The sequence below is a fragment of the Lissotriton helveticus genome, chromosome 8 (assembly GCF_964261635.1).
Source record: "Lissotriton helveticus chromosome 8, aLisHel1.1, whole genome shotgun sequence".
In the NCBI taxonomy this organism is placed as follows: domain Eukaryota; kingdom Metazoa; phylum Chordata; class Amphibia; order Caudata; family Salamandridae; genus Lissotriton; species Lissotriton helveticus.
Genome location: NC_136069.1, coordinates 832,279,722 through 832,423,900, shown reverse-complemented (window position 1 = coordinate 832,423,900; position 144,179 = coordinate 832,279,722).

The following is a 144,179-nucleotide window of genomic DNA, read 5'->3' as shown; positions in this document are numbered from 1 at the left end:
ATCCCCCAGAAACAATAACATCTGAGCACTTCTGAAGCGTGAATTTTATAACAGCACCAAAAGCCATCTAAAAACTAAAAAATGAGTCTTCGGACGCTTCATATTTCTGTATTAAAACCGGGACTTACTGTGCTAAATTAGAAGGAACATAGATGCTAATACTCTCCATTAGAAACTTCGCATACCATAATTCATTGGACGGAAGCGTAAAATCAATATGAATCCTAAAAGAAGAGGACCTTTTGAAAGAAAACGTCAAATCACGATATTTCTATTTGATTTTATGGCGAATAAGCTAAATATGAGGGACAACTGAGATACATCCACAAAAGAACGAGGTTATTTCAACATCGTCTCGTTAAGCGGAATTGTAAATATATAGTTTGAGTAGTTTGAAGGAATAACCAACCGCCGAATCATTCCATTTTCAGACTCCCAGGCGGTAGGCGCTGAACCCACGTTCGAAGAAGCCTAAAACCCTCAATTGAGGTAAGCGCTTTTCCGAAACTAACCAATGCTCTAAACCTTTTCCTTTAAACAAACCTATCCCATACAGGGCATGGAATAATTCCCTCCCCTTTCTTCTGCAGAAATCAATAAATTGGCTCGCTACACAAACACATTGGGAAACACTTTTTCAGCTAAAAAGTAAGTGAACTAAATAGAGATAGGCAACGATTTAGATGGTCTGAGTGTCAAACACGAAGTGGTTGTTGACCCATTGTGTTGTATGTTTTTAAATTAGATGTTTTCTGTCGACGGGGATAACTCTAGTTCGTCTGGTTTCTGATTGAGAGGTAAGATAAAGGAGCTTGAGTAGGGACAGGGGCAGCACTGTGTTGAGAAAGGAAGCCAAAAAATACCATGAAATCTTTTTTTCTTCTCTTCCACAGACTATTGTCCTGATGAGAACTCAACACTGCTATGAGTTCGAAACGCGTAGACTAAAAAAGCCTGAAATAAGTAAAAGTTAGATAAAACAGAGATAGACTTCTGTCAAACATAAAAAATGTGCATGGCTTTGTTGTGATTTTCTGTATTGCAACTGGAAAATAATTCATAGATTTTTCTTGTCTATATATATTGTTGTGTGGTATGCAAGTAGTATGATTGATGTTTTGAAAGGGATATTTTTGAAATGTCTTTAGTATGTTAGTTGTAAATAGGAATTTGAGTAAATGTTATCTCTTCTTTGTTGTACAAAAGGTCTTAAAATTTGAACTTGCAAAAAAATTAATTTCTCAAAGAAAAGGTCAAAAGTGAATAATTCACTCAAGTTTAAAATAAAAAATGATAAATGTTGATCACAAAACATCTGTTTGATTTTATATGTTTTGTTAAAACTAGGTTAGGTAAGTAGGTAGCAGCATGTGCACTCTCTTTTGTTTATTACTAGCTTGTGGCAAGCTGTGCTGTTGGGAGCACAGACCCAGTGGTGATGCTAAAAAAGTCCTTAAAAACACAACAATGAACCAAAAATGGCAGTGCACAAAGCAATCTTCACAAAAAAATAATATAAGAAAGCGTTCAGTCTCTGAGAAATACACACACAAGGCACTGTGATCCACTTTTCCTTGTGTCCCAGAAGAAAGAAATGTTTTTATCATCATGAGATATACTGCAAATAAATGCCTATGAAAAAGTTAGGATTTTGAGTTTATTGTTTACTTTTACACCTGTTCAAGATAGATGGGTAGGCTGCTTTATTTGTGAATACCATAGGATTCATTTTGTAGGTTACTCTATAACACAGGGTGGCTGGTGATGAATTGTTCTACTGCCTTGTTTGGGTGAGCCTGGTTGAAACTTCCTTTACACCAGCCATGATCTTGCATATTTTCGAGCATTTTGCACTACAGTTGTTACGTGTAATTCCTGAGTTTATGGCCTAATGCCTTGTTGTGTAAACAAGATTTTCATTGAACAAAAATCTTATCGCCAGGGCATGGGAATAAAAATGAAGTGTGCATAAGCAGCCACTGTTCAAGTCACTGTGATTTCACTTTATTTTTTAGAGCCAAACAATTTGCTGGACCAGCAAGTTGCACAATAATGCATCATTTCTCTTAAAGGTTTGGGGGTGTATTCACAAGAACGTGTGCTAAACAAAATATCACCAAAAAATGCTAACGCACCTTTACACATCACAGCCTATCACGGGAAAATAACCCTGTGTCAACGTGGAATTCACAACACGCCAGTATCATTTGATAGTCCGCCGAAAACACGGCCAATGACTGCGATACAACCGCCGAGACGGAGATAAAAACACAAACCCCAGCACGTAAAAAGACACGATGTGCCCAAACACGATAAGAAAACAGTGACAACCAGCGAGAGGCCAGGAATCACCTCGCGTAATGTGGGAAAAAGCACAAGCACAGCATACGGAAAATGTCACCAAAAAAAGACATCAACTGGGAAGTACCACGGATGCACCCTGACCGACTGCAGAAGACAACATGAACCCCACAATCCCCATGGAGGACCACCCAGGAATACAGGGCTCGTGGAAGGCCAATGAGAAGAGGAAGAGGAAGACGGGGTACAGTCGCCAGGAAAACCCGATCATCGCCACGCATGAGCCAAAACACCACCACCAACTGTACGTCACCTTCAACGTGTCATTGGCAACAAAGAGGCAAAGATGGCACACCACCTCGGACCATGTGAATGCCCTCGCATGTCAGAGGAGGACAATGGAAGAGCTCAAGAGGCCCTGAATTGATGTGAATGTCAAAACCAATCAGAAACTTGCTGCCAACACGAAAGCAGCAACGCACCCCGGAGGAAGGAGGCCTGCAGAACACCAGGAGCTGAATGTCATGGAGAAGATGGTGGCCACTGTCACCAGTTGGGAGACGGTGACAGTAGTCGGGGATCCGGACACTGTCCAACATGACCCAACACCACATCAACAGGGTGCGCACCGACCAGTGAGTGGATGGACGGGGGGAGATGGGCACAATTGCACACATGCACAATTAAGCAGAGCACACTGCACACCCACAAGGACTCGGGATCATGTCCCTGATCCCACGGGAACACTTCAGCACACACCCAAACACCAAGTGGTCCCACATACACCATGGGCCCGATTCACAGAACGAACTTAAGACTAAATCCTAAACTTACTACCATTTTGGTATTCACAGAATGCACTTACTACTTTCAGCATTCACAGAATGAATTTACTACTTTTGGGATTCACAGAATGAACTTACTACTTTCGGTATTCACAGAATAGACTTAGGACTACTAACTTTACGTCCGCTGCCGGGCCGTATCTTCCGCCACCGGGCCGGAATTTACGGCTCTCTGGCGGAATTTACGATTCCGGCCCGCAATTTCCGGCATAATGCCGTAATTTCCGATTCCGGGCCGTAAAATCCGATTACGGGCCATAAAATCCGATTACGGGCCGGAAAACCCGATTTTTGGCAGTTGGCCATGTTAGCCAAGGGTAAACACCTGTCCAAGTGCGTACCATCCCCCACCATTGATCAGCTGACACACTGCAGCCAATCCCAGCCCACAAACATGGATAAATGCAGTGCAGACACAAACAAACCCGTTCAGGATGTCTCTGAATGTGTTCATAGAACTGCCCCTTGCAATGCGGCAAACCTACTTGAGGAGGAGGAGGAGAGCAGAGAGGATTTTCAGGCAGAGGATCAACCTATTTGGAATGACCAGCCAAGATGTAAGTGCCAGGTACCGTTTCCCACCCGAAGTCATCTTGGATATGGTCTGTGAGTGGGAGCAGGAACTTGATTCTGTGACCTGCTGCTCACAAGCAATACCAGTATATCTCAAGATCCTTTCTGCTCTCCACTTCTTTGCCACTGGGTCTTTCCAAAGGGTAACCAGTGACCTTGTGGGCATTTCCCAGGCGAGCCAGTCGCGGTGCCTGCATCAGGTCCTGAGATGCATCACTGCTAGAGCCCCCAACTACATACAAATACCACATACACTGGCCATGAGACAAACGGCAGCAAGAGATTTTTATCCCCTTGCACAATTTCCACGTGTGCTGGGTGCAATTGACTGTACCCATGTGGCCCTTCAGCCACCCGCCACATTGCACACATCTTCTGCAACAGACACAGATGGTATTCCATCAATGTGCAAGCTGTCTGTGATGCCAGTGGGAGGTTCATCGATGTGCAAGCAGTGTTCCCAGGCAGTACGCATGACAGATTCATATTCCGCATGTCACCTCTTGCCCGGCGGATGGCTGCCGGAGAATTTGGCAACATGTGGCTACTGGGTAAGTACCAAGCACTAAAAATGAGTGATATGTGCCATTGAAATGTTTGAATGCCCCCCAATATTAACCATTGTACAATGAGAATCATGGCCCAACAGACACTGCATGTATGAACGTTTAGATCATGTTCTGTGCAAGTCAGAAAGGGAAATGTTAACAACTGCCCTTTCTTCCCTCCTCAGGCGACGCTGACTATGCACTCTCCCCACATCTACTCACCCCTTACAGGCGTGCAAACACTGTACCTCAGCGTAGGTACAATAGGGCACACATACGGACTAGAGCCATCATAGAGCGCAGTTTTGGTCTGTTGAAGTCGCGATTCAGATGTCTCCACCGTACAGGGGGTGTGCTGCAGTACTCCCCAGAAGTCGTGTGCAAGATTATCTTAGCCTGTTGTGTCTTGCACAACATTGCTTTAACGCATGGCTTACACATGCCTCTGGAACCTCGGCTAGCTCTGAAACTGGGAAACCGGGCCATTGCACATGACCGACGGCAGGGCGGGCAAGTCCGTGATCAGCTCGTTGCCACGTTTTTCACTTGAGCAACCTGTAGTGTCATGGACAAAATGTGGTTTGTTGTCTCTTGTCAATGATGAAACTTGGATAGACACGACAGTGTCAATAAATCCCACCCTGAGACGACTTTGCAAGCCACACTAACTGCATGCAAATCACAGCCGCTGAGAGTAGTCATAAGGTGGAGTGTGCCTCAGGTAATGTGCCCATGTCAGCGATCAGTGTAGTGGAAATCCCTAAAACCTACCATTCACACTGATGACAGACAATACATGTCCTGAGAGACATACCTGGACCTCATAAGGATGGGTCACCAATTCACAAAAGGCCATAACCCTTGCATACTCAGGCCTGTGACCTCAACAGATTTGACTCCACCACAAATGTTGGGCCCTGAATGTGAGTGATGATGTAATGGGAGAATCAGGCATCATGGGTCGGATTTACAATAACTGGTGCATCCCTGCATATCAGCAGGGATGCCCCAGTTATTGTGCGTCATGGCAGACACGAATGTGCCATCATGGATGCACCGCATTTACAATACGGCGTGCCATGGGGCAAGTATAGACAGAAGCGTGATGCATATGCTGCCATAAAGGTGAAGCACTGCTGGAGTTGTGTTGCAAGCGCAATGCAGCTCCAGCAAGGCAAGCGCTGACCCTATGCCTAACATGCTGCGTCAATCCTTACGCCTTCAACAAGCAGGTGCAGGGTTCTGACGCAGCATGGCCATTAAAGTGACTGAGTGACATTTTTCAGATTACACCCTGTCACTTCCTGTGCTGGAACCCCACACCCTGCGCAGGAACGCTCAACTGTGGCGCAGGGCCTTACAACATGACACATATCCCAGATGCGTCACGTTAAAAATAACCCACAGCATGGCGTTGGCTACGCACTGGCGCTGCATCAGTAAAGTGACGCGACTGTAGCGCAAATGTGCCATACAGGGCTCTTAAATCTGCCCCCATGTGTCTGTGACATATCCACACTGCTCCACACCAATGTTACGTAACACATCACACAACTCTGATACTGAGCACTCAATATGAACTACATGTCCCATGATGCAAAGTATGAGAAAATGAAACTGGGGTCTGATGTTGTCTGGCCCCCCTGCCTGTGCAGAAATGTCATTAAATGATCTTTTCCCCCTTTAGATACATATTCATGATTCATACCTGCACCGTCATTTCACTTTTTACTACAACAGAAGAACAGGATGGCAGTGGATTAGATTACTGATTGTGGATGGACCTGGATGAATTCAAAATGGCTGCCAACTACTTCCTGGGATGTATTTCCTGTTTCACACTTCCTGTATAACATCTCCTGTATGATATATTGTGTTCCGGGTCATTTTCGGAAGTTACGGCGCAAAATCGTAAGTTCCGGCGCCGCGGCGTAATGCGCATGCGGGTAAACTATGACCCGGAACCGGAAACTACGTTTTCGGGCCGCAAATTCTGAAAATAGACTAGAACACATCATTTCATACAGGTAATGTTATACAGGGAGTAGGAGACAGGAAATACATCACAGGAAGTAGTTGGCAGTCATTTTGTGTTCATTCTGAGTCATCTTCTTTCACTGAGCAGATCCTCAGGCATCCTGCTGCTCTCTTCCAACTTATTTCCCCATAATGGCTGAGGATTATGAGGAGAGAGCACCCCCTTTCTCAGAAAGGGAATTGGACATCTTGGTGGAGGGGGAGCTGGCGAAATTTCCTCAGCTCTATGGGGACCCTGAGCAGCAGCTGAGCACTGCAGCCCGGGGCAGGCTATGGGCCAACATCGCCGAGTGCTGCAGTACAGTGGGAGTATCCACCAGGAGTGCTAGGGCATGCTGCAAGCGCTGGGAGGACCTAAAGCGCTGGGCCCGTCACAAGGCCACGGAGCTGGCTGGCTTGTCTTCCCAGCACCATGTGCATCGTCCTCGCCTCTCCCCACTGTACAGGAGGGTCCTGCAAGCAGCTTGGCCGAGCCTCCATGCTCAGCTGGAGGAGCATGAGCAGCAGGGACATAGTAAGTGAATCATATGCAATATGTGTCTGGGAGTATGATGTGAGTGAAACAGTGCTGTACCATTGTGTGTCCCATTCCTCCATTCACCAATCCCATGTCCATGCAGCAGTCACCAAGATTAAAAAGGCACACTGTGGCATATGGACTGTACAGGGCAGAGTGCATTTTGGGAGTTGTAGTCTCTTCATGACAACTGGGTAAATGAGCCACACTCATGCATTCTTATTGAATTGTGCTCTGCCAGCACCACTACCATTGAACCAAGTAAATCATAACTGATGTGTGCATTGGATGAGCTATGGTACAGAGACTGTCCAGTGTGTGCTTGGAAGGCCATAGGGTATTGGATGTTGTGATTCGCATTGCACCTGTAGAGTTGGGTTCCAATTGAGACAGATCATCATGTGCCATGGAGTCAAGACAGACTTTGAGATCCTTGCATCACTCTTAGGTGTTTCTAAATTTGCAAGGTGTGCCCACTGACAGACGTCTCACCCTCAGTGGCCTGTATGACATTTTACATGTACAGGTAGCTGTCACAACCACCCACCACTGTTCACTGGTGTACTGCACTACCTTTTAAGTCAACAAAGCCAATATGTGGCACTGGATTGTCCGATGATATGTGGGGACGGCAAAAGGTTAGACTCACAATGTAGCCAGAGTAGTAGTCCAGACCCTATGTGATTGTGTGACCCACATGCGGCTTGTTCCATACAATGCTCCAAAGCAGATTACACTTGTCCAGATGTTAAATAGCTGCAAATCCATATCAATGGCAAGAATCAATTTAATCTGGACTCTTCATGTTCTCTTTTGGTGGACTGGTTTTTGAACTGGCACATGTAGCAATGACAGAACACACAGATCACAAGAATGCCAAGGTTAAGGTTTGGCCAATACAGTTGCGTAAGCCACAACAATACACATCAGATGCCCATGTCGAACTCAATTCAGTATATGACAGTGAACATACATGTAATGTAAGTTCATAAACAAATGGGGTTTGGGAGCACACTGCCTCACAGTCCCAGCACAGTCTGTCCCTTTGCATCCTGGTAAATGCAGTACACAGTTCAAACTCACTTCTAAGTAATCTGGAGTCATTCATCAAAGTTGGTGCAGACATTGCCGTATATCTCTAGACACGTGTTACTGGATTGACCGTTTCATAGAGTGCAGCAGTTTTAGAGAGCAAAGAAAAATCATTTTGGGTTGCTGTGTGCCTGTGAGTGGTACTGTGACCTGAGAGGAGCTTGGCAGCATTTCCAGCAACCACAGATGAATTTGAAGTAAGTTTGAACTGTGTACTGCATTTACCAGGATGCAAAGGGGCGAACAGTGCTGGGACTGTGAGGCAGTGTGCTCCCAACCCCCATAAAGTCCATAAAGACTGAGGGGCAGATTTATAAGGCACTTGCGCCTCTTTTACGCCGCCATTGGGTCACTTTTGTTACGCTACGGCGGAGCAAACAAAGCGCCATGCTGCTGGGTAATTACAATGTGACGCATCTGGTGCAGGTACGCCTCCTAAAAGTGGCAGAGTGAAATCTACAAGATTTCACTCAGTCACTTTTAGGGCCATGCTGCGTCAAAACTCTGGGCATGATTGAAGCAGGTGTAAGGATTGACGCTGCATGTTAGCAATCGTGCAACCCCCCAGCCTTGCTGGAGTGGGCCCGCACTTGCCACACCACTCCAGCAAAGCACCGCTATTCCACCAGGGATGCATCACCCATCTGCCCACCCAAGCGCCACGTGTGCCGCATTGCAAATGCGGTGCATCAGGGGTGGCACACGGGTGGGCAGATGCGTCGCAACTCTTCTGGTACACCTCTGCTGATTAGCAGAGATGCGCCAGAAGTTGTAAATTGGCCGCTGACAACTGTAGAGTGTGATCAGAGGAGAAATAAATCTGACCTTGGCTCAGCTATGTATGTGTATCGTCCTGCATTAAACAACCACCACATCAGGATTTTACTTACATCTCTACAGGCACGGTTGGTGAGACATCAGATGTGCAGGAACAAGTCCGGAGCGGGAGGCCATCAGTTCGGCGGCGGCTACACCCTCTTTCCAACAGCGAGGAAGAAGAGGAGGAGGAGGAGACATCTACATCTGCAGGCCAGGGCGTTGCGCCCACCCGGGATGAGGAAGAACACGACTCTGGTACTACGTCCTGGGTGGAGGCTGTGGACATTGTAGGGGGCGAGGAAGGACCGGACACATCGGACCATGATGTGGTGGAGAGCCACTCACCCACACATTCATCACCAGTGGCTCACTAAGAGGTGTCCCCGGGGCAGGCCAACTTTCTACCTGAGCCTGCCACCTGCCCCTCCCTATCTCTAGAGTCCCCCATGCCATCGGGGGCTCCAGCTCGATCTCCTGAAACTTGGTCCCCTCCACGTAGCCGCCAAGCTGGACAAATTACCTCCGGACCAGAGGCACCACATCCCTTCTGTCCGCCCCCAACCCCTCCCGGTGTTGTACCTCCTGTGGTTGTGCCAGAGGACTTGATGTTGATGGTCGAGGGTGAACCTGACAGGTCTGCTCGCATGTTGATACAAGTGTGTCTGGAGATACGCTCCATGCGAGCGGACCTTGTCCGATCAATGGACAACCTTGGCACCCACATCCAGGCCATGAACACAGCCATGACATCTTTTTTCTCACAAACCCCTTCCCATACCACCGTCAATGTGTCCCCCTGTCCATTGCCCCACACTGTTTCCCCCCATACTCCTCGTGTGTCATGTCCCCATGTGGTGCCAGTTCCTGCACTAGCCAGCCGTGTGGATGTGTCCGACCCTGAGGATCTTGACATTGTAGTCCTGGAGGATGACCAGAAATACACTTGACTTTTGGACTAAGTCCAAATCTGGACGAGGATTTCTTTTTCCCCTTGTGAATAGACTGGTTTCCCTGACGCTCCATGACGTATTATATTTGTTTTGCCCCACCCCAATCCAAGTTCCCTTCTCCTTCAGCATTAAGATCATCATTTTTTTTCCTTTCTCCTTTCCAATTGGATGGTTAGTTTTAGTTCTAAGATAAATATCTTTGCGGAAATTTACTTTGTTTAACTTGTATGACTTCATTATGAATGTCTGTTTCCAAAGATGGACACACGTTTGGTGATTCATGTGCTAGGCACATAATAACGTGTTGCTATGTTTTGTCATCCTTGTGACTGTCTCACACACACACACACACACATGCCTACATCGTTAGACAGGACATGATACACAACAGGATATTACTTTTGTAGATCTTTATTTACACTATACACCTAAGGACCCAAAGACAAATTGGCCGCGTGATTTTCAATGGCGATTGTGTTTGCGTTTCCGCAATAGTGGGGGTGATGACCGCGGGGAGGGGTGAGGTTGTGCTTGTCACCTCCGTGTATGTGGGTGTTGTACAGGGTGATCAAGAGGTGCAGGTGCAGATGGTGTCTGCACATTTGGAGTCTGTTCCTGGACAAGGGCTGGTTGTGCAGGTGGTGGAAGTGACTGTCCAGAGGTTGGTGGTGTTTTTGCAGGTGGTGGGGGTGGTTGGAGTGACGGTCCAGAGGTTGGTGGTGTTTTTGCAGGTGATGGGAGTGGTTGGAGTGACGGTCCAGAGGTTGGTGGTGTTTTTGCAGGTGGAGGGGGTGGTTGGAGTGACTGTCCAGAGGTTGGTGGTGTTTTTGCAGGTGGAGGGGGTGGTTGGAGTGACTGTCCCGAGGTTGGTGGTGTTTTAGCAGGTGGTGGGAGTGACTGTCCAGAGGCTGGTGGTGTTTGTGCAGGGGGTGGGGGTGGTGGGGGTGCCTGATCAGGGTGCAGGTATGTTTGTGTACCTTGGCTGTGGTGCTGTTCAGTTGGTGCTACAGGTGTGGGGATGTGCTGTCCTGCAGGCTGATATGATTGTTCCCCTCCCTGCGTTGGCCGTGAAGAGTGACTTTGGAACACTCTCACCATTCCCTCCATTATCTTCATGGCCGAAGCATGGCGTCTTGCACTCTCTTCCCTTTGGATGGATATCAGGTCAGTCATATTTCTAGACATTTCCTGCCAAGTGCTATCCATCCTATCCAAAGCTTGGCACATCCTGTCCACCCCCTGAGGGAATTGGAACATGTCCTGCAGGGACCCTGAAATGACTGCCAGGGTCGCCCCTATAGCAGGAATGCCCTGCCTCATATCTGTCTGCTATTGGTAGAAGTCCTGCTCCCACTGGCCACCATCGCCACGTGCAAGCCCCCTCCGCAGGTGTCTGCTAGGGATGAGATGAGCAGGTCCAACAACAGGGGGGTTGGCAGGTGGAAAACTGTGGGTAGGAGAAGGGTGCCCAGGGGATACCTGCACCGCAACAGGGCTGGTACTTCCCACAGATGGTGGAGAGGGTGTCCGGGATACACTGCGTAGGGAAGAGTGGGTAGGGGAACTATCATGTCGGTCCCGGATGTGAGGGCTGTGAGGGAGTGATGTCTGTGATTGGATGTGTGTGAGCCGTGGCTGGTGTGATCTGTGCTGAGGACATGGTATTGTTTGTGTGAGAGGAGACAGACGAGCGTTGCTTGGCAGTGGATGTGATGCCGTGATGTCAGTATCTACATCCCCCGAGTCAATTAATATGTGGTCTTCCTCCTCCTCCTCCAAGTCAACGTCCTCATGATCTTGACTTGCTGCCGACATTACTGCCTGGAGGATCAAGGGATTCTCCGCTCTGATTCCCCGTCGGCCAGCACTGGTTGTCGGTCTGTCATCCTCTCCCCTGGCACGATCTGAAACACAGAGGTTTCAACCGTATTATTGATTGACCAGGTATTACATGTGCTGCAACACCAGGGTTGTATTAACTGTACTTCGCATAAGCAGATGAGGATCATGTGATCTGCTTAGGGTACCACCACAAATGACCGCTCACACCATGGCACTGAGGTGTTACACGGAGATGTACATAATACTAGCAGACTCACCAGCTCTAGCCACAACTCGCTGTCCCTTTGCGTTCCCCCTGGTGTATCCTGCTGCACCTGTCTCCTCATAGTTGTTGTAGACATAGCTGTAGAGGGTAGAAACTACATTCTCTATGATCTGCATCAGCAATTGTCAGACAGGCATATGTGATACTCCTGGTTTGTATTTCACTTTGTAAACAACAACTGTTGATTCCATGCAGAATGGGATCTCGATCTCTGTCATGGTTTAGTAATCTAAGCTGGTGACACACCTCATGCCCGATTTACCTGAAGGACAGGTGCACGATGCTTTCACAGCTGCAGCCAGGATGTCATGCCTTCCCCGGGATGTTGTCCGCTGCAGTGGTCTCGTCCTGTCAGCACTTGTGATGTGAATTACATGTCCATATTTCAGTACAATAGATTGTAGCTATGAGCCAACATTTCATTCTCATTAACCATTTGCGGATAATCAAGGACGATGTGCAGCATGTTTGCCTCATTGACTTTACATGTGGGCACCTGCTCACAAGCAGTATTTGACAGCTGTTATATCCATGCAGCACTGACATCAATTAGATGACACATCAACTGACAAACTTGTATGAGACGGTTACTGATAGTTCAAGGAAGGGGATGAATGAGCCTGACTCATCTGCATCACACTGATTTCACCTTCACCATTGAGACTAACTTTTATCATGGGTGAAATGTTGTCTGTTAACAAGTCAGAAAGGAGTTCATGTGTGAGATGTGCAGTTGTCAGGGACATGATGTTGCCCATTTTTGCTTCCCTAACCATGAGGTCACAGAGCTCATTTCTGAATGAGAGAACACAGATTGCTAATGTCCATTCTTTGAGTGTTCTCTGTTCCCATACTCCATTTCCAACATCATGTTACTACTTACATGACAACGGATGGTGTCTTGTGCAGCATGCATCCAAACCTCATTTGTCAAACACTCACCTATATATGTGAATACGATAGGAGGGAGGCAAGCAGAAAACAACATTTGGTTATGATCACACATTGCATATGAGGTGAGAAGCTTTGAGGCTTACCGCCTGCACTGGATTATCGTGTTGCTCTTCAGCCAATTCATTCTGCAGGTGTAACTGCATGAAGAGTCACCTTAGCAGCCCCTACAACCAAATGAAATGTACACAACTGGGTACCAGTGTGTGCCTCAGCCATACCTATTTCATTTTGATTTAACCATGTACAATTTGCTAGGGATTCATCCTATTATTGAAGTGCAAGCCTGTTGTGTTTTGGTCAGTTCATATGACACATTGTTGTAATGTATGTCCATTCTGCACACACTTGGCATACATTTTGTGTCAGCCTCTCATTTGCCACCAGGGTCTGATCGTCAATGTGTTCAAATGCCCTATGTGAGCCTATTGTGATGCAGGACACCAGTGTTGTACAACACATATGTGTGAGGTGAAAGGCGCAATTAATGAGCATTCAGCCAGGTTGACTAACCTTGGCCCAGCACCGGAGCAATGTGTGGTCCCAGGACAGATGTCAAGTCCAACACAGTAGCAGAAGTCTGTGCTTGTCTTTGATTTTGGGATGACCGCATTGTACCTAAAATGATAATTATGTTTAGCAACGTTACATTCCTGCTGCCACATGTGATGCATTCTATTTCTGGCACAGTGGACGAGCACAAGCAGTTCTGTGCACCACCGTTGCAGAAGTGTGTCATACATAATGTAATGAGTGATCCCGCATGGGCCCACTACCTTGATGCTACCTATATCACAATGACATGCCTACGAATCCCGAGGTAAGGTCCACTATCGTGTTTAGTGGATGCCCAGAAAATTATCCATCCAATGTACGCAGTACATGACCAACTGTGTGGACTGTGCAATTTAATGTATGTAGGAAAGATTTGGAGTTGGACAGTGTATGCATTGTCAATACTACAGAGACTGGTATCTCATTGTTTGTTTTTAATTTCCATATCTGTGCAAATAGATTTTCTTGATTAGGTCTACAGACACTATTGCAATATAGTGGGTACACCCTTTTGACTAGTTGTGGCCCTTGGATTACTGGATTGGTTTCCCCGGTCTGTTTGTGAAATACATGTTGAGTACCACAATTACAAAGGTATGATGAGGCAATACATTTCATATTTTGTCTTTCGCTGTTCACAAATGTCATATGGTAAAGGTGAATGTCCATTGACAACTCCAAATGTAATGAAGCAAATTTTGCATCTCTGGTTGACTTACATAGGTGGGCACTATTTGTCTATCTGTCGTCTCCTGACAATGTATGTATTTTGACCATCTCCTGGCCAATTTAACTTACCAGTTAGTGTGGTTGTCATGCCTTCCTCTGTACGTTGTTGATTCCTCTCATTAGATGCGGTGACCTCTACTACTGCAGTTGTCTGTGCTCTGGCTAGATGTGTCAATGGGTGAGAAGACCGAAAAGTAAAGAAATGGGAAATGTGCTTGTGGAACTTTGTGGGGATTTGCCCATATCTTGTGCGTGCTAACAGTGTTGTGAAGTACTGGCTCAGATGGGGCATGTAGGAGCAGTGGTGTGTTGGTGATGTTATGGCGTGGCAGAGTGGAAAATGGACAACAGAATATGTGTATGACATATTTACATCTGATGATACTCTCACCTTCTGCTTTGTGATTTAGGCTGGCACAGGGTGATGTACTTCTTTGTGAATTTGTGGCAGGTTTACATGCCCCTTGAATAAGATTTACACTGCTGTTGCATTACTTCTGTGACACAACGGTGGGGTACAACAGACGACACATTTAGCATTATTTGCAATGTGACGCTTCTATGGTGAAGCGTCACATTGTGAGGCCCTGCGCAACATTGAACCTGCGTCAGCTTTGCTGTAGCCAGGGTGGGAATTCCTTTGGGATATGCCGTGTACAAGTGATTCAGTGAAATCTACAAGTTTTCACCGAGTCACTTTTCAGAGGCCGCTGCGATGCAACCTTACGCCTGCTTGAAGCAGACGTAAGTAGTGGCGCAGCACGTTAGGTATGGGCAGTGCATGGACATTATTGGAGTTGCATAGCTCTTGCGACACAACTCCAGCAAAGCCCCCCTTACACACCATCAGGTTCAACACACAGCTGTCAATACCTGCGTCACAGTGCACCACCATCTGAACACATCGCATCCGTGTTGGCGCAAGGGTTGAATTGGATGTCACATTGGTACTGGCGCTTCCCTGCTAATATTTGTCAATTGCTACTTTATATTTTTAACTTAATTTAGCATTTCCATATGGCATTGCACATTTCCTGTCAATATGAACAGTTATTAAATTTGCAGGGTTGTGCATGTACGGCTGCAGTACTGTGCCCATGTTTTAAGAAGGGTGGGAGGGATTTGCCATTTCTAATACAAAGGATTCTGGGACTTGTGGTGCTACATACAGAGAGTGACACATGAGTCTCTGACTGACTATATTTTTATATACACTTTGGACCAGTTCCTTAATCCCAATGTCAGTGTAACAGACAATATTTTCATGCACTTTTTCTTTTCATTCCACTTACCTGGTACCACGTAGCGGACGTCACTGACAGGCAGCCCATGGATCAAGTGGGGGTGTATTGTTGTGAGGATATCCTCCTCCAGTGGGGTGAGCCGGATATGGGGTCCAGGGCATGTAGCAGGGAGGATCCGGCTTAACTCAATCCTAGAGTATTTCTCCTCGACCCTCTGCCTTTCGTCCTGCCACTTTTTTTATTGTACTGTACAGTTCGCCTCTCCTCCCCCAAGGCTGAGACAGCAGTGGCTATCTGCTGCCATAGCTCTGCCTTCTGTGCCCCACTGGTGCAGTAGGGTGGTAAGCCATAGAGGCGCTTGTGGTGCCTTACTATGAACTCCACAAGTATGGTGATCTCTTCTGCTGTGAAGTTCCTTTTCCTCCTCATGTCCATTTTCAGGGTCACTGTGAGCATTGTAGATACAAACTCTCTGTGGACAAACCTGTTCCTTCAATGTGTGCTGCTTTTATGTGTTTTTAGTGCTGGTCAATTATTGTTAATTGGCTTCAGCTGGAGCGTGGTGGGGGATGGTAGGCACTGGCAACATTCTCCATGCCAAAATGGAGCTGTTGGCTGGGATTGGCTGCAGTGTGTCAGCTGATCAATGGTGGGGGATGGTACGTACTTGGACAGGTGTTTACCCTTGGCTAACATGGCCAACTGCCAAAAATCGGGTTTTCCGGCCAGTAATCGGATTTTCCGGCCCGTTATCGGATTTTCCGGCCCGGAATCGGAAATTACGGCATTATGCTGAAAATTGCGGGCCGGAATCATAAATTCCGCCGGAGAGCCGTAAATTCCGGCCCGGTGGCAGAAAATACGGCCCGGTGGCGGACGTAAAGTTAGTAGTCCTAAGTCTATTCTGTGAATACCGAAAGTAGTAAGTTCATTCTGTGAATCCCAAAAGTAGTAAGTTCATTCTGTGAATGCCGAAAGTAGTAAGTGCATTCTGTGAATACCAAAATGGAAGTAAGTTTAGGTTTTAGTCTTAAGTTTGTTCTGTGAATCGGGCCCCATGTGCCTAAAGGGGCACCCACACAACACATCAACAAGCACACAACCAACACATGTACACGTGCGAAACACAGCAAACATGCATATACGTCAGCCACACTGACAATGCAAGAGACACCACATGACGAGTAGCATGGCTGCAGTCCAATCACCATGACAATGTACACGGCACGACACTGAGGTGGCTGAGTGTGGACCACAACTGGAAAGGAGCAGGTCACATACGAACACAACCACCTGCACAAACACCCCCTGATGTCAAAGACACATCTGTGGAAAAACATGCCCAAGAGTCACAACTCCACAAAGAGCACAAGCTATCCAAGTCTACAACATCTAGCACCGTGGAAGCCCCGAACTCACAGGCACACCACATGAAAGGAACCAGTGGCAGACAAATTAGAGCCGCAGGAGTGAATCACCCACTGTGCAGAATACGCACATAAGTATAAGTGCACCTCCTTATTGACAATATCCTGGTACAAACAGCAACACCTCCACAACAGAACACAGGACACAACTGGTGCCGCAAATGTGCACAACATGGCAAATCACATCTGGCACGGCAGGAAACTTCGACATGACAATGTACAAGTACAACCCGTAACCTGCAAATATGTTTTATTCACACATGCTGGGTTTTTGGACATTTTGTACTGTCCTATGATTGCCAGGGACGGCAACAATGTCACTTGCTCATGAGAAGTAATTGTCAATGATGGCGTTCCTACGGGCCATTCCTGCCACAGCTGCAGAGGGATGTGGGCCACCTGCCCCATCATCATCGTCCGGTACTTCTGAAACTGGGATCGATGAGGCATTGTTGCATACACAGATGTTGTGCAACACACAACATGCAATGATCATCTTTCACACGATGTCCGCACTGTACAGGAGCTTTCCACCTGTGCCGTCCAGGCACCTGAAACTTGACTTCAACAAGCCAAATGTGCATTCAATGATGCCCCTGATGGGTATGTGGGCCTCACTGTACTGCCTCTGAGCGGGTGTGTTCGGGTCTCGGAGGGATGTCATCATCCAAGGGCAGAGTGCATATCCTTGATCACCTGTGACAGTGCAGGGAGAAAAGAGTCAATACTTGGTTCAGCAGGATGTAATGGCAGGCCCACTAATCCAGTGATGCCTGTGCTGGCTGTGTGTGGGGTGAATCTAAGCCCGCCCTCAGGGAGTAGCTGGTGCTGGCAACAACTCCAACAGTCATCAGGCACTCAGAAATGCAATCTCAGAACAACAAGGGGTGATGACTAGAGTCGCACAAGGTTAGTGGCCCCTGATACACAGCGGCCAACAGGGGCCCACTGCCATGGGACGCTGACCTGCGGGAGACTGGTATAGGGTCATGAGGGCAGAGCAGGGTCTTGTATGTGTCATAGGTGCCTTCCATGGAGTGTCTCTGGGGAGAATGGGAGGTCTGCCACCAGGGCATGATGCAGAGGGCACATGTCAGCTGTATCCGGCAACATGGCTGATATGCATGCCACAGACTCATGCCAGACACCAAGTCCATACCTGCACGTTGCTGATGACAACCCCCAGGCCACAGGCTCAGACACCAACGATGTTCCGTCGGAGACTGACGGTCACTCACGGTGCACAGGGTTAGTGGCACCAGGTGTCACCGGCTTGCGTTGAACAGGGTTAGTGGCACCACGTGTCGCCAGCCTGCGATATGGAATTATGCCTCACTGATCGAAGGGAGTCTGGTGCTGTGGCCTCTGCCACAGACTTGGGGTCAAGGCCATTCAGGACTCAGGACACAGTTCAACATGTGGGACCTACTGGGACGAAGAGGACGCCGGTGGAGTATGTCAATGAGAAAGGAGTAATGTGGGCATCGTGGAGGCCAGGGATGGTCTGCGGAGGCTGCAGACGTCGCGGGCCTGGGGCTGGGGTGGGCAGGCCTGGTCTGGGTATCAGCGTCCTGGGGTGCAGCAGACGGACAGAGTCGCAGGCCCCGCTGCTCACAGCATTGGCCTTGTGGCGGACTGCGAGACGCTGCCCTGTCAGTGACGTTGGCCTTTCCGGGAGAGAACCATGCTCTGTGCCACTATGCTCCCGCACACAGGGAGGAACGTAGCGAGCAACATTTCCACTATCTGGGCCACGGCGTGGGGTGACATGGTTGAGGCCACTGTTCACTACTTTCCAGTCACCAGCAGTTGTGGACTGCATGGATATATCTGTGGTTTGCATATCCATGTCTGTCCTGCACATCCACGCATCACTTGTCATTGTGTACATTCCCATTCATGGGTCACTTGCATCCTTCGCACATGGGCTGCATTTCACATCTACAAACGTTCAGCTGTTGTGTGACTGTGGTGCCATGATATAGCTGTATTATGTGCAGGGGTAGCCCAGGATCCCCATGGAGTAGTATTGTCGTGTCTGGTAGGTGGGCCTGTTAACTTGACATGTTGTATGTGATTTGGTCACGTCTGCATTCCCACAGTTGTGTGTTGTGTGATGGTGGCTTAGAGGTGTGTGGTGTGTTGATCTTCCACTTACCAATGAGCAGTGCAGTTCCATCTGTGCCATCCTGTAAGCGCTGGTAGATTATGGACTGTCGGAAGATTTAGGAATTGTGCACACTGCTTGGAGGGTAGTGTTTTAGGGTTTAGGGTAGTGTTGTAGTGTATATTTAGTGAACCCTAAACCCTAAAACACTACCCTACACTACACATACACTACAACACTACCCTAAACCCTAAAATACTACCCCCACACTACACATACACTACAACACTACCCTAAACCCTAAAACACTACCCCCTACACTACAAATACACTACAATACTACACTAAACCCTAAAACACTACCCTACACTACACATACACTACAACACTACCCTAAATCCTAATACACTACCCCCTACACTACACATACACTACAACACTACCCTAAGCCCTGAAACACTACCCCTACACTACACGTACACTACAACACTACCCTAAACCCTAAAACACTACCCCCTACACTACACATACACTACAACACTACCCCCTACACTACACATACACTACAACACTACCCTAAACCCTAAAACACTACCCCCTACACTACACATACACTACAACACTACCCTAAACCCTAAAACACCACCCTACACTACACATACACTACAACACTACCCTAAACCCTAAAACACTTCCCCCTACACTACACATATACTACAACACTACCCTAAAACACTACCCCCTACACTTCACATACACTTCAACACTACTCTAAACCCTAAAACACTACACCCTACACTACGCATACACTACAACACTACCCTAACTACACTGCCCCACTTACCTCTCTCTGCCCTTGGTCCCTCTCTTCAGCTTCAACCATGGATCCACTCTTCTCCTGCGAAGTAACCTCATATGCGAAGTAACGGCATATGCGAAGTAAAGGCATGCTAATTAAAAGCATGTGTAGTAATGGACTATGTGAAGTAAAAGATGCTAAGTAAAGGAATAGCGAAGTAAAAGATGCTAAGTAATGGTTGTTTCCCCTTATTAAAGATTGCCTCAAATGTAAGTGAGTTTGTTTTGGGGAAGGGAGAGTGATGTTGTAATGGACTTCCTCAGAAGTGTACTCTGTTAGTACCCATTGGTGCGCTGAAAAGATATTTGAATACAATCCCAACTCTGCATGGCATCTATTGTGCAGGTAGTTGATTGAGGATATGGTAAAATCCCAGTTCCCAATCATGTGGCGGGTCTTTTAACCACTGATGAACATCTCTGATGGTAGATTTAAAAAATATGCATAGACTGCATTTAATTTTTTCATGAGATAAATTATTGTATTTTTTATAGCGTCCCCTTTTTATCATGACTCATCCCCCTTTACCCCATCCATTTTTTTTTATATTCCTCTCCAACAAACTACCCACTGCAGTTCTAGAGCATGCACTTTCTCTAGAATGATCCTCTTTTTTCCATATCTATTGCATTTCTGCATCTATCCTCTGATCCCTTATTCATGCCTACTTCACACACCAACCTCTATTAATTCCCTCACCAGAATTGCCAGCATTGCTTGTGCACGGCTGTAACCCAATTCTGTCAACCAACCACAGGAAGGAATTTTTATCAACAGAATAGCAATTTGGAATTTCTTTAGCCATAACATAGCTATATTATCTCCAAAGAAACACCAACAACAAAGAAAGTGTTATTTATTGCATTCCTTGATAGAGTTTGTTCTTTAAATTTATTTGGGAATTTCTGGACATAAAAGTTTTTTTTTAGTTTACACACCTTGGGTTGGATGGGGTTGAATGGAAATTCCGAGGCTTTGCTTTATAATAACATGTATTATGGAGTCAAAGTAAGAGACAAACATAGAAGGATTAGTAAAGGGTCTACTTGTTGTCCATCTTTGATAATAATTATTTTCTCACGTCCAGGATGTCAATTGTTTTGATGCAAACATGTACAGATATCGAAGAATCACAACATATTGTAAATATTTCCTGGCTGCAACCTGCTACTGACCCTTATTCAGCAAAATGATTTTGAGGTGACACTAAAGTTGTCTGCCATGTTTTCTCTGATTTAATTATCAGAAATGCAAAAGCCTGAAGAACATATGCTCTTTAACTATGATCAATATTTCCAGCATATGCAAGCACCAGAGAATACACCCAAACAACATATGCCTGTTAGAAAAAAGACCATGTTTGCTGTAATTACAGCATCTCGTTTCAACTCTTTAGGGACTTGCGGTAATTGTTCGTATATAACTGTATTTATTAAGCGCGTAGTGCAATTTCCATTCCAGAGTTTAGGAAACCGAACAGTCACAGATGGCTTGGTCTCAGATTGGAACTTGACATGTTATGTATTAGTTGAGGCAATGTGCTTTAAAGCATTTTGGCACTAATGTTTAATTAACAGAGGCATGCGTCCGTGTTTTTCTTCCTCATTTTAAAAGGGTCTCCGCGTTGCGTTAGGATTTAGGGGTTATTCATTATTAACAAGCCCCTTGCGTCGCCCTTTTAAAATGGGGAAAAGTGACTTCCCGGAGGCGCAAGAGGCATGTAAATAAGCCCCTTCCTTCGACTGTAATTAAAGTATTTCGTCTTGTTAATATTGTGCCAAATAATGGTCATTCAAATACAATTCTGGGCACCTCTGCAAACAAGCCAGCATTTTAATAAAGCAAGTTTAGTCAAGAACCCAGAGATTTGCACATTTATTTATTTAGATATGTAATTGTTTTTGCTAGAACCTGGTGTCTATCAGAGCACATCAAATAAAGGTTATTTTAATTTATTGTAAGACTGTTTAAATATTAGAAAAATCTGAAAGGAGGTACAGGCATAACATAAAATCATCAGTTGTAAGGCAAGTAATGAATATAAATGTGTAGTCGGCGTCCAAGTAAAGTAGATAAGATATGTAAAGGCTTATGACTTTTTGTAGTTGGAATGTGAGTAATTGGGCTAGGCCCAACACGGAAACACTTGAGGAAATAGTATGAACAGTCGAAAAGGCTCACCAAAATAAGTTGGTGTCAGCCTGAACCTTCTAGAGGTGGTAACAAATATATTATTGTGGGTAATTAATGCAGATTAAATAGACACATGCAGATGGCCCGATTCACAAAGATTGGTGTATGGGTCTGATAGCACTACTAGATTACTCATGAATTCCAGGAGTATTTGAGGTCTATTCCTGGATTATTCCTGTCTTACTCCTGCAATTCAGGAGTACTGCAAGAGTAAGGGCCTGATTTAGGTCTTTGCGGAGGGGAATACTACTCCATCATAAACTTGACGGATATCTCGTCCACAGTGCTTAATTTGAGCATGTGGGTTCCGGTGCTTAGCACCGGCACTTAATTGTCAGCACTGGCACTTACAACAGTCTGACACATGGTGGCGCTGTTTGTGCAATTAGAAGATGAGCAGAACAACAGTTGTTTATTAATTCAATATGCATTATAAACAACTAATACCAGCTGCCAAGCCCTTCGTTTAGGTTTGGGGGCCACGAACTATCTGAAATGTCACAATTGTAGCAGTGTGATGGTTAGTAGTTGAGTTGGTACTGTCATTGGCAGCGCTAGCAGTGGCAATGGGTGGTGCAGGGACCTCCTGACGAGGGCCCCAGCACCTATTTATTTACATATCAAGCACTGCCCATCCACTTTTTATGATCTCATAATATCCTTTGAAGATCGTAATAAGGCAGACAGGATATCAGTCACATTTGTGATGAGATATTCCCTCCACCAAGACCAAAATCAGGCCCTATGTCATTGCAAAATATTTTTTAATCAGGCCCAAAAGTATTTATCTACAATGTAATGTTAAGGCAATTTTAGAGGATATTGAGCTCATGTGGATGATATAAATACACAATGATGGAGTGTGTGAGGGTAAGTCCATGGTTTCTTTCAGTTTGGATTTGAAAATGTGCAGTAATACAGCATGTGTTGTATGTCTGAACAGGGCATGCCAAACAATAGTTGCATTTCCTGAAAAAGACCAACTAAGGTGAAAATATTTTTAAATGCAGTACTTTGAAAATTACTCTTGATGTATGCCTTAAGGGTCTGGATTTGCCAGACTGTTCCACTTTTCATACAAGTTGAATGGGGAGGGCTTAAATGTTTGCCCTTCTGTGTGAAATAGCCTGTTTGATTGGTGATGTGATTTCCAAGTCTTACCCATTTGAAGGGGTTAAATCAGAGATGATTCTTTTAAAATTTGCTGTGCAGATAATCAGCCTGGTCGCAAATGGTAAGATACTAAAATGGTGACTAACATAATACTAACAGCCAGAGTAAACTTTATACAATAAGTGCCTGAATTGATCTACACAGCTTATATCAAAATAACACTGGAGTGTTTTTTTGCGTTGGGTGGCATACAATTTAGCAATGTCTACGTCACTGGCCAATGCAGTTAGAGTCAGAGCCCTGGTTGGTTCTACCTAAAATTATTATGTAACACTGTTACCCTCAATACAAGGGGATTCTTAATTCCATTGAGGCTGGCAACAGGAAGTACCAGCTTCATCGGAATTATTAGATCACGCAGCAGGCGTCTTTTATTCCACTCAGACATATCGGCTGCTGAAAACAGCCAAAATCTCTGTGTGAATGTACTCCAAGCATGAATAACTACTGGGTTAATTGGACACAGTATAACTGACCCCCTCTGTAATTCCTCATTTCTTGCTGGATCCTCATGGGAAAATTTGTAATGGGCCGGATATTCCTCACCCGTAGATTTACCAGTACCCCAGTCACGGAACTGCGAAAGTGGGGAAAATCCAGCACATTTACCAGGCTGCTCACAATAAGGGCCTTTGTCTGCACCTGTGAAAAGGAAAGTTTCTAAACATGAACAACTCTGACTGAAAGCTGTGTTACCTTACTGTCACCTTAAGTGTCATACATTCCCCTTGAATCTCCATTCCCCCAAAAATATTAATTAATTAATTAATTAATATTAGTACTTTTATTCATGGTACAAGGTTCACAACATCTGACACCATCTAATAGTATTAGCCATGCTAGATGACTTCTGATTTATACATATGGTTCAACCTTTGATCTCACCACCACATACCCCGTTCCCATGGTAGCTTCTCAGATAAATCACCTCAAATGATGCAGTATTTTTAATCAGGAGCTATTTCATCATAATAAGTCAAATCGCATTAACAGTTTTAAGTTCAGTCAATGATGAAAGTTTGAAATAGTTTTAAAAGTTTTATTTCTCTTAAAGAGATTAGTGTTTTTTTTATTTTTATTCAAATTAGTAAATAAAATAAAATATGGTTACTGAAAGCTCTTAAAAAAAGAATGGTTAGAATAAATAATCAAATAATATATTCAGCCATTAAGTTCAATAAAGGACCGAAATCTCTATTCTGATGACCAGGACCAGAATCTAAAGTTAGTGGAACTCATGAAGAGTTCGATTTCCAAGGAAAAGAGTGAGAAATGAGAGAGCATAAAGCTCAAAATCAAATTGAAGTGGCAGAAATTCTCATGAAGAGCAGTTCTTGAAACTCAGCCGAGTCTCAGCAATGCGAGCACTCATTCATACAGTTGAAGTAGCGATCTGTCAAAATCGAGCATCAATAGTGAGGCAAAGGATGAACAGCAGCAGCGGTAGCCACAGCCTGCACAGGAACAGGCCTGGGAAAAAGGTGCACAGAGAAGGATTTGGGAAAAAGCATTGTGAGCCCTAGCCTCTAACTGAGAACATGCACCAATATAAAATGACAAAAAGTAATGTTGCAAATTGTGTAGCAGGTCTCTCCTCTTCGGGTCCAATCAGGCAGCAGAATTCTTCTGAGCACGAGTTCTGCTCTTCTTTTCCCATTAAATAAAATGCAACTTGCAAAGCTTTATCGCAAAGTTTGTCACAGACATCTTATGTATGTGGCATTTTGATTCATAAGCCTCCGTTCCCATAGGCATTGAGCACAGTTTAACTTTCTAATGTTAAATGTTTTGTTGCGTACACAATCAACGTTGCTAAAGAACAGAAATATCAACTTGCAAAGTAATGCATTTCATTTACACGAACAAGTATTATTGTTTTAAAATGTACAGCTATTTTGTACAAGCATTATGTGAAACATTGTGAGAATAGGAAGTTTTAGTCAATACATATAATATATTGCTTAGTAAAATATTACCTGTATTAAAACCGGAACACTCCAAAGTTAAGAGGTATATTTCTGAGGAAGTCACATTAAGTTCAAGTTTTTACATTGTATTGTGCATATTTCAGCAATATCGAGTTCACTTCAAGTTAAGTATTTCCACAGCCTATATTCATAACTATGGCTGCCTAGTGCAGCTTGCACATTTAAAATGGGTGTCATTTTAATCTTAATCGTGTATGTTAATCATTGCACATATAGCTGTTAATTTTCGAAAATTGCATCTTAATTAATTATCACTTTGACTAAAATGTATAGATAAATGTTGCTTCACAAGCATAGACTCTGTAAAAGAACCGGGTTTGGAGAACAATAACCCCCTCAGCCCCCAACCTTCTGATAGACCTCAACATTTGCCATGAAGCATATTGGCAGCAAAAAAATGAACACCATCAGTTTCTCAGAGCATATAAGAGAAATCTTTGTTGGTAGATGGTCTGGATATACCTGCAGGATACATGTTAGATGTGTCATCCTTAGGGTGGTCTTCCCTCAAACCTTTTGCATTTGACCTCTACGTTTTGCTGAATATTTTTGTTGGCTTTAGAACGCTGAGCACTTTACCACTGCTGACCAGTGCTAAAGTGCATGTGTGTCTTCCCTAAACAGGTGTGTAATGGGTGTATACATGATTGGCATATTTAATTTATCTGTAAGTCCTTGCAAATTCGTATACCATATACTCTGGGCATGTAACTTAAATGTTACTGGTTTGCTTGTGGCACTGATTGTGTCACCCACAGAAGTAGCCTTTAAACCTGTCTCAGGTTTGCCATTGCAGTGCCTGTATGTGCAGTTTACTGCTACTTCGACTTGGCACTTAAACTCCTGTTTTGCTATATATAAGTCACCCATACGGTAGGCCCTTAGGTAGCTCAAAAGGCAGGGTGATGTGTACGTTTAAGGTAGTAAATCAAAAGGAGACTAGCTCGAATAGACAGGGTTAACAAAAAATTAGTTTTCATTTTTAGTTCAAGGACTCAAGTATGTTTCGTCAAGGGGTAGTGGCACCTGGTAGGTGTGCTCATGAAGCCCTCACCCACCAACCTAGTTGGTGGCATGCTTCATCATCGGGCCCACCCAGTGACACCTAGCGTGTCCTGGGTGTGCTTCGACGCCTGATTACAGCGGAGCAGGTATGTCGCTGAGTGTGCGGTGAAGAGTGTTATGGAAAGTGGATTAAAACGGCTTGGCGGGGGTCCCAGTGCCCGGAGGCAAATTAGACTTTAATAGCTGGGTCACCGTCAGCGGTTAAAAATAAGGCTGTTGGATGTTAGAGGCGAGTTACGACCTCCCACATCCTGGAACGGGTCAACATGTTTCAGCCAGTGCCTTATGAGTAAGCTGGCTTTCTTCAGGACGGATTAAAATATGTGTGTGTGATTAAAACTAGTGGGTGTATACTTCAGACTATGTATATACACGCCCTAAAGTGTTTTTCTATGTGTGAGAGGGGATTCCCTTCTCAAAACACCTGTACATATAACATGTAAAGACAAGGACAAAACATACAAGGAAAAAAGGGGGGGAGTCACTTGGCTGTATTGCATTGTATACATCTGGTTGCCGACTTTATAGCGTTGTGAGTGCAGGCTATAAACGGCTACAGTGTAATGGTATTGGTGATACCATTATGGTGGGGTTCGCACTAGAAGTTCGAGGGTGAAGTGGCTAAAACACGGTATATACATAAATAGTGCATTAGTGGTAAAGAAACTGAGAACGCAAGAATTCTTTCTTACGCTAGTTTTGGTAATGTGCTACTTCAAGGCTGAGAAGTGGCAAGGGTTGGCCCTGTGGGGAAAAAAAAACAGGTTTTGGCCACTTAGATTTGAGGAGACCTGTGGGAGAGAAAAGCGCTTACCAGTGGTGGAGGTGGTGGATCATCATACTCACAGAATTACTGGCCAGAGCCTGCTTTGGACCTGTAGTGCCTCCTTCGCAGAACCGGTGAGTAATGGCCATTGTTGCTGAGGTTTTATACTGTGGTTGATTGTATAATTGTTCGCACCTGCATTGTAGGGGAAAGGGTAGAGAGACTCGATCTGCCGAGTCATTGCGCTCGCGAGGGCGCCCAGGTGCTTAAAGAGCAGTGGCGAGCGTTCGCGCATGCGTGGTGCTAAACGCTCGCATAGCGCATGCACGGGGAGTGGTGTTATGTCCGCGCATGCGCGTACCGGGGTGCGCGCGTGTTGGGTAGTCGCGCATGTGCTGGAGGGTGATTAGTGCCATCATTGTGTTGGTGGCTTGCAGGTACTGAATAAGTATGGCATAGACACATTTGGGGGTATATATTCAGAGGGCTTTCGTGGCATAAAGTCACAACGGTGCTTGTGTCATAATCATGGGTGGAATTCCATAGCCTCAGTATTTAGAACAGAGGGGCTCTATCCTCAAGGGGATATTTTACAAGGGGTTCTCAGTGGGGTTATTTCAGCAGATACTGGAGACATAGCCAATGGGTCACGTGTATGCCAGAGAGTTCCAGGGGATGGCATCGTTGAGACCCTCAGTGGCTGTGGAAAGGGGATATATCCATCGCTGTTCTTTGCCCAGAAGTTTCTTGTCATTCTCAGTAGTGCTTTCGGGGATTTGCTCAATAATTGTCCAGTTAAAGTCATTTGGTGTATGACAGTGGGTGATGAAGTGATTAGTTAGTCTGCTCACATTTTTCTTACATCTTATGGTACTTCGGTGCTCAGTTATTCTGGTTTTAATTTTTTGTGTGGTCATCTCCACATAGCGGAGGCCACACGTGCAGGTGAGGAGGTATATTACATTTCGCGAATTGCAGTTGGTGTGGTTCTGTTGGGTCCAGATTTTGTTGGGCTCGAGGTTCAAGGTATTGGTGTGTGTAGTGAGGTGACACACGCTACAGTCATTGCAGGGGTAGTGTCCAGTGATCTTGGGCAGTCCCCATGCATTCAGAACGGTGTTCATGGGTTGTTTTGGTTGCTGTCTAGGTCGGGTGCTCACCAGTTGGTCCCTGAGGTTCTTGTTTCTCTTGTACGCAAACCTGGGTATGTCCCATTTCCTCTGACCAGAGTTGACTATCCTCCAATGTTTCTTAATGATTTTTGCTACTTCGTTTGACGCTGTGTTGTAGGTGGTTACACAGGTGATGGGTTGTTCCTGATCCTCCTTGATGTGGGTCTCAAGAAGGGCGTCGCGATTCTGATTCCTCGCCCTTTTCTGGGTCTTACGGACGATGGCTTTGGGGTAGCCACGATTTTCTACGGGGATATGGACTAGCTTTCTGGTCCTCTCTCTCCCTCTTGATACACGAAAAAATACGTTTAAGGTAGGACATGGTGGTGAGGCGCGCGATCGGCGATTCAAGATGGCCGCGCCTTAGGGAGCTCCGATGTGACGAGCGGCGCTCGAAAATCAAAAGGCGATTTCTTGATGGCGGTTCCTGGTTTCTTTTGCAGATTCCAGCGTCGGAACCATCATGCTACCCCTGGGTGTGTTTTCACCTGCCAAAGTGGCCGTTTGAGTGAGTTTTTTTGCATTTTTTTCTCCTCTTCTTTTCCTTCTCTTATAATTGTTTTTGATGCTGGACGCTCGCTGCATCTCTATTTTGATCCACAATTGATACATGTAGCTGCTACTGCTGTTTGGATCTCAAGATGTGTTATTATCCTCTCTGAAGCATTTTTTTTTCTCTTATGCTGTTGGCTGCCTGCACCTGCTATACTCCCTGACTGGATTTTTGTTTTCATAACTCTTCGAATCTGGAGTACTTAGTCACTTTTTTCCTCATATTCTCTTTGTTGCAATGATGGCCCCTTGGCATTAGTCTCATTGGTGTAATTTTTGGTGCCATTTTCCATTTTTGGATCCTAGTGCTCATTTCTCCTCAATAAGTGAGCTTCTTATTCACAATGGAACCCTCTCGTCATTTTAAGGCACACAGCAATGCCTCCAACTTACGCAAAGACCCCACAACTGGCAAGCGTCTTAAAAAGGACCCTCCATCTGCTTCTAAATCTCCGCTTCCTGTCACATTGGAAGACATTATGGAGGAATTACGTCTTATTCGCCCTTTTATGACAGACACAGCCACGAATCTACAAAGGTTGGACGATAAATGGTCTAGTCTGGATATGAGGCTAACGGATGTGGAACAGAGAGTTAGTGACGCTCAGGATGTTTCTGCCAAGGTTGCCAATCTGATTAAGGAAGTCGACCAACTTAAGAAAACTTTGGAGGATTTGAAAAATCGCAATCGACGTAATAATCTCCGAATTTATGGAATTCCGGAAAATTCTGAAGGAACAGACATCATCCAATTTTGCAAACTCAAGTCCTTCCTATTACTGGTATTCCTAAGCATTTAGATGTAAACATCCAAGGGGCTCATCGTTTGGGGCCGAAGAACTCCTCCTCTACTTCAAAGCCCAGAGGGATCATTGCGTATTTTCTATTGTATTCAGATCTCATGACGATCCTTCAAAATGCCAAGCAACATAAACAATTACTATGGTCCGGCCATAAGTTCTTTTTCACTCAGAATGTTTCCGAAGCAACTGCTGCTCGACGGAAAGAATTCCGGGACTTGAGACCTACGCTTTGCTCAATGAATACTAGATATGGCCTTATAAACCCATGCTTCTTCAAAGTAACCTACAAGGAATGCTCTTTCAGCTTTGATGATCCAGCTGAACTTCGCAAATTCATCCATACCCACAAAGAAGATCACATGGAACTCAGCAAACCCTAGTTCTTGTGTAGTTTATTTATTGTCTCTTCTGTTAATTTGTCGATTTTCCTCACTTTTCTTCCCGTGTTAATATTCTTTTATTATTTCCTCATGTTATAGGTTCCCCTTCTGAAATTATACTGTGTCACTCCCTTCTTCGTGCTATCCTGATGTTTGTATTGTCCAACCCAGCCTGCTGCCTTTCCTTCCTTCTCAATGGTAAGTCGCCTTCGTATGTTATTCTTAGTTGCAATTAGTCATTGTTTTTCTCTTTTTCCACTTGTTTTGTTTTTTCCCTCTCATTATGACTATTGTGACTTCTTCTTTCTCTTAATTTTGTCTCCTGCTCGTGCGGTAGTCTGTTTTTCGCCGCCCACCTCTCACTTTATTGCTTTTTTTTCTTCCTGTTTATCGTGACTGAAGCCGTGTGGCTTTTTGTCATCTTTATTTTTTGCTCTCCTTTTTTTAGGGTTATTTTCCCTCTCTTTCCTTTTTCTTCTTTCTCTGTCTCCCATTTTACTCTTTTCTTCCTCCCTCTCCTATGTTTTCTCTGCATTCTTGATTATTTCTCATGCTTTTCCCATTATCTCCTCCTATATGTTTTTTGGAACCCTCTTAATGCTCACTTCCTTTCAGTTTCTTTTGGTGCGTTTACAGACAGAGTGTTATTTCCCTATCCTTTTCTCATTTGCTCACTTTGGCTTTTTATTCATTCTTTCCTGCTTTTTTTCCCTTCCTTCTCTATTTTCCACTTTTTTTCTCTCATGTTTTTCACACCTCTCTTTACTTTTTCCATCTCCTTTTGAATGAAAGGTACTAGAATAATCTCCTGGAATGTTAAAGGACTTCAAAATCCTATAAAAAAACAACGTGTCCTTTCTCACCTAGCGAGATTGAAATGTCAGATTGCTCTCTTGCAAGAAAGGCATTTAACTTTACAGGATTTGTCCTCATTGCGCAAACAATGGGTTGGAGCAGCTTTCTGCTCCCCAGCTGTTCATAACAAAAACGGTGTCATTATCTTGTTTCACAAATCGTTAACTGTTCAAGTGTTGCATGAATCACAGGATACGGATGGTAGATGGCTGTTTTTGGAATGTACTGTTAACAATGTGAAGCTTTCTTTTTGCAATGTTTATGGTCCGACTGGTGTAGACAATACATTTTGGAATGATTTTTCTTCCCTCCTTTCCTCTCACGCCTCTGAGGATCTAATTTTGGGGGTTGATTGTAATCAGCTAATGGATCCTTTTTTAGACAGGAAATGGAAAACTAAGTACATTCCCACTAAAATACAAAAGTCTTTTCATAAGGCAATTTCCTCCAGAGGCCTTATTGACTCCTGGAGAATATCCCACCCTGACTCTCTTGAGTTCTTTTTTTCCCCGGTTCATGCCTCACATTCATGTATTGACTAAATTTTTCTCACCCAACATACTTTTCAGTTCATGACTAATTTAGAAATAGGTTCTATCCTTATTTCCGATCATGCCCCTATTATCCTGGATATGGATTATCCCTCTCCTATTCCCTCTTCCAAACGCTGGCGCTTCAATAATTCCCTCCTTCTAGATCCTTTATTTGTTGAGCATTTTTCTTTGTTCATGACAGAATTTTTTCACACTAATCTTCACTCCGCCTCTGAATTTCACTTTATATGGGACGCCTTTAAGGCCACTGCTAGAGGCTGCATTATTGATTTTGTGTCTCGTAAGAAGAAGAAAGCCATAGCCCAATCCACCCAATTTCTTAAACAAATTAAGCATTTGGAGCATTTATATTTCACTACTAACTCCCCTGATACACTGTCCTCTCTTATTCAAGCCAAAATGCAGTTTAACAAACATTCATGGGACTCTGCTTCTAACAATCTTCTTAAATTCAATGAAAAAATGCACGGCGGCCGTAATAAGGCGGGGAAATCGCTTGCAAACTATCTTAAAATTAAAAAGCAAAAGACCAAAATCATTTCTATTACAGACTCCCAAGGTGTCTCCCAATCTTCTGATGCCAAAATTCTTGATTGTTTTGTCGACTATTACTCTAATCTGTACACTCAAGAAGCCAACCCCTCCTCAGCTCAGATTGACTCTTTCTTTCAATCTATCCCTAAATCCTCTACAGATGTTGTCGATCTCTCCTCTTTAGATGCTCCTATATCAGACACTGAAATCCTTAATGCCATCACTCTTTTACCCAAGGATAAAACGCCTGGCCCAGACGGCTTTACAGTACGTTTCTATTTGCATTTTAAATCTGTTTAATTACCACATCTACTTGTATTAATTAATTCTTTTCTTGCTAAGGGTGAATCACAAGGTTCATTTACTCAGGCCATGCTCTGTCTCATTCCCCAAAAAGACAAAGACCCCACCTTATGTAAAAATTATAGGCCTATATCCCTTATAAATACTGACTGCAAAATGTATGCAAAGGTCTTAGCTTTACGGATTAATCAAATTATTCCTGATCTCACCAACATATATCAGTCTGGATTTGTCAAAGGACGCTCCATTACAGATAATTCAAGAACTCTTCTTAATATCATTAACCTTGCTTCTAAGATGAAATCCCCTATTGCCGCTATTACATTGGATGCCGAGAAGGCCTTTGATCGTGTTAATTGGAACTTTATGTTTGGAGCTTTAAGATGGCATGGATTCAGTCCTCCTATTATTCGTTATATTCAATTACTTTACTCTGCCCCCTCTACTTCTATTTGGGTCAATGGTGCACAATCTAATTACTCTTCTCTTCGTAGAGGTACTAGGCAAGGTTGCCCCCTTTCACCCCTTCTTTTTGTGCTTGCTTTAGAACCGTTTTTAGAAACAATTCATTGCTCCTCTTCTTATACCGGCTTTCTTTATAAAAATGTCGAGATCAAATACACAGCTTATGCAGATGACATCATGCACTATGTCTCCAAACCATCCACTTCTTTACCTGCTCTTTTTTCTTGTTACGGAATTACTCTTTAGTCTCAGGATATAAATTGAATATAGACAAGTCCGAAGTTTTACCTCTCAATACATTTTGTCTTTCTCATCTCTTTCATGGCTCTGGTTTTGAATGGAACCCTGCTCATATTAAATGTCTTGGTATTCTTTATGCCAACATCATCAGAGAAACTATTAAAATTAATCATAAGGATGTTCTTAAAAAACTTTCTTCCCTTATAAATGGTTGGTCTCCCCTCTTCTTATCCTGGTGGGGCAGACTTGCAACGGTCAAAATGATGTTACTTCCTATTGTTAATTTTTATCTTTCTATGTTTCCTATCTCACTCCCACTTTATTTTTTAAAATCCATAAACAGTTTACTAACAAAATTCTTATGGAATAATCGTAAAGCTCGTTTATCTCTTTCTCGCCTCCAACAACCTAAACACTTGGGTGGAGCAAATTTCCCCAACATTTCTCGTTTCCATTCCGCTTTCACTCTTAAACAAATATGGTCGTTTCTGGACTATTCTGTATCTCCCCCCACAACCGCTTGGAGCTCTTTGGAACTTGAGAAAATTGCCCCTTTTTCCTTCCTTAATGCTACTCGTCTCACTCACCCGCCGACAGGTTTTCTTGCCCTACTCTCAAACACTCTAAGACACTTACTTTATCTCTTTTTCACTCTTTTCTCTCGCAAGCTGAATTACATTCTCTTACTCCTATCTGGTATAACAAATCCCTTAAACTCACTAACAAAGCGCTTTTTTGGAAAGAATGGATCGATAAAGGCATTATGACTTACACTGAAATATTCAAGGACAACGCACTTCTCACTTTTTCTCAGATTTGTGATATTTTCCATATTTCCAATGCACACTCCTCTCAATATCATTCCTTCAAACATCTTCTAACTGACTTTATTTCACAACAATCTTTATTACCGATCTCCTCTCCAACTTCCCTCTCCTTGCCAAATTTTTCACTCCCCCTCAAAGCAGCTGTAATTTATAAAACACTTTCTTTTTTTACTGCTACTAGAACTAAAACTAAACTTGAATTACTCTGGGAACGAGACTTAGCTCAGGAATTTTCCTTTCAGACATGGGATACTATTTGGTCTAAAATACATAGTTTCCCGTTCGGCTAGCACTACACAGACCTGTTACTTTTTTTATAGCAGACTTTTTTTAAACCTTATGATTTATGCAAATTTAAGTTACTCGAGTCTCAAAAATGTTGGTCTTGTTCTCATGATAATGCTGATTTCTTGCACATGTTTTTTTATTGTCCCCTAGTTAAATCCCGTTGGTTGTGAATTTGGTCACAATTGAACAAAATTTTAAATACTGCTTTTCCTTTTGAAATTGTACATATTTTCTTAGGTGGCTTTTCACCTATTTGAGATGTTCATTGTAATTTTCGTAAATTTATAGACCTTGTTATAGCAATTTCCTTTCAGATCATCACCACCAACTGGAAAGACACTTCCAAACTATCTTATAATGCCTGGTGGAACCTACTATGCCATCATCATAGACTTGATTGTGCCTTTACCACCACGACTACCTTACTAATCAAAAGGGACCTAATATGGCTGCCGTTAACCGATTTTCTTTCTAGGACTGTTTGAAGTTTTGCTACCATATGATGCACCCTTTTCTTTTGTTTCATGTATATAGAGTTGTTCTTATTGTTTTTTTTATTCAATATATGAGCTGTTTTCTTAGGCTTTTCCCTTCCTCTTTTCTTTCTTTCTTCTTCCTCTTTCCTCTTTTCCCTCTTTTTTCTCTCCTTTCCCCCCTCTTTTCTTTTCTTTTCTCCCTTAAAACAAAAATCTTCTTTAAAAGCTTTTTCCCTTAGTAATGCTCATGTGCCCCCTTTGGGGTGATTCTCTTCAATGTTATATTTTATCAATTTCATTTTAATTCTGCTGACTATTTCTTCTGTACTGTTGTTTACATTGCATATTTATTTCAATAAAGTTTTTTAAACTTAAAAAAAGGTAGGACATGGTCTTTTATGTTTTGCCTGTTCTGGTAGTGATGGACAGCAATATTATGTTTCACTTCTGTGAGGCCTACTCCTCTCATAGGTTGGCATTATGAATTCACATATCCACTTTTAAGTGACAATTTCTGATCAGAAAGTAGTAGCTACTTTTATGTTTTATATCTTTGGACTGATAATGATAAATCCTATTAACTGGTGAAGTTGGATTTGACATTAGTGTATCAGAAATGCCACTTTTAGAAAGTGAACATTTCTCTGCACTTACTGCTCTGTGTGCCTTCCAGTCTGTCTCCAATACTCGTCTGGGGTAGGTGACAGCTACACTTTTTTTGCATTCCCTCTAAACAGCCACAAACACAGGAAGGATAGGTGTTTCTGAGTACCCGTCTACATACATTCTGATGCCCCTGCCTGGGCAGGATGGACAGAAGGGGCTAGCACTTCCCTAAATAGGTAGAGTCCTGCCCCCATACAAAGGGCTGATTTACCCCACCCCCCATTGATAGCCTAACAGACAGGGCTTGATTGAAAAGAGGACCTACACACTTCAAGGAGATGCTTTGAAGTCACCTCCACATCAAAGGCACTTTTGGGTATAAGTCCTGGTACTCTGACCCCTAACATTAGACACTACTGGACCTGTAACAAGGCCCTGCCAGAAGAACTGCTGCTTCTTAAAGGACTCATCTAGACACCTGATCTGCAAGGCCTGCTTTTCTCCTTGCTGCCCTGCTTCCTGCTGCGCTCTGACTTTGCTGAAGGAGAGCTGGACTTGAGACTCATTGATATCAATGTCTCTACCTCTGCTTCTGTGTCTGGGTCACTGAAAGTAGCACAGATTCTTGCAACACAGACTTCAACGCATCTCCTGTTTGCGTGTAGCAGACCCGATGCACCAACCCAGTTGTGGGAGTCAAATTGGCGCATTGCAACCTGAGATCTACGCAGCGAACAGCCACCTCTGCAACTTGGATACATTGATGAATCACCTCATCTGCGTGGAACAACCCGGCGCATCACTTGACACCTCTCGACTCCTGCACCCGTCTACGGAACTGATGCATCACCATCACAGCAAGGAGAAAATGGATGCATCCTCGACTTGCAGGACACACATTAACACATTTCACGATGCATCTCGCTGTTGTGACCATGAAAGGTACTTTGGTCACTGGGGCCAGCGTGGGTCTTGTAGCCGGCCGTTGCTCAATTGCGGTCAGCCCAAGCATTGACTTTGCCATGGTCCAGCACAACCTCAAGTAACCCCTAAAGCGCTATTTGCTTATAAGTCCTATTTTTCATTTGTTCGTTTGTAATTCAATATCTCAACTTCTATACATTGGACTTTTTGTTGTTCTGCTCTTGTTTTGTTTAGAATATAATAATCTATTATTCTAAACTTATGTGGAGTCTTTTTATGGTGTAGACCTTGACCTCTAGAGTCAAGTGTGTCACTCCCCCGCTGCTGCTGTGACAGATCAACAGTTTCTGTGATACTGTCACAATCCTTGAGCCCATGAAATCTGACCTCCTGTAAAGGTGATTGGTTTTGTTTTGTTTTGTCTTCCTGAATTATAATCCCCTGTTTCAAGTATCTGCATTGTACTTCTGTTCTCCTCAATGCCATTGGATTTAGATGTTGTTTGCCACCCGCTCCCACCATTTCCCTGCCCTCCTGCCTACCACCTCCTTGCCAGCTCCTCCCACTTCCCAGGACTATTTATGGAGGCTGCTGCGCAGCTCCAGGGAGTAGCCCTTGACATCTAGAATCAAGAGTGCTGCTCCCCCACCACTGCTGTGACAGATCAACAGGTTCTGTGACACTGCCACAGTCCTTGAGCCCATGAGATCGGACCTGCTGTCCAGGTGATTGGTTTTGTTTTGTTATGTCTTCCTGAATTATACTTCCCTTTTTCAGTTATCTGCATTGTACTTCTGTTCTCCACCTTGCTATTGAATTTTGCTGTTTTTCGCTGATTGCTCCTGCCGTTTTCCTGATTCCTGCCATCCCATCTCCCAGCCAGCACCTCCCACCTCCCAGGACTATTTATGGAGCTCTAGTAAATAGTAGTCCTCGAACTCTAGGGTCAAATGTGCTGCTCCCCCACCACTGCTATTGTTTTGTCTTCCTGAATTGTACATGTCTGTTTCAGTTTCAGTTATCTGCATTTTAGTTCTGTTCTCCTCCACAACTTTGGTTTTGCTGTTCTTCGCTGCCTGCTCCCATCGTTTTCCCGCTCCCTGCCCTCCTGCCTCCTGCCAGCCGCTTCCACCTCCCAGGAGTATTTATGGATGGCGCTGTGAGGCGGCACAGCAGGTTCACACATCGGGTGTGCCAAATGCAAGCTTGTCTGTGCCTGTCTGTACCTGGACCACACCCAGCGACAGGAACCCTTGTCCTTCCACCCCACAGGGCTACACCACCAATGAGCTCCTAGTACTGGATCACTGACACATCGATAACAGCCACTGCTGCCGCAATCTCCATGTATCACGAGAGGATGCAACCAACAACACCAGAGACACTGTAAACATGATTGCATCCACCACGCTAACTGAGGCCACCACAGCACAACTCCAGTGCATTCTACTCAAGACACGATCACTCAGCAAACATGCCATGGAGATCTGAAACATGATCCCATCCCTCCCCTCTGACATCATCTTCGTCACAGAGACCTGGCTGAACCCTGCCTCAGTGCTAGACATCACGAGCCACCCCCGAAGGCTACAATAAAAAACACACTGGGACCGAACCAAAAAACACAGAGGTGTAATTGCCATCACCTATAAGGACACCATCTCCTGCACAACCTCCGCAGATGACTGAACCCTGATAATAGAACATCTCAACTTCCAACGCCACACAGATGGAAAAAGGACCATCAGAGGCACCCTCACCTACAGACCACCAGGACCATGCCCCGGTTTCTGCAATGCCATCCCTGACCTCATCACCCTGATTGCCATAGACTCCGAGCAGTACATCTTCCTAGGTGATCTTAACTTCCACCCCAATGACACCAGTGATACCAAGACAACGGACCTCCTCGAAAGCATGAACAACATCAGCCTCAAGCAACTTGTCACTGACCCTACCCACATCGCAGGACACACGCTCAACCCCATCATCATGTCCAGCTACAGAGACAAGTACAACCACATCACACAGCTCACCTGGACCGACCATTACAGCATCCCATTTACCATCTCAGGACCCACCAACACTGGCACCGTACCCGCCAGCTCCATGCACAGAGGCTGGAAAAAGATGTCAGAAGACCAGTGGAATAACGCTCTCAACTCCCATCTCTCAGACACATCACCTAACCCAAAACAGACTATAAAGAATTTCTCCAAGTGGATCACATAATACGTTGTCACAGTCACTCCCACCAAGCCAACCATATCCAAAGGATCTACTAGAAGAACCAGCTGGTTCATTGAGGAGCTGAAGTCTACCAAATGCAACTGTTGTCAACTAGAAAGGCAGTGGTACACCAGCAAAGAGAAAGGAGACCACGCCGCTTTCAAGACTGCACTCAACCAGTACCACGGCCTCCTGAAAGAAACAAAGAAGAATGCCTTAGCAGACCACATAGAAGCCAGCCCAAACCACGGTAAGGACCTCTTTACCATTATAAAGGAGTTCTCCAACCCCTCAGCCACTGAGAATGATATTATCCCCTCCCAAGAACTGTGTGGTGCCATGTCAGACTTCTTCCACAAGATCTCAGCCATCTACGAAAACCGCCACCAACAGCAACAAACTGCTCGCAAAGTGAACACAAACTCTGAACATCTGCTCATCCACTGGGACCCTCTCACAACTCAAGAAAGTCCTGAACACTTCCATCACTATGGCCTCCTTCCTCAAGGACTGAAAACATGATGAAGTGAGGCCTCTCCTGATTAAACCATCTGCCGACCCAGCAGAACCAAAGAACTATGGACACATCTCGCTGTTTCCCTTTCCAGCAAAGGTTCTCAAGAAAGCAATCAACCAGCAACTCACCGAACACCTGGAACACCACAACATCCTGGACCCCTCTCAAGACAGATTTTGAGCCAACCACAGCACTGAGACAGCCTTGATCGCAGCCACCAACGTCCTCCTCGACCGTAGCCAAATGGGACCCCTCATCCTTCTGGACCTGTCAGCCGCCTTTGACACCGTCTCCCATCACATCTTGATCAACAGATTCCACCACATCGGAATCCAGGGAGACGCCCTCAAATGGATCACCTCATACCTCACTGGAACAACCTAGAGAAACCATCTCACACCATACACTTCAGAACCCAAGGAGATCATCTGCTGTGTCTCCCAAGAATCTTCCCTCGGGCCCAACCTCTTCAACACCTACATGACCCCCATGGCCAACACCGTCAAATCAGACGGACTCAACATCATCTATTACACCTAGCTCAACCTCTTGCTGTCAGAAGACACCTCCACCACCAGAGCCAACTTCCACAGATGTATGATGAACATCAACAAATGGATGAAGGAAAACTGTCTCAAACTAAACACGGACAAGACGGATGTCCTCATCTTTGGGAACAACACCTCGCAACGGAAAAGTGCATGGTGACCTGTGGAACTCCGCCCACTCCCTGCCCCAACAGACCATGCCCACAACCCTGGCTACATCCTGGTCAACAAGCTATCTATGAAGAAATAGGCAAACACAGTCTCATCCTCCTGGTTTCACACCCGGTGAATGCTCCACAAGATTTTTAGGTGGCTCCCAGTCATCACCAGAAGGATCGTCATGCAGGCCCTTGTGACCAGCAGGCTGAACTAGGGAACACACACTACATATGCATCACTGCACACCTCCTGAAGAGACTACAGACAATACAAAAGTCAGCAGCAAGACTCATTTTCAACCTCCCAGAAGGACCCACATCACCTGCCACCTCAAAAAGCTACACTGACTCCCGATCCAGAAGTGATGCCCAGTGAAGATGCTGACCCACGCATACCAAGCTTTACCCAACGAAAACCAGCATACATCAACACACGCATAACCTTCCACCAACTGACCTGACCCCCAACTATTAGCCTCGCTCTTCTTCGCAGACACCCCCCACATCCGCCGAGCCAACAGCAGAGGACACTCCTTCTCAGACCTGGCGGCCAAAGCCTGGAACAACTTTCCCCTGCACCTCAGACTGCCCCATCGCTCCAGCAATTCAGGAAAGGACTCAAGACCTGACTGTTCAAATAAACATATCACCACGCAGCTGCTTTGCAACTCCAATGCCTTGAGACCTTCATGGGTCATTTGCCATGCTTTTTAAATATCGGATCCATTCATTCATTGTGTTGCTGTGTATGTGTGTTGCACAAATACTGTACAGATTGCCTCTTTAGATAAGCCTGACTGCTCTGTGCAAACCTACCAAAAGGTGAGCACAGGCTCTTTTAGTGTGTACTTAGCTTACCCTGGCGAGAGTGGTGATTCCTGACTGGCCTGGGTGCATACTTAAGCCAACCAGGAATTCCATTTCTAACATACCTATGGGATAGTAATGTGTTAGGCACAAAAAGAGAAACTCGATTACTCTAGAAGCCAATATTCAATGTGCCTAGTGCTTTTCATTATCAATTCATATGCCTATCAGGCACGGCCTGAAATGAAACATAACATTGCTTATTGTTGCTGGTGCTATCATCGTAAGTACTCAGCTAGCTTTGGAGAAAGCAACACGAGAAACAGGTAGTTACACCAAAACAAGTGTTCTCATATGTCATTCACTGATGAGGGGTGTAAAACGGCCAATGGCCAGGCTGTGCATTCCTTCAATAGTTGCAAAATACAATAAATAAATAAAATAATCAGTCTATTGTTATTATCCAGTGAGCTGAAAAATAAAAACAGGCACATACCTGTACATATGAAAAATGATCTATTGTACTTCTTAAAAACACCAAAATGAACCAAAAGTGGCAGTGCCCAAAGTAATCTTCACCAAAAATGGAAATACAGGAATAGATTTAGTCTCTGAGAGTTACACTACACAAGGCACTGTGATCCACTTTTCCCTGTGTCCCCCAAGAAAGAGCCTTTCTTGTCATTTTGAGATTATACTGCCAATAAATGCCTATGAAAAAGTTATGATTTTGGTTTTCTTTTTCACATTGACACCTGTTGAAGAAAGATGGGTGGACCGCATAATAGGTGGATACCGTAGGATTCATTTTGTTGGTCACTGTATAATACAGGATGGGCAATGATGCAGATTTCTACTGCCTTGTTTTGGCTGAGCCTGGGTGAAATTTCCTTCACACTGGCATATTCTTGAATATTTTCCAGCATTTTACATTACAATTGTTACATGTAATTCCCAGGATTACGGCATCATAACATGTTGTGTAAACAAGATTTTGGGGCTTATTTACATCCCCCTTGAGCCGCCGGTGTGTCACTTTTTGTGAAACACCAGCAGCACAACCTGCTGCCCCAAATTTACATGGACATGTAAAGCCACAGTGCGTGGCTTTTCGTGTCCTAGTAAATATGACCCCTTTAGACGTAACACATTGCGTGAAAGGAGCGTTCCATGGGTGCTGCTGTGGGTGTTCCCAATGCAACACCCATGGAACCTGGCACATTTCCAGATTTCGGAGAAATCATAATCCTGGAAAGGCATCTGAATGCTATGCCTATTCAGGGGAGTTGTATGGAGGCGCAACGAAGGAGAAATGTATTAATTTCTCATCGTTTTTTCCTCTTTCTATGCGTGCTGCATCCTGCAGCACACATAGAACAAGGAAATTACCTCTTGTAATTGTTTATGTCCAGGAAGGGACACCTTCCTGCACATAAACAATCATCCCCGTGACACAGGCATCCTTGCACCATGGTGCAAGGATGCCTGCATCGGCGCATGGCAGCTAATTGTGCGCAGCGCAGGGAGATCAAAGGGATCCATCATATCTTTGTAGATATGACGCATCCCTGTGCTTCAGAATTAGCACGGCACAGCCAAATGGCTTACACCTCCGTGCTGCGTTGATTCTTTGTACATAAGGCCCTGCGTTTGGACAAAAATCTTATTGCCTGCATAAGGGAACTACACAAACGAACTATAAACAAGCAGTCATTGTTCAAGTCACAGTTATTTCACATGATTTTTTAAAGGTAAACGATTTGCTGGACCAGTATTTTGCCTAATAATGCATAATTTCACTTATGGTTTTGGAATTTTGTATAATTTTAAGCAACAGAAATTGTGTGAGTTTGTACGGGGCTTAGCTTTGGGACACATTTCCCCACACTTTTCAAGTGTTTTTTCATGAACAGTTCCTGTGTTATGTTGCCCATTTATTGGTTGAGTGTTTCTTAAGCAGGCTCCTTGCAGTGTCAAACACCACAATGTGTATCTCTTTAGCAGTTGTGTAACCTGAATTTCGCGTAGGATTCCTAAAGTATATTTACTCCGTTACAGTACGGAAAATTCAAAGAGAGTACAGACAATTAAAGATGTTGTCCAGTGATTGGTCCTCGGCAGCTTGTTTCCGGGCCAGGGAAGGCATGGCTTGGCAGTTCGGGCTGGACTGTTCCCATGAGGCACAGGGTCAGACTGATTTGCATATAGCCATGTCTGAACTGGGGTGGCGGAGTGGGCTAAAGAACGGTGATGGATCAAACCCAGATCTTTTGACTGGGTGTGAGTGTTTGATTGGTTCAGATGCTCCGTCCATCACCACCCCATTTTGTACCGCTTTTGGCTGCCATAAGTGTGGCAGGGTATGCTCAGACGTGAGTCCCTTGCTCACTTTGCCACTGGATTCAAGCAAGCCGGGCTGAAGACGGCTGTAATGCCAGAAACCGGTCCTCGGAAGCTTGTTTCCGGTCCAGGGAAGGCATGGCTTGGCAATTCGGGCTGGACTGTTCCCATGAGGCGCAGGGTCAGACTGATTTGCATATAGCCATGGCTGAACTGGGGTGGCGGAGTGGGCTAAAGAACGATGATGGATCAAACCCAGATCTTTTGACTGGGTGTGAGTGTTTGATTGGTTCAGATGCTCCGTTCATCACCACCCCCTTTTGTACCGCTTTTGGCCGCCATAAGTGTGGCAGGGTATGCTCAGACGTGAGTCCCTTGCTCACTTTGCCACTGGATTCAAGCAAGCCGGGCTGAAGACGGCTATAATGCCAGAAACCGGTCCTCAGAAGCTTGTTTCCGGTCCAGGGAAGGCATGGCTTGGCAGTTCGGGCTGGACTGTTCCCATGAGGCACAGGGTCAGACTGATTTGCATATAGCAATGTCTGAACTGGGGTGGTGGTGTGGGCTAAAGAACGGTGATAGATCAAACCCAGATCTTTTGACTGGGTGTGAGTGTTTGATTGGTTCAGATGCTCCGTCCATCACCACCCTCTTTTGTACCGTCTAGTGACTGGTGGCACAATATGTCTCAAAACACAAGCAGATGTCATCAGACAAAGCAGCATTCTTGAATGCTGAGGGCCTGGTTCACAAAGGTAAACTTAAACTTAAGTGTGAGTTTACAATTTTTATATATTCACAAAAATAAATTACTAATAGTAACTTTACTAGTAGTAACTTTGCTAATACTAACTTTTCTACTAGTAACTTTACTACTTGTAATTTTACTAGTAGTAACTTACCTTTGTGAATACCAAAAAGTAGTAAACTTAGACTTAAGTATATGTTTACCTTTGTGAATCGGGCTCTGGGTGTTGGTGATTGCTAGAGATGCAGGACTGGTTAAAGGGAACTGTTTTTCCTCATCACTGTAGGGTCCCTTTAGGAGGTGTGGGGAGATTAGTGGCGGTTATAAGGGAGAAAGAGAGTGAGACTGTGTGTGTCACTTTTAATAGTAATCCTTAACCAATTGTACAATTGTAAGAAAAGGGTGACAACTTCCCATGAGAGTTTTCAGAAAAGGAATTCAAACACAGTTAAACACTTGTTGTGCAACAATGGCTTTGTCAAAAATGTTTTCTGTTTAAGTCAAATTGTAAGAGTGTATTGTTTGATGTGCACCTGCACCACCTTCAAACGTGTTCCCACAACAAAAGATTACAGCTGTCTATTTCTAAAGTACCGCTTACTCATCTTTCTAAAACAAAAGAAAGTGTTTCTTTGTAACGAGGACTACAATTCTCCTGATGCACTCTCATTCTCAGGAGGCAGCTTTGTTTGCAGGTCATCTCGATAAACAAAGACAGGGCCATGTTACTGCTGTCAGCGAATGCGTGTTCTTGGGGCTGCGTGGACCTCTGCTGAATGTCGGCACAGCTATTGATTTCTGCAAACTTCCACTCCTGCTCTTCTCCTGGGAGCAGACAACTGTTCTGTTAACCAATTCTTTTTTCTGCTTCTGTATTAAGAGCTGGGTCTTTTTTGTGAAGGAACGTCTTTTTTCAATTCACGCTTTCACCAATTGGTTTCTGACCCTTCCCCAGTTTCTATGGTTTTGACTCCACTCCAAAAAGGCAGCATTGACTTCTGGGACTCGTAAAGCTGTGATGCTCTCTCTCAACTAAGACTGCACTTTATTCAACAGGGTTTTTTTTAGTAGCCGTAATATTGTACTCTCTTAGAATACCTGCTCGCTTGAGTCAAAACCCTAAGAAGCCGAACTCGTTAAATTTGCTATCTCACTTTCCCCTCTGAGGAAAGAATCTAGGGGGCATATTAGCAAGGGCGTCTTCGCCGCTTTAGCTGCACTTTTTGCCGCTAAAGCGGTGATATTTTAATCGCCCTATCAGCAAGCTGTCGCTAACAGCTGTTCGCGACAGCTTTCTGGCGAAAGCGACCGTTTTGGGGGCCGCTTTGCATGTCAGCAATATTTATCTCTAATGACATGCAAAGTAGGCATTCCCGACCTAACAGACCTAATGCCTATTAGCAATGAGGCCCGGCCCCAGTTAGCGATGAAAAAAGTCGCGCTTACCGAGGTTATGGCAGGAATTTTTACACCTGCTAAAATCCTGACTTAGCCATTATCCTCAATGGGAGGTGGATTCTAAGGCGGAATCCTCCCCTGCCTAATAGTAAGCTTTACGTTAGCAATAAAAGTTTTATCGCTGTTTTACTTGTGTTTTTGGTGGATTTCGCCGCTATCGCTGATCTTTTATCTCATTGGAGATAAATGTTGGTAATAATGCGCTATCTCCATGATAGGATTGATAGAGCACCATGTTATTCTGAAACATTGTAGGGGTGCATCATAATCATGGGTAGTTAGCACCCAGATATTTAGAGGACCGTACTAATGTGTGATTATTAGAAATGTAGTGATTAATCAAAATATTTTAGAATGTTTAGGATTATTTCAAGCGTTTGCAGACTAATGTAGTGTTTACCCAAGAATATGCCTTATGTAATGCAATTCATGACGCTTCATGTTTGAAATAATGCATTAGGATTAAACATGCACCACGTTAAAAGATACACATGTAGATTTTCTTATTCACGTGTGAAATATAATGCTTTTAAATTATTTCAATGTGATACTTACGATGGAGTTTTAGAGATGTGCTTAAACGTGTAAATGTGTTAAGGCCTGGTTATGTGGAAGCGCCAATAGAGGCCTAACTGCGATTCTTATGTTTTTCAAATATTGTAGGCCCAAAAAATGTATTTTCCTTGGAAAAGGCACATTTTCTTAGTTGAAATTTTGCATTGCAGATTTGTTTGTATGCAAGGTCGATCTGCTCACAGGCTTTCTGTTGCAGGTGCAAGGACACACGTTTCGTTAGGCAGAATAACCTTTTGTTTTAGGAGTTAGGATGGTAGAGACGAGTACCGTGGGAGGGGATTGGAATTTCAAAATATTTTAGAATGTTTAGGAGTATTTCAAGCGTTTGCAGACTAATGTAGTGTTTACCCAAGAATATGCCTTATGTAATGCAATTCATGACGCTTCATGTTTGAAATAATGCATTAGGATTAAACATGCACCACGTTAAAAGATACACATGTAGATTTTCTTATTCACGTGTGAAATATAATGCTTTTAAATTATTTCAATGTGATACTTACGATGGAGTTTTAGAGATGTGCTTAAACGTGTAAATGTGTAAAGGCCTGGTTATGTGAAAGCGCCAATAGAGGCCTAACTGCGATTCTTATGTTGATCAAATTATTGTAGGCCCAAAAAATGTATTTTCCTTGGAAAAGGCACATTTTCTTAGTTTAAATTTTGCATTGCAGATTTGTTTGTATGCAAGGTCGATCTGCTCACAGGCTTTCTGTTGCAGGTGCAAGGACACACGTTTCGTTAGGCAGAATAACCTTTTGTTTTAGGAGTTAGGATGGTAGAGACGAGTACCGTGGGAGGGGATTGGAATTTCAAGACGATACTTTTGGCGGAGAAGGTGCCTGGGACCCAAGGACACACCAACGGTTTTGGATGAAGACGGAGTATAGTCGGAAAAGTACCAGCGTGAAGACCTGCCGAAGGGGTGTGTTTTAGGACGTGTTCGATGTTTGTGGGGTTTTGTATTAGGGAAAGTACCCCGAGGGTGGAGAGGAGAAGAGAAGAGAGCGAAGGGCTAGAGGGAAAGCAAGAAGGAACATTTTAGAACGAGCTCTGTAGCTTAGACTACTTACCCTGGGAAAGTGAGTGTACTTCTTAGGAAGTGTTCACGGCTGACACCTTTTTCCCTCTTGCCTGATTGGGATGTTAAGTAGGGATGCCCCTTTAGCATTAGTGTAGGGACAGATTAACTTTCTTTCTGAATCCAGTCGCGACTTCAAGTAGGGACTCTCATCATTTGTCTGATGCTTTTAGAGATTACTTTGCTTCTAATCTTGAGTCGTCTGAGACTCTTGCGTAGGATTATGTTTTTATTAGTGCCTGTCTATTTCCTTAACCGCTTATTGAGGTGCTTGTATGTTCAGTTGTTTTTGGCTTTGTAACAAACCTTTAAAATGTATCTTGTAGTCAGCGGTCCTTTAAATTGAATTGATTTGGTCAAATACAGTATTATGGTCTTTGGTGTTCTCCCCTTTACACTTCTTAGCAGACAAAGAAACGGTTCAGTCGAACAGGGATTCTATAGATTGGTAAGAGAAAAATCTGAATTAGAATACGACCCTATAAGTTGGTAGCCGTAGAGGATGGTTGTCTCTAGAGTAAGGGGAGACTGTCTTTAGAAAATCTGGAAATCTAGATTAGGGTAAGAATTCTAGAGTCCCATAGAATCCAGGTGATGATTGTCCAGCGGGGTGCCAGCGGAAGACAGAGTTTCATGGAAACCAACGGAGAGTGACGGCGATGAAAGAAGCAGTTCGTGGGAGAGTGAGTATGAATAGGGTTATGTGTTGTTAGATTGCTGTGTTTGATGCTGTGATGTCTTGCGGAGTTGGAATAATTGTTGTGTGATTGCGAGATCAGGCTGTGTGCGCGCGCAGCCCGATAAAGTCTTAGGCTCGACGAGTAGCTTAAACGGTTGGGGTGTGGCAGACACCCAGAGTAATTCTCGACCATTGTGAAGGGAGTCGTGACGTACCATTGACTGCCTGGACTGAGATGGGGGAGCGAATGTGTGAGAGTGTGAGTAGTAACTGACGCTGGTCGTGGGTTGCTGTTTGTGGAACATCGAGCGATTGTAACCTATCAGTTGAGGTGACTGTCCGGTCGTTTTGTGGACAGACAATTGCCAGTTGAGGTTGACAATTACACAAGACTGTGGTCATACAGTCAGAGAAGCAATTGCTTGAACGTACAAGTATCATTTCAGTGTATGAATGGGACGCGTGAGTGGGTGAGAGACAAATTGTAAAGGAGGGGAACTGCTGCAAATGGAGGAAAGTGACGTCAGAAGGTGCCACTCTGCGATAGGACGGTTGGTGTGAAGCCGCGCTGGTATTGGTGGATTGCCATCAGGAAGCGAAGAGCGCTGCAAAAGTGTTGGTTTCATCCTGAAATGTTTTAGATGTTTGCGAGATCTGTTTAGAAGGGAAAAGAAGGTGGCTACTTGTGGGGGAGAAGAGGCTCCACCCGAGGACACACCAGCTCATTATATGACTACAAATGTGGTTTTGCACACTATACTATGGCTTGAGAATTGGTGCAAAATGACAGAAGGAAATGAGGAGTTGAGCTTTCCTCAGTATGGAACTTTTAGATTGGAAGTGCTATATCAGTTGAAATCGATTATGGCTTCTTTGCCACCTCTACATAGACCCACACAGTTTGAGGCATTGCATGCATGGATTAGGGCAGCACACGAAAGGGACAGAGACAGGAAAGAGTGAAAAGGTCGGTTTCGGGCATTCCAAGATGCGAGGTGGGATGCATTGGAGAAAAGATGGAGAGTACAGACGATTGAGGGGGATAAGTTGTACCCGTTGTTAGTCAAGGAAGGGAATACCCAGAAGAAAATAGAAGAGGAGGATGACAGTGATACAGATGACAGCTTGATAGAAAGGCTTCCATCTGAAAGACCGCCTCCATACAACCCAGAGTCAGAGGGGAAAAGATCAGCCCTACCAGAGGAAGCCAGAGAATCTCAGGCTCTACCCAGTGCCGGAGTAGTGGGGAAACTCTCGACAGGAGGAATGGGGACGCAGAATCCAGAAAGTGCAGACTCTCGGAGATTACCAGATGCTCTTACAGTGTCTGTTACCATTGGTCCCATAGTGTCAATGTACGATCCAGAACAGGTGAGAAGTGGAGATCCATCCCAGACAGGAGCGGAAGGAAGATCTAATCTGGAAGGGAACAGTGTGGTGAGCAGATTGGTTCACATGCCGAGACTCGTGGAATTGAGTACGCCACTGGCAGCTACAGCAGACTCGTCTAGGGGATCCATGGATCTGAGAGGGCTGAGACCGAAATCCTTTGCTGAGTTAATATCAGACTTAAAAGAATGGGATTCACCTGAAGGGAATCAGACTGACAGGGCAAGGGAAGATTGGGACCATGGGAGTGCAGGGAACGGGATGCCTTTTAGAGGAACCCCTGAAGTGAGTAGGTGTAGGGAACAGGACAGCGATTGCAGAGAGTTGTGTGGCACATCTGGTTGAAGTACCATAAAAACAGTGATAAAAGCATAGAAGTTGGATGTGATACGGTTAAAAGCAGGGGTGTATGAGATAGTTGAGGGAAATCTGCCATTGGAGAGGGTGGAACTTTATGACCCAGATGAATTGCTGTTTGTGGCAAAGGATGGGACTCACAAGGCAAGGTCGGCACATGAGAAACTAACTGAATTGGCAAACAGATATGAGGTGGATCTGTCTAAAACGAAAATGTTACAGGGTAGCCACAGGTTACAGTATACTGACCAAAACTTGGACGAAAAGAGGGTCATTGGGCTAAAGACTCACATTCGAGAACTGATTATAGGTATACGAGCATGGAATAGAGTTGACAAGTAGGAAGAAAGATGGTCGAAGAAAAAGAGCACCAAGAGGAGTGTGGCAGAGGTACCTCCTCCGGGAGGGGGAACATCAGGAATAGGGAATTACCCTTTACCAGAGGTGTCTAGTGGAGGGTATGTGCATGTGCCTTGGAGTAGAGGTGATTTGGCAGAATTCAAAAATGATTTCCCTAAGTTGAAGGAGAGCCCAGTTGAATGGTACAAGCAGGTTGAGCGGTTTGTCAAGATTTCGAAAGTGTTGTGGATTGATCTAAATACATTGTGTGATATTGTGGTTCCAAGTGATCTGTGGGCAGCTTGTAAAGTTGCGATTGAGTGGCCTACTTCGGAACCGGACAGGGATGCTATCAAGAATGGTCCTTCACCGATTGTAATGAAAAAGTATGAGCAATCGATTACATGGCTGAAGTCCAAAGTGTCTCCACAGAATATTGACTGGGTGAAGATAGATCGGATGGTTCAGGAGCCAAAGGAGACAGTGCATTAATATTATGAGAGGCTTTTGAAAGTCTGTAAGCAATATAGTGGGTTGGATACAATGAACCCCAAGGACATGGGACAGTTTCTTTCTAAGTTTGTCTTAGGGCTGAGACCTGAGATTTACCTCATGATCCAACAGCATTTAATTTGTTGGCAGAACAAACCAATAGATGAGATACTGTGCTATGCTAGGTATTGTAGTGATGAGGTGGATTCGAAACATAGGAAGCTTAAGGACAAACTGATGCTACTTCAGATGCAAGCGGCAGACAAGGGAGCTCAGGCACAGTCAGGTGGGGGAACGCTAGGAAGGAGACAAAATGGCCAAAATAAAGGGAAAGGAAGTGCAGAGGACTCAAAGGTAAAGGTAGACTTGGGAACGCTGAAAAAGACCACAGCGCGTCACCTTTGTCACCAGATTGGACATTGGAGACGCGAGTGTGCCTTAAATCCGTTAAATCAGCTGCAGCAGGAAGGAGAAGTAGTACAGGTGCCTGAAGTGGCAACTACTGTATTCAAGCCAAGGTCGATGAAAGGGGGGTCATTGGCTCCACAAGTACAGGTTCCCCATCCTCCGAGGATCTCGCAAGGGACTCGGACGTATCAACAGATTCCTCTTTTTTAAGGTCGAAATGAATGTTATCTGGACCTGTTGGCATGAAGGTGCCTTAGGGGGAGGGAGACTGCACTCTTGGGGCAGTCTTGGAGGTAGACTGGAGGGGACCTTTTGTAGAAGCTGATGTTGATGGTGACCCTAAAAACCTTTTTAGTTGACACTGGTGCTACCCGTTCTACTGTGAGATCTGCAGTAGTTCCCAACCGACCCCTCTCGGGAAAATCAATCCAAGTTGTAGGTGTTGCAAATAGGAAGATGACAAATCCGTTGACTGAACCAATTCCTATGAATATAGAGACCTTCCAAGATTGACATCAATTTGTAGTGTGTGATTCTAGTCCTGTCTGCTTGTTAGGAAGAGGTCTTTTGTGCAAGCTCAATTGTACAATCTGTTGCACCCCTCAGGGAGTGGAGTTGCAAACCAATGATGACGATGCCACCTTTAAAGTTGCAAATCAGCACTTATGCATAGAATTGTACCCTGCGGTGACAGTCGAAGAGCTTCCACTTGATTTGGGAGATTCAGTCTCACTGACGGTGTGGAACTTTTCGGGGGAAGACATAGGATTGATCAAGGGAGTAGAGCTAGTCAGAATTCAGGTCAAACAAAATGTTGAGTTCCCAAGGACACCCCAGTATAACTTGACGCCAGAAATGATTTCAGGGATAAAACCTGTAATTTATTCTATGATTAAGCAGGGGATCCTGAAGGAGATAATGGGCAGCCCATGCAACTTGCCTATTATGGGATTGCAGAAACCGAGTGGGAAATTTAGCATCGTCCAAGACCTTTCCAAAATCAACAATATAGTTGTTCCATGTTGTCTAGTGGTACCGAATCCATCAGTGATATTGTTTCAGATCCCATGTGAAGCGGAGTGACACGGTGATTGATCTTTGCCAAGCATTCTTTTCGATACCTTTACATGAAGAGAGCCAATATCTTTTGCGTTCAAGCTGTAAAACTCTGTGTTAACATGGTGTCGTATTCCTCAAGGGTACACAGAGAGTCCATTAATCTTTAATCAGATCTTGCAAAAGAACCTTGAGAGTCTAGTAATGCCACAGAACTCTTTTCTGGTGCAGTACATAGACAATCTCCTTGTTGCGTCAAGAACTGAAGATTTGTGCAGGGTTGACACCATCGCCTTGTTGAATCATTTGGCAGAGAACGGACACAAGGTGTCCCCAAATAAATTACAGTACTGCTTGAATGAGGTGCAGTATTATTTGGGTCACCGGGTAGAAAAAGGCAAGAGGAAGGTGCCACCTGACAGGATTGAGGCAATCATGAATATGACGTGCCCTACACATAGATGGGAGTGAGGATGTTCCTAGGGATGGTTGGATACTGTCGCAAGTGGGTTCCCAACTTCTCATTAAAGGCAAAGCCTTTACAGAGACTGTCGCAAATGGATGTGAGTGATCTGGTACCATGCGACAATGACTGTTTGAAGGCGTTCCGGAAGTTGCGAGAGGACCTTTGTTGTGCTCCGGCTTTGGGGATGCCTGACTGCAACAAGTCTTTTTCATTATTCTGTTGTGTACACGAAGGTTGCGCATTATCAGTCTTAACTCAAGATCATGGAGGTGTCCGTAGACCAGTTGCCTATTTCTCAGCTACTTTATATCCAGTAGCTTCTGCGTTTCCCGGATGTCTCAAATCCATTGCTGCAACGGGTGTCAGCATTGAAAGATGTAAAAGTATTGTCATGGGTCATTCTCTGTTTGTATATGTTCCGCATTCTGTTGAGCTGTTGATGACCTGGACCAAGACACAGCACCTGACCAACGGTAGGCTCATACGCTAGGAGCAAGTTATTCTTGCTGCGGAGAATGTGACCCTTAGAAGGTGTTCTGTTTTGAATCCTGCCACTCCGATGCCGTTACCAAACACTCTTAATGAAGATTGTGCAGACCACGACTGTCTTGATGTGACTGAACTTTGCACCAAGCCGAGACCGGACATTGTTGATGAACCATTGTCTGACCCTGATGAGATTTTCTTTGTTGATGGTTCATGCATAGGAGACAGTGTTGGTCAGTTGAGAGCAGCGTTTGCTGTATGTACCATCTCGGGAGTGGTTGAAGCTGCTTGCCTGGAAGGAGTATACTCCCCTCAGGTTGCTGAAATCATTGCTTTGACCCATGCCTGTTTGGCAGCTGACCAAATTCGAATTACCATTTACACCGACAGCTAGTACGGTTTTGGTGTGGTTCATGACTTCGGACAGTTATGGTCACAGATAGGTTACATGACATCGTCAAGATCACCCATTAGAAATGGGGAGTTCGTGAGGCTGCTTATAGAAGCCTTGCAGCGCCCTACAGAGATTGCTGTTGTTAAGTGCACAGCTCAAGGGAAGGGAACGGATTTTGTCTCACTTGTAAACAGATACGCCGACGAAGTTGCACGTTTCTGCGGTTGCAATTTTACTGAGAGACACATAGAAAAGAGCCAAGGAAGAACCGAGTTCAGTATGATGTTGGCCATGGTAGATACTTGGGATGAGCTCAAGTGCCTGCAGGAACAGGTTTCAGAACAGGAGAAAAGTGTGTGGATCAAGTCAGGATGTGTGAAAGGAAATGTCGACATTTGGGTTTCAAGTGATGGGAGGATGTGTTACCAGATGAGCTGTTGAACCCAATGGCAAGGCAGATTTATGGTGTGGTGCATCTGGGGAGAGATCCGATGGTGCAAGAGTTCAGACAAACGTGGTACAGTCCACGATTTTGTGCAGTGGCTGAGGCTGTATGTCAGAGATGTGTTACCTGTCAACAAATGAATGTTGGGAAAAGGACTGTGGTTACGATGAGTCATATTGGGAGGTCAGGAGGACCTTTCAATAGGATGCAGTTGGATTTCATTGAAATGCCTAGGTGTAACAGGCGGATGTACATTTTGGTTGTTCTATGTGTGTTCTCAAGATGGGTTGAGGCTTATCCCACATGACTGTGTGACACACTCACTGTAGCTAAGTTATTGCTGAGGGACCTTATCCCTAGATTTGGAATTCCGACCTCTTTGGAATCAGATAGAGGAACGCACTTTCACAGTGAAATCATTAAGATGATTTGCACAGCACTGAATGTTGACCAGAGACTTCATTGTAGTTACTGTCCAGAGGCTTCTGGGATAGAGGAGCAGATAAATGGGACTTTGAAAGCTCGAATGGCGAAGGTGTGTTCATCTACATTCCTGAAATGGCCGGACGCTCTGCCCTTGGTGTTGCTGAGTATCTGTAGTACTCCAGATAGGAGAACAGGTCTTTCACCTCATGAAGTGTTGATTGGGAGGGCTATGATACTACCAGCAGTGCCATCCACAGCCTTGATAAACATCACAGATGATCTGATCCTTGATTATTGCAAGCGATTCGCTGACGTAGTCCGTTTTGTGTCTCAGCAGGTGCAGGCTGCTGTGGTTCCAGCTTCAGGTATTCTCTGTCACGACTTGAGTCCTGGAGATTGGGTGCTGGTTCGGAAGCACGTGAGAAATAGCTGTTTGGATGTTCGCTGGAGGGGCCCTTACCAAATTATCTTGGTGACGAATACTGCAGTGAAGTGTGGAGGACTGCCAAACTGGGTGCATGCTTCTCGCACCTGTCGAGTTTCAGCACCCTTGGAAGAAACAGCTCCTCTCCCGAATGAAAATCCAGCTGTGGTAACAGAGCCACAGGAGCGGACAAGCCAAGCTGTGAGGGTGGCTGACGAAGCTGGTTGCTCACCAAACCAAGCTGAGGAGGGTCACAACAGCAGCGACACCGAAACTACATCAGAAAGGGGAAGTTGCTGTGAAGGTGATCCAGAGTCAGACTCAGCAGAGGGAAGTTGTGAGCAGGGTGAGCAAGGTGAGAGCAAGAGAACCAGCAGAGCAGAGGAACAGTGGCCCAAGAGACAGAGGTGGTTGAATCTGCGGCTGGTCCCCGAACGGGATCTTGCTCCAGTGTCTGAAGACTCTGAGTTAGACGAAAGCGAAGAAGGACAAGCTCATGGAGGTTTGAGAAGATCAAGACGAACGAGAGTGCCTTGTCAGAGACACACAACTCCAAAGTGGTCATAAGTTGTGACTGATGCCAGGAGTGCTGAGATCTAGAAGGGTGAGGGCAGTGACAGTAGTCAGTAACAGCCCTAAAGTGAAATTGGATGTGGTGTTGTTGGTGCCAGGCCTTGAAATTGAAGGAGTACTGACCATCACAGTTCCAAATCCTCCGATATTGAGCAAAATCTGTGATCTGATACTGAATAGACTGATATTTTCTACATTTGGAGTTGTATTACAGTCACAAGAAACTATTGTTCTTCGTCTGGAACTTTTACAGCACATTCTAGAGGCAGTTGGAACAAATCTTATTTTGAATTAAAGAGACTTTGTTGAAAATAAGTTGAAAATGTACCTAGGTCCAAGTCGAAGAAGAAGAAATTTAGGGGCTTTCTGTAGATTTTGGAGAAGGGTTATGGAAGCCTTTTGTGTGGTGTAAATAAGGAACTGCAATCAAATTAGGGGACTTCCAGCTTTCCGAGCTGTTGTTCGAGTTGATTTGCAAGTAGCGGAAAGAGGAGAAAAGAGACTCTTGAACGTTGTTGCTGAACAAAGAATATTGAAAACGTCCCTGAGACCATGGGTCATTCTCTGTTTGTATATGTTCCGCATTCTGTTGAGCTGTTGATGACCTGGACCAAGACACAGCACCTGACCAACGGTAGGCTCATACGCTAGGAGCAAGTTATTCTTGCTGCGGAGAATGTGACCCTTAGAAGGTGTTCTGTTTTGAATCCTGCCACTCTAATGCCGTTACCAAACACTCTTAATGAAGATTGTGCAGACCACGACTGTCTTGATGTGACTGAACTTTGCACCAAGCCGAGACCGGACATTGTTGATGAACCATTGTCTGACCCTGATGAGATTTTCTTTGTTGATGGTTCATGCATAGGAGACAGTGTTGGTCAGTTGAGAGCAGCGTTTGCTGTATGTACCATCTCGGGAGTGGTTGAAGCTGCTTGCCTGGAAGGAGTATACTCCCCTCAGGTTGCTGAAATCATTGCTTTGTCCCATGCCTGTTTGGCAGCTGACCAAATTCGAATTACCATTTACACCGACAGCTAGTACGGTTTTGGTGTGGTTCATGACTTCGGACAGTTATGGTCACAGATAGGTTACATGACATCGTCAAGATCACCCATTAGAAATGGGGAGTTCGTGAGGCTGCTTATAGAAGCCTTGCAGCGCCCTACAGAGATTGCTGTTGTTAAGTGCACAGCTCAAGGGAAGGGAACGGATTTTGTCTCACTTGGAAACAGATACGCCGACGAAGTTGCACGTTTCTGCGGTTGCAATTTTACTGAGAGACACATAGAAAAGAGCCAAGGAAGAACCGAGTTCAGTATGATGTTGGCCATGGTAGATACTTGGGATGAGCTCAAGTGCCTGCAGGAACAGGTTTCAGAACAGGAGAAAAGTGTGTGGATCAAGTCAGGATGTGTGAAAGGAAATGTCGACATTTGGGTTTCAAGTGATGGGAGGATGTGTTACCAGATGAGCTGTTGAACCCAATGGCAAGGCAGATTTATGGTGTGGTGCATCTGGGGAGAGATCCGATGGTGCAAGAGTTCAGACAAACGTGGTACAGTCCACGATTTTGTGCAGTGGCTGAGGCTGTATGTCAGAGATGTGTTACCTGTCAACAAATGAATGTTGGGAAAAGGACTGTGGTTACGATGAGTCATATTGGGAGGTCAGGAGGACCTTTCAATAGGATGCAGTTGGATTTCATTGAAATGCCTAGGTGTAACAGGCGGATGTACATTTTGGTTGTTCTATGTGTGTTCTCAAGATGGGTTGAGGCTTATCCCACATGACGGTGTGACACACTCACTGTAGCTAAGTTATTGCTGAGGGACCTTATCCCTAGATTTGGAATTCCGACCTCTTTGGAATCAGATAGAGGAACGCACTTTCACAGTGAAATCATTAAGATGATTTGCACAGCACTGAATGTTGACCAGAGACTTCATTGTAGTTACTGTCCAGAGGCTTCTGGGATAGAGGAGCAGATAAATGGGACTTTGAAAGCTCGAATGGCGAAGGTGTGTTCATCTACATTCCTGAAATGGCCGGACGCTCTGCCCTTGGTGTTGCTGAGTATCTGTAGTACTCCAGATAGGAGAACAGGTCTTTCACCTCATGAAGTGTTGATTGGGAGGGCTATGATACTACCAGCAGTGCCATCCACAGCCTTGATAAACATCACAGATGATCTGATCCTTGATTATTGCAAGCGATTCGCTGACGTAGTCCGTTTTGTGTCTCAGCAGGTGCAGGCTGCTGTGGTTCCAGCTTCAGGTATTCTCTGTCACGACTTGAGTCCTGGAGATTGGGTGCTGGTTCGGAAGCACGTGAGAAATAGCTGTTTGGATGTTCGCTGGAGGGGCCCTTACCAAATTATCTTGGTGACGAATACTGCAGTGAAGTGTGGAGGACTGCCAAACTGGGTGCATGCTTCTCGCACCTGTCGAGTTTCAGCACCCTTGGAAGAAACAGCTCCTCTCCCGAATGAAAATCCAGCTGTGGTAACAGAGCCACAGGAGCGGACAAGCCAAGCTGTGAGGGTGGCTGACGAAGCTGGTTGCTCACCAAACCAAGCTGAGGAGGGTCACAACAGCAGCGACACCGAAACTACATCAGAAAGGGGAAGTTGCTGTGAAGGTGATCCAGAGTCAGACTCAGCAGAGGGAAGTTGTGAGCAGGGTGAGCAAGGTGAGAGCAAGAGAACCAGCAGAGCAGAGGAACAGTGGCCCAAGAGACAGAGGTGGTTGAATCTGCGGCTGGTCCCCGAACGGGATCTTGCTCCAGTGTCTGAAGACTCTGAGTTAGACGAAAGCGAAGAAGGACAAGCTCATGGAGGTTTGAGAAGATCAAGACGAACGAGAGTGCCTTGTCAGAGACACACAACTCCAAAGTGGTCATAAGTTGTGACTGATGCCAGGAGTGCTGAGATCTAGAAGGGTGAGGGCAGTGACAGTAGTCAGTAACAGCCCTAAAGTGAAATTGGATGTGGTGTTGTTGGTGCCAGGCCTTGAAATTGAAGGAGTACTGACCATCACAGTTCCAAATCCTCCGATATTGAGCAAAATCTGTGATCTGATACTGAATAGACTGATATTTTCTACATTTGGAGTTGTATTACAGTCACAAGAAACTATTGTTCTTCGTCTGGAACTTTTACAGCACATTCTAGAGGCAGTTGGAACAAATCTTATTTTGAATTAAAGAGACTTTGTTGAAAATAAGTTGAAAATGTACCTAGGTCCAAGTCGAAGAAGAAGAAATTTAGGGGCTTTCTGTAGATTTTGGAGAAGGGTTATGGAAGCCTTTTGTGTGGTGTAAATAAGGAACTGCAATCAAATTAGGGGACTTCCAGCTTTCCGAGCTGTTGTTCGAGTTGATTTGCAAGTAGCGGAAAGAGGAGAAAAGAGACTCTTGAACGTTGTTGCTGAACAAAGAATATTGAAAACGTCCCTGAGACCATGGAGGCTGGATATCCAAATCGTAGGTCTAGATGTATCGTAGGTACACTTGTAGGTGGAGTGATAGTTTTCATAATTCTAGTAGTCGTAGTTTCATATTTAGCCCCACATGAGCAGGCAGTGGAGGTGCAGGGAACACCTACTCCTACCACTCCTAGCGAGAAAGAGGTCAAGATAGGAGACAAAAGAGCTTTGCTACTAGAAGAAAGTCATATATTTCACATAGATCTTTCTAGAAGTGACTTTAAGCTTAATATGTATTCCAAGTTTTTGTATGAATACATTGATGCGATGGATGCAAAAGATTGTTATGTGTGTATGCAGGTGAGAGAGCGCCATTTACAGTGAAATTTGTAGGGGTGCATCATATGTACAAGTAGTCAGCACCCGTATATATAGAGGACTTTAATCATGTTTAGATGCAACGTGGGATGGAGAACTAGAGTAACTGGTATTAGAAATCTGAAGAGCCAAGGTTATGAATTACATCCACATTTGCTGTTTAACATAGAGATGTAGTTGAAATGAAATCTTTCACTAATGAGAAGCGTGTTTAAACAAGCACTATCGTGCATTCAGATTTGCTTATTGAAATGTAAAACGGTGTCATTTATACTCAATAACTAGCAACAATAGAAAAATGCATTAGCTATGAAGGTTAGAGGCCTAGGGAACCAAGGGATTGCTCATGCACAATGTTGGGCCTATAATCAAGTCGAGGCCTAGTCTATGAAACTCGTGCAGGCCTGTTTGAAAAAGTCTTGCTTAGCATTTAGCTGTGGAAATGTTTTATAAAGATGCTTTTAGAAAACTTTTGCAACATTTATGGAATGTGAGCCGAATTGTATGTATTCCTTTGCAGGTGCACCACTGTGTAGGCATCAGAGTAGAAGGGCCCATTGTGTATGAGAGTCAGAAATGCTAGACTCAGACATGGAGGAGTAGACCAGGAATTTGAAGATACAACTTGAAGCGACGGAGAGTCTGAGACCCAAGGATGTTTTAACGGACAAGGATGGAAGAATGCCATAGTGGAAAACTTTGGAAACCAACACCTTCGAGAGGGGCGTACCGAAAGGCGTGTCGTTCACATTTTGGGGTTTCGTATTAGGGACAGTACCCCGAGGGTGGAGGCATAGCAGATGGGCTGAGGAGTTAGAGAGAGCAGTTGGCTTGGCAGGGAGCTTAGCTAGGATTGATGATTCTCTAGTCTAAGAGAGAAGGTGAGTGAACTTCTTGGGAAGTCACCACTGCTGACACCTTTGGTTAGGTCAGGCAATTGCTGAGTAGGGATGTCACTTAAGCATAGTGTAGGGACAGACTAATCTGAATTTATGGCTATTATTCCAATGAGTACCAGAACACAGGTTATAGCAATCTTGTTTAGTCTGATGATTCTGGAATTGATTCTCGTATTATTCATCAGTCGCTTGAGACTTTCCCGTAGGATTATGTTTGTATTAGTACCCGTTTACCTTTTGAACCTCTTGTTGAGGTGCTTGTACCTTCAATTGTTCTTGGTTATGTAATAAACCTTCAAATTTAGTCCTTAGTCAGTGGTTCTTCGGGGGAAGCAATTGGGAATCTTGGAATTAAATTGAAAATTGTGAACAGGTTGCCTTAATCACTCCATGACAGGTAAAAAGGTTCAGTCGACCTGTGACGGGATTCTGGAGAATGGTAAGCAGACTCTAGAGGTAAAATCCCGCCTTTCCAGTTGGTAGCAGAGTAGGATGGTTTATCTTCTGGAGTGAAGGTAATCTAGAAAGGGGTTGAGATTTCCCCGAGGCCCATAGAGAAACAATGAAGAGTGTCCAGAAAGCTGCGGACGGTTGGCGTTCCATGGAAACTGACGGAGAGTGACAGTGCGGCAGAAAGCAGCAGGTCGGAGGAGAGTGAGTATGAAAAGGGTCATGCGTTGTTAGATTGCGGTTATGTTGTGTTGCGGTGTTGTGTTGTCTTGCGGAGTTGAGTGCCTGTAGTGTGAAAGGAAGTCAGGTTGTGAGCGTGCGCAACTGGAGAAAATCTTAAGCTCGAGGGGAGTTTAAGTGGTTACAGGGGTATCGAACACCCAAAGTAATTGTCGACCATTGTTAATGGGGTCATGAGGTACCATTGATCGCCCGCAGGACCGAGATAGGGGGAACGAATGTGTGAGTGCGTGGGTAACGGACGCTGGTCGGAAGTTGCCGTGAGTTTGTAACCTATCAGTTGAGGCGATTGTCCGGTCGTTCGCGGACAGACATTTACCAGTTTGGTGACAATTACAGTTAGACTGTGGACGTACAGTCAGGGAAGTGGTTGCTTGGTCGGAAGTAATCATTTTCAGCGTATGATTGGGACGCATGCGTGATCGGGAGACGAGCGGAGAGAGGAGGGGAACTGCTGCGAAACGGAGGCGAGTGACGTCAGAAAGAGCCGCGCTGGGATTGGTCGGCTAGCGTGGAGCCGTGCTGGGATAGGGCGGTTAGTGAGAAGCCGCGCTGGGATTGGTGGATTGTCATTAGGAAGTTAACGAGTGCAGTAAACAAGAAAACGTTGTGAATTTTCATCATGAAATGTTTTAAAGTGTTGCGGAAATGTTTCAAGGGCGACAACAAGATAGAACCTCGGGGTGGGGAGGAGGCTCCACCCGAGGATACTCCAGCTTATTATATGGCAACGAATGTTGGGTTACACACCATATTGTGGCTTGATACCTGGTGTAAGATGACAGACGGAAACGAAGAATTGACATTTCCTAAATATGAAACGTTTAGACTAGAGGTGTTGTATCAGTTGAAAGCGATTATGGCTGCGTTGCGACCGTTGCCCAGACCAACACAGTTTGAAGCACTAAATGCATGGATCAGGGCAGCCCATGAGCGGAACAGAGATAGGAGACAAGAAAGGGTGAAGCGATCAGTTAGGGCGGTGCAAGATGCGAGATGGGATGCAATGGCCAAGAGGTGGAGGGTACAGACCATTGAAGGAGATAGGTTGTACCCGTTTTTGGTTAATACGGGAGATGCGCAGAGGAAAAGTACGGAGGATGAGGACAGTGAGACAGATGACAGCCTGATAGAGAGGCTGTTGTCAGAGAGACCACCTCCTTACAATCCTGAGTTGGAGGGAACGTCAACATCAGCAAAGAACTGGGAAGTCTCTGACGGGGATGGTGGGGTTAAAATGGTGAGTGGGTCGAGTACCTTAGGGGACAAGTTTTGCCCAGCAGAGGGAGAAAAGGCACCTCCACCTTCCCCAGTGACGAGAGTAGTGGGGAGGTTTACAGTATAAAAAGTTTGGGTAGAAGAGGGCGTCGACTCTCAGAAACTGCCAGATGCTCTTACGGTACCGGTTACCATAGGTCCCATAGTATCAGTGTACAATCTAGAACAGAAACAATGCGAGAGTCCGTCACGAAGAGAGAGCGAGAGATGTGTCAGTGAGGACAGGAGTAACGTGGCGAATGGGTGGAGGCAGTTGCCAAAGCCCGTAGCAAGAAGCACTCCTTTGGCAGCATCAGCAGACTCCTCAGAAGAGCAAATGGGTTGGAGAGGACCAATGGATCTGAGGGGACCGCGGCCGAGGTCGATGAGAGAATTAAGGCCAGATTTGAGAACTTGGGAGACCATTGTGGACACTCAGAGTGATAGATCGAGGAATGTGTTTGGGTCTGAGAACCAGGAGAATAGGATGGAGTCTCACTGTGTGCCTAGTGAAAGCAGGCAGGAATGGGTTCGCGAAGGGGTGGGGAATAGGGGGGCGTCCCACCACACCTCTGGCGACAGTAGACAAGAGTGGGACTCGGAAGTTTGGGAAAACAGAAGGGTTCACCCTAACACACCTGAAGAAAACAGACGAGAGAGTCAGGACTGTGGCGGGAGGGACTCTAATGGGACTTCTAGTCAAGGTACATTGAGGGTTGCAATTAAGGCAAGAAGGATAGATGTGCTGAGACTAAAATCAGAGGTGGAGGAAATAGTGGAAGGTACATTGCCACTAGAAAGAATACTACTCTATGAACCAGACGAGCTGTTGTTTGTGGCTAAAGATGTTACCCGGAGGGCTAGGACAGCTCATGAGAAACTCTCTGAATTAGCGAATAAGTATACCGTGGATTTGACAAAGACAAAAGCGCTACAGGGTGGCCATAGGTTGCAGTACTCGGACCAAGATCTAGAAGAAAAGAGGGTGATCGGATTAAAAACCCACATCAGGGAACTGATTGTGGGAATCCGAATGTGGTCCAATTTGGAGAAGTGGGAAGAAAAGTGGTCAAAGAAAAAGACGGTTAGACGAAGTGTTATTGAGACATCCCCGGGAGGAGGATTGATGCATACAGAAGCGTACCCCTTGCGGGAGGTGGCTCATGGGGGTTATGTACATGTACCCTGGAGTAGGGGAGATCTGGCTGCCTTTACGAACACATTTCCAAAGTTGCGTGAGAGTCCAGTGGAATGGTACAAACAGGTAGAGAGGTTCGTTAAAATCTCAAAGGTGTTGTGGATTGATTTGAACACGCTGTTTGACATTGTGGTTCCAGGTGATTTGTGGATAGCATGTAAGGTCAGCGTTGAATGGCCCACGGCAGAGCCAGAGCGAGATGCTGCCACAAATGGACCGTCACCCAGGGTGATGGCAAAGTATGAGCAAGCGATCACGTGGCTAAAGACTAAGGTACCACCACAGGACATTGACTGGGTAAAAATAGATCGGACTAGGCAGGAACCCAAGGAGACAGTACATGAATATTATGAGAGGCTATTGCAGATTTTCAAACAGTATAGTGGGTTAGACGTGATGGACCCAAAGGATATGGGACAGTTTGTATCCAAGTTTGTTTTGGGACTAAGGCCTGATATCTGCCTCATGATACAGCAACATTTAATCTGTTGGCAAAACAAGCCTTTGGATGAGATCCTGAGATACGCAAGGTATTGCAGTGACGAGCTAGACTCGAAGACAAGAAAACTTAAGGATAAACTGATGTTAGTACAGATGCAATCAGGAGGACAGGGTCAGTCAGGCAATGGCACGCTGGGGAGGAAATCGGGGGGACAGAAAAGGGACAACGAGGAAGGTCCGAGACCAAGGATAGATATAGCAACCCTGAAAAAGACGACCAAGTGCCATCAATGTAACGAGGTCGGGCATTGGAGACGCGAGTGCCCCCATAACCCAGACAATCAGGTACAGGAGGAAGAGGAGGAGGAAGTCCAAGCCCCTCCGGTACGGAAAGTAACAGTGACAAAATTCCAGACGACGAAAGGGGGGACTTCAGCCCCTAGGGCTCCGGTTCCCCAGCCACCGAATATTTCAGCAGGGAACAAGGTATACAAGCAGATGCCTTTCATAGTCGAAGGGGACGAGTGCTAGTACTTTGACCCTGTGACAGGACGGTACTTGGATGGGGAGGAGGGCTGTACTCTTGGAGCGGTGCTGGAGGTAGATCAGAGAGGACCATTTGTGGAGGCAGATGTAGATGGACATCCCAATACCTTTTTGGTTGATACTGGTGCTTCTCGCTCTACCGTGCGATCTGCGGTAGTCCCCAACTTACCCCTTTCAGGACAGACCATCCAAGTTGTAGGAGTCGCATACAGGAGAATAACAAACCCCCTGACCGAGCCAGTCCCTGTGAAGATCGGAAGTTTCAGAGATAGACACCAGTTCGTAGTGTGTGATTCCAGTCCCGTGTGCCTGTTAGGAAGAGACCTTTTGTATTATCTCAATTGCACCATCTATTGTACCCCAAAGGGAGTGGAACTACAGACTAACGATGACGATGCTGACTTTAAAGTTGCAAATACGCATGTGTGCATTGAATTGTACCCTGCTTTGACGGTGGAGGAACTCCCTTGGGATTTGAGAGAGTCAGTCTCACCGGAGGTTTGGGACTTTACAGGGGAGGAAATCGGATTGATTAAAGGAGTAGAGCCGGTCAGAATTCAAGTAAGACCGAATGCAGAATTCCAGAGAACACCCCAGTATAAGTTGACCCCGGAAACCCTTGCAGGAATAAAACCCGTGATTGAGTCCATGATTAGACAGGGAATCCTGAAGGAGGTCATGGGCAGTCCCTGTAACTCTCCGATAATGGGTTTGCAGAAACCAAGTGGGAAGTTCAGGATTGTGCAGGATTTACGAAAGGTTAACAACATAGTTGTTCCATGCTGTCCAGTGGTACCGAATCCATCAGTGATACTGTTTCAGATACCGTTCCAAGCTGAATGGTTTTCTGTGATTGATTTGTGTCAGGCATTCTTTTCCATCCCTTTGCATGAGGAGAGCCAATTTCTTTTTGCGTTCAAAATAGAGAACCGCATATTAACATGGTGTCGTATCCCTCAAGGGTATACAGAGAGTCCATCGATCTTTAATCAGTTGCTGAAAAGGAATCTTGAGAGTCTGGTACTGCCGCAGAACTCCGTTCTTGTGCAGTACTTAGACGACCTCCTTGTTGCGTCAGACACCGAAGATGCTTGTAGGATTGACACCATTGCCTTGCTGAATCATTTGGCAGAAAATGGACACAAGGTATCCCCCAACAAGTTACAGTACTGCCTATCTGAAGTGCAGTATCTGGGTCACAGAATAGAGAAGGGAAAGAGAAAGGTGTCGCCTGACAGGATTGAGACGATCATGAGAATGACGGTGCCTTCGACCCAGAGTGAGGTCAGGATGTTCCTAGGCATGGTTGGCTACTGCCGACAGTGGATTGCTAACTTTTCTCTGAAGGCGAAACCATTGCAGAAACTGACGCACAAGGACTGAGTGATCCGATACCATGGGACACAGATTGTATGATGGCCTTTCTCGAGCTGAGAGAGGACTTGTGTCGCGCTCCGGCTCTGGGAATGCCCGATTACACTAAATCATTTGCATTGTTCTGCAGTGAGAGAGAGGGGTGTGCTTTGGCAGTCCTAGTGCAGGATCATGGAGGAGTCCGTAGACCAGTTGCATACTTCTCGGCTACCTTAGATCCAGTAGCCGCAGCGTTGCCCGGATGTCTCAAATCCGTTGCTGCAACAGGTGTCAGCATTGAAAGATGTGAGAGTATCGTGATGGGATATCCACTGACAGTGCATGTACCCCATTCTGTGGAATTGTTGATGACCAGGACCAAGACGCAGTACTTGACCAACAATAGGCTCACACGCTACGAGCAGGTTATACTTGCTGCGGAGAATGTGACTCTCAGAAGGTGCTCTGTCTTGAATCCTGCTACCTTGTTGCCATTACCAAATGATATAGAAGATGATTGGGAAGACCATGATTGCCTTGATGTGACTGAACTATGCACCAAACCTAGACCGGATATTGTTGATGAGCCATTGACGGACCCTGATGAAATTTACTTTGTGGATGGCTCATGTGTAAGAGACAATACTGGTCAGTTGAGAGCAGCGTTTGCTGTCTGTACTATTTCTGGAATAATTGAAGCAGCCTGCCTGGAAGGAGTACACTCCACGCAGGTGGCTGAGATAATTGCGTTGACACGTGCCTGCCTGGCAGCCAACGGGATTCGGATCACCATATTCACTGACAGCCAATATGGATTTGGGGTGGTTCATGACTTCGGTCAATTGTGGTCTCAAAGGGGCTACATGACATCATCGGGCTCCCCAATCAGGAATGGCGAATTTATCAGGTTATTGCTGGAGGCCTTGCAAGGTCCTGCAGAGATAGCTGTGGTAAAATGCACAGCCCATACCAAAGGTACAGATTTTGTGACAATGGGGAATCGTTATGCTGATGAAGTTGCACGATATTGTGCGGAGCAGGGATACTCCTTTACTGAACAAACAATTGAGGCACCAAAGGAAAGAACCGAACTAAGCATGATGCTTGAGGTGGCAGACACATGGGAAGAGTTGAGAGACATGCAGGGACAGGCGTCAGACTATGAAAGGAGGGTGTGGGAATCGGCTGGTTGTGTTAAAGGACACTTGGACATGTGGGTTTCGGCTGACGGAAGAGCTGTGTTGCCGAATGAGTTGGTGAGTGCAATGGCACGACAGATACATGGTCCTGTGCATCTGGGAAGGGATGCGATGATGCGTGTGTTCAGGCAAACGTGGTACAATCCGAAATTTAGACAGGCTGCGGAAGCAGTATGTCAGAGATGTGTAACCTGTCAGCAGATGAATGTTGGGAAAAGAACACCAGTTACATTGAGTCACATTGGGAGGTCCGGAGGACCTTTCTATAGGATGCAACTGGATTTCATTGAGATGCCGAGGTGTAACCGCCTCAGATACGTCTTAAAGATTGTGTGTGTGTTCTCTAGATGGGTTGAGGCATATCCCACTCGTAGGTGCGATACACTCACAGTAGCGAAACTACTGTTGAGGGAATTGGTGCCACGATTCGGGGTTCCGACCTCTTTGGAATCGGACAGAGGAAAGCACTTTAATAGCGAAGTTGTGAAGATGCTCTGCTCTGCCCTGAACATTGACCAGAGACTGCATTGTAGCTACCGCCCAGAGGCTTCTGGCATAGTGGAGCAAATAAACGGAACTCTCAAGGCCCGAATGGCAAAAGTGTGCTCATCCACATCCCTGAAGTGGCCCGATGCATTGCCATTGGTACTAATGAGTATGCGTAGTACCCCAGACAGGAGGACAGGGCTCTCACCTCATGAAGTACTGATGGGGAGGGCTATGCGACTGCCATCTATTCCTACAACTGCCTTGCTGAATATCACAGATGATCTGATTCTTGATTACTGCAGGGGACTTTCTGATGTCATCCGTTCTGTGTCCCTTCAGGTGCAGGCTCCTAAAATCCCGGCTTCTAGCGACCTTTGTCACGACCTATGCCCGGGTGACTGGGTCCTGGTGCGGAAACACGTTCGGAAAGTTGCCTGGATGTGCGTTGGAAAGGACCTTTCCAAGTTATTCTGGTAACAACCACTGCTGTGAAGTGTGGCGGATTGCCAAACTGGATCCATGCTTCTCATACCCGACGAGTCCCAGCACCCCTGAAAGGAACAGCTCCTCTAGAAGAGAGAAATTCTGACGAGGAAGAAGATCCACAGGAGGGGTCGAGTCAAGCCGTGGGGGTGCCAGTGGAAATTGGGGACTCCCCTAATCAAGCTGAAAGTGACCACGACAACAGTGACACTGAGTCTGCCTCAGAAAGGGGAAGTGGCGACGAAGGTGATCTGAGCACAGAAGAGGCTGACAGTGGGGACGAACAGGGTGTGCAAACGAGAAGCAGAAGAGCAAGAAGTGCAGAGGCTCATTGGCCCGAGAGACGGAGGCGAATGAACGTGAGATTGGCTTACGAGAGAGATCTTGCTCCGGTGTCCGAAGAATCAGATCCGGAAGAGGGAGAACAAGAATCAGAGCAAAGGGGTCCGAGAAGGTCAAGGAGGGTAAGAGTACCTTGCCGAAGATACGCCACTCCTGAGTGGACCTACCCTTTTACAAATGCCAGGTGTACTGAGGTCCGGGAGGGTGAGGTCAGTGGCTGTGACCAGTACGATCCCAAACGTTAAGTTGGAAGTGATACTGTTGGTACCTGGACTTGAAATTGAAGGCGTACTGACACTCACAATTCCCAATCCCCCTTACCTAAGCAAGATACGTGATTTACTCCTGGATAGACTGATTTTTCCTACATTTGGTCCGGATATACCAGCCTATGATGCAGTTGTGATCCGCATGGAACTTTTAGACTATGTGTTGCAGGCAATTGGACCCAGTATCATCATAGACTATTAAAGACGTTGTAAATAGCTGTTTAACCTAACCTAGAGCCGAGTGAAAGAAGAACAAATTTAGGGACTTTCCACAGAAGACGGAGAAGGGTTAGGGTTGTCTGTTGTCGTTGAAGCAAAAGAAGAACTGAAACGGGTTTCTGATTCTCAGCTGTGGTTCGAGAGACTCAAATAACAAAGAAAATGACTTTTGGGTGCTTTCCGAGAGCGAACTACTTTGTGCTGAGACCATGGCGCCTGGAAACCCGAATCGTAGAGCCAAGTGCATAGTAGGAACTCTTTTAGGAGGAGTGATACTCCTTATAGCTATAGTAGTTTTAGTTTCCTATTTTGCACCACACGAACGGGTAGAGAAGGCTGAGGGGACACCGACACCTATCACCCCTAGCCAGAAAGAAGACAGAGCAAGAAGAGAGAAAGCTTTGCTGGCTGCAGAAAGTCGCAGGCTAAATACAGATGTGTCTAAGGGAAACTTTGGACAGAATGCATATGCAAAGTTGTTATATGATTATATTGATGCAATGGATGAGAAAGACTGTTATGTGTGTATGCAATTGCCAGCTTCAGTAGATGAGGGCATTAGATACCATCACCTTCCATTGACATATGGAATTTCATGTAGTTTACTGATCAGTATACTTTATGGGCAAAATCATTTTGAATATTTCTTTTCGAATTATGATGCTGTGTTGCCGGAAGTCCCGAATTACAAGCACTTGAACAAATGGGATTATTATAAGTCAGAGGACAGACTTGGATATTTTTTCATTCCCACACAAGAGCTAGACACCCAGTATGCACACCGACACAACTTGACCTGCTCATTATCTGAGACGGAGAAGAAGTTCATTGAACAGGTGGAAGACAGGTACACGAAGCAAAAACAGTTGCGAGATTCAGGGCAAGGCAAAGTAGATTGGACGGAAGAAGAGAAGCAGCATAAGTCAAGAGGGAGTTATGGTCCAATAGCTCTAGATGAAGTGCAGAAAGGGAAGTTGTGCCTTCACCGACCACAGACGTATTATGAAAATGTGTATGTGGGTCATACTACGTGTGAACACACCTTCACATTGGAATATTACACGAAAGATTTCTTGAAGAGTGTGGTGCAGGTGATTTCTACTGTGTATTTTGTTTGTGGAAGGAATGCGAATGTGAGATTGCCAGAGAAGTGGATTGGAACGTGCTATCTAGCAATTATTTTTCCCAAGATTTATCATACTGAAGACTTTGCGCTCTTAGAGGGAGGGCCTCAAAGGAGGGTAAAGCGAGGGGAAAGTGCTGGAGCAATTGTGGGAGATGTGTTTGGAGCAGCGATACCTATGTTGGGAGTTATTTTGAATGATGTGAAAATACGGAGGTTGGCAACTGTGGTGGACGAATTGTCAATGAATACAGCTAAGTCACTAGTGTTGGTTGAGGGAGAGATGTTGTCGATCAGGACGATGGTTTTACAGAACCGTCTTGCGCTAGACGTCATACTAGCGAAAGAGGGCGGGGTCTGTAAACGTTTGAAGGTTCAGGAATGTTGCACTTATATCCCAGACAACTCTAAGGATCTGGAGAAATATATATAAGCAACATTACGGCAATCCATTATGAAATAGAGGATTTGACTCAAGATAATGCGTGGGAGACAGTTGGCAAGGGGTTTGGAAAAGTTGGAAACTGGTTTGCAAATTTAGGGAAGAGTTTCCTTGGGTTTGTACTGAAACCCCTCATCATAGCGGTGGCATGTGTGATTGGATTGTGGGGTTTAGTGAGATTGTACAAGTGATACAGGTCAACTAGATTGGCGAGATCAATGAGAGCGCAAGAGATACGAATGGAGAGGCTGCAGGACAGTCAATACCGCAGCTTGAGGGCGTTGGAAATGCTCAAGCGAGGGAAAATGGCCACAAGCTCGGTTTAGATCGGTTCTTACCCTGAGGAAGGTGTAAGGGTGGTGATGACACGGGTCATCAAAGGGGGGAACTGAGAGAGCGCCATTTACAGTGAAATTTGTAGGGGTGCATCATATGTACAAGTAGTCAGCACCCGTATATATAGAGGACTTTAATCATGTTTAGATGCAACGTGGGATGGAGAACTAGTGTAACTGGTATTAGAAATCTGAAGAGCCAAGGTTATGAATTACATCCACATTTGCTGTTTAACATAGAGATGTAGTTGAAATGAAATCTTTCACTAATGAGAAGCGTGTTTAAACAAGCACTATCGTGCATTCAGATTTGCTTATTGAAATGTATAACTGTGTCATTTATACTCGATAACTAGCACCAATAGAAAAATGCATTAGCTATGAAGGTTAGAGGCCTAGGGAACCAAGGGATTGCTCATGCACAATGTTGGGCCTATAATCAAGTCGAGGCCTAGTCTATGAAACTCGTGCAGGCCTGTTTGAAAAAGTCTTGCTTAGCATTTAGCTGTGGAAATGTTTTATAAAGATGCTTTTAGAAAACTTTTGCAACATTTATGGAATGTGAGCCGAATTGTATGTATTCCTTTGCAGGTGCACCACTGTGTAGGCATCAGAGTAGAAGGGCCCATTGTGTATGAGAGTCAGAAATGCTAGACTCAGACATGGAGGAGTAGACCAGGAATTTGAAGATACAACTTGAAGCGACGGAGAGTCTGAGACCCAAGGACGTTTTAACGGACAAGGATGGAAGAATGCCATAGTGGAAAACTTTGGAAACCAACACCTTTGAGAGGGGCGTACCGAAAGGCGTGTCGTTCACATTTTGGGGTTTCGTATTAGGGACAGTACCCCGAGGGTGGAGGCAGAGCAGATGGGATGAGGAGTTAGAGAGAGCAGTTGGCTTGGCAGGGAGCTTAGCTAGGATTGATGATTCTCTAGTCTAAGAGAGAAGGTGAGTGAACTTCTTGGGAAGTCACCACTGCTGACACCTTTGGTTAGGTCAGGCAATTGCTGAGTAGGGATGTCACTTAAGCATAGTGTAGGGACAGACTAATCTGAATTTATGTCTATTATTCCAATGAGTACCAGAACACAGGTTATAGCAATCTTGTTTAGTCTGATGATTCTGGAATTGATTCTCGTATTATTCATCAGTCGCTTGAGACTTTTCCGTAGGATTATGTTTGTATTAGTTCCCGTTTACTTTTTGAACCTCTTGTTGAGGTGCTTGTACCTTCAAATGTTCTTGGTTATGTAATAAACCTTCAAATTTAGTCCTTAGTCAGTGGTTCTTCGGGGGAAGCAATTGGGAATCTTGGAATTAAATTGAAAACTGTGAACAGGTTGCCTTAATCACTCTATGACAGGTAAAAAGGTTCAGTCGACCTGTGACGGGATTCTGGAGAATGGTAAGCAGACTCTAGAGGTAAAATCCCGCCTTTCCACAGGTGCCTGCCTCAGTGGACGAGGGTATTAGGTATCACCACCTTCCACTGATGTATGGTATTATGTGTAGTCTATTGCTTAGCATTTTCTATGGACTAAGTAATTTTGAGTATTTATTTTCCAATTTTGATGAAGTGCTTCCTGAAGTACCAGCTTATAAGCATTTGAACAACTATGATTACTATAAATCAGAAGATAGACTTAGAAAGTACTTCAAACCTTCATTAGTTAGAAACAGGTTATGCACATTGACATATTCTGACATGTTTGCTGTCAGAAGTAGAGAAAAGGTTCATAGACCAAGTAGAAGATAGATACAGAAAACAGAAAAAGTTACGTGATTCAGGTGAAGGCAGAGTAGATTGGACAGATGAAGAGAAGTTGCAGATCAAAAAGAAGTTATGGTCCAATAGCACTAGATGAGCAGCAGAAGGGAAAGTTATGCATAAGGCGTCCTCAGACGTATTATGAGAATGTTAACGTGGGACATACCACATGTGATCATGTCTTCACTATAGAAGATTCAGCGAAGGACTTTTGTACAAGGTGCGGTGCAAGTGATACCAACTGTGTATTATGTCTGTGGGAGGAATGCCTATGTGAGATTGCCTGCAAAATGGCATGGCACGTGCTATTTGGCGATCATCTTCCCTAAGAGTTATCATGCAGCAGATCTAGAACTTTTAGAAGGAGGACAGCATGTAAGAGTAAAAAAAGGTGCGAGTACAGCAGCAGTAGGTGTAGATATTTTTGAAGCAATGATACCAAGTTTGGGAGTAATTCTGAACAATGTGAAGATTAGAAGGCTGGCGACTGTTGTTGATGAATTGTCAATGAATACAGCTAAGTCGTTGGTGTTGGTTGAAGGAGAGATGTTGTTGATAAGGACAATGGTTTTGCAAAATCGTTTTACTTTAGATGTCCTTTTGGCAAATGAGGGAGGAGTCTGTAGACTTTTGAAGGTCCAAGAGTGCTATACTTATATACCAGATAACAGCAAAGATCTGGAAAAATATATAAGTAACATCACTACGATTCATCATGAGATTGAGGATCTGACTGAGGAAGGTGTTTGGGAAAAAGTTGGTAAAGGATTTGGTAAGGTGGGAGGTTGGTTTGCAAGCTTGGGAAAAGGATTCCTTGGTTATGTGTTGAAACCTCTTGTTATAGCCGTGGCTTGAGTGATCCGATTGTGGGGTTTGCTTAGGGCTTACAAGTGCTATAAATCCAGCAGGATTTCAAGGTCATTGAGAGAGCAAGAGAGGCGAATGGAAAGACTGCAGGACAGTCAATATTGGAATATTAGAAACCTGGAAATGTTTAGGCGAGGAAGAATTGCAACAAGCTCTGTTTAAGTCGGTTCTTTCCCCAAGGATGGTGTAGTGGCTGATGACACAGGTCATCAAAGGGGGGACTGATAGAGCGCCATGTTATTCTGAAAAATTGTTGGGGTGCATCATAATCATGGGTAGTTAGCACCCGCATATTTAGAGGACCGTACTAATGTGTGATTATTAGAAATGTAGTGATTAATCAAATTATGTTAGAATGTTTAGGAGTATTCATACCGTTTGCAGACTAATGCAGTGTTTAACCAAGAATACGCCTTATGTTATGCAATTCATGACACTTTATGTTTGAAATAATGCATTAGGATTAAACGTGCACCATGTTATAAGTAGCACATGTAGGTTTGCTTATTCACGTGTGAAATATAATGCTTTAAAATGATTTAATGTCATACTTACAATGGAGTTTTAGAGATGTGCTTAAAAGTGTAAATGTGTAAAGGCCTAGTTAGGTGAAAGCGCCAATAGAGGTCAAACTGCGATTCTTATGTTGTTCAAATTATTGTAGGCCCAAAAATTTTATTTTCCTTTGGAAAGGCTCCTTTTCTTAGTTGAAATTTTGCATTGCAGATTTGTTTGTGTGCAAGGTAGATCTGCTCACAGGCTTTCTGTTGCAGGTACAAGGACACACGTTTCGTTAGGCAGAATTACCATTTGTTTTAGAAGTTAGGATTGTAGAGACGGTACCGTGGGAGGGGATTGGAATTTCAAGACGATTCTTTTGGCAGAGAAGGTGCCTAGGACCCAAGGACACACCAACGATTTTGGATGAAGACGGAGTATAGTCGGAAATCAATCAATCAATCAATCAATCACAGCATTTATATAGCGCACTACTCACCCGGAGGGTCTCAAGGCGCTGGGGGGAGGGGGTCCGCTACTGCTCGAACAGCCAGGTCTTGAGCTGCTTCCTGAAGGCGAGGTGGTCTTGGGTTAGGCGGAGGTGAGTCGGGAGGGAGTTCCAAGTCTTGGCGGCCAGGTAGGAGAAGGACCTTCCTCCTGTGGTGGCTCTTCGGATGCGGGGGACGGCGGCGAGGGCGTGGCTGGTCGATCGAAGCTGTCGTTTGGGAGCGTAGAAGTTAAGGCGGCTGTTGAGGTATCCTGGGCCTTGGTTGTGTAGGGCTTTGTGAGCGTGGGTGAGGAGCCGGAAGGTGATTCTCTTGTTGACCGGGAGCCAGTGCAGGTCTCTCAGGTGTCCGGAGATGTGGCTGCGGCGGGGGATGTCCAGGATGAGTCGTGCTGAGGTGTTCTGGATCCGCTGGAGTCTCTTCTGGAGTTTGGCGGTGGTTCCGGCGTAGAGGGAGTTGCCGTAGTCCAGACGGCTGGTGACGAGGGCCTGGGTGACCGTCTTCCTGGTCTCGGTGGGGATCCATCGGAAGATCTTACGTAGCATGCGCAGGATGTTGAAGCACGACGAGGAGACGGCGTTGACTTGTCTGGTCATGGAGAGGGAGGAGTCCAGGATGAAGCCCAGGTTGCGTGCGTGGTCTGTTGGTTTGGGTGCGCTGCCTAGGGCGGGGGGCCACCAGGAGTCGTCCCAGGCGGAGGGTGAGGATCCCAGGATGAGGACTTCCATCTTGTCCGAGTTCAGTTTCAGGCGGCTGTTCGACATCCATTTGGCTACGTCTGTCATCCCTTCGTGCAGGTTGGCTCTGGCGGTGGCGGGGTCGTTGGTGAGGGAGAGGATCAGCTGGGTGTCGTCGGCGTAGGAGATGATGTTGAGGTTGTGCTGGCGTGCGATGGCTGCTAGGGGGCTCATGTAGACGTTGAAGAGTGTTGGGCTGAGCGAGGAGCCTTGAGGAACGCCGCAGATGACTTCGGTGGCTTCAGATCTGAACGGGGGAGACGAACTCTCTGTGTCCTTCCGGCGAGGAAGGAGGTGATCCACTCCAGTGCCATCACCTGGATTCCGACGTTGCTGAGGCGCTGTACTAGGGTACGATGGCAGACAGTGTCGAAGGCCGCGGAGAGGTCCAGGAGGATGAGGGCCGCTGTTTCCCCGTTGTCGAGCAGGGCTCTGATGTCATCGGTGGCTGCGATCAGGGCGGTCTCGGTGCTGTGGTTGGCTCGGAAGCCAGACTGCGAGAGGTCGAGGGAGCCGTTCGTCTCGAGGAAGGCGGCCAGTTGCTTGTTGACGGTCTTCTCTATGACTTTTGTCGGAAATGGGAGCAGCGAGATGGGGCGGTAGTTCTTGAGGTCGGAGGGGTCGGCTGATGGTTTCTTGAGTAGAGCGCTGAGTTCGGCGTGCTTCCAGCTCTCCGGGAAGGTCGCGGTGTCGAAGGAGGTGTTGATGATGTCCCACAGGTGGGGTGCGATGACAGCGTCGGCCTTGTTGAAAACGTGGTGAGGGCAGGGGTCTGTTGGAGATCCGGAGTGGATGGAGTTCATCGTGCGGATGGTGTCTTCGGTGCTGATCGGGGTCCAGGCGCGGAGGGTGGTGGTGGGGGGCGGTGGTTCGGTCGTGGCGTGCGTCGGATGAGTGCTGAAGCTGTTGTGTATGTCCGCGATCTTGTTGTGGAAGTAGGAGGCGAGGGAGTTGCAGAGGTCTTGCGAAGGGGTGATGTCGTTGTTTCCGGCGTTGGGGTTGGAGAGCTCTTTCACGATGTTGAAGAGTTCCTTGCTGTTGTGTGCGTTGTTGTTCAGTCGTTCCCTGAATGCGGTTTTCTTGGTGGTGTGGATCAGTTGGTGGTGTTTTCGGGTGGCGAGCTTGAGGGCAGTCATGTTGTCCGGTGTTGGGTCTCTGCGCCAGGTTTTCTCGAGTGCTCTGCAGTTCTTCTTGGAGCTCTTGAGTTCGTCGTTAAACCATGGGGCTTTCTTGCTGCCGGGTCTGCTCGGCGGGGTCTTCAGAGGGGCGAGGTCGTCTGCGCAGTCGCTGATCCATTTCGTGAGGTTGGTGGCCGCTTGGCTGGGGTTCGTTGTGTTGGTGGTCGGGTTCTTGCTGACGGAGGTGGCGAGCTGGTCTGCCGTGATCTTATTCCAGCTTCTGCGGGGAGCCTGTTGCTGGTGATGGTGGAGCGTGGTCCTTCTGAAGCTGAAGTGTACGCAGCTGTGGTCCGTCCAGTGGAGTCCCGTGGCGTGGCTGAGGCGATGTCCTTGCTGGAGGAGAAGACCGGGTCGAGTGTGTGTCCGGCGTGGTGGGTGGGGGTGGTTACCAGTTGCTTGAGTCCGAGGTTGGCGAGGTTGTCCAGCAGGGCGGTGGTGTTGCGGTCGTTGTTGTTCTCCAGGTGGAAGTTGAGGTCCCCGAGGAGGATGTAGTCGGTGGAGGGGAGGGCGTGTGGGCTGATGAAGTCGGCGATGTCTTCGCTGAATCGTGTGCGTGGTCCCGGGGGGAAAAGTACCAGCGTGAAGACCTGCCGAAGGGCTGTGTCTGAGGGTGTGTTCGATGTTTGTGGGGTTTTGTATTAGGGACAGTACCCCGAGGGTGGAGAGAAGAGAAGAGAGCGAGGAGAGAGAAGGGATAGAGGGAAAGCAAGAAGGAGCATCTCAGAATGAGTCCTGTAGCTTAGGCTACTTACCCTGGGAAAGTGAATGTACTTCTTAGGAAGTCTTCACGGCTGACACCTTTTTCCCTCTTGCCTGGTTGGAATGTTAAGTAGGGATACCCCTTTAGCGTTAGTATAGGGACAGATTAACTTTCTTTATGAATGCAGTCACGACTTCAAGTAGGGACTGTCATCATTTGTCTGATGCTTTTAGAGATTAATGTGCTTCTAATCTTGAGTTGTCTGAGACTCTTGCGATGGATTATGTTTGTATTAGTGTCTATTTCCTTAAACTCTTATTGAGGTGCTTGTTTGTTCAGTTATTTTTGGCTTTGTAATAAACCTTAAAAATGCATCTTGTAGTCAGTGGTCCTTTAAATTGAATTGATTTGGTCAAATACAGTTATTATGGTCTTTGGTTTTCTCCCCTTTACACTTCTTAGCAGACAAAGAAACGGTTCAGTCGCCCAGGGATTCTAAAGATTGGTAAGAGAAAAATCTAAATTAGAATCCGACCCTGTCAGGATCCAGCGATAGACGGCAATAAAAAAATATGCGCTAAGCACGATTTGCAATATTTATCACACGCCCTTGCTAATATGCCCATGGTAATGTTAACCTGGTGTCCCCAAACGAAAAATCGAGGTATCTTATTACTACTGCTGCTTGTCCTTTAAGACTTCTCACTTCTGATAGGGCTGTTAAGCAAAATTTTAATAGGGACACTGCTGAGACTATTTTAAATATTTTAAAGATCAACGGCGGACAACAAGGATTTTCATAAAATGAATTACCCCATTTGTACACTACAAGGACACTGAAAGTCCCTGAATATTATCCAGATAGGAGATGCCGGGTCTAGCGCCTTTAGAATATTACAGGACTACAAGTTGAGTGGAAATATCTTTTTTATGTAGAGTGAGGGTGATTGTATTCTTGCTGCTACATTTATGAGATGCCCATCCACCACACCAAAAAATGGCATCTCCCAATACTTGAGTCTGTTACTATGTTACGAGTTTGACCCAGCTTCTCTAACTACCTACTCCTTAGTGGTAGTACTATTCTCAATGAGGGGACAACGAAGTGCTCATTTTAGTGGTTGTGTGCGATAGGAGTTCTTCTGCACCCTTAAGTCACTGGCATAAGCATAGGTGAGAGAGCACTAGCATGAAGCCACCAATCTGAATTCACTTTGACAGTATTTGTATTCTGCATATTCATCACACTGAACAACGTCACCAGCAAAAACAGCAAAGATGGCTGTGCCCAGAAAATGATGCTCCTAATAAGTGATCTGTTCTTGACATGTTTCCACCTCCTTTTAATGAGGACTTGTTTCCGGTGCCTTCCCCATTGTATTGTTCTTTCTTCTCTTCTGGTTCATCTGCATCCAAATCCTCTGACTGGTTCTTCTCTTCATCTGACATATGTTGCATCACCTGCTTCTTCTCAGTTTCTGGGCATCGTCTTAGTATATTATCATTCTAGCCCCTGGACACTACATTTTCATATTATTCTGGACCAGACAGCGGTGTTTCTCATAGACTTCAAATAGGGTTAATCAAGGAGGGCAATAGCTACTTCAGCTCTTTGGCACTTGAATTGCTACTCCTGTTATCAGGGTGCAAGAAGGTAACAAAAGGAACACATAATGTAAACATGCTTCTGGGAGCCATGTTTCTCTTCTATATGTTGCACCCCTTGGCATTTTTCCGTGTCAGTCAGAAGCAAAAGGGAGTATTTTGAGAGGCAACAGGTTGGAAAAGAGGCAAACCTGGTCAGAGTGATTTATGTCACTACCTGTGAAATTTTATTGATTTGCTGTCCCTGGTCCTTCTTAACATCAAGTATACAGTTGACAGCTATATCCTGACCTGTTGGCCTTTGCTCCTTTGCCTGCACTTGCCAAATATTACCTATTGCCCTGTACGGTCAGTCTACAGGCCCTCAATGATACCTTGGGTATTTAAGTTCCTCTTGATCAATGGCCTCTTCTTCCTCCTCTGTCTCAATACGAGTCATGCTATTGATGGTGAGGGAAGCGCAGCCCTGACTCCAGACACTCAGCACTCATGCTAAAATGGCTTACTCCAAAATCACATGTTCAAAAACATGTGCAGTTAAGTGACACCTATTTCTAGGTCATTTTTTTCTTCAGTTTTACTGAAAGGTGTTCCCTGTACTCTGGGTCGCCTTTTAAGGTCCTAGGAATTTGGCCATGATAACTCCACCACCCAGAGTTATCGATACTGGAGGCAGTTGTAACTCTAAGGGCCAGAGATACAGGTTATTTTAGGGTTTAAATCTTTTATTGAATTTTCTTCAACAATGAACAAGACCAACTGCTCCATGCAGACAGTGCAGTATAGCTAGTGGTAAACAGTAGCAATAAGGATATAAGAATGATATGAGCTGAGCAGGTCAAAAATAAACAAATAACAATAAATGAAACTTATACTTTCCTCCCTCCTTACCCCGCCCCCTCCCTCATTCACCAGGGAAATAAACAGTGTAGGGTTAGCTTGAGCGACCGGGATGTTGAGCAACTTCATGATTCCGATCGCCGTGGATCAGAAAGGCGTAGGAGTCTCAGATACCTGGGGCATGAGAGTTCATGAAATTCTGATGAAAGAAGAGATATGAAGGGTTGCCATAGTTCTCTGAAGTTGGATACTCTATCCGCTAGCATAAGTGTTAGTTTCTCCATGCCCAAGACATGCCACAAGCAGTGTAGCAACCCTGTGAAGGTAGTCATTTGGGGAGTACGCCAGTGTACCAATATATTCCGGAGGGCTGAGCCTATTGCAATGGCAATCAAAAGACCTCTTCTGGATTTGAGTGGGTAAGTGAGGGGATTAGACAGCCCCAACAAGATATATGCAGGGAATCTTGGAAGTTGGGTCTCTAAGTGAGTGTCTATCTCATAAAAAATAAGCTTCCTGTATGGTTGAACATGTTCGCAGTCCCATAAAAGATGAGTCAAAGTCCCCAGCTTTCCGCAGCCCCTCCAGCAATCAGTGCTTTGCCGTGGATCATATTGGTGTATAGTACCAATATGTAGCTAGTTTTGTCATCATCTCTGTAAGTCCTGAATGATACGCTGAATGTCGGGCCCTGTAATAAATACCCTCCCACTCCTTATGAGATAAGGATCTGCCCAGTTCCCGTTCCCAACGTACTCGGCCAGCATTGTAAGTATGTTTGTCCTTCGTTAACATCATTTTATAAGGGACTGAGATGAGTTTTTTTGTCAGATGTGCGGGTAATAAGCCATTTTTCGCAGGTGGTCAAGAAGCGCTGTGCTTCAGGTTTGCCATGTGGGTGGAGGGCACAGTGGCAGATCTGCAGGTAGCGCAGATGTTCCGCTTCCAGTAAACGCACCTCCTCCCCAAAGATTGTCAGCGGTTGAAATCTCACATATTTGCGAGACAAAAGTTTTCCTCAGGCCCTACAGGTTAATTTAAATGAGTTTCCATAAGAATGAGTAATTACCATGGTGATTGGGAATAGGGATGATTTTAGCTATTTTCAATAGCCGAAATCTCTACGTATAATGCATTGGATCCGTAGTGTACCTACAAATCAGGCAATTCTGATGGGCCCGAAAACTCGCAGTTCCATCACATCAGAATTATAAGGGACCTCGTACTGAGGCCCTATGAGGTAAAGTAAATTGCTCCATGTACAGAATGAGTCCAATAGCAACAATTCTTCAGGTGGTTAAATACAACATGGGTTGCCTGCAGTGGCGGCTGGTATTTGAAGGTGGTGGGGGTCGGTCGTGGGGGGCAGAGGGGAAAGAATTAAATAAAAATGAAAACATTTACACTTACCTGTCTGCCGCTGATGACCGCCATCGTCTCCTCCCTCTTCCCCACTTCCAGGGCAGGAAGCAGCACCCAGCTCCCAGCCTCCCAATACCCAACCACAAGATTGGTCTGAGCGCCGTGGATATGCGCTCAGCCAGAGAATGGGAGACTGGGCATGTTCTTCATGTAGGCTGTAATGCAGCCTGCATGCGGGACATGCAAACTGTGCATAACTATTTGGCCAGCCTAGTGACACAGCTTAAAAGCAGTTGGGCGATTCTCCTATGCCTTAGCGGAGGAGCCGGCATTGGTTGCCTGATGTAAAAGTCTCTGATCCCTCGACAAAAGACCTACCTGCTACTATATATGCCAGCACTCAACAGACTTGCTGCAGGAACTTGGCTGACTTGTAAATTCTGATTAGCCTGGCTAGGTTGGTCTCCTAATCAGGCTCTGGAATTAATTTCCAGCCTTTTTGCAGCTTGAACCTTTTCTATAGTATGTCATTGAGGACTGACACATTTTTTTTGTTCAGGAGTGGTTAGTTGAGAGATATTTCAATGTGTAGTCACCTATGTGTATATTGTATTTTATCCTTCTCAATTCCTATTTTAGATAATTTTTTTCATTCGAAAGGTATTGGTTGTAAGTTCTTAGATTATCCTATTACTGAACACCTAAATCTGAAATGTAGATTTCAATTTTAAGATTATTAAAATTTCGAATTCATAATGATATTGCAATTTTCTTTGTGAGTACAGTGCTACATCAGCCATGTGAGACAAGGTTTGTTCTTTATTAAATTCAAAAATTGAAATAGAAATTTCAAAAATATACCTAATAACTACTATTTCTCGTCCTTTACGCCACCTATACATGCAATACAATATGGCCATATGGCAACGTTATATTAGTAATACATCTGAGATTAATTGAAGTATGTTAACACTTATCAACAATGTTTTTTTAAGCTAGGGATGGGGAAGTATAGGGAGAGAGTGTGACCTAATGGCAAGAGCGGTCCACCCTGAGGCTGGGGAACTGGGTTCGAGTCTCGACATGGACGATCAACATCCTGTGAGTCTGGGCAAGTCACTTAATCTCCCCTTGCCTAACAAAATGAATGTATCTGTCTGTAACTCACCTGGTGCTCGTGTAAAGCACTCTTATACCTTCGGGTTGAGTTAAAAAAAAGTATATTATATATATATATATATATATATATATATATATATATATATATATATATATATATTACTTACTGGCAGTCGCCAGTAGGTATATATAGTTAGGATTTTTTGGAATAGGGATTTCTGAAAATTCTATGTTGAATAACTTTGGCGTTGATGGACGGAATTGGCTAAAATTTTCAGGAAAACGGCACATTTTGTTTCTGAGCGTCCCCTGAATGTTTGGGGGGGGGGGTTTCGTCAAGCGGGGGCTGAGAAAAAAGGGGGGTCCCAAAACGTGTTTTTAACATTAAGTTTTCCATAGGGCGGTTGGACTCACTTTTAGCTCGAACGGCTGAATGGATTTCCACAAAACTTGGCAAAATTGTAGGGACTGGTAGCCCAATGTGCCTTTGCTATGTCTCAAGATATATGCTCCAGTGGTTTTTACGAAAATTAACTTTGAAAAATATATATTGGGCTACATTGGGCTATATATATGTTAGAGCCCAAATGTAGCCCAATGTAGCCCAATGTAGCCCAATGTAGCCCAAAGATGGCCACCAGAGACAAAAAAAAACAAATGTAGCCCAAATATCAGCCAGATGTAGCCCAACTATAGCCCAATGACAGAATGTCCCAGAGTGTTCTAAAGAACAACTAGAACGCTAACAGTCTTACTTATGACAAAAGTATGGCACACCTGAAGTCATCTTGATTGGAATAAAGTGGTAACACTTAATACATTTAATTTGAAAAGGAACAAAATGAGGGGTTTCATTTTGCCATAGAAATGTTATATATATATATATATATATTACCTACTGGCGGTCGCCAGTAGGTATATATAGTTAGGATTTTTTCTCTATGGGATTTTTGAAAATTCTATGTCTAATAACTTTGCCGTTTGTGGACGGAATTGGCTGAAATTTTCAGGAAAATGGCACATTTTGTTTCTGAGCAGCCCTTGAAAATTTGGGGGGGGGTTCGTCAAGGGGGGGCCGAGAAAAAAGGGGGGTCCCAAAACGTGTTTTTAACATTGAGTTTTCCATAGGGCGGTTGGCCTCACTTTTAGCCCGAACGGCTGAATGGATTTGCACGAAACTTGGCAAAATTGTAGGGACTGGTAGCCCGATGTGCCTTTTGTAGGTCTCAATATATGTGCTACAGTGGATTTTGAGAAATTAACGTTTAAAAAAAGATATATATCTGTAAGAGCGGACCGGGCAGCGCTCCAGGACGCGTACTTTTCGCGCAACGGAGCTTTGTGAAGCGAAGCTGATTGGTTCTCCGGCGTCTGTCAACATTCCAAACAGTCCGTAGCGGCCGCCATCTTGTCTCTCGGTAGGATCGAGAGACAAGAGGAGGCGAAAGCGAAGGGGCAAATGACCATAAGGGGGAATAGTAGATCCTCGCTGACCCCCTAGGTTTGATGTGGAGGTTTTAAAAGGGCCCCGCGGGGCAAAAAAAAAAAATAATAATAATAATCGAACGGCTGAATGGATTTGCACGAAACTTGGTAAAATATTAGGGACTGGTAGCCCGATGTGCCTTTGCTAGGTCTCAATATATGTGCTCCAGTGGATTTTGAGAAATTAACGTTCAAAAAAAGATATATATCTGTAACAGCGCTCCGCTTCGCGTAACGGAGGTTTGCGAAGCTGATTGGTCATTCTGTCACTGGGCTATAGTTGGGCTACATCTGGCTGATATTTGGGCTACATTTGTTTTTTTTCGTCTCTGGCGGCCATCTTTGGGCTACATTGGGCTACATTGGGCTTCATTGGGCTTCATTGGGCTACATTGGGCTACATTTGGGCTCCAACATATATATAGGCCAATGTAGCCCAATATATATTTTTCAAAGTTAATTTTCGTAAAAACCACTGGAGCATATATCTTGAGACATAGCAAAGGCACATCGGGCTACCAGTCCCTACAATTTTGCCAAGTTTCGTGGAAATCCATTCAGCCGTTCGAGCTAAAAGTGAGTCCAACCGCCCTATGGAAATGAAGGAAATGAATGGGTAATTTGTAATTAGCAAATAGCTCATCGCAAACTAGGAATGGTAAAGAATCGCTATTTATTCCTTAAAGTTCGCTATTTAGGAAATGCAAAAAACTTTGATGATACATATGGCGGTTCATCTCTAACAAGATAAGAAGCATAGGGATAGATTTATGATGACTGGCGCATCACCAGGGATGTGTTAGTCATTCTGTGCCGCTGTTCCGTCACCTATGGTGTGCTGCATTTACAATGCGGCGCATCATGGGGCAAAAACAGCACAGATGCGTGATGTATCTGTGCCGTAAAGGTGGCGCATTGCTGGAGTTGTATCGCAAGTGTGATGAAGCTCCAGCAAGGGTCGGGGGTGCCCCTGTCGCAGGGTTTCTGTTCTCACACAGAACTGTGGACAGAGGATTGGAACCTCGGCGAATTAGGGTGTCCCAAAACTCACCTTAGTAATCAAAAACCCCTTAGCAAGCTAGGTACAGTGTCACATTGGATATAACAAACTCTCAATGTTTAGACAATCCAGAATATGAACTTATAGTACCTCAGGATACGTGGAACTCATGAACAGTCGGTCGTTATAGATTTCTTAGAAACCAGAACATGGAGTTAAGAAGAACACATGTGTATTTGAAATGTTTATTTACTAATGCCGTCTTCTCAGGCGTAGTATCTTAGATAATACAAGTACACATATTATCAGTAGCAAAATTACCAGCATAGTTACTAGTACATAAAAAGCGAATGGTGACAGTATGTTAACATGCTGTAAATGAATAAGAGTTAGCAACACTTATAAGCAGCCGCGGGCCGTGGAGGGAGTTACGGTGGGGCAGGGAGGCGGGGAGGGGGAGGGGCAGGGTGGAGAGGGCTCCACCCTGCTTCTCCCCCTCCCCGCCTCCCTGCCTCACCGTAACTCCCTCCACGGCCCGCGGCTGCTTATATCTCACCCTCCCTAATACACATATTATATTATTTGCTAAGAAGGTCTCTTTGTGTTGGTTTAGGGCGTGCCCATACTTTAGTGTCTTAGATTTGAAGGAATCACATCAGCATACACCAGCTCTCTCTTCATGTGAACCGCATCAAGTGTTGTGTATGTGTGTTCGGCAAAGCAATATAAAACCCGCCTCATGCCCAGAATTGGCAGAAGTTGCACTTATGTTATGAGTATGAAGTCGTGGAGATCAGACCTCATAACAATTCTGTATCGTGTTGTTCTTGAAACTTTAGCACTCGCTGTACAGATATAGTTTAACAAGCAAAGCAGATAGTAGAGCAATAACATATTATTCTCATGTAAACCACGATGAACTACTAGGTTGAAAGCTAAAGCAACAACTAAGTGTCGTGTGCAGAAGTTGCAAAAAAGGAAAAATGGCGTTTAAACCGGTAATGAGCCCATGCTAACTTAACACTTAGGTGATCCTCCGAGCACTCTGTAAATGATGTCTTAGTCTTAAACAGTCTTTAATCTCCAAAATAGTGTCTATATCAATGTAGTCTTCAATCACCAGTAATGATCCGATCTTCAATCCAAATACAAGATCAAATATCTTAGAAATCAGTTTATTCAAAAGCGCAGCCAACACGTGTTTCGTCAGTCAGTAAGACAATGACTTCTTCAGGGCTGCAACCCAAAATAATTAAAATCATTTCCAATTGAAATAACATATCAGTATGTCAACACTTGCTTCAACATATGTCTATTAGAGAAGCAGTTTAATTACAAGTAGTAAAGGGGATACACCCTCAAACCAAAATTCAAATCAACAGCTGAACAGTGTAAAAAGGAAAGAAGAAACATAATCGCCAAATTCGTGTTTCTAAATTCATTACGTAATCAACTTTATCATTTGATACTGGCTAAATCACAATAGATGGTTTATGGTCACCACACGATACATGGTCAACTGGCTCTCGCATTGCATGCTACATGACGAACAAGGTAAAAACTCACCAAAGGAAAACTGTATTCTCAAGTATTATGGTCAATAAATTGTCGCTATTCCTTAATTCATCAGCATCAATAACACACCAAGTCAATTTCGAGGAATTACAAGTAAATCCTACAAGTCAAATTAGGCAGAGTAACTACACAAATAAATCAGACAAATGATTGCAGTCCCTCACATGTCAATCACTAGGACGTAATAACACTTACCAAATCAGTATATGATTGTCTTATTCAAAACCAACATCTGAATCTTTTAACTTTCATTGGATCCAGGTACCAAGTAAATTATAATTGTATATCCTCAAGCGAGAGTGGAACGTCTGCACACCTAAAATGATATATTCAATATATATATCATATGTTAATATTCAGTAATGGCCAACTATAAATAACAAGTTGGTATTAAGCACCTTATGTCCCATGTCTATAATGTAATCACACCTCGTGAGTCACATATCTTCCATAAAAACCAGCTTAATATCAGATGGGTTTTGGCACCTTATATCCCATACCAATACCAATAATACAATCTCACCTAATGTAGAGTGTGAGACGTGAAGATTCTCCACTGTATTCCAATTATCCTTATCCAAATCTCTGTTAATTACGAGTACGTATCTGCAAACGAGGTGTATATAAGTAAATAAGTCCGTATAATACTATCTATCATAGGCTATACATCGTTCCAAACTCACCAAGTAGTCTTCACTAGTCGCGTGTTCCATGGCGTTCAGCGTCCGCGCCATCTTGTAATGGCTTTATATAGATGTCTTAACTATACAAAAGTATCGTTAACAGCACGCCATCTTGTAATGGTATTATTCGCCCTATCTATAATCGTAAAACGACAAAACATTAACTGTGGGTACGTAATCCCCTCAGATCAAAGTTTCGTAATCAAATATTTGGTTCTGCAAATATATCTGCCACCGCTAGTGTGTTAAGAAATGTATATATTACTTAAATAGAATAAACTATAACAATAAATTGACTGAACGCGCCATATTGTAATGGCTCAATGTAGATTGATTGCTGCCTGTAGAAGCAGCGATTCTAAGAGCGCCATCTTGAGAAGGTGCTGTCCGCATAGAAATCAATAATAAGTCTAGAATCAATATCTTAATCAGTATAACCTTCAATCGGTGAGGTACTCTAAATTAATTGTAACATCGTTAATACTCAAAGTACTATATTAAATCCTCAACCATATAACTACATTATAACGGTTAAATTCACTCGCAATATAAATATAAGTAATGTGAGAGATTACGCTCAAATCCCAACTTTAGGTAAATTATCTTTAACAAATTTCACAGTGTATTTAAATGGTCTCCTTAGGATATATCTAATCTATGTAATATGTAACATATCCATGATGCAATGCGTTAACCAAGAAGCACATGCTACATATGGGTCGCAAAACCATTCTATATAATCAACTTCACAGTACAAGTATATACAAGTATGAGGCAGCAGAAAGACAGGTATCCTACCCGCCAAATCAATAATTCAAACATTGTTCAGACATAATAGCATGTAGAAGATAAAGAAACAGACAATCTCAACAATTATCCGTAATACAATGTATACATTGAATATTGTGTATGTCCTTGGGGCGACAAAACAATATCTAAACATGTCGGTCAAACATGCTCCAGCTCTTCATTCATAATTTTAATGTACATCATATTCCAACTTAAATTGCCCAGATAAAATTCATATTCATGATCCACATTAAGACCGCATTCCACGGCCTTCAATTTGATCAACCATTGAACCTCACGTCTTCTCAACATCAAAAGTCTATTCCCCCCACGAGGGTCAGCTCTAATGTGGTCGATCCCATGATACGTAAAACAATGCTGATCTTTGTTATCAAAATTTTGTATTAAGTGGGATGCAATCGGATAGCGTGTATCACCATTTTTTAAAGCTCTATAATGTTCCGCAATTCTGTCCCTAAGTCTCCTAATGGTGCTCCCCACATAAATCTTTCCACAGGAGCATGATATCACATAAACCACAAAAGTGGTGTCGCAGTTAATAAACATTCCAATTGTATACATTCCAGAGTTATTATATTCAAATGTTAATACCTTCTTCTTGGCCCATCTGCAAGACACACACCGACCACATTTGTAAAAGCCCTTAAAGCTATTAAGCCAATCCGTTTTGTTCAATCTACTTGGGTAACTTGGACTTAATAGATTTTTCAGTGTAGTCCCTCTCCTGAAGGTTTAACCTTCAGGAGAGGGACTACACTGAAAAATCTATGTGGTCGGTGTGTGTCTTGCAGATGGGCCAAGAAGAAGGTATTAACATTTGAATATAATAACTCTGGAATGTATACAATTGGAATGTTTATTAACTGCGACACCACTTTTGTGGTTTATGTGATATCATGCTCCTGTGGAAAGATTTATGTGGGGAGCACCATTAGGAGACTTAGGGACAGAATTGCGGAACATTATAGAGCTTTAAAAAATGGTGATACACGCTATCCGATTGCATCCCACTTAATACAAAATTTTGATAACAAAGATCAGCATTGTTTTACGTATCATGGGATCGACCACATTAGAGCTGACCCTCGTGGGGGGAATAGACTTTTGATGTTGAGAAGACGTGAGGTTCAATGGTTGATCAAATTGAAGGCCGTGGAATGCGGTCTTAATGTGGATCATGAATATGAATTTTATCTGGGCAATTTAAGTTGGAATATGATGTACATTAAAATTATGAATGAAGAGCTGGAGCATGTTTGACCGACATGTTTAGATATTGTTTTGTCGCCCCAAGGACATACACAATATTCAATGTATACATTGTATTACGGATAATTGTTGAGATTGTCTGTTTCTTTATCTTCTACATGCTATTATGTCTGAACAATGTTTGAATTATTGATTTGGCGGGTAGGATACCTGTCTTTCTGCTGCCTCATACTTGTATATACTTGTACTGTGAAGTTGATTATATAGAATGGTTTTGCGACCCATATGTAGCATGTGCTTCTTGGTTAACGCATTGCATCATGGATATGTTACATATTACATAGATTAGATATATCCTAAGGAGACCATTTAAATACACTGTGAAACTTGTTAAAGATAATTTACCTAAAGTTGGGATTTGAGCGTAATCTCTCACATTACTTATATTTATATTGCGAGTGAATTTAACCGTTATAATGTAGTTATATGGTTGAGGATTTAATATAGTACTTTGAGTATTAACGATGTTACAATTAATTTAGAGTACCTCACCGATTGAAGGTTATACTGATTAAGATATTGATTCTAGACTTATTATTGATTTCTATGCGGACAGCACCTTCTCAAGATGGCGCTCTTAGAATCGCTGCTTCTACAGGCAGCAATCAATCTACATTGAGCCATTACAATATGGCGCGTTCAGTCAATTTATTGTTATAGTTTATTCTATTTAAGTAATATATACATTTCTTAACACACTAGCGGTGGCAGATATATTTGCAGAACCAAATATTTGATTACGAAACTTTGATCTGAGGGGATTACGTACCCACAGTTAATGTTTTGTCGTTTTACGATTATAGATAGGGCGAATAATACCATTACAAGATGGCGTGCTGTTAACGATACTTTTGTATAGTTAAGACATCTATATAAAGCCATTACAAGATGGCGCGGACGCTGAACGCCACGGAACACGCGACTAGTGAAGACTACTTGGTGAGTTTGGAACGATGTATAGCCTATGATAGATAGTATTATACGGACTTATTTACTTATATACACCTCGTTTGCAGATACGTACTCGTAATTAACAGAGATTTGGATAAGGATAATTGGAATACAGTGGAGAATCTTCACGTCTCACACTCTACATTAGGTGAGATTGTATTATTGGTATTGGTATGGGATATAAGGTGCCAAAACCCATCTGATATTAAGCTGGTTTTTATGGAAGATATGTGACTCACGAGGTGTGATTACATTATAGACATGGGACATAAGGTGCTTAATACCAACTTGTTATTTATAGTTGGCCATTACTGAATATTAACATATGATATATATATTGAATATATCATTTTAGGTGTGCAGACGTTCCACTCTCGCTTGAGGATATACAATTATAATTTACTTGGTACCTGGATCCAATGAAAGTTAAAAGATTCAGATGTTGGTTTTGAATAAGACAATCATATACTGATTTGGTAAGTGTTATTACGTCCTAGTGATTGACATGTGAGGGACTGCAATCATTTGTCTGATTTATTTGTGTAGTTACTCTGCCTAATTTGACTTGTAGGATTTACTTGTAATTCCTCGAAATTGACTTGGTGTGTTATTGATGCTGATGAATTAAGGAATAGCGACAATTTATTGACCATAATACTTGAGAATACAGTTTTCCTTTGGTGAGTTTTTACCTTGTTCGTCATGTAGCATGCAATGCGAGAGCCAGTTGACCATGTATCGTGTGGTGACCATAAACCATCTATTGTGATTTAGCCAGTATCAAATGATAAAGTTGATTACGTAATGAATTTAGAAACACGAATTTGGCGATTATGTTTCTTCTTTCCTTTTTACACTGTTCAGCTGTTGATTTGAATTTTGGTTTGAGGGTGTATCCCCTTTACTACTTGTAATTAAACTGCTTCTCTAATAGACATATGTTGAAGCAAGTGTTGACATACTGATATGTTATTTCAATTGGAAATGATTTTAATTATTTTGGGTTGCAGCCCTGAAGAAGTCATTGTCTTACTGACTGACGAAACACGTGTTGGCTGCGCTTTTGAATAAACTGATTTCTAAGATATTTGATCTTGTATTTGGATTGAAGATCGGATCATTACTGGTGATTGAAGACTACATTGATAAAGACACTATTTTGGAGATTAAAGACTGTTTAAGACTAAGACATCATTTACAGAGTGCTCGGAGGATCACCTAATTGTTGACCAATGGTTCCTTCAGAGTTTGTGGTAACCGATCTCTAATTTCTTCCTGAGCACCGAACGTACTTTCAGTTGTCATTGAATATTTACCTGTACTTTGCTGTGCGCTCCTATTAACCGTTACCAAATTTTGCTGTTGTTGCTAACTTAACACGGTGTAAAGATATCCAGGACCTAGATGACACCTCCCCATGATCCGGAAACGAACTGAATAAGATAATAGAAGTGCCATCTCATGAGAGCAGATTGCAAGTTTATATGTGGACGGTCCGCAAGGTAAAGCATTAAAAACTAGGAAAATTTAATGCTAAAGAAAAATAAAACAGCCAAGTACTTTATCGAGTCTTAAGCCAATAGGCAAGGTAAATAATAAAAACTTGACAAATAAGTCAATGAATTGTCAATGAAATGCTAGTACTCAGCATATCAAACATGAAAAAGGTCTATGACATAACTGTGTATGCAAAATAAGCTGCAACAGCCTCCAATAGGAAGTCACCGTCTTCATCCGAAAACAGTTCAGCCATCCAATTTAAAAGCGGAAAAGAACATACGTGCTCTCCCAGCACCGGATCCTCTATCACCATCAGAGGACAGCTCGGTGGGTTTTCAAGAAAGCTCTGTTCCAAGAAAGACTGTGTTGCCGCCAGTAAATTCCTGGGACCAATTAGTCCATGCATCAATGCCACAGCCATAATCCTTTCGCCAGGACAAACCAACTCGTGAGTAATGATAGGAGTCATCAGCTGATTAAAGTCGACGTCAGGAGAAACCGGTCCGCAGAGACACAAATCAATGGCCCAATCGAAATCACAGGTCAGGCAGTGAAATACAGGCTGGACACAGGTGAAGTAGGAGAATCGAAAAGATAATCCATATGCCGTGCTTAATATCGCCAACGGCATTGTGCCATAATATTCTAGCATGCGATTGCGGAACAGTGTCAGCAGCTGCAGGGCGGGAGGTTGCATAGGAGGGACATCCATATTTAAAAATGTAAAAAAGCACAAGAGCGTCCGCTGGTAATGCAAGTAAAAATGGCAATCCACGAAGCAGAGTGGAAAAAATAGAATGAAAGAAAGCAGGGATGACTCCAAAGATTTTCTCAAATGAAGTCACAAGACCACTGGTAACAACTTTAAAAAAGTGCGCCAGGGCCTTTGTGGAGGATGCGTTAAAGATAGTCCGTACCATCTTGCTGAAATGGAAAGGCAAATCTGAATTGAAAAGGGTCTGCACCTCTGTACGGGTGTTCGCTATGTGAAGCACGAAAGTTTCACGGGCCGAACTCAAGGCCACCTCTCTCTGAGACAAAAGAGCTCTTATTCTTGCCATGCCGTTGAAATCTGCTCCCAAGGTTGGTATTTGTGGCGAGATTGAAAACTCCCTATGTTCATGTGTGGGAGAAAATAGAACATTTCTGCAGCAAATAACCCGTTCACTTACTGTTACGATAAAAGGAATACTTTTAATTAACCCAGAACAATCTTCATTATTGAGCATCAAATAACTACCATTTTCCAACAACTTGAACGTGGGGATGATAGCAGGAACTGGCGTGCCTTGCAACACGCAAGCCATATTTGGTCGGTGTTTGTTGCATGAACCGTGTAACTGTATGTGCCTACACATTAGTGAATGATCTGGCGTCTCAGTGCATTCCTCTCCATTCAGATAAACTTCTTGATCATCTTTGAAACATCTGTATGTGTATGGAAGCGACCAGACCTCATGACGAAAAGCACTACCTAAAGGTTCATAACGACCTATTGGTATATATTTCATACAATTTGAAAACTTATATAAAGCAAAAGGCAGCGTTATTAAACCGTGGATAAGGCACGTTGCCAAAAAACCCGCAATCCTCTGCTGATGATGTCACTGAGCATGTCATGAATGATGTAATATGTGACATCATCAGCAGTGGATTACGGGTAATAGTATCTCTAGTTTACTCCCCTATAGCTGTCTTTCTTTTAACATAAGTGTCTGTTTCCTTCCCTTATACTTATTGTTTTTGGTTCGCTTCCGGTTCGCGTACCGGCGAGCGAACTGGGAAGCGAACTAAGAGAAATAGAGGTTGGCACAGTTCCAAATATTGTACCAATTTTTTAATAATGGGGAGGTAGTTCTGAAAAGAACTTTTTTTTTTATTGTTTTTGTTGTTTTATATTTTTTTTATTATTTTTCGGAACTTTTTTTGAATTTTTCTGAACAGTTTTATATTTTTTGGGGTTTTTCTTGGAGGGGGCAATGAAAACGATTCATTGTAAAGGGCTCAACAGGAGCAACAAAACAAAAAAAAAGTATTTATTATTTTGGGCGTTTCGTACAAACTTGCATATGATAGTCAATAGCTCTGTTGATCAGAGTGATGCTTCTTTCTCCGTAGCAAATGAATCCATCGCAAAATACGCAGATGTGTTTTACTTCACCAAATCTCATTTGTATATTTGGCACCATCTCCCTGCCCTCTGGTCCCGTTACTTCCGGTACAACAGATCTTCTGGCCATAATAGGGAGATTATCTAGGTCGTTCCGAAACTGTGCAGCACTGTAGTTGTTAGGATGCCACCTAGTCATATGGCGATGCATTGTGTAGTTTCCGAAACTGTATTTTTTCTCGGTTCCTCTGGAAGTCTATCTTGACATATAAGGCAAGTTACGTATCTTGCATTTACTTTTTTCTGACCTTTGGGAATTTTAAAAAATTGCCAAATGAAGTTTTCTTTCCGGTGAGACGTCCTGGGCTCCTCAGGCAAAAACTGCCTCTCTTCGTGCTCGTCGTTCTGTTCCTCTTCTTCCTCTTCTTGTTGAATTATAACTTGAGCAGGTGGTCCACTCTTCCTTGGATGTGGTGGAGGTGGTGGGGAAGCACCAGCTGAAGCTACTAAAGAAGCCATTGCTCAGTGATCACAAAGGGTCTTTCTCTCACAATGATGAAAGTCAGAGTGAGGAAAGAAGGAGGGATTTTCATCATTTGGGAAAAACAAGAGTTCTCAACCAATGAAAAGTGTTCATTTTAGATTATATGACCTAGTCTTACATCATTAGGAAACCAAAAGTGAAATGAACCAATGAAAAGTGTTATTACCAAGTCACATGACCTGCTGTGTTTACGTTAAGCGCTTTGCAGGGCCTCCCGGTTTGCTTCCAGAAACCTGCGCTTTGCGACTCGCTTCGCGTACCAGTTCGCTAACGTAGCACGTCATATGACGTATCACGCGACAACGTGAAACGTCATGCGGACGGGAGGCGTCACGATGTTGTTTTCTAACGCGGCAGTTGCGGTAAAGAAACGTTTACCGGCTCGCGGTCTATTTCGCGGCATCAAGGTCAGCTAACGGGAAGCTTCCCGATTCGCGAAGCGGGAACGAAGAAAAAAAAATATTTAAAAAAAAATTTATTCATAAACATATAAAATATATTTTTGGATTTAAAGAAGAATACATTTTACAGCTACAGATATTAGCTGTTAAAAAACCAATGAAATTCACTGAAAAAACCATAGGTTATAGACCATATATAGTTAGGAATTAGCATTTACAAAACCTTGAAAATTCACTGAAAAAACCATAGGTTATAGACCATATATAGTTAGGAATTAGCATTTACAAAACCTTATTTTACTCACACAAAACCATTGAAATTCCATATATAGTTAGTTGCACTAACTATATATCGCGCACCCGCAATCCACTGCTGATGATGTCACATATTACATCATTCATGACATGGTCAGTGACATCACTGATGACATCACTGATGACATCTCAAATGACATCACTGATGACATCACTGATGACATCTCAAATGACATCACTGATGACATCATGACACACCAATACCAGTTACTACATACGCACTCACTGATTCCTACGTCTACACACACATTCACTCATTCACCCATACAATCACTCATACATACAGTCACTCATTATTACAACACTATCATATGCACTCATACACCTATGCAGACACTCACACACTGCCACTCATCCATGGAGTTACTCACACACCTAGTCAGTCCTGTAAAGAATCAATCACACTTCCATTTCCTCATCTATACAGTTAAACACAGAACACCATACTTCAGTGACATCACTGATGACATCACTGATGACACCTCAAATGACATCACTGATGACATCTCAAATGACATCACTGATGACATCATGACACACCAATACCAGTTACTACATACGCACTCACTGATTCCTACGTCTACACACACATTCACTCATTCACCCATACAATCACTCATACATACAGTCACTCATTATTACAACACTATCATATGCACTCATACACCTAGTCAGTCCTGTGAAGAATCAATCACACTTCGATTTCCTCATCTATACAGTTAAACACAGAACACCATACTTTTTCACACATATACTAACACATACTTACTCTCTTATACAATCACTGATACAAGTACACATTGATATGCACAGAGTCACACACCTCCCAGCCAGCCACACACACACTCAGTCTTCCATACATCCACTCATTCTTCAATATGTAAAACATATTTAAACTTTACAAAAACACACAGACACTAGATGATGTCATTTGAGATGTCATCAGTGATGTCATCAGTGATGTCATTTGAGATGTCATCAGTGATGTCATCAGTGATGTCACTGACCATGTCATGAATGATGTAATATGTGACATCATCAGCAGTGGATTGCGGGTGCGCGATATATAGTTAGTGCAACTAACTATATATGGAATTTCAATGGTTTTGTGTGAGTAAAATAAGGTTTTGTAAATGCTAATTCCTAACTATATATGGTCTATAACCTATGGTTTTTTCAGTGAATTTTCAAGGTTTTGTAAATGCTAATTCCTAACTATATATGGTCTATAACCTATGGTTTTTTCAGTGAATATATATATATATATATATTACCTACTGGCGGTCGCCAGTAGGTATATATAGTTAGGATTTTTTCTCTATGGGTTTTTTGAAAATTCTATGTCTAATAACTTTGGCGTTTGTGGACGGAATCGGCTGAAATTTTCAGGAAAATGGCACATTTTGTTTCTGAGCAGCCCTTGAAAATTTGGGGGGGGTTCGTCCAGTGGGGGCCGAGAAAAAAGGGGGGTCCCAAAACGTGTTTTTAACATTGAGTTTTCCATAGGGCGGTTGGCCTCACTTTTAGCCCGAACGGCTGAATGGATTTGCACGAAACTTGGCAAAATTGTAGGGACTGGTAGCCCGATGTGCCTTTTGTAGGTCTCAATATATGTGCTCCAGTGGATTTTGAGAAATTAACGTTTAAAAAAAGATATATATCTGTAACAGCGGACCGGTTAGCGCTCTGGTTCGCGGACTTTTCGCGCAACGGAGCTTTGCGAAGCGAAGCTGATTGGTTCTCCGGCGTCTGTCAACATTCCAAACAGTCCGTAGCGGCCGCCATCTTGTCTCTCGGTAGGATCGAGAGACAAGAGGAGGTCAAAACAAAGGGGGAAATAACTATAAGGGGGCATAGTAGATCCTCGCTGACCCCCTAGGTTTGATGTGGAGGTTTTAAAAGGGCCCCGCGGGGCAAAAAAAAATAATAATAATAATAATCGAACGGCTGAATGGATTTGCACGAAACTTGGCAAAATTGTAGGGACTGGTAGCCCGATGTGCCTTTGCTAGGTCTCAATATATGTGCTTCAGTGGATTTTGAGAAATTAACGTTCAAAAAAAGATATATATCTGTAACAGCGCACCGCTTCGCGTACTTTTCGCGTTACGGAGCTTTGCGAAGCGAAGCTGATTGGCTCTCCGGTGTCTGTAAACATTCCAAACAGTACGTAGCGGCCGCCATCTTGTCTCTCGGTAGGATCGAGAGACAAGAGGAGGCCAAAGCGAAGGGGCAAATGACCATAAGGGGGCATAGTAGATCCTCGCTGACCCCCTAGGTTTGATGTGGAGGTTTTAAAAGGGCCCCGCGGGGCAAAAAAAATAATAATAATAATAATCGAACGGCTGATGACCATAAGGGGGCATAGTAGATCCTCGCTGACCCCCTAGGTTTGATGTGGAGGTTTTAAAAGGGCCCCGCGGGGCAAAAAAAAATAATAATAATAATAATCGAACGGCTGAATGGATTTGCACGAAACTTGGTAAAATATTAGGGACTGGTAGCCCGATGTGCCTTTGCTATGTCTCAATATATGTGCTTCAGTGCATTTTGAGAAATTAACGTTCAAAAACAAGATATATATCTGTAACAGCGCTCCGCTTCGCGGAGATAAAATTATATGTGTATTACCTAGCTGTTGCTAACACCAGTTAGCGACGGCTAGTAGGAGATAGCGACCATCTTGGGTCCCACTTTGCATGTGAGTGATATTTATCACTAATGACATGCAAAGTGGGCATGCCAAGATGTTAGCGACTGGAAACAGTCGCTAACATCGCTATCTCCTATTATCAACTTTTGGAAATATTCGAGATAAGCGCGAATATCTCCAAAAAGTAACAGCTGCCCTGAGCAGTTCTTAGCCATGTTATCCAATGGGAGGTGGATAACATGGCTAAGAGCATTAGCTCGGTAATGCATGAATATCGCGGAGTTTTCAGCGACATTAATGCATTGCGCTCGTTTTTTATCGTATTTGCGATAAACCTTGATAATAGCAAGGTTTATCTGCGATAATTTCTGACGGTAAAAAAATCGTTGCTAAGCATCGTTAGGGATAAATATCGCTTAACCTTGGTAATATGCCCCAACGTCTGTTAACGTTCGATTCGAAGGAAATCAGGAATTGTTGAAAAACATTGTGTGCGCCATCTTGTCTTTTTTCAAATGCCACACTTTTGTCGTGCACGGCAGCCATTTTAGATGCCTTGACCAGATCCACTCTGTGAACGCTGTCGATCCTTAGCATGGCTCCCCACCCTCGCAAGCATCTCCCCCAGGCAGTGGTCACCCCCGCTCTCTGTTTTATGCATGGGTAATAAACCTCCCCCCATCTGCGCTGTTCTTCCCTGAGAATCACACCCTGTGCCCGCCCGACACCTCCCTTTCGCCCTATTCACTACCGCACCCTCTGACACTCCTTTTCCTCTGTGTCCGATTGTCCAGGCCGGTCCTAGGCTATCAGCTAGCCCTGCAGATGTAGTTTATGGCCACAGCTGTAAAGAATCACCCGTCTTCAAAGGAGTTATAGTAGATCAAGGCCCACACTCGATGAGATCCGTCACAGCAGAAGCGTTGCTATTATCTGAAAACCATTCTGTATTGTGATTGGGGAGGGGACCGAGCGTGAAGCGGAAGATTCCAGGGATGACTCTTTGTACATCAAAGTTTTTACAATTATGTGTCACATTAAAAATATATAGCACTCCGACAAAGTAGTAAGATTATAAAACTTTAATAATTTATAAATATATACAAGAAAACAAAAATAGTAATAACATATAAACATTTTTAGAGAAAAACAACGAAGTAGCGGTCGGCTGTGCGAATAGTCCCAACGCAGCACAACGTCCAGATTTCCGGCGTGGGGCGTCGCGGGGGGTGGGTGATCAGTAGCAAACTGTTGTGCGAATAGTTCCAAGGCAGCAGAACGCGCCGAAATCTAGATGACACAAAAGTGATGTCTAGTAAGTTGCCACCCAGCAAATAACGGCGTGGGGCGTCGCGGGGGGTGGGTCATCAGTAGCAAACTGTTGTGCGAATAGTTCCAAGGCAGCAGAACGATGGCACCAAGGTGATGTCCAGTAAGTTGCCGCACTGGTTTTGGTATCCTACAATGCTGCTCCGAATAACGGCGTGGGGCGCCCCGGGGGAGGCGGCGTGAACGGGCCTCTCCAGGTGGAGTCTCGTCTGTTGTAGTGGGGCGCCCCTTTACCGTTTCAGTTGCCATTCCGTCCGCTTTTGGTCCACTGTGTCAAAATCCGCCATTCAGCTGAGTTGCGCCCACTCTTGCGGTGCAGCGATAGGCGGCTGTCACAGGACTCTCAAAATGGCGGCAGGCTGTTTCCTTTTTGGGCCTGGTCCACTGAAATGGCCCTGGGACACCTTGGAAATCGGACGCTTGTCTGCTAGGTCTTGGACCCCATTCTCGAAAGCGTCCCCTCCGCCTTGAGAATTCATCAAAAGTTTTGGGGGCTCCGACTCCTGCAGGCTTCTGGTGGGGAGCGGCTGCCATGATTGCTCGCGGAATGACCACGACGGAGCCACGAGATGGTGGTGCTTTCATGCTGACGCCAGCTTCAGTCTGAAACATCCAGAAACAAGGTGGGGCTTTCATCGTTTGGGGGAAAAAAAAAGTTTTCATCCAATGAAAAGTGTTGTTTTTAGGTCATATGATCAAGCCTTCCATCATTAGGAAACCAAAAGTAAAATGAACCAATGAAAAGTTTTATAAACAAGTCACATGACCTGTTATGCGGCATAGGGTATAAAATGCGGAGAAAATACGTTGGCACGTGAGGCGGCGTCAGTAGCGGACCGATGTGCGAATAGGCCGAAGGCAATACAACGCGCCAAGATCCGGATGGCATCGAGGTGGTGTCATAGTTGAGAGTTCTGAGCAGCGGTTGTAACACTGTCTGAAGCTTATTTGCAGCTGCTGCAGCTTCACTACGCGCCAAGATCCGGATGGCACCGAGGTGGTGTGTAGGAAGTTGCCGCACTGGTGTGGCCATCCTACAATGCTGAAAGTCGGCGTGGGGCGCCCCGTTGGCCTGTGAGTTTGCGTCAGTAGCGGACCGATGTGCGAATAGGCCGAAGGCAGCACAACGCGCCAAGATCCGGATGGCACCGAGGTGGTGTCTAGTAAGTTGTCGCACTTCTGTGGCCATCCTACAATGTTGAAAGTCGGCGTGGGGCGCCCCGTTGGCCTGTGAGATGGTGTCAGTAGCGGACTGATGTGTGAATGGGGCCAAAGGCAGCGCAACAATATTTTCTACTATATTTCCGGTGTAGAAGAGACCACAAGGCGCTGAGATGCCAAGATCCGGATGGCACCGAGGTGGTGTCTTGCAAGTTGTGGTACTGGTGTGGCCATCCTACAATGCTGAAAGTCGGCGTGGGGCGCCCCGTTGGCCTGTGAGATGGCGTCAGTAGCGGACCGATGTGCGAATAGGCCGAAGGCAGCACAACAATATTTTCTGACTGACACCACAAGGCGCTGAGATGCCAAGATCCGGATGGCACCGAGGTGATGTCTAAGTTGCGGACTGATGTGCGAATGGGGCCAAAGGCAGCGTAACAATATTTTTTGTATGGAAGATACCACTAGGCGTTGAGATGCCAAGATTCGGATGGCACTGAGGTGATGTCTAGCAAGTTGGTGTGGTCATCCTACAATGCTGAAACTCGGCGTGGGTCACCCCATTAGCCTGTGAGATGGCGTCAGTAGCGGACCGATGTGCGAATAGGCCGAAGGCAGCACAACGCGCCAAGATCCGGATGTCACCGTGGTGGTTTCATAGTTGAGAGGCACTTCATCTGCAGTGGGGCGCCGAGATCCGGATGGCACCGAGGTGATGTCTAGCAAGTTGCTGTACTGGTGTGGTCATCCTACAATGCTGAAACTCGGCGTGGGTCGCCCCATTAGCCTGTGAGATGGCGTCAGTAGCGGACCGATGTGCGAATAGGCCGAAGGCAGCACAACGCGCCAAGATCCGGATGTCACCGTGGTGGTTTCATAGTTGAGAGGCACTTCATCTGCAGTGGGGCGCCGAGATCCGGATGGCACCGAGGTGATGTCTAGCAAGTTGCTGTACTGGTGTGGTCATCCTACAATGCTGAAACTCGGCGTGGGTCGCCCCATTAGCCTGTGAGATGGCGTCAGTAGCGGACCGATGTGCGAATAGGCCGAAGGCAGCACAACGCGCCAAGATCCGGATGTCACCGTGGTGGTTTCATAGTTGAGAGGCACTTCATCTGCAGTGGGGCGCCGAGATCCGGATGGCACCGAGGTGATGTCTAGCAAGTTGCTGTACTTGTGTGGTCATCCTACAATGCTGAAACTCGGCGTGGGTCGCCCCATTAGCCTGTGAGATAGCAGTTCTTTGGATTTGGGCCTGGCTCGTCTGCTGTAGTGGGGCGCCCCTTTACCGTTTCAGTTGCCATTCAGCTGAGTTTCGGCTGCTCTTGATGCTACAGCGACAGGCGGCTGCAACAGGACTCTCAAAATGGCGGCCTGTTCTTTGGATTTGGGCCTGGTCCACTAAAATGGCCCTGGGACACCTTAGAACTCGGACGCTCGATTTTTTTTTCCTTTCCTGTACATGCAAAAAAAGGTAAATGCCCGGTACGTTACACGCTTCATCTGCCACGATGAACTCTCTAGAGGAACCGAAAAAAAATATAGTTGTGGTAACTATACCATGCATTGTCATATGGAGAGGTGGCACCAATTAATTATAGTGCTGCATAAAAGAGATTTGGAGGAGAACCCCTGACCTGCTAGTACATTCATCAAAGAAGTGGCACTGAGAGCTTCAGAGGCAAGGGAAACGGTCCCAAATATTTAGAAGAACTTTGGAAAGATTAAAATGACATGTTTAGATTGTGGCAAATTTATTTCATGTGGACATCTGAGTGTTACTCTAATAAATACAGTATATGAACATCATCATAGTCGATGGTTGGTAGAGACATTTTGACTATATCCTGGACCTGCCCGTCCTCGCCCAAAATGGCGCCAGAATAAATGGGACTCGTAACTCCTTGTTGTGTACTGGTTGCAGAACCTTGAAATCAGGAGATACGTATGCAGTTTTGAAGCACATGGCGGGCGGGGACGAGAATTGATTGAATATTTCGACATCCCTATTGATATTAAGTTCTGATGTGTTATTGATTACTGTACTGTTGAAAGTTCGAATTAACGTCACCCATGGTACTTGCCCGCAAATGTATATCTAGATAATTTTATTGTAACTGGCCCTGTCGTATTTTAATTATAAAATGTACGTCCACCGATTCTGTAACTGTTAGACACCTTAGTTCTTGCAACCTAATGGCCCGCCCGTTACGTTCCTCTACAGTGTAAATGTCTATTTATCATATACGATTACAGTTTGCTCCGTGGCCGGCCCACGTGGTTATAGGCTCGTATTTGTATAATGAAATTTTCACAATAAAGGTTTTTAAAAGAAAACATGGTAGTAGTATATACATTGGTAAAGTTTTTAATAATAGTCACTGTTTTAGAATCATTAAAAGGCAAGTGAAATAAAGCAGACCAATTACATGAAGGGTAAAAGGTATAATACGAAGGAACGCAGTAAAGATAAATGGTCAAGGGCTGTTGTGTTTTCTATTCCTGCAACATAAAGTGATCGATAAGAATCTCATATTCAGGCGTATCGGCGACTAAGACAGCAGGTCGACCCTCTTTTGCTCAACGGCTCCGTCATGGGACGAAGAAACGCTCTTTTTCTCGAAAAAAGAATATATTTTACTTGCAGGACAGTTGTAAAATTTCCGGGAAAGTACATTAGCCTGGAACATTATAACATATATTTAAGAAAAAATAATGTTCGGAAGTAATGAAAAGCGTAATTTTTAGGTCATATGACCAAGCCTTTCATCATTACAATAAGAAAAGTAAAATGAACCAATGAAAAGTTTTATTAACAAGTCACATGACTTGTTATGCTTACGTTACGCGCTGCGCGCCCCGGATGACTTCCGGATGCGCTAATGCGGCGCGTCATATGACGCATTACGCGACAACGCAGGTACAGAATATAGTCAAAATGTCTCCACCAACCAGCGGTCGGAACACAACCCCTTTCAGCAGGCTAAATAGTTCTGTTAAATGACAACAGAAGGGACAGGCAACAAGAACCATCAGTCAAAGAGGGGAGGGCTAGTTCTTCTCTACCGGGTTACATTGGGGCGCTACCGGAACTGATCGAATTGGTAGTCTACAGTGTTTCTGGATGTTTCAGACTGAAGCTGGGGTTAGCATGAGAGCAGCACCATTTCGTAGCTCCGTCGTGGTCATTCCGCAACCAATCATGGCAGCCGTTCTTTATCGTTATTTTGGGCGGGGTGGGTGGCGGAGCAGAGCTGTTTTGCAGCCATCATTGTGTGGAGTTCAGTTCATCTCACTAGTTTTGTATTTGTCATGAGGGGTTGTTCCTAATGTTTCTATTTTAGCGAGGTCAAAAAGAGATCCCATTAGTGGCCTACTGATTTTGCTCGATTCCTTTTCTTTTTTTTTACACGATTTTTCGTTATCTGCAAAGACTAAACAGAGTATTGCGACTCTGTGTTTGTTTGTAAATAGAGAATGAACCAAAGAGAACTAATTCTAAAACAGTAAATACTTGGATAACAATGAATCAAATGGAGAGAGAAGCAGGCACGACGGATTACAATGGGGGCAAAGACCTGCGTTAACTACCTTTCACTATCTGCAAAGAGAGAGTACTCCTAATAGAAATGAGGGGGGGGGGCACCATTCAAAGCAGATCAGTGTGCATAAACACGAAAATGTTTTCACTTACCACGTACTTGACATTCGACAGCTTATGATATTTGCTATTAAAAAACCATTGAAATTCACTGAAAAAACCATAGGTTATAGACCATATATAGTTAGGAATTAGCATTTACAAAACCTTGAAAATTCACTGAAAAAACCATAGGTTATAGACCATATATAGTTAGGAATTAGCATTTAAAAAACCTTATTTTACTCACACAAAACCATTGAAATTCCATATATAGTTAGTTGCACTAACTATATATCGCGCACCTGCAATCCACTGCTGATGATGTCACATATTACATCATTCATGACATGGTCAGTGACATCACTGATGACATCACTGATGACATCTCAAATGACATCACTGATGACATCACTGATGACAACATCCAGTGACTGTATGTTTCTGTAAAGTTAAAATGTGTCTTACATATTGAAGAATGAGTGGAAGTATAAGTGTCTGGACAAAGGATTTAGTAGGTGCATGACTGAATGCATGAGTGAGTGATTAAATGTGTCTCACTGAGTGCATGGGTTAGTGACTAAAGTGTCTTAATTTGTGCATCATTATGTCTGTTGTTCTGTAAACTGCTGCATGTTTTGATCAGTAGCTATATGATTAACTATATGGGTTACTGATTGATTGTCCAAGTATTTGTATGGGAGACTGAGTGTGTGTGTGGCTGGCTGGGAGGTGTGTGACTCTGTGCAGATCAATGTGTACTTGTATCAATGATTGTATAACAAGGTAAGTATGTGTTAGTATATGTTTGAAAATGTAAGGTGCTCTATGTTTAACTGTATAGACAAGAAAATGGAAGTGTCATTGATTCTTTACAGGACTGACTAGGTGTGTGAGTAACTCCATGGATGAGTGGCAGACTGTGAGTGTCTGTATAGGTGTATGAGTGCATATGATAGTGTTGTAAAGATGAGTGATTGTATGTATGAATGATAGTATGGGTGAATGAGTGAAGGTGTGTGTAGACGTAGGAATCAGTGAGTGCGTATGTAGTAACTAGTATTGGTGTGTCAATGGTTTCAAAAATTATATTCTGTATTTAACACTGGGTGAAACAGAGGTTATATTAAAATGTGAGGAGATGCATTGTATTGTCACATGAATGATATCATCAGTGATGTGGTCATTGATGTCAAATGAGATGTCATCAGTGATGTCATCAGTGATGTCATTTGAGATGTCATCAGTGATGTCATCAGTGATGTCACTGACCATGTCATGAATGATGTAATATGTGACATCATCAGCAGTGGATTGCAGGTGCGCGATATATAGTTAGTGCAACTAACTATATATGGAATTTCAATGGTTTTGTGTGAGTAAAATAAGGTTTTTTAAATGCTAATTCCTAACTATATATGGTCTATAACCTATGGTTTTTTCAGTGAATATATATATATATTACCTACTGGCAGTTGGGGAAAACTCATGTGTTGAATTTGTTTACCGGCCATCCCCGGTCGGGGAAGAGCCCTCACCACATGAAAGTGGTCCAAGCTGCAGTCACCTGGCTCAAAGCACGAATTGGCAGGCAAGGTCGTTTTGCATGATGTTATTTACAGTGTGGATGAAAGTGAACATTTTCCAAACCCACTGGGGAGTGATTTTTTACGAACAATTTTACTCTGGGAGCAGCTTACTTAAAGCGTGATTTATTGAACTACAAGCACCAGCAGGCTCTGGGGGCGCCAACACCCACTGGAGCAGGTGCTGTGATTGAAATACTCCAAAGGCTCGTCACAGAGTTTTCAGAAGCCTCTGAGGAAATTCTCGGGTGAGCATGAAACGCGTCAGGCTGAAAAATTGAATGGACTCTGCTCTCTTTTTGCCACGCTGTTTTCCTGCAATAAAAACGAAATTCACAAAACCTACCTGATGCTGGCTCTTCAAAATGGGGAAAAGTCATGTGTTGGATATATATATATATATATATATATATATATATATATATATATATATATATATATATATATATTCACTGAAAAAACCGTAGGTTATAGACCATATATAGTTAGGAATTAGCATTTAAAAAACCTTATTTTACTCACACAAAACCATTGAAATTCCATATATAGTTAGTTGCACTAACTATATATCGCGCACCCGCAATCCACTGCTGATCATGTCACATATTACATCATTCATGACATGGTCAGTGACATCACTGATGACATCACTGATGACATCTCAAATGACATCACTGATGACATCATCCAGTGACTGTGTGTTTCTGTAAAGTTTAAATATGTTTTACATATTGAAGAATGAGTGGATGTATAAGTGTCTGAATAAAGGTTTTAGTAGGTGCGTGATTGACTGTATGAGTGAGTGATTAAATGCGTCTTACTGAATGCACGGGTTAGTGACTAAACTGTCTAAAAGTGTGCATCAGTATGTCTGTTGTTGTGCAAGCTGCTGCACGTGTTAATCAGTAGCTATATAAGTAGCTATATGGGTTATTGATTGGTTGCACAAGTATTTGTATGGGAGACTGAGTGTGTGTATGGCTGGCTGGGAGGTGTGTGACTCTGTGCAGATCAATGTGTACTTGTATCAGTGATTCTATAAGAGAGTAACTATGTGTTAGTATATGTTTCAAAAATGTAAGGTGTTCTGTGTTTAACTGTATAGATGAGAAAATGGAAGTGTGATTGATTCTTTTCAGGACTGACTAGGTGTGTGAGTAACTCCATGGATGAGTGGCAGAGTGTGACTGTCTGCATAGGTGTATGAGTGCATATGATAGTGTTGTAATAATGAGTGACTGTATGTATGAGTGATTGTATGGGTGAATGTGTGTGTAGACATAGGAATCAGTGAGTGCGTATGTAGTAACTAGTATTGGTGTGTCAATGGTTTCAAAAATGATACTCTCTATTTAACACTGGGTGTAACGGAGGTTATATTAGAGTGTGAGGAGATGCATTGTATTATCACATGAATGATATCATCAGTGATGTGATCATTGATGTCAAGTGAGATGTCATCACTGATGTCATTTGAGATGTCATCAGTGATGTCATCAGTGATGTCACTGACCATGTCATGAATGATGTAATATGTGACATGATCAGCAGTGGATTGCGGGTGCGCGATATATAGTTAGTGCAACTAACTATATATGGAATTTCAATGGTTTTGTGTGAGTAAAATAAGGTTTTTTAAATGCTAATTCCTAACTATATATGGTCTATAACCTACGGTTTTTTCAGTGAATTTTCAAGGTTTTGTAAATGCTAATTCCTAACTATATATGGTCTATAACCTATGGTTTTTTCAGTGAATTTCATTGGTTTTTTAACAGCTAATATCTGTAGCTGTAAAATGTATTCTTCTTTAAATCCAAAAATATATTTTATATGTTTATTAATAACTTTTTTTTTAAATATTTTTTTTTCTTCGTTCCCGCTTCGCGAATCGGGAAGCTTCCCGTTAGCTGACCTTGATGCCGCGAAATAGACCGCGAGCCGGTAAACGTTTCTTTACCGCAACTGCCGCGTTAGAAAACAACATCGTGACGCCTCCCGTCCGCATGACGTTTCGCGTTGTCGCGTGATACGTCATATGACGTGCTACGTTAGCGAACTCGTACGCTTACCGAGTCGCAAAGCACAGGTTTCTGGAAGCAAACCGGGAGGCCCTGCAAAGCGCGTAACATACACACAGCAGGTCATGTGACTTGGTAATAACACTTTTCATTGGTTCATTTCACTTTCGGTTTCCTAATGATGTAAGACTAGGTCATATGATCTAAAATGAACACTTTTCATTGGTTGAGAACTATTTTTTTTCCCAAATGGTGAAAATCCCTCCTTCTTTCCTCACTCTGACTTTCATCATTGTGAGAGAAAGACCCTTTGTTACCAGTGAGCAATGGCTTCTTTACTAGCTTCAGCTGGTGCTTCCCCACCACCTCCACCACATCCAAGGAAGAGTGGACCACCTGCTAAAGTTATAATTCAGCAAGAAGACGAAGAAGAGGAACAGGACGACCTAGATAATCTCCCTATTATGGCCAGAAGATCTATTGTACCGGAAGTAACGGGACCAGAGGGCAGGGAGATGGTGCCAAATATACAAACGAGATTTCGTGAAGTAAAACAAGTCTGCGTACATTGCAGTGGATTCATTTGCTACGGAGAAAGTAGCATCACTCTGATCAACAGAGCTATTGACAATCATGCTCATGTTTGTCCGAAACTCCCCAAACAATAAATTCTTTTTTTTTGTTTTCTTGCTCCTGTTGAGCCCTTTACAATGAATCGTTTTCGTTGCCCCCTCCGAAAAAAAAACAAAAAAAATATAAAACTGTTCAGAAAAATTCAAAAAAAGTAAAAAAATGTTCCGAAAAATAATAGAAAAAATATAAAACAACAAAAACAATAAAAAAAAAGTTCTTTTCAGAACTACCTCCCCGTTATTAAAAAATTGGTACAATATTTGCAACTGTGCCAACCTCTATTTCTCTTAGTTCGCTTCCCAGTTCGCTCCCCGGTACGCGAACCGGAAGCGAACCAAAATTTTTTTTAAAAAAAAAGAACAGTAAGTATAAGGGAAGGAAACAGACAGTTATGTTAAAAGAAAGACAGCTATAGGGGAGTAAACTAGAGATACTATTACCCGTAATCCACTGCTGATGATGTCACATATTACATCATTCATGACATGCTCAGTGACATCATCAGCAGAGGATTGCGGGTAACAGTATCCCTAGTTTATTCCCTATAGCTGTGTTTCTTTTAACATAACTGTCTGTTTCCTTCCCTTATACTTACTGTTCTTTTTAAAAAAAAAAATTTAGATCAGTCAGAAACAGTGAAAGTAATGAAATATAAAAGACTACGTAGAATATGAGCACTGTATGCAACAACTTTGACACTTACAGAAGACTCACCTTCTCCATGCCTCCTACACAGTTCTACATGTACATCATAAATGCAAACAGAACAGAATTAATTATACATGTTAAATGGTTTATTTTTGCTGTTCTCAGAATGTATCAAATTTCACTAAAACAGTGACTTGAAGGTATTCATCATATAACAGCGGGGAAAAAAAAACACAATCAAAATGATTGTGTTTAAAAAAAACAAAAAACATTACAAATCAGAATTCAGAACTCCTTAAAGTTAACTTACTTTCCATGACGGCCAAGGATGTCCTATGAACAGCTTACACTCTGTTGTGCTGTTATTACTTTCAACCCGCCACTTTCTGAAAGAAAACCTCCATCGTTTTCAAAAACATGTTACATACAATAAATGACTTCTTGCTCTCTACCACAATTTTCCACAAGGCCAAATCTTGTCAGAGCCATGTATAACTCTTGGATTTCTTGTTAGCCAATCCCGTCTTTTCGCATTTCCGCAACTTTCAGAATTAAAATGTTGAAGATCATTTACACAATCCTGGACTAGTAATATCTTCCCCTTCTTGCTCAATCATGTTCTACATTTCCTATCACACTGATACTGCTTACTATGAAGCAGACTTACACTACCTTTATGACTAGTACAATTATTTAATTCTCTACATCACTTTTAATCACAAAGCAATGTAAAACAGTAGACAGCATTGCAGACTTACATTCCCTCTACTCCATGTTTTGATTGGCTGCTTCAATTAGCTTATAAAAAGAAACAGTTTTTCTGAACTCATTCAAAGTGCACGTATTTCTCCATAAAGTCCAGTGTTATGGTAAGAAGTTATGTCTCTGTACTACACTTATCCTCAAGGCCAAATCGTGTAGGAGCCATGAGAACTTCTTGAAATTCCTCAGAGCACATCCCGAGATTCTTTCCCTAAAATTTTGGTTTTAAAAACACCAGGTAAGAGTTTTTAAGGTCAAACGGCAATTTTTTTTTGAAAATTAAAACAGAATCATTGCAGAATGACCAGCCATTTCTACACTTTAAATAAGCTGTATAATGTCCTGATGTTATTGAAGGACCATCATGATATATAATTGCTACAGTTACAAAAGTCCTTCCTGATATTGACAACTGTGAAGCCACAAAATTTTTAATTAAAGTTGTCAATTTTGTTCCATCAGGCCTACATCGTTGGAACATTAAAATGACATACTGGCCATATGTTCGTATAAATAATGTGGACATCATTTCAGATTTACATTGGCTACACTCCATGTTGTGATCAGCTGCTTTTACTAGCTTATTAAAAGAGACTGATTTACTGTCTGGCAAAGTTAAATATATAAATCTTTCTGAGTCTACACTAGTAGTACTTGATACCCTACAGTTCTCGCAGTCATGCTGCCATTGATAAGAAAGCCCAAACAGGTGATCTACATCTACACCTTCATCATGCAATACATCAAGCATGTACATTAAAAACTCCTGACAATCTTGCTGACTATTTTGAGAGAATTGTGTTTGGCCTGAACATCTGTCTAACAGATTTCAAATTTCAGACACACTTTCTATGTTTGTTCTATCAGTGCTACATTTCTCTAACACAGAATTTAACAAACTGCAAAATCTTTGATCAGAATTGACCACAATCTCTTCTTTTACATTTTCTAGAGAAAACAAAACATTAACTACTACATTAGCATAGCAGTTGACACCAGAACTGTTTTCAAATTGAAAACCAACAACATCTTCAACAGAATCCTTTTTGTTTCTGCTTATAATTTCAGGTTAATCGACTTTTCGTCTTTTTGCTACAACCTCCCCAGTATTGGTCACATTTCTTCGTTTCCGGCCTACCACACGTTTCTCAAACAAAGGATACTGAGGCAAATGTGGCGCATACTCTCTTCTCAACCTATTGTATTCCTTAACACAATCTAGATCCGCACAAATGTTTGTGACATCACACTCAATCAAGTACAATCCCGATAAAGTCCTAACTCGTGACAATGCCACACATGCCATACCCTCCTTGAACACAGAACTGCCAATATTCACCAATGCACAGTCTACACTTAAACCTTGCGATTTATGAATTGTCACCGCATATGCCAAGCAAACAGGAAACTGCTTACGACGAACATATAAGTCTTTTACAAGCAAAAATCTAGCAGAACAACGAGCAATTAGCTGTACTTCCTCAATGCCATCAAATTTAATTTTTAAAAATTCAATTCCATCTCTATTTCTGTATTTCACAAAATCAACAACATTACCCATTGATCCATTTACCAGACATCTTTCAACATGTAAATTCCTTCTTAAAATTATACGGCAGTTCAAGCACACATTCAGAGTCTTTTCAAAACCCGCAGTTTTAGATATACTCTTCTCTAATGAATCCAATTTTGTTTTCAGATTCTCAGACAAAATAATTGTTGATCCCATATGCTCTACTCTGTCAATAGCTTCCAATTTCACAATCTCTTGCTTTTCTAAATGCAACATTTTGTTGTTGAATTTGGCACATTCTGCAAGAGTTGGCATCAAACATATTCCAGATTTTTTCTCAGTAACTTTCTGAAAAATATTCTCAGGCACAACATCTTCGTCTGGATATAAATTTGTCAGTAATCGTGCATGTAAAGCTTCTTTCCCATGCTCGGTCACTTTTCCAATTCTAACATCTTGTAGAATAGTCTTGTAAACTTCATCCTTTGCCTGACGCATATTTTCATGCAGTTCAGCATAATTTAAGTTTAACCATATATTGACGTTGCCAATACTCCCTAAGCACTTCCTGGTATCTTCATGCGTGAGCATTTTGAACACAGGTTGCCCTTTCACTGGTGTCAGCTGCAGAAGATCTCCGAAAACAATGATGTGTTTGCCACCAAATAACACATCATACTCTGTTTTGAGAACTTCTTGCATTCTCAAATGCACAAAGGCAAGCATGACATTGGAAACCATGCTTACTTCGTCAATGATAAGAAGTTTCATTTTCCTCAAGACTCTTGAAACTTCAAAACAAGCATCTCCAGATAGCTTGTGATATTCTAATTTGTTGTCATGCTCCACTGGCAGCATCACTAAACGATGTAAAGTAATCCCTTTAATGTTATGTGCTGCCAGTCCAGTTGGAGCGGTGACAACACAAGACAGCGATGACTCTGTCCTTTCCTGCAAATAACATGAAATTGCTTTAATAAGGAAACTTTTTCCAGATCCCGCTTCTCCACTCACGTACAGTCGGACAGGCTTCAACGACGTACATGAGCACTCTTTCTTGTCATGACTTAATCCATGATCAATTTGCATGGTAAGTTCGTCATATATTTTCCTCTGCTCAACGTTGAGTTGTCTTTCCAACTCTTCTAAGTTAACCGCATCCTCCTGAGCATGTGCCATGGCTCTTTCCACTTCATTCATAGCAGTGGCAGCTTCATTTTCGATAAGAGGTCCTCCTAGTGGATCCTGACTCAATGAAGCAGAACTCTGACTGTCCTGAGAACTGTTTCTGGCAATCTCGGCTGCAATCGTTGCTTCCTGCTCAATTTCCACATTCAACATTTCTACATATTTGGGAAAAGCAGGACATTCTATGGTCTCCTTGGCAGCATTGAATGAGTCTTCGTAACAAAGGAAATCTCCAAGCAGTTCCTCTTCTGCACGCCAAGGCTTAAAAAGTTGCAAAAGTGCTAAATAGAAAAACTCCTTTTTTTCAGGAGATTCGCCACTCAATTTTCGATGGTTTATCAAGTGGCATTTTCTTTGCTTGACCAGACATCCCTCACTTCCTATTACAGCATACACTCCTTTCTCAGTATCTTCTTTGATGTTCCTCTTGAATATGTAATTTTGCAGAACCTCATACAGACAAACATTCTCGAGGTGACTGCTTCGATTTGGATAATATGTATCCAACATGTTGCTCTTCAAAATGTCGGTACTGTTTGGCTCCTTTTCCGCCAAATACTCAATTTCCCGCACAGGTTTCAGAACTCGATTACGCGTTGCAGCAAGACCAACACTCGCCCAAACGATACTCCTGGACTTGGCATAGAGACTTGCTGAAGACAACCGGTCAGAACATTCGTAAGCTCCGATTTCTCGATGCGACAACATCTTCAGACTGAAACTGTACAACTTCTTGCTGAGGCTCTTTTCATGGGAAATGTCCTCCCACATATCCTTCAATTCTGTCTTCTCTTTTTTGGTGATGTAAGATGTCACATACCGAGCCACAGCCATACAGTTATCAGCCACAAACTGTATATCCATGTTAGCATTCCACATGGACAAAATCACCGGGTTGTAGTCGTTAATGTACTTAGACTCTTCGTTCCTCTTCAAATTGTATGTGTTTTTAGGTGATTTCTTCATCACATTATGTCGCAGCGAAGACATCAAACTATTCACTCTTCCTTTAGAAATCACCGGTCGTGGAAAGCCGAAACGACATTTGGTGTAGAACTTGTCTTTGTTCCGGAATTTACGACGACAGTACTTTCCACATCGATGGCTTTGGAAACGTAGAACTTTTTCTCGTAGGCTTTTTTTCTCCTTTGCGTTTGGAACAGCACACGTAGAATACTGTTCTATGAAACTCATCACTGAGTCTTCTGCATCCGTTCCAAATTTAGGTGCATCCTTGATCCACAGCAACATATGTATATGAGGAGCACCTCTTGCTTGGTACTCCTTCCTCCAGAAGAAATCCAACACCTCTCCAAGAGGTGGATTCTTCTTATTCATGATGAAAGACATCATACCTTCAAATCTATGATTGAAGTACCTACATACATTGACTGGATCCAAAGAGCACAGTTCTCCGGGTGTCTTGAATTCGATGTTTTCTACGTTAGCATTTGCCTCTCGTAGAAATTCAAGTAAGTCTTCCCAGCCATACTCAGCACAGCTCAAAGTGAGGAACCATGTGGGAGTTCCTAAGTTCCTTAGCATACATTTTAAATCACCATGACGACGGTACCAGTACTCATTAGTACCACGCTGACACGCCATGAGATTAATCAGGTGAGAATCCAAAATACTGTCTTGGACATTGACTTTATCCATAAAGTCACTTGCCGAGATGTTTTGCATGTGTATACCACTTTTCAAGATGTGGTTCACTGCATATGACAGTCCAGACAGATCGCTTTCAAACAGGAGATGAAACAAATAAGGAATGCATTGTCGAAACCTAGGATCTCCTGCATACAATCGCAAAGTCCGGTATTCAGAAGCAGGAATTTGATGAGGTCGCTCATCATATCTTCCTCCCTGACCTGTTGGAAAAAGCTGTGGGAAACACCGAGCTTCCAAACTTTCCTCCCAAACACTAATGGGACTCCCTTTCGCTTGTTTCATTTGAAACAACTCAATAGCATTCCCCATGACTTCCTTGGAATGCAAAGGATGAACACTATAATGTTCATATATTTCTTCACTAGTACAGGGTTCTACTTTCTCAATTTGACCAGCACACAAATCGTTATCCTCTTCCTCACTTACTTCCTCTTCTGCAACATATACATTTTTATAGTACTTATTATATTTTTTCAAATACAATGTTGCCCTTTTGACTTTCCTAACATCTACTAAATCTTGCCATATTTTCTTATTCTTTGTCGGAACCCCATTAACTAAGATAACAAGAGGTTCCTCTTCCACTTTTTCTACTCCAATTGTGTTAATGTTTTTCTTCAAATCTAGAGGCAAATAAACAACTCTTCCCTGTAATCCTCTCTGTAAATCTGATGGAGGCAATTTCCCTGTCTTTGGCTCCATTCTTACAAAGGCTGAAAGGGATGGATACTTTGAATCAAAATAGATTCATAAGTATTTAAATCCTTCAATTCAGAAGGAATCTCAACCAATTCCAGATTATTATGAACTGCTCTAGCAGGCATCTGGTTTTGATTTAATTTGCTACAACAATAAGTACACACACGTTGATCCAATCCCAAATCAAAACAATTTTCTACCATCAAGTATGTTGTAAAATCCTTCCATTCACTATTATTTTCCCTTTCACTTTTTCCATATAAATCCACTAACTTAGTCTGATTCTTATAATAAGTGCGTCGACAACACACACAAGTGAAATTTGGCCTCTCACTTGATTTCACCTCAAATGTCGCAATTTCCCTCTGGAAATTATCTGTACTGGAAACCTGTACACTATCTTCCACATTACTCTCTTCTTCTTGGTCAATTTCAACATTCTCCTCTTTACTTCCAAAGTAACAAAACTCAATTTCTTCACATATATTCTTCACATCTATTTCAGAACCATGCAAAAGAGCAGCGCATAATTGTTTAAGCATAATTGCTGGACTCTTAGCATAATACAACATTCTAACTAATTTCCTCACTTTATTATGATGCACTGCTAGCATCCTGAAATGATGAAAAACACTCTGGCATACTCTCCTGGAAAGACAAGCCAGTGAATGACCATGCAAACCTATCACTTCTCTCACTCTGCAAGGATCTAATTCTTGCAACAACTTCATTTTCTGCTTCAAACTGTTCTTACTAAATGACCGTATAAAATCACAAAGCAAATTGATGGAATCCTGTCGTACACTGCAAATACTACTACACTTCCAGGTGTACACAGGACCCTTAGGACGTCTCCCTAAAACCTCATTACCTAACACCTCTTCTATCTCTGTTGTCACAAGTTTTTCTTTTTCAACTGGACAACCATCTTTCACTTCATAAGCTCGACCACTGGTGTCAACTGCATGCACCAAATCATTATCCTGGAAATAACTCTCCTCATTAAAAACTGCCTCAGAGCTTGAACTATGCATCCATTCTCCAGAAAAAACTTCACAAAAATTACTACGATTAACTATTCTCTTCCATCTACTATTTCTTTTGAAATCATAAATTACCTTTTTTAGCTTCCGAATTCTATTGATTGTCAAAATAAATAACTTACGTTTAATTTCAAATGCCTGATCAATAACTTTCTCAACAATTTTTTTTCTCTTATAAAAAACCACTTTCTGCTGACCTTTCTTAATATTTTTTAACAAATTCCCAATTATCCTGTTGCGGAACATTCGTTTACGAATATCCCTAAACTCTTGTTTCCTTCTACTTTCATGCATAGAGTTATCTCTTACTCTAGCAGTAACATTTCTCATTGGCCTTTCCTTACCATTTGAATTCTGTCTCCTTTTCTGGACTGAAACATTTTCTGTAGTAATATTTTTTTTACTACACATATTTCTTATGACTGTTTTTCGACTCTTACCCGGTGCTTTCTTGGTGACTTGACAAATCTTTTTGTTAGAGGACTGCTGCATTCTTCCATGGTCCTGCTGTCTTTGACGTTTTGCAGCCTTTCTTACTCTTTCTTTGCTAGGCATCCTAAAATCTTGAAATAATCTGCAGTTGAATCTGTGGTAAAATATAATAAAAAATGTTATTAACCACTATTACCCAACAGTAAATTAATAACAGTCATCAAAAACTTAACACACTACTTAAGTATATAATATACTGAAGCCTATTTCCAATTTTTCACTGAACAGGACTCATCTCTTCTTAACCTTGGATAAACCTCACCTACTCTGTGTCCCCTGCACATAATTAAATGTAAAGGGGCAGATTTATATTAACTAGCACATCCCCAGGGATGCACCAGTTAACGTGCACCGCTGCTCTGCCACCCACGGTGTGCCGCATTTACAATCAGATAGGACAAAGCTACATCAAAACCCTGCGCCTGCTTGAAGCAGGCATAGATCTTGACGCAGGTAGGCTGAAAGCTAAAGCAACAACTAAGTATCGTGTGCAGAAGTTACAAAAAAGGAAAAATGGCGTTTAAACCAGTAATGAGCCCATGCTAACGTAACACAGTGTAAAAATATCCAGGATCTACATCAGTTTGGGGTTCATGAACCTGGCAGGTACAAGGCACTGAGGCTTTCCACCGTGCATGTCTCATCCCAAATCATATGTTGTTTGTGAATGAAACAATTTCCCAGACCAAATGCTTTGGATTGGCTACTTCTAAAAAATTAAACACCCCTACTATCCCGGAGTTAGAGGAATATGATGGTTGGAGTAATTTTACTCGTTGTCCATTAAAGATTTACAGGCCCTACTCCGTAATTCTTCCTTTAACATTTCCAGTATAAATCCAAAAGGTTCACTGCTTTGGCAACGTGCCTTATCCACGGTTTAATAACGCTGCCTTTTGCATTATATAAGTTTTCAAATTGTATGAAATATATACCAATAGGTCGTTATTAACCTTTAGGTAGTGGTTTTCTTCATGAGGTCTGGTCGCTTCCATACACATACAGATTTTCAAAGATGATCAAGACCTTTATCTGAATGGAGAGGAATGCACTGAGACGCCAGATCATTCACTAATGTGTAGGCACATACAGTTACACGGTTCATGCAACAAACACCGACCAAATATGGCTTGCGTGTTGCAAGGCATGCCAGTTCCTGCTATCATCCCCACGTTCAAGTTCTTGGAAAATGGTAGTTATTTGATGCTCAATAATGAAGATTGTTCTGGGTTAATTAAAAGTATTCATTTTATCGTAACAGTAAATGAACGGGTTATTTGCTGCAGAAATGTTCTATTTCCTCCCACACATGAACATAGGGAGTTTTCAATCTGGCCACAAATACCAACCTTGGGAGCACATTTCAACAGCATGGCAAGAATAAGAGCTCTTTTGTCTCAGAGAGAGGTGGCCTTGAGTTCGGCCCGTGAAACTTTCGTGCTTCACATAGCGAACACCCGTACAGAGCTGCAGACCCTTTTAAATACAGATTCGACTTTGCATTTCAGCAAGATTACCCATTCATTTCCATGCAGCAGGAGGCCCATAGGAATGAAGGTGCAATTTGCGATTAGCAATTACCTCATCGCAAATTACGAATTTTTCCGACGGTGCAGGGGTGTCTCAAGAACACCCTGCTGCACCCCTGAAAAAAAAATTTGGGGTCATATGGCGCACATAAATTTTGAAAACATTCCTTTACCTCAAAAACGATTTTCAACTCATAATTTGAAAACACTGCACATGGGGAAATGACTTAAAATGTCCTTAAGACACATAAAAGCATTTTTTGATTGCCTTTGCAGCATGTTTCAGTCACCTTTAACATGCCTATGTAACGGAAACATTCAAAATCTAAATTTGCCATGCACAGGTGGGAGCATATTTACAAGCAATTTGCTCCACAGACAAACTTCTTACATTGAAATGGGAAAAATAACATCAGAGACTCTCAATTACCTTATAAAGAAGCAGACACCATTATGTCCTTCTCATCAATATTAAAACCATTGCTTTTTCTCAAAAACGATTTACAAGTCATAATTTGAAAACACTCCACAGCTCCTATGCACATAAAAGCCCTGTCAGTACTAATACTTCACATTTTCTCCAATTACAATTTCTCAAAGAAACAAAATCTATTTGTGAAACACTTGAGACAAAGCAACATTTGAAAAACACAACTTTCTTCATAATTTTCTCCTTAAAGCACACTATTTTCTATCTAAATTAAAGAAATTTTTTCTCACCTTAGCAAATACTTTAAGTTTCAAAACAGTCTCAGAAACACACCAATTTGTCTTCAGCAGAGCAAAAGGTATGCACTCCAGAGTCTCCAGCTATCAAAAGCACAGAAATGCTGTAATTCCTCACACAGATCTCTCATGTCACCCAATCAAAACTCTTCCCTCACTTTTTTTCAAAGCAAAACCCTTCCCCCCTCTGCCCCCTCTCTGCTTTTTCTGCATAGCAACCACCTCTTGCAAGACCTCTCACACAACAATGTTGCAATTGAACTCTGAACTCTCAGTGCACCTGCATATCCAAAGCATTCTTTCATTTAATGATTTTTTCTTCGCCACTCAAAATACATCTTTCAATGAACTCATCCATGCACACTAACTTTCTGTTTTCAGCAATCAAAATCCACCAATCACTCTTACTGCTTCATTAACACAGAAACTCCTCAGTTTTTTTCATTTTACACTCTAATTTTTTCAACTGCCATTTCATTGCCACACTTCATCTGACTGCAGGAGAACCTTCTCTCGCCATGTTTTCTGTCTGGATTGTTGGACATAGCTACATCTATTGGGCTCAAAGGTACGCTGAAAACAGGAATTTACCTAACCTCAATTTACAAGATGTGGAAATTAAGTGGTTTGGCCACAGAGGATTAAAATGTCACCAATTGATACCATTGGTGAAAACCTTTATGCATTTGCCAAAACCTGACCTGTTAATTGTGCACTGTGGAGGTAATGATTTGGGCACTTTGACTGGAGTAGGTCTGGAAATGCTTTTAAAGGACACCTCTGAGCAATTGATGGCACTTTTTCCTCAGACTGCCTTGGTATATTCAAATATATGCCAAAGACAGAAATGGAGGTGGTCGAACCAATTTTGTCCACAAATTGAGAAATCGAGGAAGCATGTAAACAAATCTGTTTCAGCTTACATGAGAGACCATGGAATGGGCTCCCTGTACAACAATAACTTGCGTTACTACATGCAAGATATCTACAGAGCAGATGGAGTTCACTTCTCAGATGAGGGCAACAGAGTTTTCACTCTGAATTTAAGACTGTGCATTGGTACCTACTTATAAGTACCTAAATGTACCATAAACCCAAAAGCTCTTCTCAGAGCTACCCTACATCTGATCACTCACAATTATTATTTTACTCTAACTTTTTTCACTAATTTTCAAGAAAGTACGCTCCCCAGACGGCTTCCCGGTTCGCGAACCGGGCGCACTCCACGCAAAAAAACTAAAAAAACTGTATATATTTTTTTTGCCCTGCGAGACCCTTTCAAAGCCTCCACATCAAACCTAGGGGGTCAGGGAGGATCTACTATGCCCCCTTATGGTCATTTGCCCCTTCGCTTTGGCCTCCTCTTGTCTCTCGATCCTACCGAGAGACAAGATGGCGGCCGCTACGGACTGTTTGGAATGTTTACAGACGCCGAAAAACCAATCAGCTTCGCAAACCTCCGTAACGCGAAAAGTACGAGAAGCGGAGCGCTGTTACAGATATATATCTTTTTTTGAACGTTAATTTCTCAAAATCCACTAGAGCACATATATTGAGACCTAGCAAAGGCACATCGGGCTACCAGTCCCTACAATTTTGCCAAGTTTCGTGCAAATCCATTCAGCCGTTTGATTATTATTATTATAATTTTTTTTGCCCCGCGGGGCCCTTTTAAAACCTCCACATCAAACGTAGGGGGTCACCGACGATCTACTATTCCCCCTTATGGTCATTTGCCCCTTCGCTTTGGCCTCCTCTTGTCTCTTGATCCTACCGAGAGACAAGATGGCGGCCGCTACGGACTGTTTGGAATGTTTACAGACGCCGGAGAGCCAATCAGCTTCGCTTCGCAAAGCTCCGTAACGCGAAAAGTACGCGAAGCGGTGCGCTGTTACAGATATATATCTTTTTTTGAACGTTAATTTCTCAAAATCCACTGGAGCACATATATTGAGATCTAGCAAAGGCACATCGGGCTACCAGTCCCTACAATTTTGCCAACTTTCGTGCAAATCCATTCAGCTGTTCGATTATTATTATTTTTATTTTTTTTTGCCCCGCGGGGCCCTTTTAAAACCTCCACATCAAACCTAGGGGGTGAGCGCAATGTACTATGCCCCCTTATGGTCATTTGCCCCTTCGCTTCGGCCTCCTCTTGTCTCTCGATCCTACCGAGAGACAAGATGGCGGCCGCTACGGACTGTTTGGAATGTTGACAGACGCCGGAGAACCAATCAGCTTCGCTTCACAAAGCTCCGTTGCGCGACAAGTACGCGTCCTGGGCCGCTGCCCGGTCCGCTGTTACAGATATATATCTTTTTTTAAACGTTAATTTCTCAAAATCCACTGGAGCACATATATTGAGACCTACAAAAGGCACATCGGGCTACCAGTCCCTACAATTTTGCCAAGTTTCGTGCAAATCCATTCAGCCGTTCGGGCTAAAAGTGAGGCCAACCGCCCTATGGAAAACTCAATGTTAAAAACACGTTTTGGGACCCCCCTTTTTTCTCGGCCCCCACTGGACGAACCCCCCCCAAATTTTCAAGGGCTGCTCAGAAACAAAATGTGCCATTTTCCTGAAAATTTCAGCCAATTCCGTCCACAAACGCCAAAGTTATTAGACAGAGAATTTTCAAAAAACCCATAGAGAAAAAATCCTAACTATATATACCTACTGGCGACCGCCAGTAGGTAATATATATATATATATATATATATATATATATATATATATATATATATATATTACCTACTGGCGGTCGCCAGTAGGTATATATAGTTAGGATTTTTTCTCTACTTTTTTCCAGTAGGTAATATATATATATATATATATATATATATATATATATATATATATATATATATATATATATATATATATATATATATATATATATATATATATATATATATATATATATATATATATTACCTACTGGCGGTCGCCAGTAGGTATATATAGTTAGGATTTTTTCTCTATGGGTTTTTTGAAAATTCTATGTCTAATAACTTTGGCGTTTGTGGACGGAATCGGCTGAAATTTTCAGGAAAATGGCACATTTTGTTTCTGAGCAGCCCTTGAAAATTTGGGGGGGGTTCGTCCAGTGGGGGCCGAGAAAAAAGGGGGGTCCCAAAACGTGTTTTTAACATTGAGTTTTCCATAGGGCGGTTGGCCTCACTTTTAGCCCGAACGGCTGAATGCATTTGCACGAAACTTGGCAAAATTGTAGGGACTGGTAGCCCGATGTGCCTTTTGTAGGTCTCAATATATGTGCTCCAGTGGATTTTGAGAAATTAACGTTTAAAAAAAGATATATATCTGTAACAGCGGACCGGGCAGCGGCCCAGGACGCGTACTTTTCGCGCAACGGAGCTTTGTGAAGCGAAGCTGATGGTTCTCCGGCGTCTGTCAACATTCCAAACAGTCCATAGCGGCCGCCATCTTGTCTCTCGGTAGGATCGAGAGACAAGAGGAGGTCAAAACAAAGGGGGAAATAACTATAAGGGGGCATAGTAGATCCTCGCTGACCCCCTAGGTTTGATGTGGAGGTTTTAAAAGGGCCCCGCGGGGCAAAAAAAAAACAAAATAATAATAATCGAACGGCTGAATGGATTTGCACGAAACTTGGCAAAATATTAGGGACTGGTAGCCCGATGTGCCTTTGCTAGGTCTCAATATATGTGCTCCAGTGGATTTTGAGAAATTAACGTTGAAAAAAAGATATATATCTGTAACAGCGCTCCGCTTCGCGTACTTTTCGCGTTACGGAGCTTTGCGAAGCTGATTGGTTCTCCGGCGTCTGTCAACATTCCAAACAGTCCGTAGCGGCCGCCATCTTGTCCCTCGGTAGGATTGAGAGACAAGAGGAGGCCAAAGCGAAGGGGGAAATGACCATAAGGGGGCATAGTAGATCCTTCCTGACCTCTTAGGTTTGATGTACCATTTTGCCAAGTTTGGTGTAATTCCGTTCAGCCATTCAGGCTGTAGACGTATGTAAATGTCCTATGGAAAATTGCATGGGGAAAACACATTTGAAAGTGTTGAAATTTAGAACCAATTAAAATGTTACTTTGGTTTTGTATTTGTGTGTGATGAAAGTTAATTGGTTATGTATATATGTCAAATGAGAGGAAACCACAGCCATTTTGTGATACTACTGTCTGAGGTACATTTGTGAGGAATTTTTGGTGGTGAATTTCTGGTGTTTGATTTACACAGTACTAACACTTCTGCTACTTTTAAAAAGGTGAGTTGTTAATTTGTAAGGGGAACTATGTTGTACACTTGAAGATAATTTGAAAAATGTTTTCTGTTATTTATTTGCAGTCCTTCTGTTATACTAAATACTTGATGAAGTTAGTTTTATATTATGTATTACTAAAAACGATAAATGAAAGTGATTATTTTTTTCTGCAATTTACAGCAAGCAATTTCAAAATAAAATGGCTCACAATGAAGAGACCGTGGCAATTTCTTTTGAATTGTCCACTACATTGATTGAAATTGAGAGCACCAATAATGAAATATTGTCACAAGGAGGACATGACTTGTATGATTCCATTAGATTGATTGAAATGGACAGCACCAAGAATGAAATATTGTCACAAGGAGATGACTTGAATGATTCCACTACATTGATTGAAATTGAGAGCACCAATAATGAAATATTGTCACAAGGAGGAGATGGCTTGTATGATTCCATTAGATTGATTGAAATGGACAGCACCAATAATGAAATATTGTCACAAGGAGGAGATGACTTGAATGATTCCACTACATTGATTGAAATTGAGAGCACCAATAATGAAATATTGTCACGAGGAGATGACTTGAATGATTCCACTACATTGATTGAAATGGACAGCACCAATAATGAAATATTGTCAGAAGGAGGAGATGACTTGAATGATTTTTTTGATCAATCTCTTGATGGCGAATTTATCGAGTGTTTGGAGACCATAGAGTTACAAGAATCATCATTGCAGACTTTTAATGAGGAGATTCCAGATGAGATGATTGAAGAGGAAATTACTGATGAGGACATGTTACTAGTTGTTTCAAATTTAGAAAATTCTGAAGAATAAATTTATATTTAGAAATCAAAAATTGTTTGAGACATTATTTATTTTTATTTTTAATTTATGAGGTTGTAGCGAAGTGATTGTAGTATAAAATGAGACTTATAGTATAGAGTGCAACATTTTTATGTTACATGGTAAGTTTACTCATATTTACTTCCCTTCTGCCACTATATTATCTCCAATGTGTATTTGACATGTCTTCTTCATCTCCGGCCTCCTTTCTCTCAGTGTGTGTCTCCGATGCATCTTATCGCTGGTATTTTGTGTAATTACAGAAGAGAGTAAAATAAAATAGTTCGGAACGTGAAAAGGGGGCAAAGTAGAGTACTCCTCACCCCCTAGGCCTTTTTAGGCGGTCCCAAAAGGATCAGTTTCTGCTTTCCTGAGAGATTATGGTATGAGTTCCATATACCACAATAACTTGCATTACAACATGCAAGATATCTATCTCCTATTACCAACTTTTGGAGATATTCGCGCTAATCGCGAATATCTCCAAAAAGTAACACCTGCCCTGAGCAGTTCTTAGCCATGTTATCCAATGGGAGGTGGATAACATGGCTAAGAGTATTAGCTCGGTAATGCATGAATATCGCTGAGTTTTTAGCGATATTCATGCATTGCGGCCGTTTATTATCGCATTTGCGATAAACCTTGATAATAGTAAGGTTTATCTTCGATAATTTCTGACGATGCTTAGTGGTAAAAAATTGGTTGGTAAGCATCGTTAGCGATAAATATCGCTTAACTTTGGTAATATGCCCCAACGTCTGTTAACGTTCGATTCGAAGGAAATGAGGAAGTGTTGAAAAACATTGTCTGCGCCATCTTGCCTTTTTTGAAATGCCACACTTTTGTCGTGCACGGCAGCCATTTTAGATGTCTTGACCAGACCCACTCTCTGCACGCTATCGATTCGTAGCATGGCTCCTCACCCTCGTAAGCATCTCCCCCAGGCACTGGTCACCACCGCTCTCTGTCTTATGCATGGGCAATAAACCTTCCCCCATCTGCGCTGCTCTTCCCTGAGAATCACACTCTGTGCCCGCCCGACACCTCCCTTTCGCCCTATTCACTACCGCACCCTCTGACACTCCTCTTCCTCTGTGTCCGAATGTCCAGGCCGGTCCTAGGCTATCAGCTAGCCCTGCAGATGTAGTTTATGGCCCCAGCTGTAAAGAATCACCCCTCTTCAAAGGAGTTATAGTAGATCAAGGCCCACACCCGATGTGATCCGTCACAGCACACGCGTTCCTACTATCTGAAAACCATCCTGTATTGTGATTGGGGAGGGGACCGAGCCTGAAGCTGAAGATTCCAGGAATGACTCTTTGTACATCAAAGTTTTTACAATTATGTGTCACATTAAAAATATATAGCACTCCAACAAAGTAGTAGGAATATAAAACTTTAATAACATATAAATATATACAACAAAACAAAAACAGTAAAAACATTTAAACAACGAAGAGACCGTGGCAATTTCTTTTTAATTATCCAATAGATTTATTGAAATTGACAGCACCAATAATGAAATATTCTTGTCAGTAGCGGTCTGTTGTGCGAATAGTTCCAAGGCAGCAGAACGCGCTGAAATCTAGATGGCACGAAAGTGATGTCTAGTAAGTTGCCGCCCAGCAAAAAACGGCGTGGGGCGCCGCGGGGGTGAGTGAGTCCAGTAGGCACCACAGCTATTCTTACCGGCATTGCAGAATTACTGCTGGGGACAATGCCTGTGCTGTAGCAGGGTCACAGCAGAAACAAAAAGGATTCTGTTGAAGATGTTGTTGGTTTTCAATTTGAAAACAGTTCTGGTGTCAACTGCTATGCTAATGTAGTGGTTAATGTTTTGTTTTCTCTAGAAAATGTAAAAGAGGGGGAGGCAGTCCAAAGTTCCGTTAAAAGGGCAAAGGAAAGGATCGGTGGTTTGAACTATCAGTCAAAAAGGGGAGGGGGTGCAATAATTTTTCCTACCGGGTCACACTGTGCTTTCACCGGAAGTGAGGTCTGCAGGATTGTAGTAATTCAAAGTGAGGCTGGCGCCAGCATGGGAGCGCCGACGTCCCGCGGATACAGTTTCGTCACTCCACGGGCGATCATGGCAGTCATTCCCCATCGGGGGTCGGAGACTCCCGCGGCTCCTCTAGAATCTTCAAGGTCGTGGAGGACTACGGTGGTGGAGTCAACCAGTGACCGGGCCATTTCTTTATGTTGGGCCCGCTCTTGCCAGGTCGACCGCCATTTTGAGAGTTCGGCAGCTACCGGCGATCGCGGGGTCACATGAGCGGACGGGCTCCACCCTGCCGGGCGAGACGTTGCAGCATGGCCACAGTGGAAGAACCGTTATCTAGGTCGTTCCGAAACTGTGCAGCACTGTAGTTGTTAGGATGCCACCGCCTGGAGCGCTGAGGGTGCAGCTGGGAAGCCTCCACCTGGGGAGGCGGGAGAGGCCTGTTCGCACCGTCTCTCCCTCCCAGTGCACCCCACGGCGTCTCGCTTGAGATTTGTTATGGCCGGACCAGGCGATGAGGACGAGGGGGGGGTCGGAGGCATGTGCAAGACATCCCCCTCCAGTGTTGTCGCAGCCATTATAAAAGAAAGAAGTGTCCCGTCCGTCTTCGGGCCGGGCTTCCGGTGGATGTCGGCCGGACGCCCCTGGCTCTGGCCCCATGAACGGGTTTCTTGGTTTATCGGCTGCAGCCGGATCCCGTCGGCCTCGGCCCCCCGACCGTTGGTGGTCGGACCGGAAGAGCATGTGGCGGGACTACCTGCAACTCTCAAGGGCCACCGCGGCCGGACTGGGAGAGAGAGGGGAGGGTCGAGGAGACATTCCCCCCCCCTGCAACTGTTCAGCGTTGTAAAGGCAATCCCCTGGCCGGGTCCCGCTGGTCTCGGCCTCTCCTCCGGCTACACCCTACGTTAGGATCTCCTGGCCGAGGCGTGGCAGCAGGACCTGCCTTATATGGGCTGCTCCCGGCTGGGCGTAGCCGGAACCCTGCCCCACCTTGGAAGTTTCCAGAGTGGGGGTGGATGTTCTACTGACTTGCATTTTCCCTAGTCTATCGATTTTTTTGGCGTGGCAGGTGGTGGGACAGCGAGGGGTGATTTGGTTTCTCTTACTGTTTTTCTGGTCTCTCACCACTGGCATATTTTAACGTTTTCTTGTTTCTAGGACATTAATAGGTTTTATCATTACGTTATGTTATCGTTTCTTTGTTCGTTGTTTAATAAAAGTTCATGTTCATCAGTGGCCTACTGATTTTCGTTTTCCTATTTTTTTCTTTCCAGGTTGTTTCATGGTAAAGTTTCTGTTAACAGGATACAGTGATCACTTCGTTATTATTGCATATGTCCTTTTCACTAGGGGTGCTCTCTGGTCGGGCCAGATGACGTATCTCTAGTAAATGGTCCGGGTGAAAAAGGTGCATCAATCAGTGGGGAGTAGATAGGCATGACAGATTACAACGGGGGAGAACGGTCCGCATTACGTACCCTTTCACTACTTGCAAAGATTTTCCTACGTTTATTTGCAAACAGGGAATACCTCCAAAAAGAACTAATTCCCAAACAGTCAATGTTCGGACAATCAATCAATCAATGAGGAATGAAATAGGTACGACGTGTTAAAGGCTTGCGTTACCTACCCTTCACTATCTGCAAAGGGAGATAGAATATTCCTATTCTTCCTCGTTTGCAGGTAGAGAAGATCGTTAAGAGAATTAACTTCGAACAATTCAATGCTCGATTGAAACAATCAACAAGGGGTACTGTGAACACAAATGAACGCCGCTTATATACATACGCATTGCTATTTTCAACAGGTTGTTCCTAATGTTTCTATTTTAGCGAGGTCAAAAGAGATCCCATTAGTGGCCTACTGATTTTGCTCGATTCCTTTTGTTTTTTTACACGATTTTTCGCTATCTGCAAAGACTAAACAGAGTATTGCGACTCTGTGCTTGTTTGTAAATAGAGAATGAACCAAAGAGAACAATCAATCAAATGGAGAGAGAAGCAGGCACGACGGATTACAAAGGGGGAAAGGGCTGCGTTAACTACCCTTCACTATCTGCAAAGAGAGAGTACTCCTAATAGAAATGAGGGGTGGGGGGCAGCAATCAAAGCAGATCAGTGTGCATAAACACGAAAAAAAAAATTCTTACCACGTACTTGACATTCGACAGCTTATGATATTTGCTATTAAAAAACCATTGAAATTCACTGAAAAAACCATAGGTTATAGACCATATATAGTTAGGAATTAGCATTTACAAAACCTTGAAAATTCACTGAAAAAACCATAGGTTATAGACCATATATAGTTAGGAATTAGCATTTAAAAAACCTTATTTTACTCACACAAAACCATTGAAATTCCATATATAGTTAGTTGCACTAACTATATATTGCGCACCCGCAATCCACTGCTGATGATGTCACATATTACATCATTCATGACATGGTCAGTGACATCACTGATGACATCACTGATGACATCTCAAATGACATCACTGATGACATCACTGATGACAACATCCAGTGACTATGTTTCTGTAAAGTTAAAATATGTCTTACATATTGAAGAATGAGTGGATGTATAAGTGTCTGGACGAAGGATTTAGTAGGTGCATGACTGAATGTATGAGTGAGTGATTAAATGTGTCTCACTGAGTGCATGGGTTAGTGACTAAACTGTCTTAATTTGTGCATCATTATGTCTGTTGTTCTGTAAACTGCTGCATGTGTTGATCAGTAGCTATATGAGTAACTATATGGGTTATTGATTGATTGCCCAAGTATTTGCATGGGAGACTGAGTGTGTGTGTGGCTGGATGGGAGGTGTGTGACTCTGTACAGATCAATGTGTACTTGTATCAATGATTGTATAAGAGAGTAAGTATGTGTTAGTATATGGTTGAAAACGTAAGGTGCTCTATGTTTAACTGTATAGAGTAGAAAATGGAAGTGTGATTGATTCTTTACAGGACTGACTAGGTGTGTGAGTAACTCCATGGATGAGTGGCAGAGTGTGAGTGTCTGTATAGGTGTATGAGTGCATATGATTGTGTTGTAAACATGAGTGATTGTATGTATGAATGATTGTATGGGTGAATGAGTGAATGTGTGTGTAGACGTAGGAATCAGTGAGTACGTATGTAGTAACTAGTATTGGTGTGTCAATGGTTTCAAAAATTATACTCTGTTTTTAACACTGGGTGAAACAGAGGTTATATTAAAATGTGAGGAGATGCATTGTATTGTCACATGAATGATATCATCAGTGATGTGGTCATTGATGTCAAATGAGATGTCATCAGTGATGTCATTTGAGATGTCATCAGTGATGTCATCAGTGATGTCACTGACCATGTCATGAATGATGTAATATGTGACATCATCAGCAGTGGATTGCGGGTGCGCAATATATAGTTAGTGCAACTAACTATATATGGAATTTCAATGGTTTTGTGTGAGTAAAATAAGGTTTTTTAAATGCTAATTCCTAACTATATATGGTCTATAACCTATGGTTTTTTCAGTGAATTTTCAAGGTTTTGTAAATGCTAATTCCTAACTATATATGGTCTATAACCTATGGTTTTTTCAGTGAATATATATATATATATATTACCTACTGGCGGTCGCCAGTAGGTATATATAGTTAGGATTTTTTTGAATAGGGATTTCTGAAAATTCTATGTTGAATAACTTTGGCGTTGATGGACGGAATTGGCTGAAATTTTCAGGAAAATGGCACATTTTGTTTCTGAGCGTCCCCTGAAAGTTCTGGGGGGTTTCGTGAAGCGGGGGCCGAGAAAAAAGGGGGGTCCCAAAACGTGTTTTTAACATTGAGTTTTCCATAGGGCGGTTGGACTCACTTTTAGCTCGAACGGCTGAATGGATTTCTATGAAACTTGGCAAAATTGTAGAGACTGTTTGCCCGATGTGCCTTTGCTAGGTCTCAAGATATGTGCTCCAGTGGATTTTGAAAAATTAACGTTCAAAAAAATATATATATCTGTGACAGCGTCCCGGTTGTTGTGTTGTGTGGGTGATGTAAGTACCAACATGTAGGTACCAATGAAGAGTCTAAAATTCAATGTACACCGTCTCCTCTGTAGATATTTTGTATGTTCTAATATGGGTTATTTAAATGTAAATGTGTGGAAAAGCACTTCATGCTTTAAAGCAATTGTATTTTTGAACTGATTGTTCTTTCCTCTTAGTCCTCCTCTTCGTTTTTTTTTCCCCACACTCTTCTTCAGCATGATAGTTGATAAATTCGTTCCCTCAAAAAAATTATAAACATAAAAAAATTATATTAAATACATATAAAATATATTTTTCCTTTAAAAGAATACATTTTACAGCTTTTGATATTTGCTATTAAAAAACCATTGAAATTCACTGAAAAAACCATAGGTTATAGACCATATATAGTTAGGAATTAGCATTTACAAAACCTTGAAAATTCACTAAAAAAACCATAGGTTATAGACCATATATAGTTAGGAATTAGCATTTACAAAACCTTATTTTACTCACACAAAACCATTGAAATTCGCATATATAGTTAGTTGCACTAACTATATATCGCGCACCCGCAATCCACTGCTGATCATGTCACATATTACATCATTCATGACATGGTCAGTGACATCACTGATGACATCACTGATGACATTTCAAATGACATCACTGATGACATCACTGATGACAACATCCAGTGACTGTATGTTTCTGTAAAGTTAAAATATGTCTTACATATTGAAGAATGAGTGGATGTATAAGTGTCTGGATGAAGGGTTTAGTAGGTGCATGACTGACTGTATGAGTGAGTGATTAAATGTGTCTCACTGAGTGCATGGGTTAGTGACTAAACTGTCTTAATTTGTGCATCATTATGTCTGTTGTTCTGTAAACTGCTGCATGTGTTGATCAGTAGCTATATGAGTAACTATATGGGTTATTGATTGGTTGCCCAAGTATTTGTATGGGAGACTGAGTGTGTGTGTGGGTGGCTGGGAGGTGTATGACTCTGTGCATAGATGTGTGAGCAGTTGATTCACTAGATGTATGGGTTCAAAAGTGCATGTGGAAACAGCTGTATGGGCGGTTGACTGTGTGCATGAGTGTATTTGTGAGTGAATGGATATCTCAGTGCTACATGTCAAAGTAAGTACATATGTAAAACACAGTACATGTGAGAGTTGACATATATAAATAACTTTAGGAGTACCAAGGAGTACCTCAGGGCTCGGCCATCAGCCCAATACTCTTTAATGTCTACCTCCGCCCCCTAGTCCAGCTCATTAACACCTTCGGTATCTCTGCATGTAACTATGCAGATGATACCCAGCTGGTCTTTTCTCTGGAGGGACAGGACGCAGTCACACTGGAGACTTTCCATCGGTGCATGCAGGCGACAGCAGACTGGCTCCGGTTGAACTCGTTACAGTTCAACGGAACCAAGACGGAGGTTTTACACTGTTCCACTGATCGAGTACCTCGTGACCTCCCAGTGAACTTCTGGCCTCCGTCCTTCTCAGAGACGGTGTCTGCGGCACATTCAGCGCGCAATTTAGGCGTCATTTTTGGGCCTAACCTGCAGCTGGATCTACATGTGAATAAGATCTCTTCAACATGTATGATGCTGATTCGTATGCTGCGTAAGGTCCTTCCTCTCCTCCCTGTGCAAGCCAGACCAGAAGTAGTGCGTTGTACCATCCTAAGTCGACTTGACTATTGTAACGCACTACTTCTGGAGGCCCCGGTAACACTCTTGGGCAAGCTGCAAAGGGTGCAAAATATCGCTGCTAAACTCGCCCTTTCTCGCCCCTACCATAGCTCCTCTACGGCAGCACTGCGAGAACTTCATTGGCTGCCAGTCCATCTACGGGTACGCTACAAAGCGGCGTGTATTGTGTTTAGGGCTATTCATGACCTGGGCCCCATTCCTCTGCGGCGAATGTTTGCCTGGTATTGTCCTTCTAGAGTGTTACGCTCCTCGTCATCCAGACTACTGGTAGTCCCAAGATTCCAGAGAGTGAGGATGGGGGGCCGCTCCTTTAGAGTAGCGGCAGCCAAACTCTGGAACTCTCTACCCATATCCTTGAGAAGCCTTGGAGATCTCTTTTCTTTTAGAAAGGCTTTGAAAACTCATCTTTTCCCAGGATAGGCTGAGCTATTGTTCCACTGAGTACGGTTCAAAGCGCCAGGATGCCCTTGGTGGTGACAGGTTGCGCTATATAAGTATGCCACAATACAATACAATACAATAACTGTGCATAAGAGCCAGTGAATGTGTGAGTGGCTGTATGGATCATTGTGAACTTGTATCAGGGATTGTATAAGAGAATAAATATGTGTTAGTATATGTTTGAATAAGTAAGGTGTGTATAACTGTATAGTTGAGGAAATGGAGGTGTGATTGATTCTTTGCATGACTGACTAGGTGTGTGAGTAACTCCATGGATGAGTGACAGTCTGTGAGTGTCTGTTTACACTGAGTGTATCTAAGGTTATATTAGAGTCTGAAGAGGTTCATCGTATTATCACATGAATGATGTCATCAGTGATGTGATCAGTAATGTCAAATGAGATGTCATCAGTGATGTCATCAGTGATGTCATTTGAGATGTCATCAGTGATGTTATCAGTGATGTCATCAGTGATGTCATTTGAGATGTCATCAGTGATGTCATCAGTGATGTCACTGACCATGTCATGAATGATGTATTATGTGACATGATCAGCAGTGGATTGCGGGTGCGCGATATATAGTTAGTGCAACTAACTATATATGCGAATTTCAATGGTTTTGTGTGAGTAAAATAAGGTTTTGCAAATGCTAATTCCTAACTATATATGGTCTATAACCTATGTTTTTTTCAGTGAATATATATATGTATATATATATTTGGCAAGGGCAATTTATTTTAAAATCTCGCGGTAGACAAAATTTTTTGTTTCATTAGAATAGGGACAGGGAAGGGACAGCTGCAGCCCTGGTTGATGTTAGCAGGCGTGTGTAATTGGAGTAGTGATCCACCGCCTGAGCCCGGCAACAGCCCTGGTTGATGTTAGCAGGCGCGTGTAATGTCGTTGAATGAGAGAGTTATCAGTCGCGGGTAAATCCGTTTAATGAGAGAGTTCAGTGACAGCGAGTAGGAGAGGCTGCAGTAATTGTTCTCGCAGACACGCTCATTTGCGTGTTCCCCCGCTTGAGGCCCAGATGCAGGCCTGTTTGATGTTAGCTGGCGCGTGTTCCCCCGCTTGAGGCCCAGCTGCAGCCCTGGTTGATGTTAGCAGGTGCGTGTATTTAGTGTACTGATCCGCCGCCTGAGCCCGGCTAGAGCCCTGGTTAATGGTAGCAGGTGCGTCTAATTTTGTTGAATGAGAGAGTTCAGTAACAGCGCGCAGGAGAGGCAGCAGTAATGTTACTTACCAGGCATCCAGCTGAACGTGTTTGTCATGCCCCCAACACACAGCCACAGCAGACGATCTTCTAATTAATGTAAGACCCACATGGCATGAAGGGTGGAACGTAGCACACGCCCCCAGCGTTTCTCACGCCCCCAGCGTGCCCCTTGTTGCGGCGCAATTGCGTTCACATGGCATGAAGGCCGGACACACGCCCCCAGCGTGCCCCTTGATGCTGCGCAGCAGCGTAATTGGCGCTTGTATGTAGGACTCACATGGCATGAAGGGCCGACACATGCCCCAGCGTTTGTCGGGCCCCTAGCGTGTGTCACGCCCCCAGAACACGCCCACGATGTGATGGCCGTACCACACGCCCCCAGCGTTAGTCACACCCCAAGCCCACGCCCACAGCACAACGCAGACACGCCCACAAGGGACTACTTTGCTGGCACAGTTCTTTTACCTTTTAAATGTATATGGTGTCCTACGGTACAATTGTATGTCTTGCACTGCATGATTGTGATGAACACCACTGTTTCTTGAAAAGTTAATAAAAACAATTAAAAAAAATCTATATGGTGGCCGTCTGCATAGCCTATGTCCTTCTGCTGCAACTGCCCTTTCCAACGCTGTATTGGGTGTTGTGATTGGTGCTGTGGTTACTGAGATTACCCGCCTCAAAGGTTTGGGCTCTCTCTTTATAATATTAGTATGGATATATATATATATATCCATTGATCCTGGATTATAACTCGTGTGATATGAATTTACCTCCGGATAGCCGTTGATGAAAACCTGAACATTCAATTATTGAATAATACTATAGCTGTGATGTTAGCAGAAGCGGATTTTAACTTGCACTTTAACACTTAATTTGCACATTTCCACTATGGTTTCAGTCCACGTGAGATATATCAAATCTTCAGAGACGATCATTGTCTTTACGCCCGTATATGAGAATGTGAATACTTGTATTACATTACACTTCTATGATTTTATCGGTGACAAACATATTTGTTTTTTTAACATTTTACAAAGTCTAACCAAATGTATTATACATGCATAGTGTTTAGGGGCGAGCAGTATGTTTTCCAGTTTCAACAACTGGTCAGTCACTAGGCCAATACGATAATTATGCACTGTCACTTTAAAATGCACTCTCAAGGTAACACTCATTGTCGAGTGAACAAGCGGCTGTGGCTGTGAAACGCGTCTTGACAGAAAAGGAATAAAAGATCTTTGATGCACATACCTTGGCTCCATGTCCAGATAGCGGCAAATAGCGCTCTTCAGCTAATCTGCGTGAGTCAAACTTTGGAGTTTTACATATATATATATATATATATATGCAAACCAGTTGCCCCAGCTTTGAAGGAAGCACTCACAGCCGATGCGAGCCATTCGGTTCAATTAACAACAGAAAGACCAGCAATGACCTTTCCAGGCTTCTTTACTTCATTGCTGCGACGCGTTTCGAGGCTTCAGCCTCTTCATCTGGCAGCTGGTAAGATGCGCCACGGATTTCCAAACTGCATGCTTCCTTTTATGTGTTCTGCTCACAGTGGGCTGCTCTCGTGTTTCTTAGTGCATGATGGGATTTGTATCCCTTGGAAGACCATTATTCCCCATAGTGGGTCCCATGCCGTATCTTTAATTAATCACCACTCAAGTTAAAGTACCTTTAGTAGGCCCCTTCAATGTCTGCCGGTCCATATTTTTTTCCATCAGCTGCGCTGACCGCAGTTTAGGCAAAGTTCCGTTCCTGCGCAGCCTTTCTTTAAGTATGAAACGGTGCAGCCTTCTACGGCAGGACGGCCGTGTGAATTTATGCAAACCAGTTGCCCCAGCTTTGAAGGAAGCACTCACAGCCGATGCAAGCCATTCGGTTCAATTAACAATAGAAAGACCAGCAATGACATTTCCAGGCTTCTTTATTTCATTGCTGCGACGCGTTTCGAGGCTTCAGCCTCTTCATCTGGCAGCTGGTAAGATGCGGCACGGATTTCCAAACTGCATGCTTCCTTTTATGTGTTCTGCCCGCAGTGGGCTGCTCTCGTGTTTCTTAGTGCATGGACCCACTATGGGGAATAATGGTCTTCCACTCGTGAACAAGCGGCTGCGGCTGCGAAACGCGTTGGGTGTTATCGCTGAATAAATATTCACCGTGAATGCAACTTTGGGCCTCGGCTTGTTGTCTTTGTGAAAAAACATTGGGACGACTGTGTTGTGGATATAACGGGGTGAGACGAAGCCCCGCTGAGGCCCGCCATCAATAGTGGCGCGGGCTGATTTTCGTCAAATTGTATATTTATATATATATATTCACTGAAAAAACCATAGGTTATAGACCATATATAGTTAGGAATTAGCATTTAAAAAACCTTATTTTACTCACACAAAACCATTGAAATTCCATATATAGTTAGTTGCACTAACTATATATCGCGCACCCGCAATTCACTGCTGATGATGTCACATATTACATCATTCATGACATGGTCAGTGACATCACTGATGACATCACTGAAGACATCTCAAATGACATCACTGATGACATCACTGATGACAACATCCAGTGACTGTATGTTTCTGTAAAGTTAAAATATGTCTTACATATTGAAGAATGAGTAGATGTATAAGTGTCTGGACGAAGGATTTAGTAGGTGCATGACTGAATGTATGAGTGAGTGATTAAATGTGTCTCACTGAGTGCATGGGTTAGTGACTAAACTGTCTTAATTTGTGCATCATTATGTCTTTTGTTCTGTAAACTGCTGCATGTGTTGATCAGTAGCTATATGAGTAACTATATGGGTTATTGATTGATTGCCCAAGTATTTGTATGGGAGACTGAGTGTGTGTGTGGCTGGCTGGGAGGTGTGTGACTCTGTGCAGATCAATGTGTACTTGTATCAATGATTGTATAAGAGAGTAAGTATGTGTTAGTATATGTTTGAAAATGTAAGGTGCTCTATGTTTAACTGTATAGATTAGAAAATGGAAGTGTGATTGATTCTTTACAGGACTGACTAGGTGTGTGAGTAAATCCATGGATGAGTGGCAGAGTGTGAGTGTCTGTATAGGTGTATGAGTGCATATGATAGTGTTGTAAAGATGAGTGATTGTATGTATGAATGATTGTATGGGTGAATAAGTGAGTGTTTGTGTAAACATAGGAATCAGTGAGTGCGTATGTAGTAACTAGTATTGGTGTGTCAATGGTTTAAAAAATTATACTCTGTATTTAACACTGGGTGTAACAGAGGTTATATGAAAGTGTGAGGAGATGCATTGTATTGTCACATGAATGATATCATCAGTGATGTGACCAATGATGTCAAATGAGATGTCATCAGTGATGTCATCAGTGATGTCATTTGAAGATGTCATCAGTGATGTCATTTGAGATGTTATCAGTGATGTCATTTGAGATGTCATCAGTGATGTAATCAGTGATGTCATTTGAGATGTCATCAGTGATGTCATCAGTGATGTCATTTGAGATGTCATCAGTGATGTCATCAGTGATGTCACTGACCATGTCATGAATGATGTAATATGTGACATCATCAGCAGTGAATTGCGGGTGCGCGATATATAGTTAGTGCAACTTACTATATATGGAATTTCAATGGTTTTGTGTGAGTAAAATAAGGTTTTTTAAATGCTAATTCCTAACTATATATGGTCAATAACCTATGGTTTTTTCAGTGAATTTTCAAGGTTTTTTAAATGCTAATTCCTAACTATATATGGTCTCTAACCTATGGTTTTTTCAGTGAATTTCAATGGTTTTTTAATAGCAAATATCATAAGCTGTCGAATGTCAAGTACATGGTAAGTAAAAACATTTTCGTGTTTATGCACACTGATCTGCTTTGAATGCTGCCCCCCCTCCCCCTCATTTCTATTAGGAGTACTCTCTCTTTGCAGATAGTGAAGGGTAGTTAACGCAGGCCTTTGCCCCCGTTGTAATCTGTTGTGCCTGCTTCTCTCTCCATTTGATTGATTGTTATCCAAGCATTTACTGTTTTAGAATTGGTTCTCTTTGGTTCATTCTCTATTTACAAACAAGCACAGAGTCGCAATACTCTGTTTAGTCTTTGCAGATAGTGAAAAATCGTGTAAAAAAATAAAAGGAATCGAGCAAAATCAGTAGGCCACTAATGGGATCTCTTTTTGACCTCGCTAAAATAGAAACATTAGGAACAACCCCTCATGAGAAATACGAAACTAGTGAGATGAACTGAGCTCCACACCATGATGGCTGCAAGACAGCTCGGCTCCGCCACCCACACCGCCCAAAATAACGATAAACTCTATGCAAATATTACACATATATACAACACACCAGCAAAGTAACAGGGTAAAACATTTTATTAAATAACTATTTGCATAACTATTTTATACTTTTTGGTGCCCGATCCGGCTAGCTCAATCGATCGAGCATGAAACTCATGCACTCTGATAGTTCAAAGTTTTGAGGAGTGCTTGTAACACTGTCTGAAGCTTATTTGCACTTGCTACAGCTTCACTATTCTCAATGTAAGTGGGGGCTGTTTGAGGACGTGACTGCATTTGAAAACAATGTGATGCGGTGCCACCCTGAACCGCTTGACGGAGGCCCCCGAGGGACGGTGTGATGGCGCGGACTCGGAGGGGGCGCTTGGCTCCGGCCCCCTCCCCAAGTCGTGTTGCCCTGGTGTGGCCTGAGATCGCCCCCGACATAGGTGGCCGGCTCCCGGGGTCAAGCGGAACTTTTTGCCTTTTGGTGACTCTTCCATTCTTGACCTTGTCCCACAATCCGTTTCACCTAAAGACACGCTGTAGTGGGGCGCCCCTTTACCGTTTCAGTTGACATTCCGCCCGCTTTTGCTACACTGTGCCTCTTCCGCTATTCAGCTGTTTACCGCCCGCTCTTTCGATTACAGCGTCTCGCTCACCATGTAGTTGAGTTGCTCCCGCTCTTGCGGTGCAGCGATAGGCGGCTGCCACAGGACTCTCAAAATGGCGGCCGGCTCTTCAGATTTGGGCGTGGTCCACTAAAATTTCCCTGCGACACCTTGGAACTCGGACGCTTGTCTGCTAGGGCTTGGGCTCCATTCTCGAAAGCGTCCCCTCAGCCTTGAAGATTCTACAAAAGTCTTGGGGGCCCCCGACTCCCGCAGGCTTCTGGTGGGGAGCGGCTGCCATGATTGCTCGTGGAATGGCCACGACGGAGCTACGAGATGGTGGTGCTCTCATGCTGATGCCAGCTTCAGTCTGAAACATCCAGAAACACTGTAGACTACCAATTCGATCAGTTCCGGTAGCGCCCCAACGTGACCCGGTAGAGAAGAAGTTGCCCTCCCCTCTTTGACTGATGGTTCTTCTTGCCTGTCCCTTCTGTTGTCATTTAACAGAACTATTTAGCCTGCTGAAAGGGGTTGTGTTCCGACCGCTGGTTGGTGGAGACATTTTGACTATATTCTGGACCTGCGTTGTCGCGTAATGCGTCATATGACGCGCCGCGTTAGCGCATCCGGAAGTGCTCCGGTGCGCGAAGCGCAGCTTCCCGGAAGCGATCCGGGGCGCGGCGCGCAGCGCGTAACGTAAGCATAACAGGTCATGTGACTTGTTAATAAAACTTTTCACTGGTTCATTTACTTTTCTTATTCTAATGATGAAAGGCTTGGTCATATGACCTAAAAATTACGCTTTTTATTACTTTCAAACATTATTTTTTCTTAAACATATGTTATAATGTTCCAGGCTAATGTACTTTCCCGGAAAATTTACAACTGTTCTGCAAGTAAAATATATTCCTTTTTCGAGAAAAAGGGCGTTTCTTCGTCCCATGACGGAGCCGTTGAGCAAAAGAGGCTCGGCCTGCTGTCTTAGTCGCCGATACGCCTGAATATCAGATTCTTATCGATCACTTTATGTTGCAGGAGTAGAAAACACAACAGCCCTTGACCATTTATCTTTACTGCGTTCCTGCGTATTATACCTTTTACCCTTCATGTAATTGGACTGCTTTATTTCACTTGCCTTTTACTGATTCTAAAACAGTGACTATTATTAAAAACTTTACCAATGTAAATACTACTACCATGTTTTCTTTTAAAAACGTTTATTGTGAAAATGTCAGTATACAAATACGGGCCTATAACCACGTGGGCCGGCCACGGAGCAAACTGTAATCGTATATGATGAGTAGACATTTACACTGTAGAGGAACGTAACGGGCGGGCCATTAGGTTGCAAGAACTAAGGTGTCTAACAGTTGCGGAATCGGTGGACGTACATTTTATAATTAAAATACGACAGGGCCAGTTACAATAAAATTATCTAGATATACATTTGCGGGCAAGTACCATGGGTGACGTTAATTCGAACTTTCAATAGTACAGTAATCAATAACACATCAGAACTTAATATCAATAGGGATGTCGAAATATTCAATCAATTCTCGTCCCCGCCCGCCATGTGCTTCAAAACTGCATACGTATCTCGTGATATCAAGGTTGTGCAACCAGTACACAACAAGGAGTTACGAGTCCCATTTATTCCGGCGCCATTTTGGGCGAGGACGGGCAGGTCCAGGATATAGTCAAAATGTCTCCACCAACCATCGACTATGATGATGTTCATATGCTGTATTTATTAGAGGAACACTCATCTGTCCACATGAAATTAATTTGCCACAATCTAAACATGTCATTTTAATCTTTCCAAAGTTCTTCTAAATATTTGGGACCGTTTCCCTTGCCTCTGATGCTGTCAGTGCCACTTCTTTGGTGAATGTACTGGCAGATCGGGGGTTCTCCTCCAAATCTCTCTTTTGTGCAGCACTATAATTAATCGGTGCCACCTCTCCATATGACGATGCATGGTATAATTACCATAACTATATTTTTTTTCGGTTCCTCTGGAGAGTACATCGTGGCAGATGAGGCAGGTAACGTACCGGGCATTTACCTTTTTTGCATGTAGAGGAAAGGAAAAAAAATTCGAGCGTCCGAGTTCTAAGGTGTCCCAGGGCCATTTTAGTGGACCAGGCCCAAATCCAAAGAACAGGCCGCCATTTTGAGAGTCCTGTTGCAGCCGCCTGTCGCTGTAGCATCAAGAGCGGCCGAAACTCAGCTGAATGGCAACTGAAACGGTAAAGGGGCGCCCCACTACAGCAGACGAGCCTCCACCTGGGGAGGCCCGTTCACGCCGCCTCCCCCCCCCCTTCGGGCACCCCACGCCGTTATTCGGAGCAGCATTGTAGGATGGCCACACCAGTGCGGCAACTTGCTAGACACCACCTCGGTGCCAACCAAATCTCAGCGCCTTGTGGTGTCTTCCATTCCGAAAATATTGTTGTGCTGCCTTCGGCCTATTCGCCGCAAGTGCGCACGCAACTCAGCTGCATAGCGAGTGAAACACCAAGGGGCGCCCCACTGCAGCCAAGGAACCTTCATCTTGGGGGCGACGCACAGCATCACATTGCTTTCCAATGCAGTCAGATCCTCAAACAGCCCCCACTGACTGACGCCGCCTCACAGGCCAACGGGGCGCCCCACGCCGACTTTCGGCGCAGCATTGTAGGATGGCCACACCAGTGCGGCAACTTGCTGGACCCCACCTCGGTGCCATCCGGATCTTGGCGCGTTGCGCTGCCTTTGGCCCTATTCGCACATCGGTCCGCTACTGACGCCACCTCACAGGCCAACGGGGCGCCCCACGCCGACTTTCGGCGCAGCATTGTAGGATGGCCACACCAGTGCGGCAACTTGCTGGACCCCACCTTGGTGCCATCCGGATCTTGGCGCGTTGTGCTGCCTTCGGCCTATTTGCACATCGGTCCGCTACTGACGCGAACTCACAGGCCAACGGGGCGCCCCACACCGACTTTCGGCGCAGCATTGTAGGATGGCCACACCAGTGCGGCAACTTGCTGGACCCCACCTCGGTGCCATCCGGATCTTGGCGCGTTGTGCTGCCTTCGGCCTATTCGCACATCGGTCCGCTACTGACGCCGCCTCACAGGCCAACGGGGCACGCCACGCCGACTTTCGGCGCAGCATTGTAGGATGGCCACACCAGTGCGGCAACTTGGTGGACACCACCTCGGTGCCATCCAGATCTTGGCGCGTTGTGCTGCCTTCGGCCTATTCGCACATCGGTCCGCTACTGACGCCGCCTCACGTGCCAACGGATTTTCTACGCTTTTTATACCCTATGCCGCATAACAGGTCATGTGACTTGTTTATAAAACTTTTCATTGGTTCATTTTACTTTTGGTTTCCTAATGATGGAAGGCTTGATCATATGACCTAAAAATAACACTTTTCATTGGATGAAAACTTTTTTTTTTTCCCAAACGATGAAAGCCCCACCTTGTTTCTGGATGTTTCAGACTGAAGCTGGCGTCAGCATGAAAGCACCACCATCTCGTGGCTCCGTCGTGGTCATTCCGCGAGCAATCATGGCAGCCGCTCCCCACCGGAAGCCTGCAGGAGTCGGGGGCCCCCAAGACTTTTGTAGAATCTTCAAGGCTGAGGGGACGCTTTCGAGAATGGGGTCCAAGACCTAGCAGACAAGCGTCCGATTTCCAAGGTGTCCCAGGGCCATTTCAGTGGACCAGGCCCAAAAAGGAAAGAGCCTGCCGCCATTTTGAGAGTCCTGTGGCAGCCGCCTATCGCTGCACCGCAAGAGTGGGCGCAACTCAGCTGAATGGCGGATTTTGGCACAGTGTACCAAAAGCGGGTGGAATGGCAACTGAAACGGTAAAGGGGCGCCCCACTACAGCAGACGAGCCTCCACCTGGGGAGGCCCGTTCACGCCGCCTCACCCCCCCCCCACCCCCCCCGGGGCGCCCCACGCCGTTATTCGGAGCAGCATTGTAGGATACCAAAACCAGTGCGGCAACTTACTTGACATCACCTGGGTGCCATCCACATCTCAGCGCGTTCTGCTGCCTTGGGACTATTCGCACAACAGACCGCTACTGACGAGCCACCCCCCGGGACGCCCCACGCCGTTATTCGGAGCAGCATTGTAGGATACCAAAACCAGTGCGGCAACTTACTGGACATCACCTGGGTGCCATCCACATCTCAGCGCGTTCTGCTGCCTTGGGACTATTCGCACAACAGACCGCTACTGACGAGGCCACCCCCCGGGACGCCCCACGCCGTTTTTCGGAGCTGCATTGTAGGATACCCAAAACCAGTGCGGCACCCAGGCAACATCACCTGGGTGCCGTCCAGAACTCAGCACGTTGTGCTGCCTTGGGACTATTCGCACAAAACACAGCTACTGACCATTGTTGCTTCTTTTTTCCTAAAAATGTTTAAATGTTTTTACTGTTTTTGTTGCGTTGTATATATTTATAAGTTATTAAAGTTTTATAATCCTACTACTTTGTTGGAGTGCTATATATTTTTAATGTGACACATAATTGTAAAAACTTTGATGTACAAAGAGGCATCCCTCGAATCTTCCGCTTCAGGCTCGGTCCCCTCCCCAATCACAATACAGGATGGTTTTCAGATAGTAGGAACGCGTGTGGTGTGACGGATCTCATCGGGTGGGGGCCTTGATCTACTGTAACTCCTTTGAAGAGGGGTGATTCTTTACAGCTGGGGCCATAAACAACATCTGCAGGGCTAGGTGATAGCCTGGGACCGGCCTGGACAATCGGACACAGAGGAAGAGGAGTTTCAGAGGGTGCGGTAGTGAATAGGGCGAAAGGGAGGTGTCGGGCGGGCACAGGGTGTGATTCTCAGGGAAGAGCAGCGCAGATGGGGGGAGGTTTATTGCCCATGCATAAGACAGAGAGCGGGGGTGACCAGTGCCTGGGGGAGATGCTTGCGAGGGTGGGGAGCCATGCTAAGGATCGACAGCGTGCAGAGAGTGGGTCTGGTCAAGGCATCTAAAATGGCTGCCGTGCACGACAAAAGTGTGGCATTTGAAAAAAGGCAAGATGGCGCAGACAATGTTTATCAACACTTCCTGATTTCCTTCGAATCGAACGTTAACAGACGTTATCTCTCCCACACTACCGGTCCCCCTCGGCTTAAACGCCGAGATGGTAGGGACTGCATCCCGTGGAGATAGGCCGAGACGTCACTCAGCAGAAAAAAAAGAAAAAAAAAAGTCTATAAACATACAATAAGTTAAAAGTCAATCATTCTTGTTTCCTTGTAGTACGCTCCCCAGTCCGCTTCCCGTTACGCGAACCGGGCGCACCCCACGAAAAAAAAATGATTTTTTTTAAAAAAAAATTTGCCCCGCGGAGCCCTTTTAAAGCCTCCACATCAAACCTAGGGGGTCAGGGAGGATCTACTATGCCCCCTTATGATCATTTGCCCCTTCGCTTTGGCCTCCTCTTGTCTCTCGATCCTACCGAGAGACAAGATGGCGGCTGCTCCGTACTGTTTGGAATGTTTACAGACACCGGAGAGCCAATCAGCTTCGCTTCGCAAAGCTCCGTAACGCGAAAAGTACGCGAAACAGAGCGCTACCCGGGACGCTGTCACAGATATATATCTTTTTTTAAACGTTAATTTCTCAAAATCCACTGGAGCACATATATTGAGACCCAGCAAAGGCACATCGGGCTACCGGTCCCTACAATTTTGCCAAGTTTCATGCAAATCCATTCAGCCGTTCGATTATTTTTTAATTTTTTTTTTTTGCCCCGCGGGGCCCTTTTAAAACCTCCACATCAAACCTAGGGGGTGAGGGAGGATCTACTATGCCCCCTTATGGTCATTTGCCCCTTCGCTTTGGCCTCCTCTTGTCTCTCGATCCTACCGAGAGACAAGATGGCGGCCGCTACGGACTGTTTGGAATGTTTACAGACACCGGAGAGCCAATCAGCTTCGCTTCGCAAAGCTCCGTAACGCGAAAAGTACGCGAAACGGAGCGCTACCCGGGACGCTGTCACAGATATATATATTTTTTTGAACGTTAATTTCTCAAAATCCACTGGAGCACATATATTGAGACCTAGCAAAGGCACATCGGGCTACCAGTCCCTACAATTTTGCCAAGTTTCGTGCAAATCCATTCAGCCGTTCGGACTAAAAGTGAGGCCAACCGCCCTATGGAAATTAACATGGGAAAAATGCGTTTTGGGACCCCCCTTTTTTCTTGGCCCCCCCTTGACGAACCCCCCCCAAATTTTCAGTGGCTGCTCAGAAACAAAATGTTCCATTTTCCTAAAAATTTCAGCCAATTCCGTCCACAAACGCCAATGTTATTAGACATAGAATTTTCAAAAATCCCATAGAGAAAAAATCCTAAATATATATACCTACTGGCGACCGCCAGTAGGTAATATATATTACCTACTGGCGGTCGCCAGTAGGTATATATAGTTAGGATTTTTTCTCTATGGGTTTTTTGAAAATTCTATGTCTAATAACTTTGGCGTTTGTGGACGGAATTGGCTGAAATTTTCAGGAAAATGGCACATTTTGTTTCTGAGCAGCCCCTGAAAATTTTGGGGGGGTTCGTCAAGGGGGGGCCGAGAAAAAAGGGGGGTCCCAAAACGCGTTTTTCCCATGTTAATTTCCATAGGGCGGTTGGCCTCACTTTTAGCCCGAACGGCTGAATGGATTTGCACGAAACTTGGCAAAATTGTAGGGACTGGTAGCCCGATGTGCCTTTTGTAGGTCTCAATATATGTGCTCCAGTGGATTTTGAGAAATTAACGTTTAAAAAAAGATATATATCTGTAACAGCGGACCGGGCAGCGCTCTGGTTCGCGGACTTTTCGCGCAACGGAGCTTTGTGAAGCGAAGCTGATTGGTTCTCCGGCGTCTGTCAACATTCCAAACAGTCCGTAGCGGCCGCCATCTTGTCTCTCGGTAGGATCGAGAGACAAGAGGAGGTCAAAACAAAGGGGGAAATAACTATAAGGGGGCATAGTAGATCCTCGCTGACCCCCTAGGTTTGATGTGGAGGTTTTAAAAGGGCCCCGCGGGGCAAAAAAAAATAATAATAATAATAATCGAACGGCTGAATGGATTTGCACGAAACTTGGCAAAATATTAGGGACTGGTAGCCCGATGTGCCTTTGCTAGGTCTCAATATATGTGCTCCAGTGGATTTTGAGAAATTAACGTTCAAAAAAAGATATATATCTGTAACAGCGCTCCGCTTCGCGTAACGGAGGTTTGCGAAGCTGATTGGTCATTCTGTCACTGGGCTATAGTTGGGCTACATCTGGCTGATATTTGGGCTACATTTGTTTTTTTGTGTGTCTGGCGGCCATCTTTGGGCTACATTGGGCTACATTGGGCTTCATTGGGCTACATTCGGCTAATTAGCAAATAGCTCATCGCAAACTAGGAATGGTAAAGAATCGCTATTTATTCCTTAAAGTTCGCTATTTAGGAAATGCAAAAAACTTTGATGATACATATGGCGGTTCATCTCTAACAAGATAAGAAGCATAGGGATACATTTATGATGACTGGCACATCACCAGGGATGTGTTAGTCATTCTGTGCCGCTGTTCCGTCACCTATGGTGTGCTGCATTTACAATGCGGCGCATCATGGGGCAAAAACAGCACAGATGCGTGATGTATCTGTGCCGTAAAGGTGGCGCATTGCTGGAGTTGTATCGCAAGTGTGATGAAGCTCCAGCAAGGGTCGGGGGTGCCCCTGTCGCAGGGTTTCTGTTCTCACACAGAACTGTGGACAGAGGATTGGAACCTCGGCGAATGCATTGCTGGAGTTGTATCGCAAGTGTGATGAAGCTCCAGCAAGGGTCGGGGGTGCCCCTGTCGCAGGGTTTCTGTTCTCACACAGAACTGTGGACAGAGGATTGGAACCTCGGCGAATTAGGGTGTCCCAAAACTCACGTTAGTAATCAAAAACTCCTTAGCAAGCTAGGTACAGTGTCACATTGGATATAACAAACTCTCAATGTTTAGACAATCCAGAATATGAACTTATAGTACCTCAGGATACGTGGAACTCATGAACAGTCGGTCGTTATAGATTTCTTAGAAACCAGAACATGGAGTTAAGAAGAACAGATGTGTATTTGAAATGTTTATTTACTAATGCCGTCTTCTCAGGCGTAGTACCTTAGATAATAAAAGTACACATATTATCAGTAGCAAAATTACCAGCATAGTTACTAGTACATAAAAATTGAATGGTGATAGTATGTTAACATGCTGTAAATGAATAAGAGTTAGCAACACTTATAAGCAGCCGCGGGCCGTGGAGGGAGTTACGGTGAGGCAGGGA